At 33.3% G+C, this 144179-nt stretch overlaps 4 protein-coding genes and 1 long non-coding RNA gene across 10 annotated transcripts in view; 3 read left to right on the forward strand and 2 right to left on the reverse strand.

The window, feature by feature from the left end:
- Window positions 1–1576: 1576 nt before the first annotated feature.
- LOC124367535 (huntingtin-interacting protein 1) lies at window positions 1577–78137 on the reverse strand. 4 transcript variants are annotated; one of them, XM_046824460.1, is made up of 20 exons: window positions 77906–78137; window positions 58549–58612; window positions 51305–51504; window positions 50685–50904; window positions 48870–49144; window positions 48167–48351; window positions 43141–43279; window positions 42260–42344; window positions 39473–39561; window positions 37545–37628; window positions 34743–34886; window positions 27062–27218; window positions 25234–25323; window positions 19585–19746; window positions 11509–11747; window positions 7609–7761; window positions 6316–6416; window positions 5355–5584; window positions 2775–2951; window positions 1577–2134 (listed from the first exon to the last, which is right to left on the reverse strand). In XM_046824460.1, the coding sequence occupies exons 1-19, from the start codon at window positions 77987–77989 to the stop codon at window positions 2776–2778; spliced, it is 2877 nt and encodes a 958-aa protein (XP_046680416.1). In that variant the 5' UTR covers window positions 77990–78137; the 3' UTR covers window positions 1577–2134; window position 2775. The 4 variants fall into 4 exon arrangements, with proteins under 4 accessions (XP_046680416.1, XP_046680418.1, XP_046680417.1 ...); XM_046824462.1 differs by lacking the exon at window positions 77906–78137 and adding an exon at window positions 72764–72931; XM_046824461.1 differs by lacking the exon at window positions 77906–78137 and adding an exon at window positions 59828–59964.
- Window positions 35211–83558, forward strand: LOC124367538. Its single transcript, XR_006922909.1, has 3 exons — window positions 35211–35340; window positions 60468–60597; window positions 83069–83558. It is a non-coding gene; the product is annotated as an uncharacterized LOC124367538 (long non-coding RNA).
- Window positions 83559–90027: 6469 nt separating this feature from the next.
- LOC124367536 (E3 ubiquitin-protein ligase RNF25-like) lies at window positions 90028–113103 on the reverse strand. Of its 2 annotated transcripts, XM_046824464.1 has the most exons (7): window positions 112905–113103; window positions 107038–107106; window positions 106057–106297; window positions 100554–100696; window positions 100338–100407; window positions 96197–96403; window positions 90028–91648 (listed from the first exon to the last, which is right to left on the reverse strand). In XM_046824464.1, the coding sequence occupies exons 1-7, from the start codon at window positions 112919–112921 to the stop codon at window positions 91616–91618; spliced, it is 780 nt and encodes a 259-aa protein (XP_046680420.1). In that variant the 5' UTR covers window positions 112922–113103; the 3' UTR covers window positions 90028–91615. The 2 variants fall into 2 exon arrangements, with proteins under 2 accessions (XP_046680420.1, XP_046680421.1); XM_046824465.1 differs by lacking the exon at window positions 100338–100407 and having other exon boundaries at window positions 100484–100696.
- Window positions 113104–116601: 3498 nt separating this feature from the next.
- LOC124367540 (thioredoxin domain-containing protein 17-like) lies at window positions 116602–125665 on the forward strand. Of its 2 annotated transcripts, XR_006922911.1 has the most exons (4): window positions 116602–117339; window positions 122341–122422; window positions 124786–125007; window positions 125498–125665. XR_006922911.1 is itself a non-coding variant. In XM_046824467.1 (3 exons), the coding sequence occupies exons 1-3, from the start codon at window positions 117195–117197 to the stop codon at window positions 124937–124939; spliced, it is 381 nt and encodes a 126-aa protein (XP_046680423.1). In that variant the 5' UTR covers window positions 116603–117194; the 3' UTR covers window positions 124940–125665. The 2 variants fall into 2 exon arrangements, 1 of the variants encoding a protein (XP_046680423.1); XM_046824467.1 differs by having other exon boundaries at window positions 116603–117339; window positions 124786–125665.
- An 18416-nt stretch (window positions 125666–144081) lies between these two features.
- The window catches only part of LOC124367539 (glutathione S-transferase-like), an 8271-nt gene continuing 8173 nt past the window's right edge, over window positions 144082–144179 (forward strand). The window contains exon 1 of the mRNA XM_046824466.1: window positions 144082–144179. This exon is cut by the window's right edge and continues 42 nt beyond it. Within this exon, the coding sequence (XP_046680422.1) occupies window positions 144086–144179 (94 nt within the window). The 5' untranslated portion in view covers window positions 144082–144085.

A 144179-nucleotide genomic window follows, 5' to 3' on the forward strand; every position in this document is an offset into this window, starting at 1 on the left:
TTTACATACCTTTTTTTATTTTTTGAAAACAAACTTAGTAAAAAAGTGATAAATTTCTTATATGTTGGGGTTTTTATTTTCATAAATAAAAAGTAAATTTTCTTGTGAAAACAATGATATATAATACATATAGGTTTATAATCAAATTATATTTAAAAAAATAAAAAACCAATACTACTGCAAAACACCTCAAAATGGCCTGCCACTTGAGGACATTTCAACTGCCAGCTCGAATGTTAAATATAAGAAAAATAAAATGTAACTTTTTTCCTGAAACTTTTATGTTTGACACTCAAAGACGTACTAAACCAATCACGCTAAAAAAATGGCTCTTTAGTTTGATGTAGATCCTTTTTTCCTCTTAGGACAAGAAGCTTAGAAATTGCACCTAGTCGTAAAAGGACCTTTGCACTGCTTCCAGAGTGACAGGATATTCTGGATGGGTAAGGTCCACTTCCTGGCGAGATCCATGAGGAATAATATAGGGCATCAATCTCAGTCATGTCCCTTCAAAAGTAGGGGAAGCCAGCTCTGAACTAGCCTCTTCAGTCAAAGCAGGCAGAGGGTGGCAAACCCTTACATCTAGATTAGCAAGAACCTTTGACTCTTAGGGAACTTCAACAGTCATCTCCCACAGTAAAATAGACCTATCGAACTACCTTTGCACCCCAGAATTTCAACATTTGCGGTTAGTGATGTGCCGCTCCTGAAAATCTATAAGGTTGCTCAGGTTAAAGTGACACATCAGTTTTTACCGCCCCCAGTGTGGATTCAACTGAAAGTTATAAACCAGCCAGCAGTGAACCCTCCTGGGTTATGTAGGTTGTTTATTACTGTGTATTGATCAGGATAAATTTGCAGCCACTTTCAAATGACCCATTCTGATAAACTTCCAGTACTAGTATACAGTGTTGGCATATTGTGTAAAAAAAACATATGTAAAAAGTGTAAAAATACCAGGAAATTCCATAAAAGTTAAATTACTGTTGTAAATCAAATACATTACAGACACTATTACATCCTTTTTTCCATTTAATACTTACTACAAATTTTAACAATTAAAAATTAAGCACTTTTTTATAAATTTTAATATCTGAAGCAATGTTTCTGTAACATATGAATCGACTTTTTTTGTATCCAAGGGCTATTCTCAGTCCAACAAACCTTGGGACTACTGCAAATGATCTCCAAATAATTGGAACACACCATTATACTATACATGTACATTTTAGCTAAAAACTTTAACCGAAAGCTAAAAATTAGCTTAAAACATATCACACAGCAGTTAAAACAATAATAATAACATTAATTGGAAACAATGTTTTACTGAATTATGAAGAAACAAACATCCAGAAACAATAGGAATTTGTAATAATATTGTTTATATTTTTACACAATTCAATTTTCTACAACACAGTATTCATGTAATACATTCTTTGTTGGTAACTTATTTTAAATTTTTGGTTGTCCTTATGGTTATTTCCCACCTTCAATCCACACAACCAGTCGAAAAGTTGCTTTGTACTTCACAGTATAAATACAAAATAGTACACTGAAGAAATGAAAAATAAGAAACTAAGGAATTAAGTAGTCTTTATTAAGAAGGAATACTACAACCACCTACAAATCAACAAACAACGTAGACAAACCAACTGGTAATATAAATCATTAAAGTATCGCTTTGAATAGTTAATATTTATTAAAATAAAATATCAAGTTGTGACTTTTACTGCATCACTCAATAATGTTTCAACTTTTTAATACAGTACTTCTTCACATAAAAAAGAAAACAACTCGTAGTTTATGAACGATAATTAACACTACCAGTCTTAGTTTCCACAATTTTAATCTCCGAATCTCTTTTAAATAAATTTAAGACAAACGAATCTGTCATCTACGTGAACAGCACAACCTCACATGCTTATAAAATTAGAACTGTACTTACAAATATGCATTTAGAATCGATATTGATCATGAAATATGACAAGCATATAAATGCATAAGTTATAAATTACTAGTGACTCATGAAAGTTACAATTAACATACAATAGATTGAAGAGGCTTTGGCCAGCCAATTTGCAACGAAGAGTAAACAGCGACAAATAAATCGCTTGAAAATATAGACTCCTGTCACCTGAAACGTTACAGAAGCAAATCAGTAAAAAGTATATTGAAAGTTGAATGGATCGAGTACTTTATTGCTATTCAATACATGAAACATTTTTTGTTGATTATAAAACGATTATGCCACAACTAAAACCAACTTTCCAAATGTTACTTGTGAATTAATGATCAAGGCACTGTATCTTTTGATTTTACCAAATTGACTGTGTTTTCAAAAGGTTGCTCTTCATAACACAATATGTTTGTTTTTATAATGATCAAAGCAGCTGAGTAAACAAGTTCTTTATGACTAAAATATATTGTGGGTGTGAGATTTTTGTTATTCTATGTATGTACAAAACAATAAATACAACAGACCTTTCTCAGACCTTGTTTATTGAGTTGTGAACAAAGTATAGAAATAATTTACATTTTTTCTTTTTCATGAATATTTTTTATTTTTGCTTGTTTATTAAGAGTTTAGCTGTAATTATGATCAAAGTTTGAAAAAGAATGGAATGTGAGAGCCCACACTAGTTGTATTGAAGGATGCATGTATATACTGAATAGTAAGTATGTACCAAACAGATATGGCAATAATTTACTCTCAGTGGCACTCAGCGTTTTGCAAAAATATTGTTCCACAGGACGTTTGTTATGGCAACACTGACCTCAGAGGGTGGGTGACTCGTCAGTCTCCCCCGCCAACTGGTAGTGGTGTCTTCGCAGAGCCGACAGCCTCAACCGCTCCTTCTCCAGGTCAGACTCCAGCTCCAGCACCCTCACCTGTGCCTCCATCTCCAGTCGCTTGGCTTGGTGCAGGCTCAGTCCACTTACATCCAATTCCTCTGCACAATCATAAAACAATTATGTGTATAGCAACATTTGATGAATTCTTTGCTTTTATTATATTCGTCAAAATGTAATGACATTAAAACTGCTAGTTCCATTTTTTCAATCTGAAATTAACTCTGCGTTCAATGATTTTATGTAGGGTTGTTTAAATCATCAGCTTATGTTGGATTGAAATATGCTAATCAATCAACTATTTCAAAATTGAATAGTTCTCCAATACAGTGATTTAAAAAGTAAAATATTTAAATAGTTGACAAAAAATTTTATGTTTAAGGATGAAATAATAACTATTAATATTATTCACTTTATTTATTAAAATCGATCAAATTTTCTAATGAAGAAACTAACAATTATGTCTATATTATGGAGTAATATTTAAAGGTTTAATGATTAGGAATACTTCCTGCAATTACACAGTTAAAAACAAAATGGTTTATATTAGGGATGAGTCGATTCCAATACTTGATTCTAAGCAATATCAAAGTATTGATAATTCTTAAAACCGCGGATTTCCATTCAATTCCAATAATAATACTTTCAAAGTATTTTATTACAAAACCAATAAATAAAATTCACAGAAGTGCTTAAAACCCATTTGTAAAGTCACGATTTCACAATATCACGACTAGTGATGGGTTGAAGCTGAATCTAGAATCTACCTAATCTTCTTGTAAGTCTATTAATTTGTGGACAACAGCTGATTACAAAAATTACCTATCGTTAAAACGTGTTATCATTTTAATTTTTATAATAAAAAAACAAATTACAGTTGATTTTTCAATAGTATTTAGCTTAAATTTTGTATAATATAATATATTTATAATCGCACATTGCCATGAGAATGCTGCGTCTATTCGTTATTATTGATCGCTATTATTATCTTACTTTCTGTATAAAAAATGTAGATCGATAACCAAATTAAGAAATTACCTTAGTTCTATTACTAATATTACGCAGTTATATGTTTTGTATTTTCTGACAAGCTATGTTCTTGCATCACCGCCTGTCCACAAGTAAACTAACAGACATTAGCTGGTTTTTTATCTTGTAATTTGTGTACTTTTAGAAATAAGTCCTCTATAAGTAGATATGTATGTTTATATCTTAAAATGTTTATGAATGTTAAGGATGGTTTGACATTTTTGATTAGCCACTCATAATGACTAGATTTCTTTTTTTATTTTTATTTATAATTTTTATGGCCTACATTGGACCACTTTAGTCACTTTATATTTTCTAGTCCTTCTTCTTTTATCCACCCAATATTTCTTCATCCTTTCCGAGCGTAATTTCCTTTCCTCCTCCGGAACCACTCTTCCTATTCGTTGTTTGTTTCTTTTCAGCTGTAGTGTAGAGTGTTTGTCATTTAATATCTTTAATGTGTTTGTCTTGTGTTTTAAATCCTCTACTGTAATTTGTAACTCTCTCATATCTTCTTTTAATTCTGTGATCCATTTAATGTCACTTTTACTATACCACAGTTTTTATACCATTTTCCTGCTAATTCTATTTTCAGGTGTTCTTAACAAATGCCCCAGGAATGATATTCGTTTCTTTTTAATTTTTACTAGATTTCTTTTAATAGTAACAATACAAAACCATTTAGCAAATTTTATTTTTGGTTCATCATCTTCTAAGAGGGGGCGTATTGCCATGCACAATCTCAAGGGCCTTTGTGTTCCCAAGAAGTGTACTGTGAGGCTAACCAGTTTATAATATGAGAGATGTACAACCTTTGCTGCATTGGAAAGATACTACTCTTCTACTTTGTAGAATGCGTTCTTTTTAAAGTCTCTATAACGATAAAGAGGATTTTCCTTCTAGTCTGGTGAAGGCTATTCCTAAGTCTGGTGGTATTAGTCTGGTGATAGGAATCTGAAGAATTCTTAAGTCACTATTTAGTTATTAGTTATTAAATAATATATCATTATTTTTCTAGTTATTAATAAAGGAATCTGTATTGAATTCAAAACTGAGACCAAATTTTGGTACCAGTATCGGAATAGAAATTTTTTTATTAGAATTGGACTATATTCATATTTCTTGGTAGCAAAAATAAATTTATTTCTTACCATGAAAATTTACATTCGATTTTTGTAGAAGAATGAAAAGAACGTTAATTAAAGCACAAGAAAACACTTAAATTAAATTAATTCTGGGAGACAGATTATTTCTAGTTAAAAATTGATTTAATTATTAACTGTAATAAATAAAAAAATTAAATAAAAATCTATAAATATGAAAAGTGGATTTTATATAACAACAACAAACTTAACAAAGCTATTTCTATAGAATCTTACATTTAAAAGCCTACTAGTATGTACTGAATGCTATAAAGCACATTTGAGGAGTTTTGTAATATTCCCGGACCCTAAGCTACAGATGATGTAGCCTACCTGAGTCCTCAACAAGCTGCATGCAGGACTTGGCAGTGGCGACAACTCCAGCTGTGGCCTGAGTGACGTCCTTGCTGGCTGAGGACAGCTGACTCATGTTGGTAGAGTTGCGGCTTGCCTTGACCCGACTGGCTACGACAAGTTGAGCCGTGCTGGCAGCAATCCCCTGCGATGCGACCACAAGCCGCTCCAGCTTCCCGCCTCCGCTCACAACCTCATCAGCCGCAGTCCTGTCATGTAGAATATTTAAATAACACAAGCATAATCCGTGACAAGAGATTTGGATATCTTAAACCACACGACTTGATTCCTGTGTTCTTCCTTAATTCCTTTAATGCCAACGCCCGTATTGTATTGATAATACCAAACTAACGATTTTTACAAATATCTGTTGAATTTAGATTTCATGGCCACATGATTATACTAAATGCTTATTCATTCAAGTTTATGTTCTTTGATAAAATCTGCATTAAATTGTGTATTGTTTGTAGGTTATGGCTTTCATATTTTGGCAATATGTGAGGTATTATAAACACTTTAGCCAGTTTGATACGCCATTTCGTTCGACTATGGTGGCTGTTAGATTTCTTATTCACAACTAGGACTTGAAGAAAAAGTAGTGTTCTGGAATGCTGATAACACTTCCTAAACATTTTTTAATAAACCATGTCTTTTATTTCAAATGGTTTTCTACATATTGATTACATGTAAATCCCATGAGACAAAAATTATTAATATTTCTGCTGTTACAAAATCTACCTCCTTCTTCTAGAGCTACAAAAACTATTTCTAATTAAAAAGACCATAACCGACTTTTGTCTAACACCATTTCTAGTTCTTGCTAAATACAATAATAACATAGAACTACAAAGTTAGAACCGATATATTCATATGAATATGTAAACTTAAGACAATCTAAACAAAACAAAAGTCTGTGAGCAGGAGAGAACAGAATACTCACAACAAAAAGTTAGCTCCCATGCCGACTGCTTTGGCAGCGGATATGAGACCTTCTGTCCATTGATGGTTCCGCTTGTAGAACTCCTTCGCCGAAGCTGTTCCCTGTACAAACGTTATTTCGTGACAAACAAATTCTCCACCAGCTCATGTCATTACTCTGCCAGAACATGAGGTTAGGTTACACAATTTTCAGATATGTCAATTGGTAATCTCATTCGTTACAAAGTCAATAGCATTCTTTAATCCCAAAAATAATCTTCTGAAATGTATTACAAATTGTTGAAAAGGGAAAGATGAAATGAAGAATAAATGCTCAAACATATTGTGAAATCTTATAAAAGCTTGGTTGTGGCATTCAAATGCCAGTGAATGTTTGCCTCAAGCAGCATCATTCTGGTTAGATAGCTGGCCTGGCATTGCAGCAAGTACAATTACAACACCTCGATACATTTTTATGAAAATTACTAGACCAAGGCGTTTTGATGGAATCTGACTCTTTAAACTACTTTAACACAATGACTGCGGCGTAGTTTCACCCCGCTCTAGCAAGTGGCTACACCACACTGAAACAGTAAACAAGCGGTAGAGCGCACGGTCCCCGGTGACCATGCCGCTACCCAGTGGGGCCACGTGGAGGTCACCGGTGACCGCGCCGCTACCCAGTGGGGCCACGTGGAGGTCACCGGTGACCGCGCCGCACCCAATGTGTTAAACTGAATATAAGCAGTAATATTTAAGCTCTGTCCTGCTGTAGTCTAATACGATATGACAATACTAAAAGCCTTTCCACTAGAACAAAAAGCAGAAACTTAAAACATTTTATTTCCTTCATTCTGGTGATAAGTTTTATGAGATGTCCCATTTGTAAGGTTTTATATATCTACAACCAAGTGTTTAGTTTTCCTGATAATATAAATAAATAAATCAATACATTTTTTTTTTAATAAAACACACTACGAAAACAAATCAAATCCGTATTTAAACGCATACAAATGGAACTTCAAAATAAAACTACAATTGTACAAGGACTGATTGTTGTTGCTCCTATTAGCGTATCACGATCTCAAACTGTGCGCTTAACAGTAAAAAAATCTTGATCAACATGTACATACTCCAAAACACTTTAAAATAGTTCCAAATCTCCATCAGATTGCAAACATACAAAATAGTGTGGATTTCTAATACAGCCATAGTGGTTACACAATACAAGCGAACTTAACTTCAAAAGTTTACTAAAAATTGGATTTTTCATAATAAGAAAAAGCTTTGAAAGGCTATAATTAGAAAGCCTCACCTTCCCTTGTGACACTATTTCCGCTTGCAGCAGTCTGGACTTCTGCACCAACACCCGGATGGCCGCCATGAGTGTCGTGCAAGAGTCCAGAATCTTCTCATTCACTTCCAGCTTCAGGCCAGAGTCTGCTGCCCGAGACTTTGTCAGCATTTCCTATGAACACAACATCTTCCAGTTAACTGACTAATTGGTAAACAAGCTAAACAACAAGTTTGTATCAGTGGATTTATTACATTTTCTGTGAGAGGAAACTCCTATCAACTTAAGGCTAAAAGGTATTTTGAGCCTCTTTTGGCACAACAGATATAGCGGATAAGTAGACAAGGATTGGAGTCAAACATCTGCAGAACTCCACAGAACAGACGAAAAGGATCATTGGGTAATCCCCATTGCCACATTGGAAGATAAGATTAGTAATGCAAAATTTCATTCCCTTTCCCAAGTCTAGGTTTACTCAACAGCCTTGACACTGTGGAGCCTCAACCACTTCAACTCTATAGGCCCCTGCAGACAAGGACAGTTGTAGAGGCCAATAGGCAAGCCTAGCCAATTGTGGCCTCCAGTTATTGTCCTTCTACTGACCTCTTGTGATGAGATATTGGCAAGTTAAACATTCAATATTGACCAGATAGTGCAGTGGTGGCCACACATGGTTAGGCCTGTCTATTGGCCACCACAACTATCTGTGTCTGCAGGGACCTTATTTTGAACGTTTTGTTGCCGACACCAAGTGGGTTGCCCAGACGTAAATGACATTAGTATTTCCTGCACTCTGTATAAATTTTATTGGTATAAATCAACCTGAAGTGAATCATTCTAGGGCATCATCGGATGTATATCAAACTCTTTCAATCCTCCGAATGTGGTGAACAATATACCACTGGAGACCAGCAGATGTAACACTTATTGTTGGATTGTAACTGTGCACATTACACTAGTAGATTTATAAATGCTAATGAGGTGTACTATATAGGTGATGGTGTATCATTTTATAGCACTATGGAAACCAGTTGTTGTAGTATATAGTTTTTATCAGCCTGTAACTGAACATATCAAATTGTTGCTGCTTTTAAAGAGGTTAAAACTCACAAGCAAACAGCAATGAATATGTCTATTCAGATCAATAATTTACAATTTTGGGAAGGGGAGCATAGTGAAACGTAACATTAGGGGGTTGGCAAATTTATCTTCTGTCTCTCCATCCACAGGATGTCTCAAAAAAGAATGAGCAATAGATAAAATTGTATAACCAACTTCATTTCTACATTCAAAATTTCAGTTTCAGTTTGATGATTGTGCACCATGGGATTTAACTGTACATTAATTAACGAAGACATTAATTTCACTCAGGGGTATACCTGGAGAACAAATTGAGCCAAATGCTTCAAATGTTTATTCATTTTATTTCTACATATATAAGATCAAGTTAGATAATGGTGTATCTACCCCATGAAATTTGTCAAAATGTTACCAAAGCCTCAAAACTCATAGGACTGGCAAAATTTCCTTTCTGTCTGTCCACAAGATGTCTCAAAAAAGAATTAAGCGACAAACTTAAAATTTCCCATGCAACTTCTTTTCTACATGGACAAGATCATGTTCAAGGATAGTAAACCACCATCATTGGGAATTAGCAGAGTGTCGAAGAAACCCACTGATGGGTAAAAGTTTCTTTTCTGTCTACAAGATGTCTTTTAAGTATAAATTGAGCAATACACTTTTTTGCAAACAACTTCACTTCTGCATTCACAAGATTGATTTCGATGATAGAACATCCATTGGATTTGGCTGAGCGTTAGCCAAGACTATTACTCAAGAGATATTCTTAGAACAAATTGGGCTTGAAGTCTTGAAATTTTGCATGTAACTACATTTGTACATAAGCAAGATCCGAGTTCAATTAAGGTGAAAATCCCTCACTCTATTCTTAGCAAAGCCTTACACGATGTGATCTTGTGTACTCCAACCTTATATTTATTGGCTAATAAATATTCACAATATGCTCAGAATTTCTGGTATAGTGGAGTAATTAAGCTTGTTGGCTAACACTGTATTTAACCCTTACGCCGAGTGAAAAGCTGCAGGTTTATCGTCACCAGCTGTATTTGCAGGAACATCCACAAAGCTGCGGTGGTTAATAAATTTTGTCACTAGCAATAAGCAAGAAATTCGGGGACTATTAATCGCTACCACCAATTTTAAGCTCCCTAATTGTTATCTCTGTCTTTCAATGTGTCGACACAACATAATATATACATAATAACGTTCCTTTCTGTGATATTTTCAAAATACATGTATCTAGTCTGGTAAAGTAAACAGAACAAACAATTACCAACCGCATGTTACCATGAGGCAGCCTGCGGTCCAGTATTGCGAGTCAGAGGTCTGCGATGCATGAACTTTCGGTACGAGACAATAATTTACACAGGGTACACAAGGTGGGTTCGGTACAACCACCAAATCCTATAGAATATTATAAATGCTAAAGTGCCTTTGTTTGTTTGTTTTGCTTTTACACGTAAACTATTTCCCCGATTGTACTAAAATTTTACATGGGCATTCTTACGGTCCCTGGGATGAACAAAGGGCTATTCTTATCTGAAAATCCCTCTGGGCTACGCCCATTGATCTCTAAAGCAGCAAAAAATTCCATCTTGGTCTCTCAAGTTGTGTAATTTGAAAGAGGCTGTAAAATGTAATCATTCTGTACGTTGTATTATGACATTAGGACCATATGTTTATTTAATTCAACTAATATTTTAACCTTGTTTACATTTTTATAAAGAGGAAACATAACAAAAATAACAGCACTTCTTATTTCAATATCGTGCCAACAAGGCAATGCAATTAATTTTGTTTTTTTTACCTATTCTGAAAATAGGCCTACTAAATTGGAATTGTGTATGTGATAAGGTATTGAATTTGGTTTTCTTACACATTGTGGGAACAAGTAGAATAATAAAGCAATACATGAGAAACTAAATGCAATTTTAATGACAGAAAATCGCTGAGGGTACATCGCATCCATTTCTCATTGATGAGGTGTACAATACTTATTAGGTATGTAAATACTGATATAATTCCTTGACTGGATAATATAGTGAATATGGATTGGGAAGCAAGAGCATCTACTTTTACTGCATCATGTATCATATTTACATATGGATAACAACTGTCATAATGTAAGTATGTGTGCAAGAAATGTGTTAGTATTATTGATGTTGATTTTAGTTTTTAATGTTCAATAACAATATTAATGTCCATACAATTTAGAAAACTGTACTGTTTTTAATCCAACCTCAATACAAAATTATGTACAGGTCTATATATCTCAGGTCTTGGGGCAAAACAGCCAACTCAAAATTTGATGGTCGCGAACATACGTCGATCTTCATTACAGTTCCACGGACCACGTAGTGTAAAATACAATGTTTTGAGACAATTAGGTCCTGATTCAAGAAGGACTAAAATTATTCTTAATTTCATAAGTTGTTAGAAACAGAAATTTTTTAGATTTTTCCAGTTCTAAAGGAGATTCCTGACTTATTTACAGTTTCCCAGTTGGGTGGCCACCCTGGTAAATAAATTACAGTACATGACGATGCATTTCAGTGATGTAAAATAAACATAAAGGTGTAAAAAGTGGCATAGCGTTGAGATGGCTGTTTGTAAACATCAACTAACTCACTATACTCTATAACAGCTATAATGAATCACAGTACATCATTATGCATTTCAGTGATGTACTATACATATGTTTTTATTTTTACGTAAATAATATTAACTTCAAGACTTGAAAAAATAGAAAAGAATTTATTGATTCAAATGACTTTCCAAATGACTTTAAATACATAAAATAATGTTCTAATTTCCAGTTGAGTGATGCTGTGCGTGACCAACCTCAATTCTGCGAGCGGCCTCTTCTATCGCCTTGTCCATGGATTGGAGCTCGGCCTCAAGAGAGTCCGCTATGAGTTCAGTAGTTCCACCCTGCAACTCCGTGTCCAGGCTGACAGCTAGCTCTGAGAGCTCAGCAACACGACCTCGCAGCTCACCCACCTGGCAGCTCCCGACCTGTCTCACCGAGCTCAGAGCTTCCAGACATGCCTGCGCTAGCTCCCTGCACACTCCGGCCATACCTGGACACATAAAAAACAATCACATGTTTAAAAAATTTGAGTTCTTCCCATGAATCAACAGTAAATATGTATGTGTAATGAAATTTAAAGATAACATTCCAGAAAAATAAAATACAAAATTCCCATTAGAATATTTAATACACAATCTATTTTTAACCCTTTGAGTGCCACGGGTATTTTTCCGAAGGCATATGCATAAAGTGCCACGCTGTTTTTCGCATATTTGTAAGCTTTTGGGAAAAAGGCTGTTGTAAAATAACTACCAAACAGATTTCCATCATTTTGTTGTTGTTTTTTTTCTTATTAAATGTAGAATATGATACATATCGTTACAAATAAAATTTGATTTATAAAAATATAAAAATTTTAGTATTTATAAAAAAAGTTTTTTACTTTTGTATAAAAAGTTAAGTCTTGACCTAATTTGTGTGTATACGGTATTTTTAAGATTTTTTATCTTTATACCATTATAAAGGCCATATGATTCTAAATAAAACCCATGTGTAATATCTTATTCTAGAATTTTTAAAACATGGCATTATATGTATTAAAAAAATGTTGCCCGGTACCGACATTTTATAAACTTTACTTCATTTGTCAGAGTTTAGAAATTACTTAGTAATGATGTAGTTTTCCCAATAAATCTAATAAAACATTAATACAACACAAATAAATATGATTAGTAGATTTAGAAACAAATACTTGCTAACATATTTACATAAAAGTTTACATTTACTAAATAATAACCCTAATAATATTTACACTGAAAATTCACGTTTTTCGCTTGAACACAAATCAAATCATACATTACTTTTGTAAAGAAATACAGTAAAATACTGTATAAGTTACTATTTTATTTTGTATTTACTCAAATGCTTGGTTATCGGCACATAAACAACAAGAAAGGCCGTTACGCAACACGGTACTCGTCCGCTACGTCGCGTGACTGGAAGACAGAATCATCGTACAGGTACTTATCACAGCCCACTATTTTTGGACGAGTTTTCCCTATCAGAGATAAAAATAAACTTCATTATACGTTCCTTCTTCCATAATGAATCGACAAATACTCGATGAGTCATACTTCCTATCTCCAAATCGTCTCCAAATAGACACACGAATGACCTAACATTTTCGAATAATGAAACGTTGTTCTTATAGTTTTAATTTAATTGATTGTCGTAATAACTTGTAAATTCCAAAATAGGTTAAATAAAGTCAGTTGTTTTTAATACTGTAATTTATTTTGTCCCCGATAAGGAAAACTCGTCCAAAAATAGTGGTTTCTTGATAAGTACCCAAACAACGTAAGTTTCGCAGATAAAATAGTAGAGAAAGAACATAAAACTCGTATTTATTGATAGTTTGGAACCTATTGAATACAGCCGTCTGATTATTTGGTCAAAATAATCTTGTACAATATAAAATATTATCAAAATACGAAACGTCAAAATTGGCGACACTGGCACTTTATGCACTTATCGTACCGTCAAAATTAGCGACACTGTGGCACTCAAAGGGTTAAGCATGTTCTAAGTTGAATTCTGGTGCAGTCAACAATAGTTACATTTTACAAATTTCTTTTTTGCAGAAGATTACACTTATGTCTAATTTTGCTCATATTTCAGAATTTAATAATGGCTTACAAAATATTGCTGGATCATCTCCAGGAATAACCTGCATTTTGAGGAATAACTTGCAGTTTTCGAACTCGTTCATAAGCAGTGTTGGTGCTGGCTTTGTCTAAGATTGTAAACTGAGCGGGGAGATGAGTGAGTGTTACAATGTTGCCAACTTTGGAGGAACATACAATTGGAGGAACAACCTCTTCACAGGATGCGACCCACCAACTTGACACTTTTTTAGACAAAACCAAAATCAAGTCCACAAGGACATAGCTGAGCCGAAATTAGCAACAGCACAAGAACCAAAAATAAATCAAAATCCCCAAAATATAAATTCTTCCAAACCTAGAAATAAGCACCAGAAACTCATGATTGCACACCAAAATATTGACGGCCTTCAGAACAAAACCGACAGACTTGCTCATTTTCTCCACAACAACAAACCAGACTTACTAATACTTACTGAGCATGGCTTAAACAACGAAAAGCTGGAGAGCACTAGAATCCTTGGCTACAGACTTATAGGCAGCTTTAATAGACAACAACACAGAAAAGGTGGAGTGGCTGTCTTTGCAAACTTAAACCTTAAAAATAAAATTACAGTAATATCCTTATCAGGAACCACATCAAAACTTATATGTGAAACCATCCTTCTGAAAATTGAGATGAAACAAGGATTCTTGCACCTTTTAGGTTTATACAGGCCACCTAGTAGCAACTTGGAAGAAGCATTAGATATTTTATCATCTGAATTGGACAAAATAACATCTTTTAAAAACCCGGTACTCGTAATAGGGGATGTCAATGTAGACAACCTGGTGGCAAGCAACGACAGAAGAAACTTGGACGATATGATTCACGGCTATGGACTGAGCAGACTTCACCTACCCCCTACAAGAATAACCAGTCACAGCAAGACTTCTATAGATTTCATATGCACAAACATTAACGAAACTGAAATATCAACCAGAGTGCTAAAAACAGGCCTCTCAGATCACACTGCCCAGTTATGCTTTATCTCTACAAACATGACAAGCCCCACGCAGACACAATCATACAGAAAACAATTTAACACAAGAACCGTAGAAGAACTGAGGTATAATCTACAAGCACAGGACTGGTCACAAGTTATGCTCACAGACAATGTGGATGCTGCTTATAAAGCGTTTCATGGGATCCTCCAATCTGCAATGAACATAGCCTGCCCTCTTAAAATAGTAAAACATAAAAGAAATCCCACCAAGAATATATGGGATGATGAAAGCCAGGCGCTAAAAAACGCATACTTAGAGGCACTAAATCGAGAACACATTACGGGCCATTCTGACGACAAAAAAGAAACAGCCCAAAGGAAAAAATCCTACGACTTAAAACTAAAAACACTAAGAAAACAGCTTAACTCCTCCTACATTGAAAGATCTGACAACAAATCAAAAGCCATGTGGAAAGTGATTAATAATGAAAGAAAAGAGAGATTAGAAAAAACTCAACTTGAACGCTTAAACATACAGGACTACGCATCAGACTCTCCAATAGACATTGCCAATTACTTAAATAGCTTCTTTGCTACAATTGCTGACAGAACACTTGATACCAAAGGAAATGAACAACGAACAACACACACAATAGAACCAAATTACATATCCCAAATACCAAGACTAATTTTCCAGGAGACAAATGAAATAGAAGTCGGAAACATCATAGACACCTTAAAATCAAAAACATCAACAGGAGACGATGAAATATCTTCTAAATTGGTCAAACAATGCAAACATGAAATTATCACTCCACTAACAACTATTATAAACAAATCACTTTTACAAGGGACTTTTCCCAGCGGGTTGAAACTCGCAAAAATTTATCCAAAATATAAGACTGGAGCAACTGATGAAGCCACCAGTTATCGGCCAATCTCACTTATCTCCACTTTTTCCAAAATCCTGGAGCGAGTAGTGCTAACTAGACTACTGGACCATCTCAAACAGCACCACCTTCTTACTCCGAGACAACATGGTTTTGTAAAAGACAGATCTACAGCAACAGCACTGGTCTAACTAATTGAAACCATCATTGATAAATTGGAAGCAGGATATATAGCCACAAGTATACTTTTGGACTTTACCAAGGCCTTCGACTGTCTAGACCACAAGCTCATTACAAAAAAACTGCAAACTCTGGGAATCATTGACAAAGAAATAGACTGGTTCAAGAGCTACCTCAGCAATAGGACACAGATTGTGGAAATTACTTACACTACACACAACACGGTCAAAAAAGTAAAATCTGAACCACTACCAGTAAGCAGAGGAGTGCCGCAAGGCTCTGTTCTTGGACCCGTCTTGTATATCCTTCTGACTAGCGACTTTCCAGAATACCTTCAAAACTATTGTGAAATGGTAATGTACGCCGATGATACAGCCCTTATTGTAGCAAACAAAAACAAAGATCAACTAGACATTGACTCCTTTGTAGCTTTCAATATGGCTAAACAATATTGCAACCTAAATGATTTGGTTTTAAATGAATCAAAAACCCAACAACTAATTTTTACAGCTACTCAAAATAACTATCATGGCCTCCCAGAAGTAACTACAATAGAATTCGGAAAAATATTTAGGACTCACCTTGGACCGAAATTTATCTTGGGAACCACACATCAACCAGCTCTGTCAAAAACTAAATAGCAGTCTTTACGCAATAAGGAGAATTGCACAAATCAGCAACACTGATGTAGCTATGACAGCATACTACTCGTTGTTTGAATCTCACTTGAGATACGGCCTGATAGCCTGGGGAGGCACGACAATCTCAAATCTCCAAAGGGTGCTGGTTCTACAAAAAAGGACAATTAGAGCTCTAAAAGGACTAGGACCACTTGACACATGCCGAACAGCCTTCAAAGAACTGAGAATTCTGACTGTAGTAGGACTCTACATCCAAGAGACAATCCTCTATACAATCAAATCAGGGCAAGCAAGGACTGGAGACGGACACTCCTATAACACCAGACACAGGAGCAACTTTCTCCTAAATCAACATCATCTCAGCTTATTTGAGAGGAAACCTTCTTATCGAGGAGCAATGTTCTTCAACATTCTACCTGAATCCCTAAGAAGACTGCCAGAAAAGAACTTCAAAGCCTCCTTGAGAAACTGGCTACTGGAGCGACCAATTTACACCATCCAAGAATTTGTTCAATGTAGAACACACAATTTTTGACAAGCACTAACTCATACACCAATTGTAACATAAACATGACTTTTGCCCTGTTCTCCAAGAATATGTGCAATAAAGAATATTCTTTTCTATTCTATTCTATTCTATACAAGCGATTCCAATACTCGATACATCGATTAGTGGTGGTGTCAAAGTTATCAACGATTCTTTTATCTGTTTACTTGATTCTGATACTAATACTTTCAAAGTATTTTATTACAAAATAATGAATATATTCAGGTAAGAGAACTGCTTAAAATATGCTTGGCAAGACACAGTTTCAAAATACAACTAGTAATTTGTTAAAGCTGTATCTCAAATCTCCCAAATTTTCAAATAAATTCTTTAGTTATTAGATGTATATTTTTAGTCACTATTCTTAGGTTTTTAATTTAGTATTTTTTAATTTTTTTTAATTAAAGCTATTTAATTTAGCTTTAGAGGAAGCATTACAAGAAGTAAGACAAACAGAAGCTGGAATTACAATAGGGACCAAAATAAATGTTCTTGCATTTGCAGATGATGTTGCAATTATAGCGAAGAGTAAAGAAGAGCTGAAAGTGTTGGTCGCAAAACTCCTAAACCATACACAAAAAGTTGGTTTAAGCATAAATGAAGAGAAAACCAAAATAATGGAGTGTGGGAGAACAACCCAAATAAACAATGAAAATAATATAGAAATAGAAGGGCACAAATTTGAAAAAGTAAACAACTTCACTTATTTGGGAGTAATGCTGACGAATAATAATGAAGAAGACATGGAAATACAACAAAGGATAAATGCAGCACACAGAAGTTTATCAGCCAAGCTATTAAGCTCTCGACTACTATCACACAAAACCAAACTCCGTATATATAAAACCATTATAAGACCAGTTCTGTTATATGGCTCAGAAAACTGGGTGTTAAGTAAAAAAACAGAAAAACGTTTGATAGTATTTGAGAACAAATTATTGAGAAAAATCTATGGGCCAACCCTTGAAGATGGAGAGTGGAGGATAAAACATAATGTAGAGTTGAGGCAACTATATATGGACCCAGACATAGTGGCCGAGGTGAGAAGTAGGAGAATGAGATGGGCTGGCCATTTACTAAAGAAGGAGGACAACTCCTTAGTCAAGAACGTCCTTGTAAACAATCCGGAGGGCAGAAGACCACCAGGAAGGCCCAAGTTGAGATGGCGAGACCAGATCAGAAGAGATATAAGAAAACTGGGAAGAAGGGAAGAAGAGGCAATGGATAGAGAGATCTGGAGGCAGTGTGTTGGCGAGGCGAAGTACCACCTTGGGTACCAAGAGCCACGGCAGTAAGTAAGTAAGTAAGTATTCCTAGTTTTTATTTATATAGGAATCAGTATAATATTCAAAAATAAGAATGGAGACCAATTTTGGTAACAGTATTGGAATTGGATATAATTGTCTGGTATCTGTCCATCCCTAATAAAAATGGTGATACAATATTTTTTTAACTGGCTATATTCTTATTTCTTTCAACAGGTTTTTCTGCCCATGTAGGCTCATTTCCTAGGCCTCTTTAATTGTATGTTTATTGAGTTTTTTATGTAAATAAAACTGAACTAGTACCATGTAAATGGGAACTCGATCATTAATGAATATCTAATAAATGAAATAGTTTAATTCCATGAATTGTATTATATAGTAACTAATCTTTTATTTACTAATTTTTTTTGCTGCTACATTTTATTTTTATCAAGGAATTGTATTTTATTTAACCCTTCAACGCGTTATTTTTTTTTTTCATGGTCATATCCCCTCCTGCGTTGATTTTTCTGGCGGTTTTTTAGAGATTTTGTGTTTTATAAATAATATAAGCATATTACCCAAGTTTATAATTATTTTATTATACTTCTATGTTTTTAGTGTTTAAAATTAGCCAAATTAAACAAAATTAACCTACTTTAGGTTAGTGTTCCCAAACCATTTCAGAACCAGAAGAAAAACCAGGTAGGCCTAGGCCTACATTTAGGTCTGCATTACCTCCTCCTCTTTCAACAACATTGAACTCATTTTGTACTACAATGTTTTCACCTAGCCTATTTTCAAATATCATCATCACTATTTTGTCCAAAGTCTTATACTTCAAACTCAGCTTGACCAAAGTCATTGTCATATCCATCGTCGTCGAAATCTTCATCTGATTCAAGGTTCAAAAGTTTGTCAATTTCACTGTCTCTTTCCACTGTCCTTCAAGATTACTCATTTTCAATTGATTTTAAAACATTTTACAAAAACGATAACAGTTTTAAAATAAATTCCCTAAAATATGCTAAAATATTTCCCTAAAAGCTAGCTAACCTACAAACCATTCCCAACTCATGTTTATAAAACACAACAAATTGTTCCTGTCAAAACGGGATTTCCTTCTTCAAAACAATATAGTTAGCTTGTAAAACTAATAATAATAACTGAACAAAGGGATATAAAACACACAAAAATATGTCAGTAGAACATAACCATCACACTAACAATGACTGTAAACAACAACAAACGTAAGCTGACAACAAACGATCGGCTGCACGGCAATGACGTCGTCTTGAATGCAGCTGATTTCTCAGATATTTTTTCTAAAGATCGATTTTTCGAGATATCGACTCAATTAAACGAAAGTTTGAATCTTCTCCTTTCGATTGGTATACATTTTTCATTGAAAACATTCGATAGTTGTCTGTTACAGCTACAAAAATAACCGACTACTCCATGACGTACTCAGTACGGCAAAACGCGATCTCAAGTGAAAGTGTCATGACGTACCTAGTACGGCAAAACGCGTTGAAGGGTTAATATACTGCACCAATGTAAATGATTTTGAAATAAATTATGATTCAATTCAATTCATGGTTAAACTAACACAGGAATCAAAATCGAATACGGAATCAAAATCACAATTTCTGTATCGGTAACAATTTTTTTGGAATCGGCCCATCACTATCTGTACCAGTGGGTGAAACAAAATTGGCATGTTGAAGGATAACTTACGGTCTCCAAACTCAATGTCATGAGCAGTGTTCGAGGTGGCTTTGCCCAAGATTGCAAATTGTGACGTAAGATGAGTGACTGGTACAATGTTGCCAACTTTGGGGGCTGCAGCTAATGCATTGATGCTGCTCTCCAGTGCTGGCACCAGGCTCCTAAGGTATCCTACAGACATACATGAAACATAAAAGATAATTTCACAAAACTTAAATATTTTACACAGAGATTTTTCCCCTCAGTCGTGGCTTTTAACTATTGGCATGTATAAAAATGAACCATAATTAGATTTAAATGTGTTTTTGTATCCATTTACTTTTGAAATATTGTTTTAAACCTTTGAATTTGGCTTTACTCTACAAGTTAACAGAGAAGAGACAGATTGTTAAGTACAGTATATATACATGTATATTATATATATGTGTGTGTGTGTGTGTGTGTGTGTGTGTGTAATCTTAATTATTAGTTCTGGGTGATTATTACATGTCAGTTCGATGGTTGTAAGTTGAACTTGGTCGATCTCAAAAAGTTTGGGATTATAAAAACCACCTGGAACATATGTTATTTAAATTTTATTTATTATTCTAACGAAACACGACACCACGATAACAGTACAAATTAAAATAACACTGCAAAATAAATAACTGTACAGTGATGATTATATTACATGGATCCATTTTCATTAACAAAAACTGTTATTATTTAAGTCAGTGCGTTGCAACCCTGTTTTGAGTAATAATACAATGCGGCCTGGCCTTTTTAAACAATATTTTACTGGAAGTTTTCGAATCAAAACCGTCAAAGCTATTGAAGATACATCTACAACTGCAATTTATAAATGAATTTAGAGGTCTTGTAGGGTGGCATTTGGCATAAAGAAGCTATGATGGGAAGGGTTGATTATATATGAATGTTGAGTTAAGCACCAATTCACCTTCCTCTTAATGCAGTGTTTCGGATCTGATGCAATTACAGACTTCAGTTCTGAAATCTGGAGTCATGTGTTTAATAAGTTGACTCCCCATAATAATCACTGCATTTGAGGAATGAAATGCAAGATGAGGAAGAGGATGGTGCGATAGACTTAAAAAACGAACCTCCAAACAAAAATATAAAGAACACTTAGATTTAGATAACTTCTGTTTAGTTTGTAACAAATTTTCACTGCTATCATGCAAATAAGGTAAATCAAAATTTAAAATTTAAGAATGTTTGGCCTATTTGTAAGGAAGCCAAAATTGATCAGAAATATAATTGGCTATTACATTTAAATATCCAAGGAGGAGTACTTGATAAAAAAATTGATTAGAAATAATTCTACAAAATTCAAATATTCAAATTATTTGTTTAAATGAACATTGGTTGAGTAGGGATAGTGTTACCATTTTAAATAGTTTTTCTAATTATAATCTGGCACATTTTTATTGTAGAGATAGAGATTATCATGGAGGCTCATGTATTCTTTTGAAAAATAATTTTGAATTTAAAACCAGAGAAGATCTGTGCATTTATAATATGGATTCAGTTTTTGAAGCTTCATGCATAGAAATAATTAATTTAAAAAGGCCTATAATTATCATTTCTATTTATAGAGTGCCAGAAGATTCAAATTTCAAATTATTTTTTAAATAAGCTTGAGGCTTTGTTAAAACTTTTAGGTAAAGAAAACCATGTAAACAATGTTTATATTGCATCAGACTTTAATGTAGATATAATGGAAACAACAAATAAACCACAGCAGAAATTTGAATTCCTTTCTCTGATTGAATCATACGGTTTTTTAAAACACATTTTGCATCACCAACTAGGATTACTTTAATACAAATTCATGCATTGATAATATTTAACTTTTAAATTTAAGTCATCCTTTGAATCTCAGACAATGAATTTGGAATTGGGTTTGTCGGATCACAGGGCAGTCTTTTTAGATAATTTCTAAAGATCTTAATTTCTGATAATGACAATACTAAACTTAGAGTAAAAAGACGGATTTTTTCTAAAAAAGCTCTTTATAGATTTAGCAGTAGATTAAAAGACACTAAGTGGAATGTTTCAAACAATTTTTATTTTTGTTGACAACTGTTCTAAATTTCTTTAATTGCTTTCAAAATATATTTGAAGAATCATTTCCATTAAAATTCTCTGCTAACAAAACCAAACAATCCAAAAATAAAAAATGGATAACAAAAGGAATTCAAATTTCAAGCATTAAAAAGAGGGAGCTTAGTAAAACTAGCCAAACAGTCAAACAATCCAAATTTCATAAATTATGTAAAAAATTATAAAAAAATTTTCAAAAATGTCTGTAATAAATCAAAGCAAATGTATAATTCTAATTTCATAAAAGATTCTGAAAATAAAAATAAAGCTGCTTGGCATGTAGTTAAATCTGAGCTTGGATCAAAAAATCTGTTAACAATTTTCCTGATGTTGTGTTTGGATAGTGGTAGGGTTGTTAAAGATGGAAAGGAAATTGCACAATTCTTCAACAAAAAATTTGCAGAATTGGCCAAAGAAATTAAGGCTCGACCTTGTGAACAAGAGGCCCTAAATTTAGCACAAACTGATCTTGAATGTCAATTTTTTTAAGTTTAATTTTGGTAATGTGTCATCAGATGATGTTGTTAAAGTGATAAAAATCATTAAAAAATAAAAAATCATCTGGGTGGGATGAAATACCTCTGGACGTAATGAAACATGTAATGGTATAGTATAGCTGTTCCTTTATCAGTTTTAATTAATCAATCATTCAAAAATTGTAGTTATTTCCAAAAAATTTAAAACGGGCTGAATTAAAACCACTCTATAAAAAAGGCCAAAAACAAAATCCAGATAATTACCGTCCAATTTCAATACTGCCCATCATTTTCTAAAGTAATTTGAAAAATTAGCACTAAACCAAATTACAAATTTTTTAGAATCTAATTCAATTTTGACTTGTGAATCAATTCGGATTTAGGAGGGGTCACAGTACATTAGGGGCCATTAATAAACTTGTAAATGAGGTGTCTTGGGCTTTGGATGGGTCACAGAGAACCATGGGTGTGTTCTGTGATTTGTCCAAGGCTTTTGATTGTGTGAACCATAATATCCTTTTAAAAAAGCTTAAACTGTACAGTTTTTCAAATAGATCAATCCTGTGGATTGAATCTTATTTTAGTTCATCGATTTCAAAGAACTGTAATTTTTTAAAATAGTGTAAAATCTAGATCTCGTTGGGAGGAAATTAAAGTTTGGCGTTCCTCAAGGGTCTATTTTGGGGCCTCTACTTTTTCTTCTGTATGTTAATGATTTACCTAAAAATGTTTCACCAAAAATTATATTTATATGCAGATGACACAACCGCAGTTGTTAAAGCAAACTCTCACTTTCAATTGAAAAATAAATTAAATCAAGCTTTTTATGAATTGGCATACTGGTTTAAGGTTAACGGATTGAAATTAAATCAAGAGAAAACTCAACTATTAAATTTTCGAACAGCACAATTAAAGGAGGGCTATAAATAAGGATGTGATTTTCCACGGCCAACAAATAAAATTATGTGATAGTGCAAAATTTTTAGGTATAGATCGGGATATAAACTTTTCTTGGAAAAAATGTATTGAAAATATTATTAGAAGATTAAACTCGGCATGTTATCAAATGCTAGTGTTACGAAATTCAATTATTTGGAAACTAGAATAATAATTTACTACTCTTTCTTTTTTTTCAATAATTCAATATGGTATTGAAATTTTGGGGATCATCTTCTGACTTGATAAAGTTTTTAAGATCCAAAAAAAATTATGAGATTAATGACCTTTTCATCATTTAGAACTTCTTGCAAACCTCTGTTTAAAGAATTAAAAATCTTATCACTTCCAAATTTATACATTCTGAAAACCCTACTAACAGTACAATCAAATTTTTGAAAGCTTATCAAGTGATAACTTTGATCATAATTACAATACAAGATTTAAAGCTAATTTTCAATATCCCATACATCGACTGCGTCTGGTAGAAAAAACTCCAATATACACGGCAAAAAAACTATACAATAAGTTTACCTCAAAAATATAAACATTTAATCAATTCAAAAACATTTAAAAGCAAACTAACAGATTTTTTGTTGGAAAAAAACTATTATAGTGTTGATGAGTATTTGATGGATCCTGAATTTTAAAATTGTGTTTTAACATAGATTACATTAAATTTGTTACGCTGTCTTGACCTCTTATATGTATTTTTATTAAGTTTATATTATATGTGAATTGTGATGGTGCATATGTATGAATGTATATGTGTATGTATCATTATTACATTAATTTATGACAATGTTACCTGTTTCTATAGCAATGCTATGTATAAAACGTTGACGTAACAATAAAGACTGATTCTGATTCTGATTCTGAAGTTAACTCTCTCAATTGTAAAAAACAGTGAAAAGCAAACATTAAATTCTGTGCTTTGTTTCAAAAGTCACCTAGTGCCACCATTGAGTTGTTAATTCATGCTTACGAAGACAAGGCGATGAAGAAGAGCCAAGTTTAAGAATGGCACAAACGTTTTCGCGTAATCATTGAAGATGATCCTCATAGTGGACAACCCTCAATTACAACCAGTGATGAAAACATTGAATGAATACGGCAAGTAGTACAATCAAACAGTAGACTAATGTTTGAGCAAATTTAATTTGAGGTAAATTTATCTCATGGTAGTATCCACACATTCTTCATAACCATTTGAACATGCTTCGATTTGTTTGTGAAAGGTTTCAAAAATGCTGACTGACAACCAAAAAGAAGTTAAAAAGTTAATGGCTGGTGAGTTGATTGATATGGCCTATGCAGATTCGGAATTTTTTTGAAAAAAATTAAAACTGGTGACAAAACATGGTGCCACCACCAAACAAAAACATCAGTTCTCAGAATGGAAAACAAAAACATCTCCAACAAAAGAAAAATTTTGCTTGAACAAAAACAAGAGTTATGCTGAACATTTTTACTGCGAAGGTTTAATTCACTACAATTAATCTAATGCCTTTCAACTGATAAAATGTTCGTTGCCCCCGCCTGGTGCACCTACCACCTTTAAAGTGGTAATGCTTACTTATGCATTGACGGATGTCGTGTAAAAAAGTACTGTTGGAATTGTAATAAAAATTGCAAAATAGTTGGTATTTTGTAAATTTTTTTACAATACTGGTTTTTTTTTGTTATTTGACTTAAACAATTTTCAACAGGTGCCATTTTGTAAATACTGAAGCAAATCACACCATTATTTTTTTGTATACATTTCCTTATATGTATCACAACCTATGTGCAATATTTGGTATATGTAACTTTACTAGTTCTAGAGGTAAGAATTTTTTGAAAAAAAAATTGAAAATGACAGCTAGCGGCTAAACAACACATTTCTTGACCAATATTTACAGGACACTTTTTTGTTGAAATTCTTGAAATCAGCCACAGAAGTTCGTAATACCCTCTTCTGAACGTCCTGTACATATAAACCATACCAGGAACTGTTTGACTCTACCTGGTATAAGTGTTTGTATCGCAACATGATATACCGAATCCATCTTCCATTCACGTTTACAAAATTAAACTCATAAACTTATGGTTATGTAGATAATGGATAATTATATATTCTCACACAGTTCGGTTACTAGCGTACCTGGTGAACACGTAAGCACAGAGATTGCAGGATTTCCGAGCTCATTCACTGTCTGCCTCATGATGTTCTCAGCCTCCGTGATCACGTTCTCTGTAACGCCAACACAACTTAACATAGCTGAACTATATAAAGTCTTTACATGAGAATACATTAAAAATGTTCAAATTAAAATAAATTTGTTGGCTAAAAACCAAATCTATACTATTTTATTCAAGTATCAATGCACTTTGAAGTAGAAATTAAGAGTTTAAACCATATATACAGAACAGTGAGCAGATCAATCAATTAACATATTTTACAGGGTTGATACTAACCGTGGATATTTTCAGGCCAATAATAAATGGTACCACTTCCATTCCATACCTCTGTATGAATTACATTAATTTTTCAAACTGAAAACATTTTATTCTTCTTAACTTAATACAGCAGAGCCTACACACATATCTGAATATCTCTTATCAATTTCAATATCTTCAGTGGGAAATAGAACTTTAAAATACTGATGGTTTACATAAAATTTATTTTAAGTGTAAGTTATATATATGTTATATATATATATATATATATATATATATATATATATATATATATATAATTTATATATATAACATATATATTTATATATATTTATATATATATATAAATTATAATATATATAATTTCAATAAACATTGAATCACAAAAAGTACTTGCTCCGCCGGGAGCAATATATATATTGATTTATTTTGATATTTTTCTAGAGCATACCTTTACATTAGTAAATCAATTTATCTGAAAATGTATTAATTCTAACAGGGTTCAGTCTTTATTACTTCTTACTAATAGTACTACTACTCGAAACTATGCACCCTTACTTTAAAAAGTATTCAAGAAATCATAAATATTTAATGTTACATGTCATTTGTTATTTGATTATTTCCAAGAGTATACATAACTATGAAAAATCATATTAATGTGATACAACAAATTTATAACAATAAATCATTGACAACTCAATCTACGGATAAAGTATATAATGTTTAAATTTGAAAGAATATTACATTAACATTAATATTAATATAGACATGGTATTCACAAACATCATCTAGTATTTTACTACTGGGTTTAAGGATGAAAAGGCAATACAAATTACAACAGTTTACAGGAAACAAATATTTAAAACCGTGTTAAGCTATTGATTTTTCAAACTAATTATCTCAAAACTAAAATGAATTCCATGACAAACATTATTCTTACCAATATTTTTATCTAGGTATATGACGTCCATTTCAGCTGTTAAAAAAGTGAATATACACATATTAAACACAATGTTGTTTGTAGCATTTTATCAAGTTTTCAATAAATTAATCAAAACACAAGGTCAGGTCAAGAATTTGTATTGGCTCTAGTCATCAAGTCCCTGCATTTTGCTACGTTTTTAAGTGTTTTCTGAAATTGTTATCTTCCCAGAAAAGGAGATATCAATTTGTTAAGTATACAATGTGGAATTTTACATCCAACAGAAAAAATAGTCAGACCTACCACATTAATACTATATACAGCAATACACAGCATTCCTCAGGGGTCATCCTTTAATATTATTTTGTCATTGTTTGTTATTTGTACGTTTTTACAAATAACAAACTTCATCTAAAACATCATTTAGTAATATCAGTAGTGATGTTAATGAAATAGATTTTTTCTTAAAGCAGATAATATTATATTTTATCCAAGCAAGACAAAGCTTTGATTAAATATCCAATACAAGTTAGGTTAGTTTTTCAAACAATTTTCCAGATGGAAACATTCAAAGTAATAAGTAGAAAATTTTCTCTTGATGACCACTCACCGAACAGCAGCTTCTGATCGCTTTGAGAGTTGCTCAGCTTATCCTGGAAGTCCAACAGTCGTATATCCAGCTCTTCCTTCTGGCTGAGCAGATCCTGCAGCTCACTCTCCAGCTTCTCCTTCTCTGCGCTCACCCACTCCACACGACTCGTCAACGCCTGCAACACAGCCAATATTTCTCCTGCTTGTCTGTTAAATGTGTAAAATTAACTAACCTGATCCTTGATTAATCAATGTGTGTAACTTTTTTGTCTCATTAAACTCAACTAATTCACTCTGGAATTGTTTTTAAGAGGTACTGTGAAAGCTTTAAGGAAATAAAAATATAACTGACAGGAAGAAATTTTTAAATGCAATAAAAGATCACCTTACCAATAAGACATTGTACGCCATTAAGGAATTTTTTTAGCCCAAATGACTATCTTATATAAATTATCATTTAAGTTAGATCTTAAACCTATGTTTAAAAGGATGTGTAAATTATCCTCGATTTTGACTATATCGTTAAGTGAAGTGTGTGTAAAGAGAAAGTCAGGAAGGGGAGATACCACACCTGTGACTCCCACAAGTGAAAAATTGGTAAATCCCATGTTATTTAGTCAAACTAAAAGTATTAAAACAAGTGGATCTGAAAATGACTCAGAATCCGGAGTGTCTAAGAAACATACTTGCTATGTTTGTAATAAAGGATTTTCTTATAATTCTATCCGTGCTGTATGTTCTAAATGTCAAAGTATGTATCATTTAAAGTGTACCAAGCCTGCCATAACCAAGGATGAATATTTAAAAGTTAAAACTAGATGGGAGTGTGTACAATGTAAGCAGGACCGTAGTGGAGATATCAAAGACGATAAGTCTAGAGATAAGGATGCAGCTGGCGCGGTCGGTGCAAAGGACATTACTCTAGCTGATATCTTATCGGAGATGATAGCATTTAGACGAGAGGTAAAACAAACAAACAAGGAGTTTTCCGACTCCTTGCAAAAGTACTCGGAATGGATGGATGAAAATACTAAAAAGATCGAAGAAGCAACACAGCGTATTAATTCCGTTGTGGATAAAATTGACGTTCTTTATCAGGAGAACGTTAACTTGAAAAAAACTGTTAATGAATTGAATATGAAAATTAACTCATTGGCCTGAGCCAATGACTGATCAGCTAAACAGAATGAGTTGGAAATAAGTGGCGTCCCCTGTGGAGATAAGGAGGATCTGATAGATATTTTAAATAAGATATCAACAGCAATTGGTTTTGGTTTCTTCGAAAATTTGGTAAACAAGTGCTACCGATACAAACGAACAGGTGCAGGGGACAGGCCAGGAGGGATAGTGGTGCGCTTCGTGCGTCACATTGATCTTCAGAATTTCATTGATAAGAGAAGGGAGAAAAGAAATCTGAATACCAGGGATCTCGGCTTTATGGGAGGAGATGCAATGCCAGTCTACGTCAACACCTGCCTCACCCCTGAGAGGAGGAAGCTTCTAAATGCAGCCCGCCAAGTGAAGAAGGACAAACTCTATACCTATTTGTGGACAAAAGATGGATGCATTTTTATGCGAAAAAATCAAGGGGATTGATACATTATTGTGGATTCTCCTGAGGATCTAAATAAACTAGCGTGAGAATTGAGTCACCTTACGCTCATTGTGAGTAAACAAGTGTTATTACTGTGTGTATTTATGTGTAAAGAATCTAAATATATTTGTAATATGAAGTTTATTAGTTTAAAAGAATATCTGTTAAGAGTGTGTTTTGCGTATTTTAAGTGAACGGATAACCGTTATAAGTATATTTGTAGTATTGTGTGAATTTTATATTTTCAATCATAAATAATGGTAGATAATCAAACAATAATTAACGATAAGAGTCAGACGATTCAAATATTTGTTAATAGATCGTTAGGGTCAAAACATTATTTAAGGATCATTCTTGTTAATGCGGAAAATGTAATTGTACATAGAGAAACTTTTCTAAGCCTTTTTAATAACGAAAGTTTTTATATAATAGTTGTAACAGAAACATTTCTAAAGCCAGCTGTCTCATCTGTGTTGTTTATGATTGAAAATTACAATTTAATACGTCATGTTAGAGAGAGTATAGAAGGAGGAGACCTCGCGATTTATATTAGAAAGGATTTTAATTATAAAATTATTTGTATGTCTAATGCAGTATATTGTAAAAAACCAGAATATCTTGTTTTGGAAGTTTCTTTGAGATGGAAATTGTTATTGTGTGCTGTGTACCGTCCACCAAAAGTGGGTCATATAGCTGAATGCTTTGATGTATTAGCAAATCTGTTACCTGTTTATGATAATTTTGTTTTAATTGGAGATTTTAATACCGACATTAGTGATAATAGGATTTTCGCTGATAAGACCCAGTTTTTGAATCTTGTAAACCGTTTGAATTTATGTATACTGCCTTTAAATCCTACATATCATAGGCCAAATTCCGATTCTTTGTTGGATTTAATTATTGTTAATAGCAGGGATAGAGTAAGAGAATTTGGTCAAACTTCTGTTTCAGGGTTATCCTATCATGATTTGATATATGTAGAGTTAAATCTGAAAACCAAACTTGCTAGAGATAATGGAAAAACACTGATATGGGACTTTAAAAACGTGGATAAAGATAGACTAAAAACCGAATGTGCTAATATATGTTGGAACAATATTTTTATAAGTAATTGTGTTAATGACAAGGTTGAAATATTAAATAATAAACTAAGACAATTATTTGATAAGTATATACCTCAGAGAAAAATATCCAAGAAGAAAAACGTTTTTCCTTGGATTAATGATGAAATTAAAAACATGATGAAGGAAAGAGATAGAGTTTATAAGCAGTATGTAAGAACTAATAATAATGTTGTATGGGAAAACTACAGAGTTTTACGCAATAGGATAAAAAGAATAGTTAGAGATAGTAGGAATCAACATTTTGCACATGTTTTTCAAAATGAATAATCAAATAAAGATCTTTGGAAAATCTTAAAGAGTCAGAGAGCTGGCAAAGTGTCAAAAAAGTTTATTGATCCTGTAATGTCTTTAGATAATTTAAATGCATATTTTTGTGGTGTTAATAATAGAATAAACCCAGACCTTATTGAACATTATAAAAACTTATGTGATCCTAATAGTGTAAATAATAGTTTTCAATTTAATGGTATTGATTCTGATACTGTGTATAAGGCTTTGATGGATGTTTCGTCAAATTCTATTGGCAATGATGGAATTCCAATAAAATTCTTACAAATAATCTATGAGGAAATAAAACATGTGCTATGTCACATTTATAATTTTTCTTTGGCGAATAGTGTGTATCCAGATAAATGGAAGGAGGCTTTAATTCTTCCCCTACCAAAAGTGTCCGATCCTTCGGAGTGCAAGCATTATCGATCAATAAATGTTTTGTGTGTACTAGGTAAGATGTTAGATAAGATTGTGTTTCAGCAGATGTATCAATATATTAAAGATAATAACATTTTGTTCAAGTATCAGTCTGGATATAGATCATCATACAGTACACAGACTGCACTGATAAGAATTACAGATGATATTAGATTGGCTATAGATAATAAGAAAATTACTGTATTAATGTTACTAGATTTTACAAGAGCGTTTGATTGTGTACAGCACCAACTTTTGTTATCCATACTTGAGTCATATAATTTTAGTGTAAGTACAGTAAATTGATTCAAGTCGTATTTAGAACAAAGAATTCAAAGGGTAAAGACAACGGGGGGATCTTTCTCGGATTGGAAATTAAATAGTGTAGGAGTTCCACAAGGCTCAAACCTCTCAGCTTTATTGTTTTCATTATACATTAATAGAATTGATGAACCTATTATGTTTAGCAGGTTGATGTTGTATGCAGACGACACCCAAATGTATATACATTGCCATTTAAAAGACATTAATACAGCTATAAATAATATAAACGTTGATTTGGGAAAACTTTACAAATGGTGTACTGATCATGGCTTGAATCTTAATACAGTAAAAGCCCGCTAATCCGGCATCCAATGGTTCGGCACTTTCATTCATCCGGCACTGTTTTAAAAAAAATCGCGTAAATGAGATATTTTAACCGCACTGTGAAACGTACAGTTCGCAAGAGCGCTCGGAAAGGTTCGTGCTCAGTCGGAAGGGATCGTATGTGACGCAGCAGCTGTGTGTGAGGGGGTTCAGGGCCACTTGCTGAGTGTCCGCCGTTACGTGTTTGTCTAGCGTCTAGCGTCTGCCTCAGTCTCAGTCACTGTCAGTTCGTACTCGAGTGCAGTCGTGAGTGTTGTGCTCGTTTATATTGTGTTTTAACTTTCTCAAAGTTGTGCCCTATGTTTTCCAAGCCCGGCTCATCCACCAGCAAAGTTGGAAATAAACGTAAGCATGTCACACTTACCATTCAACAAAAGCTAGAAATTATAAGACGTGTAGAAAAAGGTGAGAGTAGAATGAAGCTAATGGAAGAATTCAACATTGGTTCATCAACAATGTATGACATCAAGAAGAATAAAGAAAAGTTACTTAAATTTAAGTCTCAAACTACAAATGTCAAAGACATGCAGTCTCGACAAACTTTAAAAAAACCTAAACTTGACGACCCTGACGAAATTTTATTCAAATGGTTTAGCGCTAAGCGGTCTGAAGGGAAGCCTGTGACTGGGCCCATGATCATGGAAAAAGCTAAACAGTTCCGTGAGGAATTAAAAATAGATGAGAAAGAATGTGCTTTTTCTGATGGTTGGCTGCACCGATTTAAAAATCGACACGGAATACGGAAGCTTGATGTAGCTGGGGAGCTCCGATCAGCCGACCAAAATGCGGCTGAAGAATATAAAGCTGAATTTGAAAATCTAGTTGAAGACTACGATTTGTCAGCATGCCGGATTTACAACGCTGATGAAACTGGCCTACTTTGGCGTTGTTTGCCTAATTCGACTTTGGCAGCAGGGGATGAGAAATGTGCCAAAGGCTTTAAAAAAAACAAAGACCGTTTGACAATTTTGCTCTGTGGCAATGCATCAGGGGACCACATGTTGACGCCTTTCGTCATCGGAAAAGCAAAAAAGCCAAGACCTCTGAAAGGCATTACCCACCTACCCGTAATATACGATGCTCAATCCAATGCGTGGATGAATTCCGATTTATTTAGAAATTGGTTTTTCCACCACTTTGTCCCATCTGTTAAAGGCAATCTGAAAAACCGTGGCTTACCTGAAGACAGCAAGGTTGTGCTCATCCTAGACAATTGCAGAGCTCACCCTGCAGCGTCTGAGTTGATATCGGGAAATATTTTTACTGCATACCTCCCGGCAAATGTCACGTCCTTGATTCAGCCAATGGATCAAGGAGTGATTCAGAACTTTAAATGTTTTTACAGAGCGTCCTTTCTTCAAGGCCTGATAAACTCAGAGTGTATGGTGGTTGATTTTCAGAAAAAATTCAACATAAAAGATGCAATTTTCGGAATCGCCTTGGCATGGAAAAAGGTCAAGCCCACCACTCTACAGAAATCTTGGCGAAAACTATGGCCAGCTGCCTACCAAGAAGAGGACATTGCTGTTTCAGTCGACAATGAAGCAATACTGGACTTGGTGGCCCACAGTTCCCAAGACGAAATAAGGAAAGTGCCACAAGAAGAAATCTTGGAGTGGATACACATTGATTGCGACGAGCCAGTTGAAGAAGAAATTACGGATGAACTGCTCATCAACAGTGTACTTGGACCTCAGTCAGAGCCTCATCCTGTGGAGTCCGAATCAGATGATGAAGAGGGAGCAGATGATGATCCAACACCCGTGCCTACGTGGAGTGAAGCAAGTGCCACTATCGACACGTTTATACGATTTGCCGAACGCAGCAGCTCCTACAATGCTTCAGAGCTTGTAAATTTATATGTTCTGAGAAATGACTTTTTAAAGAAGAAACATGATAAAAAAAACAAACAGACATTAGGTCTTTTTTCAAATAAAATACTGTACACAAAAATTATGTTTACCATAATATTTATTACATAATGTACGCACTAGTTAGCCTACATCTAAGTTAACCTAAGTTTAGAAATGTTTTTCTAGGCATTAAATGTTCATTTTGTGTTCAAACTAATGTTTGTTTAATTTTATTTATCTCCTTAATAATTCTTTAATTGTTTACACGTAAAGAGTGATTTTTTTTAAAGCCACACTCTGAAACTTAAACGACGATTTTTAGCCCGCTATCATCGCTAATGTAGAAAAAGTAAAATCAAGCTACTGTACATTATCTCTTTGGGACTGAAAACCCAGCCACTATTTTTAAAGAGTGATTGTATTTTGGCTGGGTTTTCAGCTTTTCTGAGTTAATATCACTTGATTTCACTCCTTTTACTTTAGTGTGATACGATTTTAGCGGTTAAAAACCGAATTTTCCAGCATTTTTATATGACGCTCAGTAATCCGGAACACTTCGATCCCCGAAAGTGCCGAATTAGCGGGCTTTTACTGTATATCAAAATGTAAACCAATAATTATCGGTAATCCTAGGTTAATTTCAAATATTGATATTGATAATGTGTTTCCAGTTGTGATAAATAATCAGATTTTAAAATATGAGCAATCCGTTGTGAATTTAGGATTAAGAATGAACCAAACTCTTTCGTGGGTCGAACAAGTAAATTATATTCATAACAAAGTTTTTCAGTCCATATATCAATTTAAAAGATTGTGTTTTAATCCTCCAGTGTTAATTAAGAAAATGTTAGTTTTGACTTTGGTTATACCATACTTTGATTACGCTAATTTAGCATTTAGTGATTTGAATGATACCTTAACTAGTAAATTACAAAGGGCCCAAAATGCGTGTATTAGGTACATTTTTAATTTGAGGTTGGATGATCATGTAACTAGATACTATTCTAGGCTGGGACAGCTTAAAATAAAGGAAAGAAGGGAATATAATATTTTATGTATGATGTATAAACTTTTTCAGACAAGGAAACCTGACTATTTGTACGAAAAATATTCAAGATTGTTTGATGTTCATTTGAGAGAAACACGTTTTGGTAATAGTACGCTTCAGTTTCCTATTCATCGAACTGTATCGTATGGGAGATCTTTCTATGTAATGTCCATTAGGCTTATGAATATGTTATGTAATGATATTAAGAATAGTGTTAGTTATGATATATTTCGTAAAAAACTCAGAGAGGAATTATTAAGAAGGTATTTATAGATATTAGTTGAATTAATAACATTTGTATGATTTAATTAATTAAATTAAAATATTTGTATGAGGTAAAGTTGAAGTGTATAAATTTAGAAGATACCGAGTGTAAGTGTGAAAATTTGTAGTTTAAATGTAGTAAAACGACATGTAATAGTTATTCTTATTAAGTTAACTATAATGCCACAACTGAATTGTAAAATTCTGTATTTGTGAAAGTTTGAAGCCTGTCTTGGTGGAGGAGTGGACCATCGATCCAAACCAAGGCAGGGTAAATAAACGAATTGTCAATTGTCTTCTCTCTCTCTCTCTCTCTCTCCCTCCCATCCTCAAAATGTTTTGTAAAAAAACAGGTGTGCTAATTGCATGATTAAAGTATAATGTAAATAAACTATTCAAAAAGATAATTTGTTATGGGCTAGCAATTAACTTATTTAGCACTAACAACTGTATTATTTAGCACTAACAACTGTAATTACCTGATTGTGTTCAGCAGCTGTATCTGCTGTCGCCTGCAGGGTTGCCAACTGTTCCAGAACCTGCTCTAGCCGCGATTTTTCCCTCTCTTCTGATTCTAATTCCACATTTCTTACATTCGCCAGCTGTTTGTCCACGTCCGCTTTCTGGCGAGATCCACAAAATAAACAAGTCAAATTTTAAATTAGATGGTGATGCAGTTAAAATATATTGTTAGGAAAATATTACAACTTCTGAATTTTCTAGGATAGGAGTTAGTGACATTACCTAAGAGTTTACATAATTTGTATAGTATTTTTAACATTCAAAACATTGAACCCAACAAAAAATGACTAAACATACATATTCAATACAAATAACGTGTCTGGTCGGCATCTTTGCTACATTAAACTCTAATCTCACAAAATACTTGCATAATCAAGCAATTAAATTAAACTATCTTGATAATGTGTCTTTAATATATGTATGATCTGTGATAACAGTTACAATAACTGAACTCAGTTGCTAAAGATGGAGGAATTTGTTAAAGTGGATTATAAATTATATATTGATTACCGAATTTAATTTTGGTGTCGTCCGAGTGGATTCATCTAAAAACAGGTAAGTGATTCCAATAATTATATCTATGTAATATAAGAGTAACTATTTTTAATCTAAACTTTACTATCATTAGCAAATATTTTTAATACATAGAATGTTTCCAAAACCTTGATATAATCTTCAAAACAAACATATATATTTAAAACATTTTTCTGGCCCTAAATCTCATCACTTTAGTTAGCATTTCCTTATCCGTTTGTGCTTTTTATTTCAAATACTTTAAATACAACACTGATACTCTCATCATAAGAATCATGAAGGGATATTGAAAGAGATAATGTAAATGCTGAGAAGAAGTAAAAACTAAAATGTTATGATCTTTGTTTGGGTATTTTTAGCCAAACCTTATAAAGTCTGATGTTTCTTTTTAATTTAAATTTGATTTAACTGTTCTGTTTCTATTAACATTTTTAAACACCCTGTAGATCCGTTGCATATCAACAGTTTCTATTTTGTAATTAATATAATATATTCGTACGGAATGAAATAAACAAAGGATCAAGATTTTTCTTAAACAGTTCAAAAGATTTTAGTTCATTATTGCATCTATAGATAGCAATAATGAACTAAAATCTTTTGAACTGTTTAAGAAAAATCTTGATCCTTTGTTTATTTCATTCCGTACGAATATATTATATTAATTACAAAATAGAAACTGTTGATATGCAACGGATCTACAGGGTGTTTAAAAATGTTAATAGAAACAGAACAGTTAAATCAAATTTAAATTAAAAAGAAACATCAGACTTTATAAGGTTTGGCTAAAAATACCCAAACAAAGATCATAACATTTTAGTTTTTACTTCTTCTCAGCATTTACAAAGAGAATGAAATAAACAAAGGATCAAGATTTTTCTTAAACAGTTCAAAAGATTTTAGTTCATTATTGCATTATAGATAGATAATGCAATAATGTACTATGTCATTATATGAAAATTTAAAATATGTATGAGGACGAATTTTAAAACTCTCTGGACCTCTCTTACAATTAATGGCCAAACAGCTTTTAAACCTCAAAAGATCAAGTAATCTGAAGTAGGTAAATCTCAAAAGTGGTGCTAACGCCCACTACCCAAATAGCATCCTGTTTAATGTTTTGATTTAGCACAGATTTTGATCTAAAACACCTCAAATTGAACAACCACTTAGTCTATTATAAAGAAGAAATTCTGGCAGTTTTTTATTCAAAACTAATATTATCAAACTATAAATACTTAAATATTTACAGGCAAATACAAGTTTATGCTGAAGATTAGTTTGTGCTGAATCTTGTAGACATGCGATATTCAAAAAATTATCTTCTTTATGATTTTTTATTAGTTTTCTATTATATAGATCAACGAAAAGATATCCTCATTATCCTTATTCATTTTCTTCTGAATGGTGTCTATAATATAGACACCTAAAATAGACGAGGGAGAAAATAGATTGCAAAGCCTTAATTATTTACAGTAACTGAAATCTTTAGAATGTTATTGTAAAATCTGTGATCACAACAATTACCCCTATTTTTTTGTATTCTATACTTATTTGTTTTGTTTTTCCCACACAATGGACTGGTAACAGAAGGAATATGTTGTTTCACGTACAGTGCATGAATACAAAACTAATATTCACAAATTGAAATGCATGATTTGCCATGATAATTATGTTCTCACTCAGGCGAATCTTGTTTCTGTGTACCTTTTGTTGATTTACAATTAGAGCAGGGTTTTATTATCCAGAAAGCATTGTTTGACATATACATCCAAAATGCCTTCTGACTGTAAAATCTTTTGAGAAAATATCTATGTCAACAGTCCTTGTATACTTGTATAAAACTATAAGATATTCAAACTTACAGTGCTGTAATGAATTAAAAACATTGTACAAATATGTTTAAAACTTTACCAAAATTACGATAGGGACTCATTGTTTGAGAATTAAAAAAATTAGAAAGCAAATTGACCAGAACAGTCTGGGCGTTATATTTTCGGAAGAGTCAAGACAAACCTTCACCGTCAGGAAAACTAAAAGCTCCTCTATTATTGAAGGAAAAATATTATTTTGAAAAACATTTTCATCCCTCTTAAGCTAGTACAAGAGGCCTGGATGACCAATCAAGTCCCAAAGCCACGAGCGTGAGTGAGGAAGCGCTATTTACAACAGCACAGGAAGAAAATGAGAGGAAACTCCAATCATGCCAAGATCGGAAATGGGCTTACGATGGACATAATAAGAGTGTTTGCTGCCCTCGCAAACTTTGTCATCTTGTCGGAACCTCGGAGTGCTTTGTCCACGCCTGCTTTCTGGAATGGGACCATCTTGATTAGATTTTACCATCAACTAGCATACTTTGTGAAAGCTTCATTGCTTTACCAGATTTAACAACCATGTATGTTTGTTTATTTCCACTATGAATTGAGAAATACCTGTAATATCTACGCCTTATGTTGAAAAAAAATTCTGTTAAGAATTAAAAGAAAAACGCTCATGACTTTGGGCCTTGGAATAAAATTATCATATTTACAAAATACTTGCATATGATTAAAAAATTGAAAAGAATAATTTAGTTTTGTTTTTTAGTTGTTTGTTTAGTTTTTTGTGTTTATGTTTAAATGTATTGCCCTTATAGTTACAAATTGGTACATGAAAGAATGGTTCCATTCGGCTAATTTCTAGACATTAAAATTCTTAAAATATGAGCTTTAATATAGAAAAAGAGTTTACAAACATATTAAAACTAATTAAACTGAATGAATTACAGAATAAACTGTGACGATTCAAACAATTTTAATTTGTAATTTTTTGATGATTTGAACTTTTCTCCCAATTTCTTGACATTCCTATGCAATAGTACTACAGTTTACTTATTTCGGGATCTTGGAATATTTGAATATTTTATATTTTTTCCTTGAGCTTTGAATTATCTAAGTTCTACTGTATTTTAAGTTGAACAATTTAAGTTCTAATTATCTGAAATCCATAGTTCCCACACCTAATGTTAACTAAGGATCACCTTTTAAGGGTGTCCATATTTTAGGTGTTAGGTGGACAAAGGTCCCTTATTAAAAATAAAAGATAAATGGTGTAGAAGCTAAAAATATTTGTTTGAATTTTCAAAATTTGAGTTGATTCAGTATATGTATAGAACATTGTTTTATAACACTTCAACAATCAAAATCATAAAGTCAACTTATATTTTAGCTAAATGAAAAATGTTTTGACTTTTGTTAAAGTGGAGTTACTACGGTAAATGTAAATGTCACACTCTTGTCTAATTTGTCCAAAATGCAAGAAAACTTATATAACTATTTACTATCACTGATAAATGAATAAATATTTTCCAATATTAATTTTATTATTGCGCAAGGCCATTCGGAATAGTAAAATTAATATTGGAATTTTTTTTATTCATTTACCAGTGATAGTAAATTAAACTCTTTTCCAATCCTCCAAGATTTTTCATTATATAACTATGTCCATCAATACATATAAATATATGTAGCAAAACTGCAGCAACATATTACAAGTTTCTTAGACTTGTAATGTTTCACTATATATATGAAGCTTAAGTTGAAAGCCTATCACAGCCGATATTCGTGAACACAAATACCAGAGAAGTTCAATACAGCCGTTGGTAATAACAGGGTTAAATAATGATAATCTGAAATTTGTAATAAAGCTTCTTAAATTCCCTTTGCTTCTTCAATCCAATTTGGAAATTTTACATTTATAACAGCGCATAATAATACACTCAACCGATACCGTAAAATGCACAACTAGTTGCTGTTGTAAAAACAGTTTAGGAAATCAACAGATCAGTAACGCTTACGTAGCAGAGAATAAATGCTGATTTTTTAAGTTCAACATACAACCGTAATATATAGAATATTTACAAACGTGTTTGAGAAAACTAAAGAAATACCATTTAAAAAACTTTCAGTAGACTAGTAATGACGCTCACGCAGTCTACAGGACATTATTAGATCTATTTATGATCCAAGCTCACATTTGCTTGTGTTGCAAAACTCGGCTACCACATGACAAGATATTTCGTCAGTGATTCGCAATGTGTTGTTGGTTAATCATGAAAACTTGAAAAACATACTCCAAAAGAAAGTTGTAAATTTATGTACAACAATTTAAGTACCTGTCGTATAAGCTGTATATGTTCATCCCGTAGTTTCGAATAAACTTCCTTCAACTTCTGGAACTTTTCTTCAACAGTCTTTGCTTTTTCTGGAAGAAGAATAAATACAGATATAATAATCCAGTTTAGAGAGATTCTCCGGGCCAGAAGGGTTAACCCTTTTAAGGCCAATGACCAATTGAGTTACACTAGTCTCAAAGGCCAGCTCCTGATATTGCTCAGGTACCTTGAAGGCCAGGCTATTTTTGTTCCTTTTTGCATAGTTTTAGTAAATAAGCTGTAACTTCCATATTGCTTAGTAAAAACTGATAATTCGTTTTTTAATTTGTTTGTAGAATTATAGGCTTAGACAGGAAACTATAAGGTTGGTCATATAAAATAAAAAATATTTTTTACATACATGTTTGTATGTAACATTTGTAAGCGTAATTTACTTTTGTTGGTTTTAACACCTAATAAAAATAACAAAACATTGTTTTGCACCCAAGTAACACATATTTTCTAAAACTACATATTATTTACAACAAACATGCCAATTTTCAAGTGCTTAGCGATAATAGAAGTGAAGTAGGCACGAATTATTCAAAATCTGCAACTGCGGCTTATTTGTGAATATTGTAGAAAAGCTAGTCTTGTCTTCAGTTTATACACAAAATATTTTTTTTCTTCACACAACTCACAAGAATCCATACAAAATAAACACAAAACACTGTTAGTAATTAAAAAGTTTTAAAATTATTATTATTAGGCATATTTACATTGTTTGGTCAATAAAAGGTTTCTTTAGCATTTGTGAAACAATGAAACAAACTGAACACCGGTACCACTAGCAAGTAAATTGTTTACTAAAGTGTTTTCAATTGTAGGTGATTTGCCTCTCGTTCTTTTGCTCATATTTACACTTAATAGTTCACTGCAAATACTCAGAAATACCTATAACATCGCACATAATTACTGAATTGCATCAACAAAATATAACCACAACAACTTGAACCTATACACCACAACGCCGTTGTAGTAAGACAGACAATTTCATCGAAATGCATAGATGTATAATAATAGAAATGATGCAAAAAACGGCAGTGTTTGCGTTTACTCATGAAGCCCATCTAACCCAAAACAAGAAAATATCATGGTTGGTGGCATTTGGAAAGTTTACTGGCCAGTAAATCGGAAATAGCCGTCGGCCGCGAACGCCATTATGATTACGGCTACCTATTGTAGAGGCTGGCCTTCAACGCTATTTTGACGACAGCTACCTATTGTAGCCGTCGGCCTTATAAGGGTTAATACCACTAATCGGGAACCAGCAAAGATAACCTGTTTCACTATGGATTTGATGCATATTCACAAATAATATGCATCATAATTGACTTTTAACTCTTTGCACTAGTAAGGCCACTAGGTGCGGCCATGACTGATTCTCACTCCGATCAAATGAAATTTCAGGTAGTTGTCCTCACAGCTCACCGGCTAATGGCCGACTGGATTTGGAGTCTCCACTCGGCGATTGCGTAACCACGTACGTCACTTCGACTTGTTCTTATATTTGAGCCGCAACCCTTTAAATAACTGGGATTTAAACGCAATTCTTGAATACTTGCAAGTTTACCAAATTTTAAGTTCAAAATTTTTTAAACTAGTCTGTTATTCTTTTTTTTGCAATCAAACTCACTTTCTGTGTACTTTATTTACACTGTTTTGTTCAGAATAAATTTTGTTACAAGTAGTTTGATCTATTTCTAAGTGAAATAACAAAGTTATTGTTGCCCAAAGATGGAAAAATGTGTTTTTTTCACTCTATTTATTTAATTTAACACTGGTTTTCTCAAAAACAACTTGATGTACAGTTCGGGGAACTCTTTTATTCAATTTATCGGATTAAAAACCATAAGCGATTGAATTTTCCCCTTAATCTACGTTATCAGAATTTCATGAAGACCTTGTTTTACATGGTGAGCTAAAATCTGAGCGAAATGTTGTGCTAGCTGTAACTTGTTAACGAAGCATTTCCAGGTCCATGTTTATATATAACCGTTTTTCATTATTTTTACATGTATTATGAGCTCCCACAGTTTCTGAATATCTTCGTGAATCACCCTATATAACTCTGCAATACAGTGGGCCACACATAATGGTCTGACAAGCTGAACAGGAAAGCAGCGAGGTCCATTTAGAGTGACCCTGGAAACTGAGCATCAGGACATGGTATAAGGCTTAGAACTGAATCCGAGAACAGCTATGGCGACGCATAATAGCCGCGTGAGCCGGTAAACAACCACACAATTCCAATTACGAGTGCAAAGGATTAATAATTATCACTAGCACTATTAAATTAGTATACACAGGTATTCTAAAAGTCATTAACATGTTGAGTCACGCACATTACTACTATTTCGGCTGTCCTATTTCATGTATCAACATACATGCTCATATCACAGTGAAGGTGTTAAAGTGTCCAAAATACTTTTACACTTTCATCTTGCAATATCATTTAACATAACAGCGATAGGCATGGGAACTACAACAAGCCAAAGGTGTTACATAGTGCTTAGATTTTTCCCGGTATTGTAATATTTTGTATTACTGACTTGTATGATTGTCGAGTCTTCACCAGTTTTGACAACTTTGAACAGAACTGAGTTTGTGAAACCGACCGGAACAGTCCACGCTTGTAATTAGTTCCACCTGGATGGTTATACTTCCAGGCATTCCGTTCTGGCAGTACTATTCTACTTATTATAATCCCTGGTTGATTTCGTTGTGCTATTGCTATTGCGCACTTACTGTCGGCTTCATGGAACTTGGCTGCAACATCAGTCAGCTGGAGCAGTTCCTCCTTCTGTATCCTCTCTTGTTCCAATTCACTGTCCTGTACAAGTACCCATGATTACAGTACAACTGTGTTCCAAATAAATACTACTTTCAAAACTCATTTATAACAATCCAACAATTGCGGTATAACGTTGTTGCATAATGTTATTCTGTACAGATTAAATGCTGAAGATATTTTCCACGGCATCAAAGTTTTTCCAAAGAATAAATTTCAAAATAGATTCATTGCTATACCAATATTTTTAGTGACAAAACGTAGAAAAGAAAAAAAAATGTATTTAATGCTTTATACAGTAATGCATTTGCATCAGTGCTAGTTTTAATTTTATAACATTTTTTTTAAATTTTCAATCAGACTTTATACTTCTCCTATAATAAGTAGCTGAATAGCAATCTGTTAAAATTATTTAAATTGCCTATAGCTTCTAGAAAACTTAAGAATCAAAGCTTATCCACAAAGTTAAAAAAATATTGCTAGCATTGAAACATGTTTGTCTCCAAAAGATAGTAAAATTTAGTATTTATGTATGACCACCACTATATTAGTTTGTTTCATAATTTTTTTCTATAACACAAAATATTGTCAATCTAATATAAATGTGAATATATAAAATGTAAATAAATTAACAACATGAAAGTAGTAACTAGAACAGTGTGAGATGCATTAGTCAAAAACTTCACTTGAGAATAGAAGAGGGCTGAGTTCTGAATCTTAAGGTACACCAAAAGTTTTTAAAGTAGAGGTTTCTCTCATATATAGAAACGAGAAACATATTGCCATAACTATCCAACCTAACCTAACTTTCATTGTACTATCTGAGATGGAAGGTTACCTTCGTGGCCAAGTCAGTCTCCAGTGCAGCCACTCTCTCCCGCAGCTGCAACACAGTCTGCTGATGTTGCATAATAAGCCGCTGAGTCTCATTCCGTAACCGACTCAGCTCACTCTGTAGGTGTTCTATGAGGTTATCCCTGACAAACAGAACACAATTCTATGGGTACTGTACAATCTAGATCTTGTAAGGGGGTAATTTTGACAAAAGAAGCTTAAATCAAGAGAGAAGAGTGGAAATGGCATGACATTTCACAATAAGAATAAAATACCAATCATCTATTTCAGTGCAGTGTCTGGAATCTAAAGGAGCCCAAAATGTACTCTTTGCATAGTTTCGACATCAGAGATACCAAGTTTACAAAATATAAGTGTAATCTAGATGAAGGACATACTCTCATTGTCTTATCAGGTTCACAATTGAGTGCATTACAATGTTTTAGACATGATCTCTACGTAAGAGGAGCAACAGAGTTTTCTACAAATAACGTAAAAAAATGTATGGAGCTAACTCAACCTTTACTTCGAATCAATCCTTCCCACCATATGTATGTTATTTTCACCAATTTCAGATAACAACAGAGCCCAGAATATTTAATCTCTATTCATAAAAGAGAAAACAGGGGAGGACTTTTAAGACACCCAGTATAGTGCATTCACCAAGTGCAGAGAACAATGAGTTGTCAACTACTGCCGTGATGAGGTGACAGATCACATGTGGTATAACTGCTTGAGCCTTTAGAATATTAATTAATGATTCAATGACAATCATGTTAGATCGTTTATAATAAGCCCCTGAATAAATATTAACCTCTTCTATCGTGCCAGGGGTCACTTTTTGCCAACGGAAAAGAGTAAGGCAAAAGTGACATCTGTGAAGTTGACATGTTGAAATTCTGGGAATCCGCACAGTCCATTTTTAAGGACTTTTCCAGGACTCTCTCCCAGTGATCACAACCCCAGAGGCTCGTTTTACTGTGAGCAGGACATCACTATGAACACTCGATGAAGATGTAACATGAAGTACAAAGAAATGGTTTCAACTTCGCCCAAAGTAGAAATCTACAGAGAGATTTGGTTACCACAACATAATGACCTCAGTTCACAAATTAAAACAATTAAGGAAAAAAATGTATAGCACCATCAAACAGTTGCTTTCTTCACTTTGTCTCAAGGATGAATAGGAAAACATAAAAAGAAAGTGATTAGAATCAATGTTTATACAGAGGCAAATGAAAAGTGGATCATGATAAACAATGCAAGGCTGCACATGAACACTAGCATCCAGCCATCCAAGATGGTGTGACTTCTCTTGGTCAGTGAGAAGGCTAAAAAGCAAGTTTAATTATATTCGGGTTTCAGTTTAGTATGGAATATGTACACTGTACACTGATTTTCACATTTAGAGCACTATATATTGCAACTATATGGTATTACTAGACAGGATAAAGTAAAGTAAATATGTCTTATTTTGCCAAGTGAAGTTAGGGCTAAGAAGCCCTTTCTAACACTTAACCTGAGGACCGACGACTTAAAGGCGACTTCTGAACCACCATCACAAATAGCCGGGCAGGGGGGCTGCTTCCAAGGACAGGATCGCTTAGCGGTCACACATACAAGCAGCAGCCACACTCGACGTTGCTTGATCCGGCTATCTTGCGATAACCGTTGTACCCGCTACACAGGATCTCTGTTTTTTCTGAATAGTCCGCTTATAGCTATATTATACAGAGTGTTTCTGATAAAATAAAAGTGTGCATTTTATTACGCTTAATTAGGGTTGTGAATTTGAAAGTTTTTCACCAGTAAACTTGGGGGGACCAACGTTTCATTTTCGAGAATAATTAAAATTTCTTATACATGCGGGACCTGTAACTTTGCACATCCACTTAGAAATTTGTGCAAAAACCCAAAACTACATAAATAAGAAAAAAATAAAAAAATTGTACAATCTGAATAAACTAAAATAGGACTTGCTAATAAAAATTATTTAGGGAATAAGTAGTTAATTTCGTACATTTAATCAGGAGAAGAATATTATGTCTATGATTCATTCATTATTCATCAAGGAAGTGTCCTTTTTATCAGTGGCAATATGTCGGGAGATAAGCTGGCTGAAAGTTCTGACTGAGTCACATGGTCAGTTGTTACAGGTTAAATAAAATTGGAATGATGTTAAAACATATACATCATTTATATGTAGTTTACCAGTCTCATGAATACAGTTAAAATTCTTTTAAATTTTAACCTTGAAGACGATTCTCAATGCCCAAGTTGGTTGTGTCAATTAAAGAAATTTATAATATACAGAAATATTTAAATACTACTAGTTACTTCAAAAATCCTGTTTCCTTCACTTCAAGTAGATTGTGTGAATTTACAACAACTCAAATTATCTTTGAAAATAATTATTAATATCAGAGTTGACAATATAAATCCATGCTTTGTTATGTTAATTAGTTGGGATTGTGTTGTTAATTAAAACACTGTGTATGAAAATAAATTTAAAGTTTTTATAGTTATTGTAAAAGTTTTGGATATTTGAAAATTTCCAGGTCGAAGTTTACATAATAACAATGAAAACGTCATATACCTTTCTCCTCTCGATTTTTAACGGATTTATTAACATTTTTTACTTGGTAATTCCTTAGTGTAGAAACATTTTCAATTAAATCTTTTTGTAAAATAAAATATTTAATTACTATCCATTACTAACTGTACTGTATAATTTAATATAAGATGAAAAAATATTTAGATTACTAACACATTATTTAATAATTTTCATATTAAGTGACACTTAATTCAAACTCATATTTGTATTTATTTACAGCTTTTATATAATTGATGAAACTGTATATACAACTTTTTTATTTAAACTTCAAATTATATCAATTTTTGTTATTTTTTATTTACAAATAAAACAAAGTTACGTGGTTCAGCAGGAAATAAATGGTGAAATTTAATGAAAACCGCAAGACTTGTTAAATACAAGTATGTACTTTACAGACTAAAACTGAGACTGGGTTTATGTCAAAAATTAATAAATGTTTAACCACCTAGTGAGCTATACATTATTGAGAACTTTGTCTAAATAATCAGAAATTTTTTTAGGAAATTTAAACATTAAAAACTGGCTTAATATTTTTTTACATTATTAAAAATATACTTGAAGAAACACTATTATCTCAAATATAATCAAACAATTTAGCTAAAGTAAATAAAAATACACATACATTTTGTTTGTGTTTCCCAACCCAATATACAGAGAATTGGTAAAATCATTCTGCTCATTTAATCGTATGGATTTAGATATAACAGTTGAAAAAACTTTTATTTGTGCAGCACTAAATGTGAAATTATAAAAATTATGCAATTCATGTTTAATCAAATTCTGGGGTAAAATTTAGATTTAACCCTTAAAGCGCTAATCTAAATTACTGTCAAACACTAAGACATAAAAAAATATTTTTTTTAAAATTTCCCAATGCTAATTTTTGTTTCATATACCTTGGTATTACCTTAATAAGAAAAAATAATAAACATGTAATATTACATATTTTTGAAAATTTTATACGCACGAAAATATTTGAAATTTTGAAAAAACTGCATTGCAGGATAGTGTACATAGCAACACTATTTGACAGATTACATTACATTTATACAGGTTATTTATAATGAGTAAATTGTAACTGAAGTTCCTGTATAATTAGTACATAAAATAAATAAGTTCAGTATAAGATTTTGAAATGTAATAATGTGAAATTCAACACAAACTTATTTATAGATAGCCTACAAGGGAAATGAAACAAATATTGTACTTATAAACCTTATTTATTTAGAATAAATAAACTGGACTTGTATGGTGAAACTAGTATAAAATACAAAACAAATAATTGAAAAAAATATTACACATAATATACCAAAAATGCGCTCATTTGTCAAAACTTGGATCATCTTGATTAGCCATTATAACAAAAAATTATACTAAATGTTAGTAAAAACAATTTTATAAGAATTGTATAAGATAATTGTATAAGAATTACAACGGACTGATTCAAAACACTTTGTTTATAACAATATAACCAACATACAACCAACACACACGTAGTTAAACAGCTGAATGAAACGAACGCGTCTGTAGGCGTATGCCGCGTCACAGGCCATACAAAAAATGGCGGCGATTGCTTTCAACCCGAGTAGATACCGTTACAAAGTCCACCAAAGGTGACAAAGCGTTTTGTCTAGTCCCGACAGTCGAAAGGAACATCGATCTGCTCTCTTACGGAAGTTTTAACAACTAATTCTTCGCCATTTCATAAGTAAAGCTTTTGCGTTTGTAGACGTAATCCGCGTTTAAAGCATCGGCAGTTCCGCGTCTTTAGGCGTTAGCCGCGTTGGAAGGGTTAAATATTATGGAATGAAGATAAATTAAATAACTAGATACTTTTATGAAATGTCAATCACAACATTGTATTGAATATTAAAAAAAAACATATAAACCTCTAGAAGCAGTACCCAGCACTACAATGCATAAATATTCTATCACCAAGACAATCTAAAAGTTGTGCTAAAGTTCAAAAAAGTAATTCAACATCTATTATTTGGAGGCTATATAAAATAAGACGAAATAAGAACATGTTAAGAAAGAAATAAAACTACATGTAGAGTTGGATAACAACTACATTAACAAGGTCTACCTAATGAAAATCAAAATGAAGATTAACAAAAAAGAGATTGTTGAAAGAGAAGAAAAAATCCCTGAAATTGCTGTGACTACATCAGTAACTAATGTCAAAATTCTAATCTACAGTATACAAATTAGGATATGCTAACACGTCCAGTTAAATGTTATTAATCACTGAATTTTTAGGAACCATAATTTTAGAATTGGAAACTCATGAATACAAATTGAATAAAATTCCAGATCCAGTTTTGCTGGAATTAAAATTGTACACATTCATATCTGTATTAATGTTTACAACATTGTGTAAAGACATCCACACAGACTATACCGTAACTGTCATTACCTCTCGGCGAGGACATCAGGTGAGACGGAGCCGTTGGTGTGAGTGCTGCCGATATCCACCAGATCAGCTGTAGCACCAGAGTCAGGGGTGAGGATGGGTTCCGAGTCCGGGGGTTCCTCTGGTAGTATCACCACTGGCGTCACATAGCTCCGCAGTTCGGCTTGGACCAGGAAGTTAGGCGGGTTCTATCCGGATGTAAAGACCAGAGAAGGATGATAAATGAGGGCAATTATTAAAAACCATACATTACAACGATTTTAAAGTAAGAGTGAGAGCATTATAGTATCATGAGTAATAAGGAGAGAAAAGACAAAATTGATTCCAGAACAAGAAGAGATGAGACAGCTCAAAATACCTTGACACTGTTGGATGGTGCTATGGATAAGAAACTGAATGAATGAATATCATTCAGTAAGAACTGGTAAGATTATTACTAGTAGTAATTCTAGTTATGAACAATGATTGCCACCCAGATTTAAAACTAAGTTTATAGTGGCAAGAAATGGCATAAATTTTGCATAACTACCATGCAAAACAGGCTTCTCCAAAAACCCTCCACCTTGTTTTATAAGTCATGAAAATATATAATACAAACCCAGTGAATTATTTAAAAACTGTACCTCACAATATTAAAAATTCCCAAACACCTATTACTTAAAAAGACATGCCTCTTCTGAGGAGAGGATTATGGCTTTAAACTCACCTCAGGAAGTGTGGGGATCTGTATTAGATTCCTGAAGTACTGCAGCGTGGAGGCGGCGATGTAGAACTTACGCAGTTCTCGGAACTGATTGAGGAACCTCTGTCGATGACCTGTAAGGACATCAGGGGGTAGTGAGGCATGGAGCCGGAACAGGATCTTGACTCCAAAGTCATAAAGCTGTGAGGAGTCCTGTATGACTGGGATGAGTGGAGCAAGCCGACACTGACCCGAACTGGTCATGGAGTTGGATCGGGACATATCTAGTGATCCAAAAACTGCGGAGCGATAACAAAACATTAGGAAAGATAATTAGGAATCAGAACTACTTCTGAATTTTAAATTCATCTAAAATACACTACAGATGAAACAATCATTGAAAACTCTTGTAATAGTTCCCAAAATGATTTGGCAGCTTTAACCAGAGACCTGCTCTATCTAAAGTAGTAGATCTTAGTGTTAGGCTTATAATTTTTACAGACTGAGCTTAGAATATAATTATCAGTTCCCTGAGATAGTATTATGAATACTATTTTATTATTTGGTGACTGTCATTACTATGATCAGAGACATTCCTTACTTGGACAGCCATCTATTATTCATACTTATAAAAATGCTGAATTTTTGCCCATTTGTGTCTAAATGTCAAAGACCCATTAAAGAGATATCACCCAGTTATCTGGAACACCTCAGTTCACTAATTCAGTCATACAAAATGGACAGTGCAAAATGTGTACTTCAAAGTTCTCTAATATGATAATGTTTGTGGTCACGCTACAACATTGGTGAATAGATTCATTGCTAAGCTTGTCATGATATTATCTTTAATTTGTTTAATTTGTAATTATTATAAATTAAAACAGTCTTGTCCCTTGAAAGAATTTATTGTAAAACATCATGCCAACAATGTTATTAGTTTCATTGCAAGGAGCCACAATTGATACCTTGTGTAAAGTGATAAAAAATAAACATGGTGGCTGCAACATTTTTTTCATGTCATATTTTTAATACCATTTTTTAAGATTTTGAGTTTGATGATAAAAAGTTCATGAACCAGAATATTTGATCATGAACCATGGCTGTTCTCTGCCTCAGATCAGTCAGGTCATTGATTTATGACCTCGTCCTGTCCCTCAGTTCGGCAGGCCGTACCTAGTGGCCCTTGCTGTTTTACTGTTCAGCTTGTCAGGCCACTAAGTGTGACCCACTACATTGCATAGGTATAAAATTCAATCCTTATCCAGTTGTGGCTGGAAAGTGCTGCAATCTCTCGGCTGCAAAAGTAAGTAACTAAATTAATACTTCTCTATTAGCAGCACACACCAAAGTAAACTATTCAGAATTATTTTTTATCCGACTGTGAGTGTCACTGCAGCTGCTGTAGGGTATAGCTGCTCCTATCTGTATTAATCTTATTAAAATACTAGTGCATTTGGTGGAGAAAAATCCCAAAATATGGAAACGAGTTTATATTCTGTTGATACTAGAGATTTAACTGAGACTGATTGTATTTTTATTTGTACTTTAAAAATAAATCAACCTATAACTTAAATAGCACATTACATGATTTGTTTAAAAGCAAATAATAAATAACCAATCAATAAAGTTTCAATCTTACAGCTAAAAAACTGTAGGCCTAAATTATTCGAGAATTTAATTTAAATCTCAGTCATGTAAAGAGCCGAAGATCAAAAAGTGCCCACCACACTTAACACCTAAACACACATTTACTTAAATAATAACTATTCTTGTTGAGACTTGTTGTACAACTGAACATAACCTTGCCCTGACATGATATGATATATCTAACTCACTTACTGGCTGACTGGAGAGCCAAAATCTCATCCATGTAGTCGAACATCTCTACGCTCATTTGAAAGTAATTGTTGATGTCATTGTCACCAATACTCTCCAGCTCGTCCTTGCTCAGGTTCAGGTTGCCCGGGAACCTCGGGTTGCGGTGGTGGAAGTCTAGTTTGGCACACAACAGTTGGCAGTAATGCTGTATCAGCTTCCCGTAGCCCTCTCGCAGATGACCCTACGTAATCACTTCGTATCAGATGACTATCGCCTTTCCACAATTTTTAAGTCAATTCTAAATCCATCATCAGGAGAAGGAGAGATAAAAACATCTAGTTTTTTGGTTACAGTCTTTACTAAAAATAGATGATTTGTAAGAATAAAATGATTATGACCATTTGCCACTTTCATCATACGTTACAACATCTGAAACACAACGTTTTGAGACTGCTGCTTTTTGTCTGCTCTTTTCTTCAAGTGTCAAACCCAAACACAAAGTTGAAAAAGTAAGCCTGAAGGCATGTGAACCACTGTTAAAATATTAAATTGAAAGATTCATTTAAAACTAGATCAAATATAATTAAAAACTATTATTAAACCCCAGCTATACTACTATAACTAATGTTTGAATTTCTCACCCATAATTTGCCCAAATCCTCGATCTTGCTGCGGTAGAGCAATGAGTTACTGATGACCTGAGGGTGGCCTTCACGCAGCACCTTGTGCAGCACATGGCAGAACTTCCAGGCCACGATGCGGTTGTCCAGTATCGGCAGCTGGAGCACGCACTTCCAGAAGGTCTCGGCACACTTCTCGTGGAACGTACCGAGTATGGCACCTGATCATTGTTAAGGCAAGACATTTCTGGGAGAGATTCCGGATATATTCTGAGTGTAGGGTAGTTATAGGACTGTTTATTTATGGAATCTTAAATGGTACATGAGACATGATACAACCAAAACAAGATAAATTAGGTTGGAGACGGTGAACAGACATGGGAATGTAATAAGAAGATGGTATTATTACATGAAGAAAATAAAATTAATGCAGTTATCCACACTCAGATTCTTTCTAACAGCAAGACAATGGACTGGTTAGGAGAATCATCCAAACTTTCAAATATTATACTGAAAACTGTTTTTGTTGTGGTCTTTGTAGTTATTAAAGTTTTACATAATCCAACAATCTACCAAATCCAAATAACCTCTAGAGATGAAAAGTGTTGGAGATGGATGGCAACTGAAGAAGCCCACAGACTTTCCTTCATACTTTCCAGTAGCGCTGTGTTATAACTCACACCATGATTAATTCCTAGAATAATTCTAGGAATTATAATTACAACTGAGTAATTATTACTCAGTTGACAGTGGAGTCTAAACAATCAAAATCTGTATTTGTTGCTTAATGGAAAAAATCATGGGATATAAATTGTTTTAAATGTTGGGAGTTTCTCCCAAAATATTGGATTTTTATTGGATTTTTCTTTGTTACTTGTAATGTTTAATACACTTTATAAATGAGAATGCAAAACACTTAACATTTACTGTTATGAACAAAGACTAAAACAATTCAAATTTATCATTGGTTGAGATAAGCTCCAATAAAGAATGAAGCAGATCAATACACAAAGGTATTACTTCTTATCAGCCAACATTAAATGTGACCTATACAACTGATAATCACAATTACAAACTGTGTTTACAAAAAAATTTAATGTCTGCCATTTACAAAGAACATTTTTCAAAACAACAGTATTTTTAATTTGTTAGTGATTTTCTGTCAATATTGTTAAACAGTTAATATAAAAAATGTCATGCTAAAATATAAATGGGTGCCATCATGAAATTTTAATATGAATGCTATCTAATTATTTAACCGATGCATATATGCAAGCACAAACACAGTTCAAAGTTTGAAGTAAATCATTAAAGGAAATACAACTTTTCTTTTCAACCAGTCTTTTCTTCTCTTAGTACAAGAAGCTTAGAAATTGCACATGGTCCTTAAAAGACCTTTGCGCTTCTTCCAGAGTGACAGGATATTCTGGATGGGTAAAGTTGAGGGTAGAGAGCCTCCAGTCAAGATCGACAAGGAAGGATTTTGGCCATTGTCTCAGTCATGTCTCTTTGGAGGAAGGAGAGCCAGCTCTGTACCAGCCTCTCCAGTCAAAGCAGGCAGGAGTGGCAAACCCTTATGTCTAGGCTAGGAACGGCCTTTAACACTTAGGGAGCCCACCAACTCCAACAGTCATCTCCCGTAGTACACTAGACCTATTGATCTACCCTTGCACCCCAGAATCTCAACATTTGCAATTAGTGATGTACCGCTCCTAGACATCCAAGGTGCCCATATTTAAGTGACACATCGGTTTTTTGCTGTACCCAGTGTAGGTTCAACTGGAAGGTATAAACCAGTGAATTCTATATTATTTAGTTTGTAGAAGAGTACATAGTTACATGTACTTTTGACTTAGCCATCTGGTGGCAAATAGACATTGTCGATATTTGTAGAACTGCAATAAACATGATTTGATTTGATTAGAAGTAATTGACCTATGATGAATGGTTATCCAAAATTAGTACTCTGTAAGTATTACATTTTTGGAATCCAGTTATTGGTGTCACTCCATTTTAACAGAAAGTTACTGAACTAAAACTTTTTATGAATTGTTTTAAAAATCTACGTATTATAGCAGGGAACGTATCAGGAGACTGTTGCTTAAAGTCAGGCTGTGTTATTGGCCGTAGTGATATTTCTGTGGACACGCAGAAATATCGTTATATATTCAGTATAGTTTGGCCCCGCCAAGTTACAAAAAACTTGTCGGCGAGGTCCAGCGATACTTTCTTACTTCTATTGTTCTCTTTTCACTGATAATAATGTCTCTAAGTTGTATCGCTTATTCACAAAATGCAAATATTAATGAGTAATTTGTAGTTTAGGGCAGGCATCATGTTTCTATTTATCTTTGGCAATTGTACGAATGAGGTTAGAACTTAATATAATATAACGATTACATAACAAAAACAATGTAAATAACATCAACATGGTTCGATATTCGAAAATAATTCTCATGAGTGGAGTGTTATGAAAGTATGCGTGCAAGCATGTATGTTTTTGTTCCTTTTTGTCTGTCCCCAGTTGTGTGCAAAGACGACTGGTCGAAACAGTTTCTGCTAGTCGTGTGCAATTAGGTTATGTTTTGTTTTTGGGTTATGTTGATGCTATGTTTGCTCACTGTTTGTGTGAAGTAGATTTAGTGGGTTTTTCATAGTCAGTGAGTGAAGTAAAGAATAGTCTAGTGCAGTGAGAATAAATCTGTGGAAAGACAATAGTTTTGAACGTTGTGCAGTTTAGTGCAATTTTAAGAGAATGGGTCAGGCTAGGCTTAGTCCTAAGACATCTACAAATGGCAAGTTTTGGCTTTTTAGTTGATGATGCCGTTTACTTTTTAAATATAAATGAAGGCACTGCAGCAGCTAAATTTTTTTCAATGGCAAATTTTCGTAGTCCTGTAATTGTAAATTATTTTGACATCTTGCGACTAATCTTTTAAGAAATATATTTTAAACACCTTTTCAAAAACTGTACCACCAACCACTACTATTGATTGATCTTCATTTTTAATCTGTTACAAGATGAGTTAGTAATTTTATACAGGATGAGGTAGACCGCACATCCTCAATGTACAGCGACTGAATCGAGAAACCTATCTTCTTCGTTTAGCAAAAACTCCCTTGTTTCAACCCCAAAGAATTCAGGAAAATAATTTTGAACAACCAGAAATACCCCAAAAGTGCCACTTCTTGGTAGGGGTCATTTCTGAAAGATTTTCAAATGTGAAGGTTGGTCGAGCTGTACCTCATTTTAAAGGTTATACTCTCTATCCACTGATCATTTGGAATAAAGGTTTGTAATCTATTTCATTTCTTATATACACAGAGTAGTAAAAAATGTCAAAATTGTACGGTTTTACAGTTTTTTGTTTACTGTAACTTCATTAAACCTTTTATCAAATCCAAACTTTTAACCAAGGTTATCATAGAAGTACTCTTTCTAATACAAGTTACAGCTGTCACATTTGTCACTTTTTTAATATTCAAATTTCATCTCACTTGTACAACATAAGATTTCAAATACCAAGGTATGACATTCATTACACGTATCAATAGCTCTCTCAATAACTAAAAAAAATTAGTTTAAAGTTTGGCTTTATTTTGGATGGTTGAGAAATGCCAAAAATACTGATTTTCAAAATGAGTTATTGCATTTACTACACTATTGTGTTCTCCTACCTTTGCTTTAGGCTATTCAAAAGTTTCCTTGTGCATTAAACCTAGCTGTGATTAACAAATAATGAAAAATTCAATTTATATTCAACTTTGTGTCAAAATGAGGACTGAACTTCCAGTTTGATTCAGACAAGATTGCTGTTCTTACATTTTCAAAACATTTCTGTGTGGACCTAGTTATTCCTCTACTTACTCAATAGAACTATTTTATTTCTAGAAGTTACGCATTAATAAACTACAAGAATCAGACTTCCAAATTTTAATTCCAGTATCAATTAAACTTAATTACATAAACATCAACCCTCCACCACCCCTCAGTCTTGTGTTACAAAACTGAGACGACTCTTTGATAGAGAATTTGGGTGGATCCAGCTGTGCATGTATACAAGCGTATCAACCAAAGAATTTATACAATGCTGTCTTCCATGGAGTCTTGGACCAGCAGAGCGGCACACAGGCAGGGGCGTATCAAACAACGAATTTCAGCTACGCTGTCTTCCATGGAGTCTTGGACCAGCAGAGCGGCACACAGGCAGAAGCGTATCAAACAACGAATTTCAGCTACGCTGTCTTCCATGGAGTCTTGGACCAGCAGAGCGGCACACAGGCAGGGACGTATCACAACGAATTTCAGCCATGCTGTCTCCCATGGAGTCTTGGACCAGCAGAGCGGCACACAGGCAGAAGCGTATCAAACAACGAATTTCAGCTACGCTGTCTTCCATGGAGTCTTGGACCACCAGAGCGGCACACAGGCAGGGACGTATCACAACGAATTTCAGCCATGCTGTCTCCCATGGAGTCTTGGACCAGCAGAGCGGCACACAGGCAGAAGCGTATCAAACAACGAATTTCAGCTACGCTGTCTTCCATGGAGTCTTGGACCAGCAGAGCGGCACACAGGCAGGGGCGTATCAAACAACGAATTTCAGCTACGCTGTCTCCCATGGAGTCTTGGACCAGCAGAGCGGCACACAGGCAGGGGCGTATCAAACAACGAATTTCAGCTACGCTGTCTCCCATGGAGTCTTGGACCAGCAGAGCGGCACACAGGCAGAAGCGTATCAAACAACGAATTTCAGCTACGCTGTCTCCCATGGAGTCTTGGACCAGCAGAGCGGCACACAGGCAGGGACGTATCACAACGAATTTCAGCTACGCTGTCTTCCATGGAGTCTTGGACCAGCAGAGCGGCACACAGGCAGGGACGTATCACAACGAATTTCAGCTACGCTGTCTCCCATGGAGTCTTGGACCAGCAGAGCGGCACACAGGCAGGGACGTATCAAACAACGAATTTCAGCTACGCTGTCTTCCATGGAGTCTTGGACCAGCAGAGCGGCACACAGGCAGGGACGTATCACAACGAATTTCAGCTACGCTGTTCTCCATGGAGTCTTGGACCAGCAGAGCGGCACACAGGCAGAAGCGTATCAAACAACGAATTTCAGCTACGCTGTCTTCCATGGAGTCTTGGACCAGCAGAGCGGCACACAGGCAGGAGCGTTTCAAACAACGAATTTCAGCTACGCTGTCTTCCATGGAGTCTTGGACCAGCAGAGCGGCACACAGGCAGGGACGTATCACAACGAATTTCAGCCATGCTGTCTCCCATGGAGTCTTGGACCAGCAGAGCGGCACACTGGAGTATGATTCATATCCTCCACTCTTCTCTATAGTTCACTCTCCATCGAGGTACCATACAATCACCTCTGGCCATCTTGAACCAGAGGTGGCACTTTCTTCTTGGCCCATTAAATGGGGTATTCACTTAACGACAGTCTAATATCAGCTCTGTGACAGTTCATCATTCTTGTGGAGGGCAATTTAAAATAATTGGGGCACAGCTGGGATTAAGAAAATCATGATGTAGGACCTAAACATTTTAGCATGTTGACACTTCAATTTTTGAATTTAGAATAAATTTTTATTTTAAATTACCATAGAAACAATAAACAGTGTTGCAATGATTGTTAGAATTTCTGTTTACAAATTTTAATTTATTTGTTTCGGGCAGTTAGAAGAATGCTGTGAAAGCGCTGGTAGTAGATTTAACATGGTAAAGGCTATCATCATTACAACTGCATTCACTCTCTATCATTTACCTAGGTCATAGAGTCCACCGGTTACTATATTACTATAACACTATGCTCCCTGTTCTGGCGAGTGGAACACATACCAGAATTTTTCAACTTTCAGTTCTGAATTTTTGTGAGCAGTCTTAGATATAATATCTGTAACGAATAAAATTATCACAGATAGGTAAAAATATTTTTTTTCGTACTGATATTTTGGCCTGAAGTGAAATTGTTATGTAAAAAAATGTTTTAGTTAGGCATTACCACATCATAAACAATGTAGTTCCATTCTAAATGCTATTTATAATAACACTATTCGATAGCGCATATAATTTCCTACAAATTATAAATAACCCTCCTAGGGATAACTAACCGGTCTTACGTAAAAGTAGACTTTTCATTGGGAACAGATTTTGTGTGGGTATTGTGGTCGATAAAGACACACAAAAGTTTCAAAATATTTTATCATGACAGTGATTGTAACGAGGCAGGAGAACGCCTGACCTTATCTTGCGTAGTAAAATTCCCTAAGGACAGAATGAGGACCATCCCATCGAGGGAGACATGATACTTCATCAAACTCAATTTGCCAATGTAGAAATGGCTTCATTAAAAAATGTTACAGCTTCATTTGTTTTCGAGGTATCCTACAAAGAGACAGACAGACAGATGACAAACAAACAGAAGAGAAATTTTTTCAGGCCACTGACTGATAGACTGCTTACACTCAGCCAAATCCCACAAGAGGACATGCAAAACCTATTTCGTATTTCTATAGCTCAGTTTGTTCTCGAGATGTTCTGATAGACATACAGAAGATAAAATGCTACCAACTTTCTAAGTGACAGGCACCACAAACGCTACGTCAATATTGGTTTCATGCAATTGGTAGCCGGGTATAATTATCGTTCATAAGAAACAATGTACATCTATTTGCTCTGGCTATTACAAAATGGTCAGAAGCAGGTCAAAAACTAAAACGATCGATTGCTAGAATAATAGCTCATGTTTTACCAGATGATGATTCTGTTATTGCATGTGTGACCAATTGCCTAGTGTAATAGAGAGCCTCTTCATAGCATACATTGATTTTGGAGTTGTATGTTTGGAATATCTCTTGATAGATGTAAATTTATACAAAAGATGTAACTAAGCTAAGGTGTCAATGTTCACTACAATGATAAAATGGTGAAGATTCCAATTCACGATTTTCATCATTGCATAGCATGTACAGGATGGGGAATTATAAAAAATAACAGGATCATTACATTCATTCACAATTACCATACAATCATGATAGTTACATCCTTCAATTTTTATGTGCCACAAAATGACAGACAAAACTTGTAATATGTATATTATACTCTCATACCATAAAACCTAGTGTACTACTCATGATAACTGCATAACATTATTCAGAGAAATAACAGCATTAAAAAGCCAAACAACAACATACATAAACTTTAAACAATAACTCACTAAGGACTCGTGTAAACCGAACTGAAAGGATACTACGGATGTGTTTTTCCTTAACAGGTGACTCATGTTGGTTGATCGCTTTTCCAATGCTGGCTGACTGCAACAAAAAATAACAAACATTTGGTCAGTCACTCGGTTTGATAATAAGTATTGTTTGAACAATTGTTGATCAAAACAAGTGTGGTGTTTGTTCACAGATGTTCTTTGTATGGTGTTGTTTGGGCAGAGTGAAGTATTTCTCTTTAACCAGAATCAGTTTAGTCAATGGCTGTGATATATCATTTAGGAAGCTTATGCTTAGGCACAATAAACCTACAGCAGTTCCATATGCTTCTTTATACTTAGTCTTAGAAGATTTTTCCGTAAGCATTCTACTTGAAAAAACACTGCTGAAACTATTGTGATATAGGAAACAACTCATGATAATAAAAAAAAACAAAAGTGTGGTCTAACTTAAAGCAAGACAAAACTGACATTGACTGACCAGCTGATCAGAGGCATTCCTTACTTGGATGGCCATCAATTATTATTCAAACTGATAAAAATGTTGAATTTTTGCCTATTTGTGTCTGAAGATCAAAGACAACCCATTAAAGGGATATCACTCAGTTATCTGGAAAACCACAGTTCAACTAATTCAGTCATACAAAATGGACAGTGCAAAATGTGTACTTCAAAGTTCTCTAATATGACAATATTTGTACTCACGCTACAATTTTGGTGAATAGATCAATTGCAAAGTGCCATGATATTCTTGTCCCATATTCCTTAATCACCTGATCTGATTCTGTGCACATTCTTCTAACTTCTACAAATTATGTGGAGCACACAATAGAACAGTGTTTTGTTTATGGCGTGAATGAATTGTTTAAAATAAAATACACAAGAGTAAAAAAGTATTTGCAACTTTTAAAAAAATGGAAAAAAAACTGTATTAATAAAAGATTTGCTATAACTGCCCCTTCTTGCCCAGCAAGGTCATTTATTATTGCACTGAACTTATAATGAGTTGTGAGCTATACGATACTCACATAAAAGAAGAACTATAATAAATATTGCTAAGTGATATTAATTACAACTTATCAACGGGCTCCATGTGATGCCCGGTCTTGGAACTGTCACAAATTGGGCTCAGACCATCTCAAATCATACAAAAGAGTGAAACAAAACATTACTTTATCGTTTCACTGTATACGTTCTACTGTATCCTAACAACCCTAAAATTCAAAAATATACATTCACATTTATACAATTTTTTTTCTTAGCACAGAAAAAAATTATTCTTAGAATAGGTAATAAATAAAAACCATACCAACACATATCTCCTGGGCAAAGACTCCCAACCACTCATGTAACTGTCCGTGTACAACATTGTCTGTAACACTTTTTGTTTCAACTCACGTTCAATGTGTACTTTAAATTTGAATTCAACTGGTTCTTGGAATTTAACCACCCTCAAAAGGCACTTGTAAACTTTTTACACACAGTTTAATGTATATAATGAGCGAAATAGTTTGTTTTATAAACCGACATAACTGTCAAACTTATACATTCACTACTTCATTATTGATACAACAATTTCAAGTGAATTAAATTATATTCACATCAAGTCATATATCCTGTAATGAGAAAACCATTTTATATCTGAGAGAAAGTGGTGAGTAAGTTACAAATAATAATAAACAATATAAAACACTGATATTTTACACTTTTTTTGCAAGGGGTGAAAAATATTGTTAAATGCCCAGCAGAGGTTTCTACTGTGGGTATGCCTCTCTGGAGACTCAATGAAACCACATCTGATAGGATCTTCTTATCATCTTATCTTATCTTATCCTGTAAGCTTTGTTTCCTCTTCTTTTAAACTTCTACCATCTGCTTGTTATAGTTTATGATGTCTGTATACATCAGTTTAATTAGTCATTTGCTGTTTAACTGCCTTGTGTTGTTAGGTAACTTTCTACTCTCTCATCTGCTCTGATGATGACATTAGTAAAGGTGAAACATCAATGTTATTTTGACTGATCTGCCTTAACCTTTCTGATTATCTAAAGGAAATGCACTCAGTGTTCAATCAATAAGGTAAGTTGTACTGAATAACTTAATAAAGCAACACCATGCAAGTTATAAATTATAATTTTCATTTTTTGTACGACTTTTTTAGTTCTATTGACTTGTTTTAGTTATATTGTGTTTAAGTAATATTTATATCAATACCAATCTCCTTGAACGGTCAACAAAAAAAGTTTTTATTGAAATTTAACAGTTAACTCTCCTTAACAATTCAAATGAAAAATTTTTTTTGCCGTTCCCAGCCCTCAAACTGGACAATATTTAATTGGAATATTGGCATTTCTTCCTCTACATTTCATCAAATTTAGGATTGAATTTTTACATATCTCATTTTCATTAAAGAGATTTATTTAAATATTATTTGAATTTAGTATGTTATATTTTTTGAGGATGTTCATAAAACCCTACGTAACTTAAATAGTATGCATGACTACAGAAATTTTGTAACAAACAAATAATACACTTCTACTTGAACACAAATCGCATTGAATTTAAATTTTGTCTCATTTAAAAACATAATTTTTTGAAGCACATCCTATCACGTGATTTTTTAAACTTTAATTTTTAAGTTAAACGTTTAACAAATTTTCAAAAGATGCAATTATTAGTAAAAACTTTTTAAATATCAAGTATATATATATATATATATATATATATTAGTGAATACTCAGTTAATTTTATTTTAGTATAATTTTATTCTTAACTGAAAGATAAAGTACTAAAAAACTCATTATACTAAGCAACTGAATTGCATTTGAAAGTAAGAAGTTATTAGATCAAATGAAAGGCTAAGTAGACGGTGAAAAGCGTCTGATAGCCCAATTTTAAAATCAATTCAAACATCACTCACTACATGGGTCGACTAGGAATTATTTAAAACACAAATCACAACAGAAAATACCAAACTTCTTCCACACAATCTTGATTGTGCCACAGTTTCATCTATTAATCGATTGCACATTCATCAACTTCTAGTCAATTAATGTTTCCTCTGACACTCTCTAACGAACCAATAAAAACTGGAGATGAAAACCACAGAGCCTTACTTATCAATTACCGTTTTGCTCATGAAATCTTTGAACTTTACGATCATTTCAATAGTTATTTAATGCTTATTAACACAAAAATATATAACTCTAAAAACTATATAGCCTATTATTCATTCTCATTTAGCTTTTGGAATTGGCCAATATGGAGCTATTAATAAAGGAAATATGGATCGGTTAATGTTGAAAAAAAAGAGCTACTAGAATCATGCAAACCAACCATGTAAAAATATCTAAATAATTACAAATAAAAACTGAAATCATTCTTAACAAATTATTTGACTTTATTCTACTGATTTTTTTTTTATTAATGAATTTAAATGATACAGCTATTATTTTTAATATTTTAAACAGAGTTAATTGTCTATGTCTATAATATATAATAGAATATACTGTATATATGTGTATGTGTGTGTGTGTGTGTGTGTGTGTGTGTGTGTGTGTGTGTGTGTGTGTGTGTGTGTGTGTGTGTGTGTGTGTGTGTGTGTGTGTGTGTGTGTGTGTGTGTGTGTGTGTGTGTGTGTGTGTGTGTGTGTGTGTGTGTGTGTGTGTGTGTGTGTGTGTGTGTGTGTGTGTGTGTGTGTGTGTGTGTGTGTGTGTGTGTGTGTGTGTGTGTGTGTGTGTGTGTGTGTGTGTGTGTGTGTGTGTGTGTGTGTGTGTGTTAGTTTCTAGAAATAACCTATTTATTTTAACAATTAGATTTTAAATATTGAAGTCATGTTTTCATTTAAATTTATCATTGTTATATATAATTCTGTTATTGTCATTTTTGAGGCTATACTTTACTTGTTGTTACTTATTTATTTGTTATATACTTGTGTACCTGTTTTAATTTGTTATATTTCTGTTATTTATTTAAATTTTAAAATAATATTTAAATTGTGGCATGACTGTTTTGCCAACTTTGTGTTTTGGGTACCAAGTTTTTCTCATCTGGACTTCTGCCAGTTTTTATATTTTATACATAACTTGTGTCGATGCTTGTGTAAGCTTTATGGCAAAAAACATATCCTTATAGGCTACTTATTAACGCTGATGCTATTCATTGTACATTTTGTAGAATTTGTGAATAAAAGAGTATCAATTGAATTAATCATATTGTATCTGCTAACTTTTAAATTACTCGTACTATATGGTATGAGGTGTTGAATCAAAATCTGGCATCACATTAGTCTATCATGACTTCTTCAAATAAAAAACAACAGCTTTTGAAGTACAGTTCGACATGTTTTGAATTTTCCATAACAATTCCCCAATGGCCAAATTTTATCCAACCAAACGGCTCAAATTAGCTAAAAATATCCATCACAAGTTTTTATTCATCTGGCAATTTTATGTTCACTGCTTCCGTTGCATTCATAAAAACGCTAAAATGTAAGGATTGCAATTTAAACTTTTGAAATAATTTTCGATTCACTTATTATAACACATTAACTTCTGAGCGAATATGGAATACTAAACGCAATGGGAACAGACGGATCGACCCGCAAGCCATGAATGGGAGAGAAAATCTGGTCAGGAGGAAGTTACTTTTCTCACATCCTGTTTATTAATGAAGTCTCTCGTAATTAATGCAGGATGTGGGAAAAGAAGCATTGTTTAGAGCCAACCGTGTGAGATAGATAATTGGAGTAACACTATCGTACTGGTACACAGCATGGCATGGGACAGGATGAATTACTACTGGCACTGTACCGTACTGTACCTTGAACTTTAATAGCAAACAAACAATACTCCTCTAAAATTTGATTTATGTAGTGTTAAAACAATGTTAGATAAGTACAGAAAATGTCTTTAAAAAATTTTATAATTTATTATTATAGGTTGTATACAAATTTTATATATATATATTAATTTTATATATATATGTATATTATATATAATTATAAAATATATATATATATAATTTGTCTGCTAGCTTGTGGGATAAAATTTGAAAACTAATTTGTGGGATATAGTTGTCTGCTAGTTGTTTGGAATGGGTGGATCTTGCTGGCCTGGTTATCTAACTAGTGATATTTTGGATTATGTAACTTAAATATATGCAAGTGTACTGTTTATAAATAAATGAAATAGTTTAATTCCATGAATTGTATTATATAGTAACTAATCTTTTATTTACTAATTTTTTTTGCTGCTACATTTTATTTTTATCAAGGAATTGTATTTTAATTTAACCTTCAACGCGTTATTTTTTTTTTCATGGTCATATCCCCTCCTGCGTTGATTTTTCTGGCGGTTTTTTTAGAGATTTTGTGTTTTATAAATAATATAAGCATATTACCCAAGTTTATAATTATTTTATTATTATACTTCTATGTTTTTAGTGTTTAAAATTAGCCAAAAATTAAACAAAATTTAACCTACTTTAGGTTAGTTGTTCCCAAACCATTTCAGAACCAGAAGAAAAACCAGGTAGGCCTAGGCCTACATTTAGGTCTGCATTACCTCCTCCTCTTTCAACAAACATTGAACTCATTTTGTACTACAATGTTTTCACCTAGCCTATTTTCAATATCATCATCACTATTTTGTCCAAAGTCTTATACTTCAAACTCAGCTTGACCAAAGTCATTGTCATATCCATCGTCGTCGAAATCTTCATCTGATTCAAGGTTCAAAAGTTTGTCAATTTCACTGTCTCTTTCCACTGTCCTTCAAGATTACTCATTTTCAATTGATTTTAAAACATTTTACAAAAAACGATAACAGTTTTAAAATAAATTCCCTAAAATATGCTAAAATATTTCCCTAAAAGCTAGCTAACCTACAAACCATTCCCAACTCATGTTTATAAAACACAACAAATTGTTTCCTGTCAAAACGGGATTTCCTTCTTCAAAACAATATAGTTAGCTTGTAAAACTAATAATAATAACTGAACAAAGGGATATAAAACACACAAAAAATATGTCAGTAGAACATAACCATCACACTAACAATGACTGTAAAACAACAACAAACGTAAGCTGACAAACGATCGGCTGCACGGGCAATGACGTCGTCTTGAATGCAGCTGATTTCTCAGATATTTTTTTCTAAAGATCGATTTTTTTCGAGATATCGACTCAATTAAACGGAAAGTTTGAATCTTCTCCTTTCGATTGGTATACATTTTTCCATTGAAAACATTCGATAGTTGTCTGTTACAGCTACAAAAATAACCGACTACTCCATGACGTACTCAGTACGGCAAAACGCGATCTCAAGTGAAAGTGTCATGACGTACCTAGTACGGCAAAAACGCGTTGAAGGGTTAATATACTGCACCAATGTAAATGATTTTGAAATAAATTATGATTCAATTCAATTCATGGTTAAACTAACACAGGAATCAAAATCGAATACGGAATCAAAATCACAATTTCTGTATCGTAACAATTTTTTTTTGGAATCGGCCATCACTATCTGTACCAGTGGGTGAAACAAAATTGGCATGTTGAAGGATAACTTACGGTCTCCAAACTCAATGTCATGAGCAGTGTTCGAGGTGGCTTTGCCCAAGATTGCAAATTGTGACGTAAGATGAGTGACTGGTACAATGTTGCCAACTTTGGGGGCTGCAGCTAATGCATTGATGCTGCTCTCCAGTGCTGGCACCAGGCTCCTAAGGTATCCTACAGACATACATGAAACATAAAAAGATAATTTCACAAAACTTAAATATTTTACACAGAGATTTTTCCCCTCAGTCGTGCTTTTAACTATTGGCATGTATAAAAATGAACCATAATTAGATTTTAAATGTGTTTTTGTATCCATTTACTTTTGAAATATTGTTTTAAACCTTTGAATTTGGCTTTACTCTACAAGTTAACAGAGAAGAAGACAGATTGTTAAGTACAGTATATATACATGTAATATTATATATGTGTGTGTGTGTGTAATCTTAATTATTAGTTCTGGGTGATTATTACATGTCAGTTCGATGGTTGTAAGTTGAACTTGGTCGATCTCAAAAAGTTTGGGATTATAAAAACCACCTGGAACATATGTTATTTAAATTTTATTTATTATTCTAACGAAACACGACACCACGATAACAGTACAAATTAAAATAACACTGCAAAATAAATAACTGTACAGTGATGATTATATTACATGGATCCATTTTCATTAACAAAAACTGTTTTATTATTTAAGTCAGTGCGTTGCAACCCTGTTTTGAGTAATAATACAATGCGGCCTGGCCTTTTTAAACAATATTTTACTGGAAGTTTTCTAATCAAAAAACCGTCAAAGCTATTGAAGATACATCTACAACTGCAATTTATAAATGAATTTAGAGGTCTTGTAGGGTGGCATTTGGCATAAAGAAGCTATGATGGGAAGGGTTGATTATATATGAATGTTGAGTTAAGCACCAATTCACCTTCCTCTTAATGCAGTGTTTCGGATCTGATGCAATTACAGACTTCAGTTCTGAAATCTGGAGTCATGTGTTTAATAAGTTGACTCCCATAATAATCACTGCATTTGAGGAATGAAATGCAAGATGAGGAAGAGGATGGTGCGATAGACTTAAAAAACGAACCTCCAAACAAAAATATAAAGAACACTTAGATTTAGATAACTTCTGTTTAGTTTGTAACAAATTTCACTGCTATCATGCAAATAAGGTAAAATCAAAATTTAAAATTTAAGAATGTTTGGCCTATTTGTAAGGAAGCCAAAATTGATCAGAAATATAATTGGCTATTACATTTAAATATCCAAGGAGGAGTACTTGATAAAAAAATTGATTTAGAAATAATTCTACAAAATTCAAATATTCAAATTATTTGTTTAAATGAACATTGGTTGAGTAGGGATAGTGTTACCATTTTAAATAGTTTTTCTAAATTATAATCTGGCACATTTTTATTGTAGAGATAGAGATTATCATGGAGGCTCATGTATTCTTTTGAAAAATAATTTTTGAATTTAAAACCAGAGAAGATCTGTGCATTTATAATATGGATTCAGTTTTTGAAGCTTCATGCATAGAAATAATTAATTTAAAAAAGGCCTATAATTATCATTTCTATTTATAGAGTGCCAGAAGATTCAAATTTTCAAAATTATTTTTTAAATAAGCTTGAGGCTTTGTTAAAACTTTTAGGTAAAGAAAAACCATGTAAACAATGTTTATATTGCATCAGACTTTAAATGTAGATATAATGGAAACAACAAATAAACCACAGCAGAAATTTGTGAATTCCTTTCTCTGATTGAATCATACGGTTTTAAAACACATTTTGCATCAACCAACTAGGATTACTTTTAATACAAATTCATGCATTGATAATATTTTAACTTTTAAATTTAAGTCATCCTTTGAAATCTCAGACAATGAATTTGGAATTGGGTTTGTCGGATCACAGGGCAGTCTTTTTAGATATTTCTAAAGATCTTATTTCTGATAATGACAATACTAAACTTAGAGTAAAAAGACGGATTTTTTCTAAAAAAGCTCTTTATAGATTTAGCAGTAGATTAAAAGACACTAAGTGGAATGTTTCAAAACAATTTTATTTTTGTTGACAACTGTTCTAATTTCTTTAATTGCTTTCAAAATATATTTGAAGAATCATTTCCATTAAAATTCTCTGCTAACAAAACCAAACAATCCAAAAATAAAAAATGGATAACAAAGGAATTCAAATTTCAAGCTTTAAAAAGAGGGAGCTTAGTAAACTAGCCAAACAGTCAAACAATCCAAATTTCATAAATTATGTAAAAAAATTATAAAAAAATTTTCAAAAAATGTCTGTAATAAATCAAAGCAAATGTATAATTCTAATTTCATAAAAGATTCTGAAAATAAAAATAAAGCTGCTTGGCATGTAGTTAAATCTGAGCTTGGATGCAAAAAATCTGTTAACAATTTTCCTGATGTTGTGTTGGATAGTGGTAGGGTTGTTAAAGATGGAAAGGAAATTGCACAATTCTTCAACAAAAAATTTGCAGAATTGGCCAAAGAAATTAAGGCTCGACCTTGTGAAACAAGAGTGCCCTAAATTTTAGCACAAAACTGATCTTGAATGTCAATTTTTTAAGTTTAATTTTGGTAATGTGTCATCAGATGATGTTGTTAAAGTGATAAAATCATTAAAAAATAAAAAACATCTGGGTGGGATGAAATACCTCTGGACGTAATGAAACATGTAATGTATAGTATAGCTGTTTCCTTTATCAGTTTTAATTAAATCAATCATTCAAATATTGTAGTTTTCCAAAAAAATTTTTAAAAACGGGCTGAATTAAAACCACTCTATAAAAAAGGCCAAAAACAAAAATCCAGATAATTTACCGTCCAATTTCAATACTGCCATCATTTTCTAAAGTATTTGAAAAATTAGCACTAAACCAAATTACAAATTTTTTAGAATCTAATTCAATTTTGGACTTGTGATCAATTCGGATTTAGGAGGGGTCACAGTACATTAGGGGCCATTAATAAACTTGTAAATGAGGTGTCTTGGGCTTTGGATGGGTCACAGAGATAACCATGGGTGTGTTCTGTGATTTGGTCCAAGGCTTTTGATTGTGTGTGAACCATAATATCCTTTTAAAAAAGCTTAAACTGTACAGTTTTTCAAATAGATCAATCCTGTGGATTGAATCTTATTTAGTTCATCGATTTCAAAGAACTGTAATTTTTAAAAATAGTGTAAAATCTAGATCTCGTTGGGAGGAAATTAAAGTTGGCGTTCCTCAAGGGTCTATTTTGGGGCTCTACTTTTTCTTCTGTATGTTAATGATTTACCTAAAAATGTTTCACCAAAAAATTATATTATATGCAGATGACACAACCGCAGTTTGTTAAAGCAAACTCTCACTTTCAATTGAAAAATAAATTAAATCAAGCTTTTTATGAATTGGCATACTGGTTTAAGGTTAACGGATTGAAATTAAATCAAGAGAAAACTCAACTATTAAATTTTCGAACAGCACAATTAAAGGAGGGCTATAATAAGGATGTGATTTTCCACGGCCAACAAAATAAAATTATGTGATAGTGCAAAATTTTTAGGTATAGATCTGGATATAAACTTTTCTTGGAAAAAATGTATTGAAAATATTATTAGAAGATTAAACTCGGCATGTTATCAAATGCTAGTGTTACGAAATTTCAATTAATTTGGAAACTAGAATAATAATTTACTACTCTTTCTTTTTTTCAATAATTCAATATGGTTATTTGAAATTTTGGGGATCATCTTCTGACTTTGATAAAGTTTTTAAAATCCAAAAAAAAAAAATTATGAGATTAATGACCTTTTCATCATTTAGAACTTCTTGCAAACCTCTGTTTAAAGAATTAAAAATCTTATCACTTCCAAAATTTATACATTCTGAAAACCCTACTAACAGTACAATCAAATTTTGAAAGCTTATCAAGTGATAACTTTGATCATAATTACAATATACAAGATTTAAAAGCTAATTTTCAATATCCCATACATCGACTGCGTCTGGTAGAAAAAACTCCAATATACACGGCAAAAAAACTATACAATAAGTTACCTCAAAAATATAAACATTTAATCAATTCAAAAACATTTAAAAGCAAACTAACAGATTTTTTGTTGGAAAAAAACTATTATAGTGTTGATGAGTATTTGATGGATCCTGAATTTTTAAAATTGTGTTTAACATAGATTACATTAAATTTGTTACGCTGTCTTGACCTCTTATATGTATTTTTATTAAGTTTATATGTATATGTGAATTGTGATGTGCATATGTATGAATGTATATGTGTATGTATCATTATTACATTAATTTATGACAATGTTACCTGTTTCTATAGCAATGCTATGTATAAACGTTGACGTAACAATAAAGACTGATTCTGATTCTGATTCTGATTCTGAATTTAAATATTCTCTGTATGTATCTAACATTATATATAGTGTTCAAAATTATGGAGAAATATTTTAGGTTATGGTTAAATAGGTGAAAATAAACAGGAAAGTTTCCATAACATTATGGACTATTTGCTTCGTTTAGCGTTTGTCTCTATTTTTAATTTTAAAAACTCAGAAACGGTTTAAGTTACCGTGTTTTAACTTTGAATGTTTGTATTTCTTATATGTATATTACTACTTTCTCTCTAAAAAAAAAATTTTTTTTGTTGCTAATTTTAAAATGGCGGCCTTTAAAAACTGTTAAAATAAAATTACTTAACAACCAACAAGTTTTTAATTTCGAACTTTTTGAAAGTAATTTTAAATATGATTTCTCATGTTAATAAGTTTAAACCTCATAGTAAAAAATAAAACTTGATCCTTAAAACTCTTTAAATGCGGATTACAGCACTATTTTAAAATATAAGTTACACATCAATTGATAGTTGTACAATCACAATTGTATCTAGACAAATTTGTTAACCCAAATTAGTTCAACATAAATGGTGTTAGTTTGATTATTTCCATAGCATTAGATATAAACATAGCATTAAACCAATATAGCATATGCTGACTTGAATATTCATTTCAGTAAACGGGGCCAAATATTTGTAATAAGTTACCGATGCACATTCCTGACATGCATTGCCCAACTAAATTATTCAAAGAGAAAGAGACAGTCGGTTGCTTGAGTAAAGGGTTCTATTCATCACAGAATATATAGAAAATGAATAGCAAAATTCTTCTCAGTGAATGGATGCATATTTAATTTAAATTGTTGTTTTATTTATTATTATATATTAGTAATGAATAACTTATTTGAGGTATTTCATTTCAATCTTGATGACAAATTACCAATTATCACAAAATTATGTCATAATTGAGAATAAAAAATAACAAACAAGTTCCCTGACTGAAATAAATTAAATAATGCAAAATCTACTATTGCAATTAGAATTAATTTTAAAATAAAATAAGGTACTTTTACACTTTCAAAAAGTTTATGCAACACATATAATTAAATAATTTAATTATGACTAAATAAGACTACATGGTACGTACAGATATTACGAATTATGTATGCTCTATAAGTTACTATATTCTGTAATGTATAATAGTGTATGTATTTGTTATTGTTATTGTTATATATTGATTTATAACATTTCAAAATTGTGTTTTAAACATAGTTACATAACTTGAATTCTGTGTAGTGGAATAAAGCTATATCATGTCATGTAGATCTATCTTTCAGTGCATACTTTAGCTGCGAATCTAATTTTATTTAATGAAGAATGTAAATGTTATACATAGATGTCACATTAGATTATTTAAAAAGATTAGAATATAAACCACATGTACTTCCTGTTAACCTGTACAACCAATATTAGTACAGTCTAAATATAACATTACATAACCAAAACGTTTGAATAAAATTCAATAATGTTACACGACCTAAACATGTAAAAAAATCAACTATTGTTAACAATAGAAAAGAAATAATTAAACCCCAGAATTATTTAGTAGACTAGTTGTCTCAAGGAACATTTATAGCAAACATAACTGCACAAGTTTAAAGAAATCACTGTCAGGTCTGAAACACATTCGCACACAAACCAGCTAGCAATACCTGATGAGATACCCAGCACTTGACATTTATCTCAGTGATATGAAAACTGTAAACATCAGCACCAGTGATGTGTTATCTCTAGATTGCTCTAGTACTGTATACGACTGTAACTGTAACTGTAACGGTTTTCTGTACGAGATACTCTTATCTGCGTTGCTGTTGGGAATCAAAGTTAAGTTTCTTATTACAGTTATAGTTTCTATTTGTGTATTTTTTTTTTTTTTTAATAAATATGTACTATTCTGGCATTGTAGTCTTGTAGGAGTGAATGGAGAAATAATAGTATTGCAAATCTATAGAATGACTCAAATAATTCGCATCAAAACTACTTGAGCTAATAGAATGTACGTATATCACATTTTACAAACTTACATTTTTAATAAGAAACATTACATTTATATGCATAAAACAAAGTCGGATTAGTTACACACCATCGCTGTACCGATTACAATGATCTCTGAAAAAAACAGGTAAATCAAAAAAGAATTTGTATATAATAGTATATAGTGAAGAGCTTGTTCTGTGCGAACATTTTTTTATGACAGCACAACCATGTATAATTAATTTAACCACTGTTTTCAATTTGTTTACATTTATAGCCTTGAAAATTATAGAGTAAGTTTGATAGTAACAACACTTCTTATTTCAATTTTTTCTGCAATTTTGAGCATAAAATATATATTTTCTTCTGAAAGTAAGAAAATTCCCAGATAATAAAATTAAAAGTTTTAGTAAAAATATACTTTTAACTGTAAATATAAGGTATGCAGTGTACCGTAATACAGATATCAAAGAAGTTACTTACTAACTAACAACATTTACTATAAATTTAAAGAATGTGCTTCTCAGTCCTATCCATGTATTATAATATAAAACCCATCTTAGTTGTCTTTGACAGAAATAGGCCTCTCAGACCTATGTATGTATATATATTTCCTTGATCAGGGAAAAAGGTAAAATCCACTAAGGCACATAAAAAATACTAAGAACAAAATAAATTAAAATGGTTAAATATACAATTTTTGACACATTATCTTGGTTGTAGCAACAATAAAAACTCAATATTGGCGTCGGAAATATAATTCATTCAAACCAGAAGTGCTCATACACGTAAAAAGCTTACAAAATTGCGTGGAAAGACATGGGTAACTAACATGAGAATTTAACTTTATGTACTGATGTATTTTTACATCATTATTATTTTAACATACATCAATATTTGAAGATTAACTTCTTAATACTACCCTTGATTATATAATCAAGAATACTACTAATGGTCTAGTTTTTTTTAAATAAAATAGGTAATTAATTCACAAAATAGGTAAAATTAATCAAATTAATATTCAAATCCAAAAAGCAATGTTTTCATTTTTGCATTCAATCTTACACCATCTCCTGTTTGTAAAGTGGAAAATTAGTTACCTTTTGCAATATTTTAACACCCAAAATTAGTTATTATTTTACTTATCTAATTATGTTTTTCTTCAATCTACATTCATGCACCTAACTACCAAGTGTAATAAGTCTTATTAAACTTGGCCTTTGAGATTTAGTTTTTGACAAGAACCTAATATACACGCCTATCTTGAAAAAGTAAGATTCGTACATACGCCACATTGTTCAGCGTGTGACATCCAAGCGTGCATCTTGAAGCTGTAACTGAAACACTTGTTACGTACAAGCGGCTGGTCTACAGTGAGCTCCTACTCAGACCAGCCTTGTAGGGCTTCCTCATTGATCTACCCGGGATAGACATTAGGTCTACACATTACCAGACGGGTGGTGTTGGTGTGACAACATAGGTTCCTTTCATCACTAGAATAATAACATTCATCCCATTTGTTGTGAGTAAAATTGTATTTTTAACTGTTTATATCATGTTTTGTTTTTTATAGTTGAACACCATATTTTATCAATAAAATTATCTTTACATGAACATTAGGTAAGTAACTGATACACTTATTTGTGACCAACATTAGAAAAAACACAATCCCCATATTAACATTTTCATATTTCTACTTTTGGGTAGTTGGAAAATTTATAAAGATTTTTTTACTTTCTAAACTACATAACTAAAAATCTAAAACTGAATACTTGCAAATTACATTTAGAAACTGTAACAAATCAATAATGTTCAGTTCAGAATATCTTTAATTATGTGAATTTTATGGAATTTGTTGATAAGTAAATCACATTCTGGTAACTCGATAATTATGAAATAGGCCAATAAATCTATGATGAAACTGGGATTATCAACACCACATTCAATATTTCGTTTTAAGTATTTTTATTTAATTTGGACTGCTATCAGTACATTTTAAGATCAAGACAGGTCAGGGTATTTTATTAATGTAATAGATCATTCTCACCCTGTTCTAACTTATCCTAAAACTGCGCCTGATCCGAGTTATTCTACTCCATTCCACTTTTTTCCCAATTTTGAATTACTTCTAGAAAACAGATGGAATAAAATAAAAAAATTCTAAAAAGATATTTTAAAATAATTACATGAAAAATAATATTAGTTATGTATTACATAATAAATCCATAATTAATGGCAAGTAAAATCATACTGTAAATATTAATTAAAATTTTTCCTTAAATCAAATTTTGTGCCAATTCCAGTGTGTGATATTACATTTCAGGGTATTTTCATATGAAATCAACGCTCTAAAATTTAAAAATTTACTTGACCATCTCACAATTTGATATTTGGTATGAAGGTAGTCCTTATATAAATTTGAAATATTACCAATTTTTCCCCAAATATTTCAAATGGCTTCAGAGTTACGGATATGTAAAGTTTCTCAAAATCCATCAAAAATTGCAACCAACATATTTTGAAATCACCATAGCTTTACTCCTAACCGGCCTAGAGAAATCTCTCTATGGTATCATTTTACTCAGTTTTATATGCTCTTTCTTTTGATGTACAACACAACATACTCTGTTACAGAAAGTTTTTTTTTTTTAAATTACATTATTTTAAAACATTGTTTATCTCAAAAAGTGCATTTTTAAAAATAAAAAAAGTCCTATACATACTTTATATTTTCGGTAAGTGAGTCTCAAAATTTCAAAGTGGAAGGCTAATGGGTTCATAGTTAAATAATAATTTTAAATAATTTTTTGGGTCCACTTGTCGTGCTTCATACTTTAAACAAAGAAGCACTAGTAATAAAATAACCATTCGTATAACATTATTTTTCTCATTTTTTGTGTTCAAAAGAAACTATTTATAAGAAAAAGAGCACATACAGATGGGACAAAATTTAAATGTATCAAAAACAAGGGACTTTCTAATCATTCGACGAACAATATCTTAAATAACTCAACCAGAGTTCTAAAACACCTACACATAGAATACTTCCTACCTAAATATCAAGTAATATCAATACAACTGGGGTGCCACATAAGATACTTTACTCGTAGATACTTCACTACCCAATCATTGACATACTATACGTGTAGTAAAGACACATAGAGAGAACCTATGTGTTATGATGATGATTATCAGTTATTAACTCATAATCACCATCATAATGTAAACCATTTATCCCTTGCATGCCAACAGGGTACCTATGAGGTTAAAAGACGACACAGCAAATCACGAATTTGACGTTATTAACGTATTCTGCTCACTCTCCTGAATAAAAATATATGTGGTTTTAGGGGGTACAAACAACAAATGACTTGGTTTTACAGGGTATATTCATAAATAGTTAAGTTTTTAATATTTTAATATTCCTTTTGTGTGCTGTGTGGGTACTTTGAGATTATACCGACCACACCAGTATGAAGAACACAGAAATATAAATTTATAGAAACAAACATGATAGAACGAAAAAACAACTGTTTAATTATAAAATTACAAACTTACAAGTGTTTCCAGGTATTGTGATCGGTATCGTTGTCGCTGTTATCTTATCTTTCTCGAGAATCCCGATTACGGCAGGCCGCGCGGCATCACATGATTTGCACGGTACATGTGATGCAGCCGAAGCCCGCGCTGATGTCGACGAAAGAAAAACATCCCTCGAGATAGTACCTATCAGTAAAATATAAAATTCTAGAGGAGCTGATCAGAAATATAAATTGAATTGTAATGGAAAGGCAATTATGTACCGTGCAAATCATGTGATGCCACGCGGCCTGCCGTAATCGGGATTCTCGAGAAAGATAAGATAACAGCGACAACGATACCGATCACAATACCTGGAAACACTTGTAAGTTTGTAATTTTATAATTAAACAGTTGTTTTTTCGTTCTATCATGTTTGTTTCTATAAATTTATATTTCTGTGTTCTTCATACTGGTGTGGTCGGTATAATCCCAAAGTACCCACACAGCACACAAAAGGAATATTAAAAAACTTAACTATTTATGAATATAACCTGTAAAACCAAGTCATTTGTTGTTTGTACCCCCTAAAACCACATATATTTTTATTCAGGGGAGTGAGCAGAATACGTTAATAACGTCAAATTCGTGATTTGCTGTGTCGTCTTTTAACCTCATAGGTACCCTGTTGGCATGCAAGGGATAAATGGTTTACATTATGATGGTGATTATGAGTTAATAACTGATAATCGTCATCATAACACATAGGTTCTCTCTATGTGTCTTTACTACACGTAGTATGTCAATGATTGGGTAGTGAAGTATCTACGAGTAAAGTATCTTATGTGGCACCCCAGTTGTATTGATATTACTTGATATATAGGTAGGAAGTAGTCTATGTGTAGGTGTGTTTTAGAACTCTGGTTGAGTTATTTAAGATATTGTCGCGCTGATGGCCGGAGGCACTCGCATTTTGGGTGGCGGAGTGTGATCAAGAATAAAAAAGTTTTGAGTGTTTTTTCAATAAAGAGTTTAGTAATGTTTGTTTTTGTTGAATTTTTGTGTTTGGAGAAATGTAGAGGTAAAACACGGAAGTACAACAAAGCGACGAACCAGCTGAACGGGCGGCGAGACTCTGCAATCACGTTATCTACTAGACCGCTCGACTTTGACCTCTGTCTGAGGATGGGGAGGGGTTTGCGATAAGACAATTCCTGTTTTATATTGACGAAATATTGTTCTACGCTAATCTAGTAATCAGTAGAAGCAAAATGTCAAATAACGATTCATGTCTGGGTGTGGTCGGTATAATCCCAAAGTACTGCTGTGTGTCTAGATATCTGTGCACCTCAATGTTATCTGCAGCCGGGACTGATAGCGTATCTGTTATCTGAGCGATCCGGCGCTGTGGTCCAGTGCTTCTCAAGATATCGTGTACTGTAGTTCGGATTTAGTGACTGCTTGTCAATCATTTGTTGATCAACCATCCACCAGTTCAACGAATCGTAGTGAATTGTGTGTGTGTTCTGACACATAATTGTGTTTTACTAAGTCGGGCATGTTGGGAGTTTACGTTTTGACCGAAACGAGATTATTTTCCTTTTAATGGTAAGTGTTCTCTCTATTACTGTCCATTTATATATTAATATTGGGTTTTTACATCATTTATTACGTTTTTTACACTTTACAAAAATTTCTTTGCATTACTTTTCAATTTATATTTCTGATCAGCCCCTCTTGGATTTGATATTTTACTCCCAGGTACTATCTCGAGTACCGCCAGGGCTGGTGGCCAGAGGCACTTGTCTCAACCCTAACAACTAATTAATTTGTAGCTCGAAATTAAGAAAAACATTGTCATTTGGGTCAAAATTCTGCTCATTTAAGTATAATTTTTCATTTACGTTTCCAAAGATGACAGCGCATCCGATGACATATCACGAGGTTGAATCAAGGTCAAAGAAGGTCACGTGACTCATGACGCGGATGTACAACTTGGAAATATTGCTCCGCACGTGAAAAGTAGTTCAATTTTTTAATGTTTTACAACTTTGTTATTTCTCATTTCCACCCCATGACACCTAATATTGTTTTGTTAAGTAGGACGATTCCAATAAGTTAATAACGCAAAACTCGGATTCTGCCACCTCAGCTGTTACTTTCACAATTACCACCAACAGTTAATACTAAGAGACAATATATAGAGTATAGGATACTGATGGTGGTATTGAAAGAATAATTAGTTAACCTCAATTGCTTAAGTTTTTGATAGGCTAATCTAGAAGCATTTCCAAAGTGTTTTATGGCTCTATATCCTTTTCATACCTTAAATTAATTTTTACGTCTACAACACATTTAACATTAGGGACCCCAAATGATTCATCCAAACGTACCATTCAACCCATATATAAACTATGATCTTCTAAATTTCCCTCAGGATACTACGGGATAAAAGAAAAGTGCAAGGTCATTAGATGACACAAGGCAGTATACCTTCAGCCTACAGTGTCAATGTCCAGTAATATGACTCAGTATAACTTTCTATTACTAGGCCTATTGAAAATAAAGGGTAGCCTAATGTATAAAAAATAATTAAAATATTGTAGAACTAATATGTTGTTTTTGCAAGATTAAGACATTTATTGTATCCTCAATTAATTTAGACAGTAATTAAATTAACAAAAACTATAAATCCTCCGTATCAAATTTTAAATTAAAGACAAAAATTCCTACTTCCATTTAAAACAAAGTGTTTTTAACCAAAGACTTCTGATTAATTTTAAAATAATCACAAATTGACTTACACGTGTTTTAAATGTTAAATAGTGGCACTAATTTATTTCAGCACAAAATTTACTTATAAGTTACTTGTAGACATAAAACCCAAGTTTGATAAAAATAAATAACCAACCTGAAACTTTTCAAAATGTTCACGTTCGATTTCTAAACTCGACTTCCTCTGTTGTAAAACTCTAGGTAAAGAGAGTGATGACATTATATCCTAGCAATTAACTAAAACACTTTGAAACAAACTATATAACCAACCACAATAACAGTGTACCACCCTTTTGACAACTATCTACATACAGTTACTGACTAGTGAGTAACTATCACTCAGTCATTCATTCAGCCTGTGTCCCTCATTTGTTTTTTAATTTTACTTCCTCTCTCTCATCCCTACTATCGATATATTATCGATGTATCCTGTGAGACCTCTAATTTTCCTGTAGACGTTGAAAAATTGGTGGAAAATAAGTTTTCACAAGCAATTAGTAGTAATATATTTTTGTGGTATGAAAGCACGTCTGTTTTCTCATAAACTTTCCATAATGTTTAACTGTAAAAATTAAATTAAATTATAGGTTTCGGTCTCTCAGAACTAGAGCGCATTCTTTCCGCCAAACTCGTTCCTCTGCATCATAGTACATGTTCACGCAAAGTAAGATCCAATTTACTGTCTACCTACTTAAAATTCTTTGCCAGAAATTTCAAGTCTAAAAAGTATTTTATTAAATCCTTATGATTACGTACATAGAAACAAGTGATTGATTTGCTGTCCCTCATTATACAAAGACAAAGGTACTTTGGTATTCATTCACAACTCAAATTTCCTTACGGGCTTAGACATTACAAAATGTAAAGCAATCATCAAAAACTATTGGTTTAAAATTTTAATGAACTCACAACATGAAATCACCAATCAATCATACAGTTCATGCTCCCATATCCCACTCATTCCTGCTAATATTTCTTCTTACAGTGCCGGGTTTCAGTCTACTATTGATTGTGCGATCACCCAGTCGTATGCGATAAACTCGTTGGGTCTATAAAATGCTTGAGACGCTAGAAAGCGTTTTATACAAGTTTATAACGCATTGGGTGTTAGGGAATTCTTTACTGAATTTGGTAACTTGATAAAACGAATAAGGGTAAGTGTTCCTAAACCACCCTCCTGTGTCTCTCAGTTCGGTAGGTGTCTCTGCTCCTTGTCTCATAACCATGTATATAACTCAACCTCTTTAAAGAGCCACTTCCTAAAAAGAGCTTTAAAACTATCAAAAGGCCATTATTTTTGGAAGAGGTTTCCTTACCAGGGGCTTAAAAACTACATGATTAGAAAGAACAGGCTTTATATGTCATTATGACGATAGGTTCTTGTTTTTTCTCCCTATTGTGAGGGACAGAGTAGCCTCCTTCTCACCTTCTTCGTCTCCTTTTGGGAAGCAAAAACCAAGAACCGATCGTCGTAATGACATGTACTTTTCACAGTAGGTCAAATCAAGTTTGTTCTTTCTAATAATGTAGTTTTTAGGTCCCCGTTAGGAAAAAGCCTTACAAAATTAGTGGCCTTCGGATAATTTTAAAACTCTTTACCACTTAGAGAACAAGAACCGAACCAACTCTTAAAAAAAAATAGTAGCCTCCGGAATAATAGGTAGGTACCAAAGTACCACTACTTTATACTGTGCCGACGATTACCTAGAAAAAATTATTTTGATACTCCTAGCTATGCATGGACAATAAAACCTGTCTTGACACCAGTATTTATCAACCTTTCGTATCAACATTGAGGAGTAAGTTCTTTCACAGATAGATTTACCAGGAAGCATCACCCTTATATATACGTATTGCCATAAGGCTGCTAATCACCAGTTGTTCCCACTATAACTTGCTGAGGTCACACATTATCTGCTTCATTTAAATTTAATCTGCTGATAAAGATAGAAGAATGAAATCAAACGCACCTATATTTATATAAGGTAACAACTGATAATATTTGTTGAGAGAGATCAGTAATTTCCTATACATGTAAAACTGGCGACAGTGTTTAGTGCGGTATGTAGAGGGAAGATTTAGACGCACCAGCCACTATCGGACTATTTTCGTGCAGGCTGCTCTAGTAACCATTTGAATGATCCGTCGGAAATTTAGCAATTCCGTATTTCCACCTCACTCCATTCTCACGTATCCCTAGCCAAAGCCACCCAAAGTCTTCCCACCACAGTCGCTTTTGTGAGACCTCTGTTTAGTGTATTCACGAATCAGAACATATCATCATCTCAGTACTTAAAGAAATTCGTTTTCTTTCAAAAACAAGCAAATCGGTAGCGATAGTTCGCTTTTTTCTCATTTAAAAGCCTCAGCGTCAGCTATGCCGGCTTCGAAGTGCACTGGTTTTTATTATTATTACATTGTTTTTGGACTTCCCCGGGATTTGAACCCGATGTCTCTCGGTTAGAGAGCCGAGACTATAACCATTAGTCTACGGAGGAGGACATAGCTCGCTTAACCATGAAGAATTGGCTCGGTTCCGTCCAGAGCATTATTATTTTGTGCTGCCGATGTATTGAGCTGTAGTACTGTTGCACTAACATATCCACTCGTACTTTGCACCTGTTAAAGAGGTCGGAGTTTATGACAGACAATAAACAGCTCCCGCTGGTTCGCATAAGATTCACGGGTGTTATTCATGGGATTTCTGAAAGAGGTGGATTACCATTGTCTTCTTCTCTTAGTAGGAAAATCAATCGTAGAACACAAGTTTAAGCATATTAGATTTATACTTTTCTTGTGGATTAAAGTAAAGCACTAGAGTGCAGATGTATTTTTAAGCGTTGATTCAGTATAGCTGTGGCTAGCAATCCCTGACTATTTACACTCAGAAGCAAAACGTAACCATACGCAGTCTCCTTGCAGCATGTGTCAACAAAAAAAGTAAAATGTAGATTTCTCAATGGAACTTTTTTTACCACAATCCAGCAAACTGACCTAGGGCATAATAAAGACGCTGGCAAATTATATCAATTCATTAACGAATTCCATATTTGTGTGATCAGTGACATGACTGTTGAGCTTTCGGACAGGCTTCAACGTGCTCAAAACTATTGTATCAGATTTATTTTCAATCTCAGACGTTATGAGCATGTGACTCCATTTTTCAAACAGCTATCGCTTCTGAAACTTCAACAACTTCGCCAACTTCACATTCTTTCAACTCTACATTCAGTTATCAAAAACAAGTCACCTGTTTACCTGTCCGAACATTTCAAATTTATTTCCGATATAAGTGAGCGACCTACGAGAAGGGGATCCACCTTACTGTCAATTCCTGTTCATCGATCGAACTTCTTCAGTAAGTCGTTCACTGTTCAGGCATGTCGCCTCTGGAACTCTCTCTTCCTGATGATATACGTATTATAGAGGGCCGAGCTCGTTTTGGGGCAAAGGTCAAGGACTTGTTGCTGGCCGGTCTGTGGGGGTGACGGGTGGCGGTGCTCGTAGCGTGCTTGTGGTCGGGCTGTGTGTTTGAGAGAATGAATGTAGTAATAACGAGAAATTCTTTAAAAAGTAATCTGTTAATTTAAGTTTTAATTTAACTTTGTTTGAATTTTTCTACATATTAAGCTGATAAATTTTATTTTTAATTATTAAATAGTATGTATATATTTTGGTTAATTTTTAAGCATTTATTTTAATTTAAAATTTGTTATTAGTTAAGATCATTCACTGTACATATATCTGTATATTATGTGAGGTTGAGTGGTAGAGAGGGCTAAATAGCCCTAACTCCGCCTCTTAAATAAAGGCATATTTCATTTCATTTCATTTCATATTTGTCAGTGACAGCATTATGTCTCCAGACCTAGTGGGCTGTGAACAGTACATCTGTTTGTGGTGTCTATCATTGAGCACTCGTATTTCGCACTGGCCACACGTCTTGCATGACTAGGCAAGTCCACAGGGTGGAGTATAGTGTTGTGTGTGTTAGTGAATTGTGAAGCAATACAATATAATGGCATTCTAACAAGTCATCTGGTTCACCCCCTGCTGCCGCAAGCACTCCAACAAAATTTTCATTTGAACAAATTCTTTATCGCTCTATCACGTTGGCTTCTTCTCATTTCATGTATTTTAAACTAATGTGGCCACCATGTACGTTTCACACCCTGACAACCAAATCAATCAATGTTTTTTCTAACCCTATCTAGACACACTCCTCTTTTTATGGTTTCAACCCTGATTAGTTCCTATGAAAGTGGACGAATTATCCCAATTCAAAACTACAAACCTGTTTATTTGATATACGACAGCCATAAGAATATATGAATAAGCATGCCTGGTTATTTTTGGAAAGGTTCATATCAAAATGTACGCATAGAGCAAAAATGCCGAGTCTACCAAGCACGTTTATTTGGAATACAATAATAATATATATTTATGCCTTGATATATTTAAACCTAAAATAGGAATAAATATTGAAGAGAATAACACAAAACATAATTAATTCACGCCAAAAATCCAATATTTTTATAAAACACAACAAATATTATTTTTATATATGGTATTTATTTAGATATTCTTTACACTATGTTAACTTATTTAATTTGTCATACACGAGTAAATTTTTAACTTAACTACCAAAAGATTCTAAACACATGTATTCCACTGAAAATCTGTGCTTAGAAAATTCATATTTTTGCCATAACATTTCCCTACATTTTGTACACACAAGAAAGTAAATATTATGAAAATATTGTTCATTTAATGAAAATTCTTCTTCAGCAAGATTATAGGTGGAAATTTTTATAAGAAAATGATCCATACAGCTCAAATTCATAAGGTTAGACATATACATAAAATGATTAAGTTAATCAGTGTAATTAATTTCTGCAAAAACATATGTACATAAATTTTACACTAAATTATTGTTAACTTTGCTAAACAATATTATTATACGTGTGGCCAAAAGCAAACACCACACTTTTTGAATTGGTATTGAGAGATTAAAGACAATACAATTTAATTTTCACAGAAAATTAACAAATCTATACCATTAGGGAAATTTAATTTTTTTCTTTACGGTGAAGAAATTTTGGTTTCGAGATTCATGTTGGCGTTTCACATTAGTTGTCTGTGGCACATGGGTTCCAGAACTGTTTGGAGGAAACAGTCGTTTTCCATAATTCGTATTAGTTACTCTGTAATGAATGTCAAGCCTTTTTTTATGAAATAAAAATTGAGAAAACAATTTTACAAAGGTTTTAAATTATTTTACTTGTCCCAATTGTTGCAGAGTCACTCTTGGTGCTCTCTATCGATGACTAGAGACATGCTCTGGTTTTGTAACTACCCCAAGATGTGGACTGAAATAGAAATCTACTCTTCCTACCTGTTAAAGAGGAGGGCTAAAAATATAAAGGAAATAACGGAGAGTAGAGAAGTAGTAATGCCTATTAGAGAGATCTAACAACGGATGTACGTTTCCAAACATACAGTATTAAAATAATGCAGTAATCATCAAGTTGGAAAAGAATGCTATTACACACAGCCTTGCAACTCTAAACAGGTTTTTTAAAACAAATAAATTGGCTTTACTTCGGAAGTTACTAGTTTAATCATTGTTACCTATAACCGCTCTGCCATATTACAGCTTAAGATACTGAAAGGAAAATGTATTTAGACCAGCTAATACAGACTGACCTAACAACTGAAGTTGGCAGACCACTTTTTTCCAAGGCTGTTTCATACTTCATCAAAACTCTCCTAGTATTTAAACAATGCTGTAATGCACAATCAGTACAAAAAGAGTACATCGATTTTTTTTATTCATATACACCTAAAACTGTTACATTATACATAATTTTTCCATAGCGTTATGGGGTTTTACAAAGCATTTACTTGTAGAGATAGAGAGAACTTTTATAAAATTGTAACATAAACTGGACGATATGTTGTATGGAGTTTATGTATTAAGCTGCGTTTACACCAAAGTCTTCCACTAGTTGCAACAATTTCTTGCTTTTTCTACAAAATACAGCAACTTTTCCCATCTTCCACTTGTGTTAAGTTAAAATTATTTAAAACAAAAATTCTTTGCTGGTTACTAAATAATCCGTTTTACAGTATGAATGAATTCTTTACAACTGATATTGATATTAGCTTTAAGATTTTGACTAAGAATATTCTTGTTACATTCCTTGTTTGTACTTGTTATTTATTTTTATACTATATTACTTGTGAAATTACATTTCTTATCATTATCTATTGTTAAATTTTATTGAATAACTATAGGCTAGGCTAGTCATTGTTTTTTGTTAAATTATATGGCTATTGAAATATGCTTATGAAAAATCGATGCCTTGGTCTTAAAAAAGTAATATTGACGTCAACTATACAAAATGTACATTTTGTAATTTGTTGAATAAATTCTTGGAGAGACAAATCTTCGACTAAATTTTGATTTCCCACAGGGTGTCGGAAAAGATCAAAGAAAGTTGACATCTAAAAGTGGAAGATTTGTTGCTGCACGTTTTGCACAAGCAACTTGTCACAAAGTAGTGGAAAACTGTTCCCCCTGACGTCGGGCGCTAGCATCCCCCCACCATACTCAATCCACGACTATCAGTGCACGCATTTATTTTAGCTGCAGGTATGTTTAGTGACATCGTGTGTCTTCGTTGTATTTGTGTCAAGATGATAGACTGTAGTGTGCATGAGAGGACCAGGGCCAAAACCAGTGAATTAATTGAACTTTATGACGCAAGGCAGCTGCGGCAGTAATTGAGTCTTCTTATTCCGACATCCTTGACACAACAGCCTAAAACCTTTTATGCCAATTCTTTGGAAATCAATTTTTCCAATTGTTGGTCTATATTTGAGAAGAGCAACACTTAGTTTTCAACAAAAAATCTGCCAATAGTTTCTCTAATTTGAGAAAAGAAACTTTTAATTGACAACTTCTAGTCCTCTACAATCTTTTGTCTACTTTAGGTGAACGCGCCTTTACTTTTATCACGTTCTTTAAAGTGATATGCCATATAATGGGGTACTGTAAAAAAGTTGATCGATCCTCCTAAGGAGAGGAAGTGTTTAAAAGTAACGCCACCATATGACTGCAAACACCACAAATGTAAAACTGTAAAAGTTATGGTTGGTGGAGAGATATAACTTTTGGGATTAAGGCTCTTAATTAGGGCTGGATTTACATATGGGCTGAATGGGCTATAGCCCAGTGGCTGCAGAATTCAGGGGACGGAAAGTTTTAGTAAAAATTAAATTATTCCAAAAGTTAAAAATATGTGAAAAAATTATTTGTAATAAATTTGTAAACATAACAATTTGTAAATTGGAATTGTCTAAACAATCATTCGCTTAATATATTCCATTTATTTCGTAGTCCTAACATCAATAAAATATGGTATGTTCCGGGACATATTATTAAAATCAGAGACAAGTTAAGTTATTGTATTGTAATTCCTAAATGTATGTTCTTTTAATTTGATTGTCCTTAATCCAACAGAAAATTTTTGACTTTTTCTCATGATTTTGTAGTAATTTGCCAGTTAATAAATGTTGTGACATCTCATATTTTATGGTAAAAACAATAACTGCAACTATAAGAAGCGTAACTTCAATGAGTTTACAATTCAACCTATTTTATTTGAGTTTTATTACAAACTTAGCATGGCCACCTCGCTGCTGCCGTCTTGTCGACCCACTGCGGTACCAAGGTAAGCCTACATGGTTGGTGGGGGGTGGGGGAGTGCGACAAATTGTGGATAACCTCAGGGGCGGCAAATCTTCAAATCCACCTTTGCTCTTGCTTTTATTACGTTCTAATTTAAAAAAAATCCTTTATCTGCTCTGTAAACTGACACTGACCAGATGATCACATCACATCATAAAATAATCCTACTGTTATCATAATATCGACTATTCTTATGCATCACTGCTTCCATGATCACCTACATGTGAAATTAGACACTCCCCTATAAAGTATTTGAATATACTGATTTACATCTTGTACTTAGGTAGAGGCAAGGAAAATAAATAAAAAAGACTACCCAAAACAACCACATTTATTAAAACATATTTGTACCAGAACATACGGTAAAAAGTGTTAAGATAAATGACTAGAAAGAACAAATAATTCAACTTATTGTGCAATAAAATATTGTTAGTAGAACTAATTATTGTGCTTACTATTATACTTTACTTTGAATGTAGTTATACCATGAGCATAAAAAAAGAAACAGTAACATATTTTTACCCCAATTCTTCCACATTGTATACTTAATCATTGTCTTTTATGATTTTTTGTCATTATAAACAACTTTTTAACTGAAAATATAATGTATACAGTAAATAGCCGATACCAATAATTATAACAATTTAATAAAAATTCAAAATATATTTTTTTACTTATAGCATTTAAGATATGTTAATGCAATAGTATAAAATAAAAAATAAGAATTTAAAAGTAATTAATTATATGCTTGAAAATATTCAATTTTAACATATTGTAAACATTTATGTTTGAATGAAGAAACATAAATAAATACGTCTGAATAAAAATAAGGTACAATTTAAACGTTATCATAATTTTATTCAAGATATTATCTTATCCTTTTCCAGTAAAAAAGGACTTTCAAATAGTTTCATTACATGCGATGATATCACATTAAAAAAATGGCTCCAGAAATTATCACCAAAATTGTCTTCTTTCTTAGATAATAATAATGTCACAGAACGACGATATTATGTTACAAAGATGGCTCCAGAGGTAATCACCAAACATGTCCTTTATTAGATAATAATATGACACTGAGTGATGCTATCATGTTGCAAAGATCGCTTCCGAGATAATTGTTAAATTGGTTCTTTGTTTGGACCAATGAGAATAATCCTCCCTTTATGCCTGATGGGGAAGTACAAAATCTTTTTTATTTTTAGAGAACAGAATCTATGGCTTGTATGGGGATATCAACTAGGGTTACTGAAGGAGCCAAATTGACATTAGAAATCTCTGTGACTACTGGAAGTGAAAGTGTAGCATGAGTGTTCTATAGAATAACGACAATGAAAAAAAATCTTATGCATCATACAGGAGGCTCTGTTCATTATCAGTGACACATGAATACATGAAGTGTGGTATATAATTTGAAGTTGTGAGAATCCTGGAACCGAAAATAGCCTTCCTATTGTTTTCCTGTTATTTGTTGTAGTTGCTGACAATAAGAAAAATTAATTACAATGAAAATTGTAGTAGTCTCCTCTTAAACTGTAGACCATTGTGATGTTGATGTGAAAAATTAAAGTACGTAAAATATGTTTTAATAATTAAAATGAGTTGTTAAATTCAGCATAACCATGGTTCAAATTGCTTTCAAGGAAAACACTACAAACTACAAAATATTTTATAAAAAAGTATACCAATCAATAAACAACTAAAAATAAATAAATAAATACTAATTGCATATGACACGGGAATACAAAATAACATACTACAGTATATAGTAAATAAAATTATCATCAACACCTTGACTACAGCTCTGTACTACAATATCTCATTTTGAGTATATTTTAGTGGTGTGGCTGCACTGTATCTACAGCATCAATGGTTGTCTCTATAAATAATATAAATTAAAAACTTTCAGAATCTTTCAGTTTTAACATAATAAATTAAACTATTAGACCAACTGAGTTGACTGTATAATTAGGTCTATAAAACCCTGTCTGCCAATGAGATTTTAACTCATTAAAATTTTTGTACATTAATTGATAATTTTTTTTTTTTGCACTAGTAACGTATGGATAACCTTAACCTTATCAAAGATTTGTTAAATCTTTTAATCAAAATCCCTGTAGCATAGTTGAAAACTCTTAGCAATGAACTTCAATATTCTCTTCATTGCCCCCAGACAAGAATTACACAGTCATCATTTAGTAAGAGATATTGGCTAGGTAATAAGATAAAGCTTATCTCCGTACCCTCTCCTTCTATTTCATCATAGTCTATTAATCTTTACGGAAAAGACTAGTATTTGTCCTTCTTAAATAGTGATGTTACCTGTCTGTCTGTGCAATGACTCTTAATAAAAAGGTTCAGAAGACTTTCCGTTTCCCATCATTAACCTGACTAACCATCACTTTTCCGTTTATGTTGTTTAGGTAAATAAGGCAATATTGACCAATTTACTCAAGTATAGTGAGTATGACTAGATACAGAAACATTAAAAATTGACCTTTAACATTTTTGCCAAAGACATTTTAGTTAACTCAATTTTCTGCAGGTTTTGACTGGATTTCAGATCGGGATATCTTGGACCAATGGTCTAAGGCCAGTCATTGGACAATATGAGAGCTATAAGTAATATTCCATCGCCTAACAGACAATAAAGCGGTATAAAACTATTACTTTTTTTTCATGACCTTGTCATAAATGTGGTATTACATCACAGACCGCCAAGGGGTCAAGTTCCCTGCTTAGGTCTAAGCACATACTTAAAATAATAAAAATGACAAACAAAAGAAAACGATTAATTTTTGTGTTCTTCCACATAATTACGGAATGCAAAACTTAATGAAATGGACAATACTATAACATACACATAGATTGTGGAATTCTAAATCTAGGGTGCAGTGGCTATTTGGGTACAGACACAACAACACTGATTGAAAACTAAATAAGTTAGTAAAAAAACAACATCAAATCCCTATGAGTCTTTATCATCACACCAAATTTGGCGTATCAGTCTGGAGGCTTATTAATTTCAATAGAAAAAAGGGAACAAAACATCAGAATTCAAACTTGGTAAAAGAAATGCGTACAATATTCACTGTTCATGACTCGAACGAACATGCAGACTTTTTTAAATTTTAGTAGATCTCATAAACCCTCTCCTGGCCAATCACATCAAAGCGCCTTGATCTGCTTTAACACTCTCTATGCTACCAACACACAGTAATTGTTGAAAAATTGTGTGAAATAAATGATTTGTAATGCTGTTTACACCAACACTTGTTTTGAAGTAACCAGAGGAAATAGGAGAAGACATTTCACAATTAGACTAAGTATAAGTTTTATTTTATTGATATTAACCCTAGAGCTGCTAAGAGTCACAATCAGGATTCATTTACCCCATGGTCAATCGCTAGCATCTTGATCGAGACTCATTCTTTATTGCATTATTACGATTGCATAAAATAAGTTTTACATATTGTATTAGCGAAAACTATAGTTTTATATTTCTATGTGGAAATATAATTTATTTCTATAGAAATTTATGTTGGCAGCACCAATATTTTGCTGAACTGCCATTTTATATTTCTAGAAGTAACTGCAAAATCTGCATTTATAGTTCTTTTATTACAGGTTTTTTAGGAATGTAAGTGTATAAACTCTGAATCTACATTATATTTGGAGTATTGTACGTGTTTAACTACCGAAATTGTCCTCAAGGAGAAAAAAATTATGTGTTTAAATGAGTTTTTTTTAATTTTGGGATTTTTGCCAACCTTGGACTACAGTAAATATATGAAATGTTTCTGTAAGTTTTATTTTTACATATTATTATTCCTAGCAGTTTACTGAAAGTAATTGTATATAATACATGGTATATTGTGTAGCCCATCAGTTGTAGTGTTAAACATTTAAGTTAATGTATAATCTTAAGTCTGAAACATACATTTTTTTAATAAATAGTGTGTGGGCCAAATAATCTTATTACTACCAAATTGTTGAGAATTTAATAAGCTTTAAAACAATTTATAACATGTAGCAGCTTTTTGAATGGAGTTTTTAAAATTAGAATAAGGGAAATAGTGTTTATTTTATGGCACAGTGAAGTCGAGTAGTGCCATAATCGTTTTGTGGCAATTTGGATTGAGTGAAAATCAATCATTCCAAGAAAGTGTAACGCTATTTATTCTTAAGACGGATTTGGAAAATTATATACGATATCTAAGACTACATTTGATTGGATGAAGTGAAGTATAATGTTTTAATTTGTTAGATTTTGAATCAGTGTTTATTCGCTCGTAATTTAGTTTCAACTGTGTGGAATGTTTCTTTTGTACTCATATCTTTGTATTTTGTTTATGATGGTTCATTTAACCAAATTGAGTTATAACTGTTAAGTACTCTTATTGCCTCACTATTTCTCTAAAGTTTTTACAAAATGTGTGTGCTTAAGGACAGAGTATTATAAATGTCTGTCTTATGCCTGAATTTTCTACCCAACACTTGGAGCATTTTTGACATACTTTGGAATCTACTGGAAACCTTCATATGTAATGAAAGCGTGTAAAATAAATTTGAATGCAATGTGTAGTCTTATCAAGATGACAGTCATCATAAACTATAAATAATTAATAAACTCAGTAATCAAACTATGGGATTTGCAGCATTGGCCTATATAGAAAATTATTTTGGGTGCTGACACAATGGGTGGTTTAAAAGGTATGAAATACCATCCAAAAATATACGCTCAGTAATATTACCCGTGAAATTGTTCAACTTTAAGACCTTATAAATGTGTTCCAGTTTGAAACTAAAAACCAGGTGCAATTTTAATGTTTATCTTTAAAAATTTGCGGGGCTTCCACCCCCTGAGATTCTTCCTTAATACAATGATCTGCAGTTAAATATGGAATATGAACTTCGTAGTCAAATGTCATGGATGTGTAATAAAATTTCAAATGTCCCAAAAAGTGTTGTCATGTGTTTTTCAATTCTTCCCGTAAACAAGCTTCAGATGGCTGATAACCTCTTTGTCCTAAAAAATTATATCTATAAATTTTTTAATGTTTTGACACCAATGATTCCTGTAATCATAACTCATCATCACATCCTGTCCGTAAACAGCACAAACTTGATGGAAAACATTATAATATCAATATGAGGTTACTTATGAAAACGTGATTACCATATGAGATTCAAATTTGGCATGTATTTTCAATTGTGCTATTCATATTGAGAAAACTAACAAACCATAAAGCAAAACATCCTTTCTGGCACAGTTGGATGCGCAGTTAGTAACAACATGCACAATTACAAAACATATGCTTCTTCTTTTCATGGTACTGGACATCAAAAATAAAAGATACTTTCTAAACTTCTTTTGCAACTACTTAAAAAATTAAAACATAACTGCTTATAAAAATTCACTTGTTAGACCTGACTCCTTTTGGCCGTTTGTACAGGAGAGGGTTAACATACCTTTTCATAAATATTTTTACTACGGTTGAGAAACATATTGTACTGTCCACATCTTTCCTATGATTGATTAAGCAATGCATTTAAAATGCACTGTCAATTATAAATAATATTATCCCACACAATCCAAATATGAGGTCATCAATTATTTATTTGATATGACACAAAATTTCAATTGACCAAAAATAACGTATAACCTTGATGATAAGACGTAATGTAACATCTTGAGATTTGATCAGATTCTGATTATGTGTTATAAACTTATAAAGCTTCAGGTGTGAGAATGCATAAAATAAATAAAACTTAATAAAAGTCATATACTTAAAGCTATTCATAACAAAGAATATCACTCTCGGCACTCCATTTAACGGGGCACAATATAATCAGTTAAAATTATTGTATATAATATTTACTTTAAAAAACAAACTATTAAAAATATCACAATAAAGCCAGTACAGAGTACTGTCAGAAATAAAATAACAATAATAAATAATTTCTTACATCTATTTACAAGTACTGACTTTGATTAATTTAACAAGAATTAAGTGAATTTGCCACTGCACCGGGGTGCGATCAGGTTTCGTCGATGAGGACGAAGTACTTTTTGGTTAATGGCGACAAGCGTCATCTGTTATCGGCTGCACTACCTCCATCCTCCTGGAACACGTAATTGTTTCATTGACATCAATAATTAATTGACAGGATATACAATTATTTTTAATTTTATAGTGGAGGTTGTGTACAGAAATTTGTTATACTAAATTGGTTTGCTTAACACCACAACTTTTAAGATTAAGTTTAGATGATTTTGGTATAGGTCATAAAATTTACTCCAGAATATGTATATATATTTTTGTTCCTAAGAAATGCTAAGTTGAATAATCACTAATAATTTGAGTAACACCGTTTATGACTTAATTTGATGTATATAATTTAATTGTATATTATGACGATGTTACTGTTTTTACAGCTATTGCTGTATTTGTAAATGTTCATTGTGATACATGGTTAATCATACTAAATTATGATTATGGTTAATTGAGTTTAGTTTGGCATTATAATAGATGACAAGCTATCTTGGAATCCACACATTGACGATCTCTGTAGTAAGCTTAACTCCAGTATTTATGCTCTTAAAAGAGTTAAAAAGTTCTTGTAACCAAGACACTACCAGGACAGCATATTTCTCTCTAGTTGAGTCCCACCTAAGGTATGGACTATTAGCATAGGGAAACTCTTCAGCAAGAAACAGGGACCGTGTTCTAGTTCTGCAAAAAAAGGCTATTCGAATATTAGTAGAACTGACTCCTCACCAGTCATGCCATCAGGCTTTTGAAGAACTTGGAATCCTGACAGTGGTCTCACTCTATATTTGCGAGGCCACCTGCTACACAATAGCTCAGAAACCTGACCACCTAGGTAACAATCATAACTATAACACAAGAAATGCATATGACTATGCCCTGCCAACGCACCACCTCACCCTGTTTGAAAAGAAACCTACCTACATGGAGAGAAAACTTTTCAACCAACTCCCTAAAGAGATGTAGAGAAGACAAGAACTTCAAGACATCGCTCAAGACCTGGCTGCTACAGAAATCTTTTTACACCCTATAAGAACTTTTCAATGTCTGACTATTTATGGTAACATTTCTGTACCATATATAAACTTAGCTTAATCATCTCTTTTTAACTCTAACTGTTACCTATTTATATCTTCTTGACTTATTTCAACTAACCTATTATTGTATATACAATTTTAAGACATGAAATCTACACATCTTTAATAACGACGCCATTACTGTACTCTATATTCATGTAAATAAAGAATTTTGATTGATTGATTGATTGGTATACCACTAGGCTAGTTTCTGGGTCCTAAATTCTTTTTAAATTTTTTCTTTCAAATGGATCCAGTGAACACTATACAGATAATTAAACGTTTTTGACATGCTACTAGTGTACCGCACACCCAAATAGTCACGCTATTCCCTTGTCATGGAAATGTCTAAAACTCATTTTTCTCTTGTACAGTGAAAAGTGAAAATTTGTAACCCTTGAGCTGACGGTGCCTGCTCCTGTACTGGCATCCTATTTTCAGCTGTTTGTAAGAATTACATTAAACTGTTATATACCTCTCAAAAGTTCTTCAGATATACAACTTATTATACGAGGTGTGTCCAAAAAGTATCCGACCTTGACATCTGGCATGAACTGACGTTACTCGGCGGCAACAGCAATCTGGTCCCCTTCAAAGTACTCCTCTCCACAAGCCACTACCTTATTCCAACGCTCCTCCCACTTCCGGAAACACTCCTTAAAATCATTTTGCGGAAAGGCTAACAGGTCCTTCGTCGCATTTTGTTTTATTTGTTCAACATCGTCAAATCTTTTTCCTTTCAAAGGCATTTTTAATTTCGGAAATAGCCAGAAGTCACAAGGAGCTATGTCAGGACTGTAGGGAGGCTGTCGTAGTTGGTTGATGTCGTGTTTGACCAAAAAACACTGAATAAGATTTGAGGAATGAGCTGGCGTGTTGTCGTGGTTCAGGATCCAGTCACGGATTGTCCACAGTTCAGGTTGTTTCCTTCGCACTGCATCTCGTAGCCGCCTTAGGACCTCAAGATAATACTCCTTATTCACTGTCTGGCCTCTTGAAGCATATTCGTGATGAACAACACCGTCCAGGTAAAAAAAATCTGTCAGCATTGTCTTGACATTGCTTAGAGTTTGTCTTACTTTCTTCAGCCGTTGCTCTTCACGAGTTTTCCACTGTGAAGATTGAGCCTTTGTTTCAGGGTCGTAGCCATAAACCATCACCAGTAATAACTTTTTTAAATAGCCCTGGGTCACTTTTTATCAAATCCAGATTGTCCTGTGCGATTTCAAGTCGACAGTTCTTTTGGTCTTCTGTCAGCAGCAGAGGAACAAATTTTGCCGAAACACAGTTCATTTTTAAATCTTCGTGTAAAATGTTACAAACTGACGATTTTGATATTCCTAAATCTTTTTCCAGCTCTCGGACAGTCAATCGACGGTTTTCATTAATTGCTGCACGAACACGTTCAAAATTTTCAGCGTTTCTGGCCGTTGAAGGCCTGCCAGATCGGTCATCACTCAGCCGAGGAACAAATTTTGCCGAAAAGACGGTTCATTTTTAAATCTTTGTGTAAAATGTTACAAATTGACGATTTTGATATTCCTAAATCTTTTTCCAGCTCTCGGACAGTCAATCGACGGTTTTCATTAATTGCTGCAAGAACACATTCAAAATTTTCAGCGTTTCTGGCCGTCGAAGGCCTGCCAGATCGGTCATGACTCCACTGATATGCGGCCATTTTTAAACTGCCTAAACCACTCTTTTATTTGTGTATCGCCCATTGACATGTCACCATAAACTTTCCGTATCACAGTAATCGTCTCTGATGCTGAATGGCCAAATTTTGGCAAAATTTAATGCAAATGCGACGCACACATACAGCAGTACTGTACGGAACAGAGCGCTGTGACTCACTGAGTGACCGGATTGTATTCAATGCCTAATATGGAAAGGAGTAGGTTCGCCCCTCCCCTCCAAAAACCGGTTTGAGCCGGTCGGTTACGCCGCGGCCCGCCTACTGGTCGGCAGTCGGATACTTTTTGGACAGACCTCGTATATGATTGTTTTTAGAATATTCCAAATAGCAATAATACATTATCTTCATTAACATTTTCCTACCTTCAAAAAAATTTAATTTCAGTGTTTAAATATAATTCTTGTTAAGACTTTTTTATAACTTTGCACTATATCATCATATATGTGTGGAAGGTTTATATAAATTCCAAACCACACAAAAGGAACACAATTTTATACTTACCAAAAAATATTTTTAGTTTTAGCTCTTTTACTGAAAAAATATTAACTTTTTTTAGCAATTTTTGAATTTTAGCGCAAAATCGACTAACATTGTAATTTTAAAATTTTGTACCATTGCTTCACAACACTGAAATTCAATCTATGTATGGACTCATTATGCATCACGGTTTTCAGGAAAGCTAAAGAAATAATAATACTTGCTTATTATTGTTGCTATAGTTTTTTATTCATAAAAAGTATTACCTAGAACTAGTCTGTTAAGAATGCCTGTTCCTATTCAGCTAATGGTTGTCTCAAATCACTAGATTTATTCCTGAAATTAAGCGTGACTTAATTCATTCAAGTAATCAGCTATTATTACTAATAACCAAAACAAAATATAAGCAGAACATACATCAATTACACAGACACTTCATTCAAGTAATCAGCTATATTACTAATAACCAAAACAAAATATAAGCAGAACATACATCAATTACACAGACACTTCATTCAAGTAATCAGCTATTATTACTAATAACCAAAACAAAATATAAGCAGAACATACATCAATTACACAGACACTTCATTCAAGTAATCAGCTATATTACTAATAACCAAAACAAAATATAAGCAGAACATACATCAATTACACAGACACTTCATTCAAGTAATCAGCTATATTACTAATAACCAAAACAAAATATAAGCAGAACATACATCAATTACACAGACACTTCATTCAAGTAATCAGCTATTATTACTAATAACCAAAAACAAAATATAAGCAGAACATACATCAATTACACAGACACTTCATTCAAGTAATCAGCTATTATTACTAATAACCAAAACAAAATATAAGCAGAACATACATCAATTACACAGACACTTCATTCAAGTAATCAGCTATATTACTAATAACCAAAACAAAATATAAGCAGAACATACATCAATTAGACAGACACTTCATTCAAGTAATCAGCTATATTACTAATAACCAAAACAAAATATAAGCAGAACATACATCAATTAGACAGACACTAAAACACAACAGCAGATGTAACTAATAAGACAGTCGGCCCGGTCAGCTGGTCACAGTCAAACAGTTGCTTGCACAAGACGCTTCTTCTAACAATACAAAGAGGAATGAAGTTTGATTTATTGAGTGATAATATTCCTCAAACGAAAGCTCTATTATTCTGCCATTGACTGATTCTCGGTTTTAAACCGAAACTTTGTACATACGGCAGTACGCGAGTGGCCTAACTGCTGTATATACTGCAGTTGCCAGTTTGAAGGTTAACAGGAATTATTGACTTTTCCAGCTTATCTAAAAGGTCATTGATAAAGGGATGGTTAACACTCACAGTTAGCAGGAGAACAGCACTGTCCTGCTGTATTATTCCGCCACGTTGCTTCTGCCGAAGATACAGTGCTGCCATCTGCTGCTGCAACCGCCTCAACTCTGCTGAGGGTGTAAAGTTGTCAGCCTGCAGCAGGTCTAGTGGGGGTGGAGCGGTACCCAACGACTCCACATCATACACCACCTCTGCCCTGCATACGGGGCAAGTAGCCTGTACACATTTACAACTCATAGAACCTGTCTCTCATTACATTTACAGGCATAATAATTTACACAAATGAAAAAGCAAATTATGTCTAAGGTATCAATCAAGAATCAAGAATTTAAACACATTGTGCAATTGACAAAATCAGATTTACAATTAACCCATTAGCCACTCAATATTCTTGCGCCCAACCTTCTTGTATAAATCCACCAATTAAATATACAAAAAAATGCAAGGGTTTAGTAAAACTCTCACAAAACATTCAATTTTGTTGCTATTTGGTTGACTGAGCCATTGTTTTTTAGCTAATGAAACGGGCTATAATATACTGTAATTTATAAGCACTAAAGTATATAAGATTATTTTAATTTGAAGAATAATTAAAAAAACTATTTTTTTGTAAATTTTGAAAGCAAGAAATTGTTTTTAGTACAAAACATATGATGTTTGGTGTAATTATATAGGAAATTTAATTTTTTAAGAGGAAAATTTTATTTTATTGATTTATCTTAATTTTTTCAAATTTTACGTAGATTTTAGTAAAATGTGACATTTGTGTTCTTACACAAATCCTAGCAAACACGAAAAAAGCGCAAGGGTATAGTATTATACCTAGATTTACATTCTTTCTCTGGGGTTAATACATATTCATATGTATATTACACGTTCTTTAATTTAAGTTTAATATATAAACTTTATTATTTGAGCCCATACTATTGCTGAAACAAATATTTAATAACGTATGTCGTCTTCACGGGTACCGGCTCGTGATCGGTGTTTTTGGTACCCCGCGCGTCGGCCGTCACGAGACGGTACCGTGATAAGTGGTCAATGGGTTAACCATTTTCTTAATATAAATCTCGGTCTAAGTGACAGATATCATATTCTCTGTAGTTATTTCTAAGATAATAACAGGTAACAACGAGTTATATTAATTAAATAAATAACCTATATAAAACTATGATAACAATAACACATACATACACTTAATACAAAAACAGAAATAAAATTAAAAAAATAATATATCAATGCAATTAACAAAATATAGTGTTACTATCACAGGCTAAAAAAGCTATCAACAGAATAAAATAAATTTTCTTTTAACCAGCTTTCCACTATTATTTTAAATCTGTTTATAGGTACAGACCATGCTGTTTCCGGTAATTTGTTAAATAGCATAATTTTCATATATATATATGTGGCTGCTTTTACTTTTTTCAAGTTTGACGATAGTAGGTAATTCTAGAATATGGTTTTTTCTGGTAAAATAACTATGAATTTCCTTTCTAGTTAAAGAATTACATAACGACTCTTAAACATTCACTAAACAACAATAAACGTACAAATTGGAAATAGTCATTATTATTAGTTCTTTAAAAAATTGGTACACATGTTTCTCTTTCAGGTACATTCTTAACAGCTCTTAATGCCTTTCTCTGCCATTTAAAAGCTTTTTATACACCACTACTATTGCCCCACAATGTCATTCCGTATCTTAAATGTGATTGAAAAAAGCATAATAATTCAATAATTCTTTATTGATGCTACAAAACAGATTAACATTGCAGCATTTAATACAAATAATTTTACAATATTATTAAAGCTCGTGCATATAAACTATTTTAAGCAATATTAATAAATAAATCATATATTATTGAAGACATTTTAAATAAATGGTAACACAATATAAGAATGAATTTATAAATAAATTAGGACATAGCCAAACCAAGCAAAATTTAAATTACTTTCTAAAAATTTCAATATTATTGTACACAAAAAATTCTTGTAAATTAATAGTATAACTTTAAGCTTATCCAATGATGATTCAAAATACAATTCAAAAGCTTATTCAACATACAAATCAGGCAAAATCACTCTAATTCCGCTGACAAAAGAAGCCAGGGTCGAAGAGCATAAATCAATGTTTTGAGGTAGAGTATTACCCAGCCGCATCATGACATTGACAGGAGCGTGAGCCCCGAGACTGGTGCGTGCAAACTGAGGACTGAATAACGCTTGGACTCTGGACGTGGGCCGAGGCACAAGGAAGTTAAGTTGAGATAGGAGTTCACCACAATCTATGCGACCATTCATTAACTTGCATGAACTTGTTTATAAGTTGAAACTAGCATGTCTAAGGGTAAAACCCTGTAGGAGGTGATACCACAATGTTGGTAAAATGTCTGTAGTGCACAACAGATGAGTAATACATATTAACATTGTGTATAATTCTGTACATGTACTTTGTTTAGTCGAATGGCTTAAATTGTATAAAATATTTTAAATTACTTTAATATTTTATTAATGGTAATATGCAGTTAATAATGCAAACCTTGGCAAACAAAATACGCTCGACAGAAAGTAAGTTATTGGTAGATTTTATCGGCTATTGTATTTTCAATACAAATACAAAGAAATAAGTAGTAATGGTCAGATTTGACAAATTCTCTAATAACAGTATTTTAAATTAATTAAAGTGCAGTTTAGCAAAAAATTAGCTTTTATCCCACATGATAAATATTGCTGGGACGGGGAGTCAGAAATGTTATTTGTTTTTTAGTTAATTTTCTATGGGTCAGATCTAGCTGATAAAATTTTCAAAATGTGTATGTCAACTTCACATAAAGCAAAAAGCTACTTCAAGAAATGTAAAACAATGAGACGACAAGTACTTAATTTGTGATTAAAACAGTGAGAATAGTAGTTTAATTTAGTTAGTTTTTTGGTTTAAATAGAAATTCTATATAAAGTAACTAAAGTAAAGTAAAAACTAAAGTACTATACTGATATCTCAAGAACAGTAAAAATGCATTTTCATCAAATTATAGTAAATACAGTTACATGTTATTTTACATTACATTATTTTTACATGTTTTTTTTTCTCCTAAAAGCAATGCTTGTGAAATTTGACATAACAAGTAAACACACAAAAAATGATTCAACGTATTTAAAATTTTGATGATATGGTTTTAAACCCTTTCACTGCCGACATAGGATGTAGCACAAAAATTGCCATGGTGTGCAGTTACAAATATTAAATTTTTTCTATTGGCCTTTAACATTTACCAAATTCCAAATGAAATTTGAGCCGTTCTTCAAAAATATCGAGAACATATTATAGTGCAGTAGTTGTTACAATGTTTGTCATGTAATTACGATTAATGTTGTTAGTGTTGTGATTCGTGATGTTTTTACTGTTGTCAATATTGAAAATTAGTAAAAGGTCACCAGAAAGTGAAGAGAGGGAAAAAAAAAAAAAAAAAAAAAAACTGCAGGAAAGGTGATAGCCCATATGTGTGTATTACAGCATTATATACATATATATATATATATATATATATATATATATATATATATATATATAGGATAACTTATTTCTTTATATCAATTATTATTTTATTTAAGTGTTTTATTCAGTACAAAGTCACGTAGTGCAAACTTATGTGTAGTATGTGAAAATCTCAAGCGCATACACTTTGGAAAAGTCATCAAAACTTCTGCATTTAACAAGAGAAGTGCTTGAAATTTTGTGTAGTAACTTGTATAGTAAAATGCTACACATAAAAATAAAATAAAATAAAGGTGATGGTCTAATATTTTGGGTGTATTATTACTATACTTAAACACGAAAAAAATAAATAAAAAACTTAAGTTGCACAAAATATTATTTTATAATCTACTCGTACTTAACAAAGTTAGATATAAATCATCATCGTTAAACAACTTCTTTAGCAAAAAGAAATTGATTTTTTTTTATAAAAAATGAAGTCATACATTTTTATATAAGACATTACATTTTACTCAAATTAATGCTGGAATTTTACACAACATCACAACTCCTCATTGAAGATGAAGTGGGAGATCCTAAGATGCTTGGCCAGACATTGGCCATGGGAAGAATTGAAATGTGAGAGGAAAGAGTGAGTGACAGTAGACCTACCTGGAAAGTGTCTGTGCGTTGCCAGGCAGGCAGCTTGTCCTGCTCCTCATTGAAGATGCGGTGGGAGATCCTAAGATGCTTGGCCAGACATTGGCCATGGAAAGAATTGAGATGTGAGAGGAAAGAGTGAGTGACAGTAGACCTACCTGGAAAGTGTCTGTGCGTTGCCAGGCAGGCAGCTTGTCCTGCTCCTCATTGAAGATGCGGTGGGAGATCCTAAGATGCTTGGCCAGACAGTGGCTGTGGAAGTAGTGATAGCAAGGGGTCTTGGTGAAGTGGTCGCCTTGACGGAAACCGTAGAGGCAGATGCAACACTGGCAGCATGGCACGTTACAGGCTGTCAACTGCTCTTTCACCAGCTGATAACGGAACAGTCCATCAAAAATGGCATAAACTAAATATGTGCTAAATCTACACACTATTCTTCTATACTCCATCTTTCTAATGCGAGATAGGGTGATTTAAATAATAACTGAAAACAACAGCACAGTTTAAAGCCAATATTTTAAATTACAAGTATACAGAGTGAGGCAAACCCTGTATACATTTTACCCATCCGTGATGTAAAATGACCTCTAACCCCTAAAAGTGCCATTTAGGGTGTAAAAATGATTTTCTTTAATTCTTTGGGGATCGAAATGTGGGGGTTTTGCGTTAAAACGAAGAAGGTAGGTTTCTCGGTTCAACCGCTATACATCGTGAACAGGTGGCCTGTCTCACATTGCATGGAAAAAGAGTGAGTGAGGGGAAGTGAGAGAGTGGTATGGAAGGAATGTAAGAATTTAGAAAGACAGACATGGTTAAGGCATTGGTTCACAATGTTGATTTTAAATGAGGTACTTCCTAACCACATTCAGGACCAGTCGATGTCGGGGTGAGTGACAGTAACACAGTGAAGATAATTAAAAGTTTATTCTAATTTTTCTTTATCTTCAAAGTTATATAATGGTTAACAAGTGGATTAAAAGCTTGCAATAAATATAAAATCTCTTGTTTTTTTATTTAATTTTCAAATAAACTATATAAATTATATAATAAGAAATATGCGACTTACACTTCTAGAAGATAAAACCACATAATTTTAAGCAGGATTTTAATAGTGATTTAGAAAGTTTTGAGACAGTCCACGGTGTAACCATTTATAGTAACTCTCACTACAACTGTAATTGTTATTGAAAATGGAATTTGTGAATAACAAGAAGTAATAATTATTAAAAATTAAAGTCACTGGCAGGAAGTGAACTACAAACATGACTCCAGTAGTAACATCTAGTTGGTGAGCAGAGTATTAGCTAGCATTGTCAGTCAGCTGTACTTGGTTACCTAGTCGGACTGCATGTAGATCTAGTTGGCAGACAATAGCAGCTCAAGGTCAACCACTATTGCTTACTGTCTTCAATTAACTACTTTGTCCACCATTAATAACAATATAAGGTCAATAGTTCATGATTTGAACTTTTTGAATGTTGGCATAATACTTACTGATTATTACCATACTTATTATACACTTAAATATAAATCTATATATATAAAAATGAATGTTTGTATGTTTGTCCTTTATGGAATCGTGAACTATTGGACCGATCATGATGAAAATTTGTACGTATATGTATTTTTTCCACGGAGAAGGTTTATAAGCTATGCCCATCCCTTTCCCGATTCAGGATTCCGCCCCACTGGTTACAGAAATACCCATAAGAAATGCATTGCAGCAAACATATGTTAACGTCTTTTCAAATTTGTAATCAGCTGTTCTTTGTAAACATATATTACACTTATAGTTTTAAAGCATAGAGTAAGCTTAAGAGAAACGACAAATTTTGTTTAAACTGTTTTTGCAATCACTGTTAAACATAGACTTTACTATCCAGATAATACAATTCAAATTTGACGTAAAAATTCACCTTTAACTGCAATATTTATTTAATATAAACCATGCTCATGCTTGATCAGAAGAGTAATGCAGATATCATAATTACTATCTTACGTTGGCTACAAATATAAAGAATGTTATAAAATCAACCTTAGTTGTTTTTTTTTGACAGAAGTATGGTTCTCAAAACTCCGTGTGTACATATTCTCTCGATCGAGACAACAAAGCAAGCTCAATCGTGGCATCGGAGATATAACTAATTTAATCTAAAATTTATTATAGTAAAAAAAAAATTTACTAAGTAATATAAGGACTTCGGTTCTTAAGATTTGCGTGCGAAGCCGTGGGTAACAGCTAGATAGAGGCAGGAATATGGTACATACCTTCATAATACGCCCAAGAGGCTCACGATGGAACGACTATCAATTATCTCAGCAATGTTTAGAATGTGATAGAAAAAGAATAAGTGAATATAGTGTACTGTTTTCAACGGGAAATTGCGTGCGAAGCCGCGGGCAACTTTTGCAAAAAATTATTGAAATGCGCAGCAAAGCGCGCCGGGCCCGCTAGTATCTCTATATTAAGAAATATAGTATTGGCTTCCTGATTAACACTTTAAAAATTAAAATGGAATATTCAAAATATCATCAAGGTGAGACAAATTTAAAGGGACATGCTCCATGGCCTGCTGTTATTGAAAATTTGGAAACAAAAGAAATGCATTTATTTTAAGGCATCTTTCTATGGTTTTAAAATTAAAGGAACATGTAGATTAAGTGAATTGTCAAGTTATCCAGAGCAAACACATAAAATGGAAAATTAAAAAAAAAAATTAAAAACAAACAACAAATTTAATAGGCCTTCACTAAATAATGGTATTGATTCTCCTGTTACGAAAAAACTTTATACTTGTCACCAGCACAACCAAAAACCATTGACATACTGAGGGATATACTCAAGGGATCGCCACTGTCTTCAAGAAGAAGTTTGGGGGAATTAAGGAACTCGAGCTCCAGAGACCAGTAACAGGGAAAGTACTACACTTTCGATGTTGGGATCAGCACCTGTTCTACCTCGTGACCAGGAAAAAACCGTGTCAGGAATCTACATATCAGGACTTGTAGAAAAGTCTGGACAATCTGCGTGCGCACACCTGCAGTATTTAGGTGTGACGAAGCTCAGCATCTCTAAATTAGGTTGTGGCCACAATGGTCTAAACTGGAAGATTGTCTGATCAATGTTGGAGAAGGTCTTCCGAAGACTCAGGAATCAACATCATTTGTATCTTCACTCCTTGGAAGAACGTAGAGACGAAGGAGACAGGGCGACGTGATCCAGAGGACGGTATTGTGCTGTCCCCCTTGAACCCTGAAGATACTGTTCTGCGGCAGAACAGTCTTAAGGAGGGGGTAGTGTTATGAGAATGTGGAAGAATGTTCCATATGAACAGGTCAACCTGTGATATAGGAAAACATGACCGAACCATCGAGACTCCTGACAATAACAAAAGGGATAAATAAGTGAATAGCGTCGTTAGCATTCAAGGGGAGCAGTCAGTGGGTTAGGTCAGTTTTCTTTGAGCCTCCTGTTCCCGCCCTTTCTTATCAGAGCAGTGGATGGGCGCTGTGATCCTTCTCCACTCGTCTAGTGGGTTCTGGACTTCTCTACTTGAATGTTCTTTGGAGCTGTAGTGACATGAGTTGAGTTGAGCTCCAGAAGTGAACTTGTGAAGTGACAGAACTAGTCATAATATTCGTGACAGCTAGATTTGTGTTAATAATTATTGACTGTGTCAGTGTTAAATAGATTAGTGTGTAATTAAATAGTCAATAGTGGATTGTAATATATAAATAAATTAGTGACAGTTAGTGAGTTTTGTAAATAGTAGTTTATTCAAAGCCAGCTTAGTCTACAGTAGATATTTATTATATTTAGATATATTTGTAGGATTAATAAATATTTAGTAGATCCAATATTCATCAGTGTTTCATTCAAGCAAACCCATAACATTATTTTGTTGCTGTAGTTTGAAAAGATGTAATTCTATCTTAATGAATATAGAAAATTTGACAATAAACAGTAATCTCTACTATTTGAACATTTGTGATGCAAATAACTTCTATCCAAGTTAGTATTAACAAATTTAAACATTTGAAGGTTAAACCATGCAGAGACTGAATAAATATATATTACGAAAAAATGTTTAAGACATACACGGTTTAATTTTGAATGTATATATCACTTCACACAATACTGCCTAACATTTTTAACAAAATCGAGTTTTTGTTACCAGCGCATTCTGAGAGAGCTTCTGCATCAACTTTGTACATTGTTTGGGCCAAAAAATTCCGGTTGCAGCACAATCGTACCCAAAACACACTGCCAATCTACACATTGCAGAATTGTAACAAACAAAACAACCTAACTTTAGATGCTCCATGCTTTCATATAGAGAGGTGTTTCATTGATAGCTTGAATAATATAATTTCACAATTTTAGCAACCTAATTTTTTTACCCAAATTATGTCCACTAGTTGATGTAGGATATTATATTAGAATGTGCTAGTTTCAAAAACTCAATTTACTAAAAATGTTAGTTAAGCAGTATTGTATCTTGCAGTAGTAAAACAATGACTTGCCAATAAAACGATTTTATTCTTCCTGTAGAGTTACCAAAATGTCACTTAGGCGATAGCTTATTGTTTTTTTAAGTGACAGTATTATCTATGCATAAACAGCATCTTTAGCTTTTCATCATTATATGTGTTACAAATTATAACACCAAATCATGACAATTACAAATTATAACATAAATAATGGAGACAAAAAGTCATCAATCTTCAATTCCCATACATATACAGGTTATTTTGGCCAATGTTGGAAGAAGCGAGAACAGAAATTTGAACAATACCTCTCAGCAAATGGTACGACTGATGATATTCTTATACATGTTCTTTTGAACTTGGTAGAGGACAACGTGGAAGAAGTTTTTGACAGAAATGTGAAACTGCCCATAGATTCCATCCATAGAAAGAACTAATCCTCTGACACAAATGCTAACCATGAACTACTCCTGATCTAGTTCCTGAACTGCCACTAACCTAGTTCATGAACCAGTTCAATTAACAAAACTAAATTTATGTTATTATTTGAGAACAAAAAGAACAAATACAAAAACATCTATAGAATCTCCTTAACTGGCATTCTAAAACTAAAAATACCGGTTTTCATGAACAAAGTGTACTCAATTTCACAGGCCAAAAGCAGAAAAAAATCTATCAAATATCAACAAAGGTTATAATAATAGACCAAAAACAAAATAAAGGGTCATAGTAGCAACAAGAATAATGCAAAATCACAATTAACAATTAGAGCAAATATATTCAAAATTAACTTAAACATACTTTAAAAATAGTAATAAAGGGAAAATTCACAGCCTTCTAGACTAAACCTTACTGTTGTTACATTAGTGTTAAAGGCTGTTATATTGTTCCAGAGTTATTTATAGAAATACAAATACTTATTAAGGCATTTATAATTGTACCAAATGTAATATTCTAATGCTTTCTTAGAAATATTATTTCAAAAAGCTGTATGTTAGACATACCACTATATTTTTAAAATTTGCAATGGATTTAAGGATAGAGATGTTAAGATTAACAGAGTTAAATTAATTGCTTTTTCATTTGAGATATAAGACTATAAATAAAATAATTAGGAAATGATAATTTAATTATTTCACAATTTTGTGAAATAATTAATTCCATTTTCATAGCTCTTGGTGGTAATGAAAATCAAGTCTAAAGGTGACTGCAGGTTTCAACATGCACTTAAGCAGTTACTCACATTGATGATCTCGTAGATGACTGGCTGGCCGAGGAAGTCGTCGCATTTGTCATGTATCTGTGCTTCGATGGCTGCTACAGTCGTGTCCTCCAGCCCGCGCGGGTTGCGCAGTGTCACTACAGGGCTGATGTCAGGGTAGCGCGCAGGGAGCGCAATGGATAGATCTACACGGACATACTGCTGCTGCGTATCCAGCGCAGTCCACGGGTATACAGTTGTTTCCACAGCCACCGCTTTACCTCTACCAAAAGAAAATGTGTTAGGAAAAATGTAATATGTAATTTCCAGTTGATTATGTAAAGGTAAACAATTTATACATCTTGATAAATTAAGAACTATTCAAGAAAGGGAACTATTCGATACCACCCTTAATTTGAGTAAAATTTAGTTTCTTGTTTACAAATTTATAAGTTTCTTACTTTTCATCAGAAATAATTGCTAATAAAGTGACCTTAACTACAAAAACATACATATACTTTTTTTATAAGTACAAATCAATGAAAAACTTGTTTTTAATTTTGAAGTATAATAATATACCCAATATATTAAACCGTTAATTTTAATTTGTTTTTATGGTGAAATATCAACATACAAGCTACTAGACAAAATTTCAAGCAATTTACCTTCTACATACAAGTTTTGGTGATTTTTCCAAAATCATTTGCGCATACAAAATTTCCACATGCTACACATACAAGTACACAATGTCACTTTGGACTGGGATTAAACACATTGAAATTAATAATAATGTAAACATATGGAGAGAACACCTTTTCTGTACTTCTTGCAAGAGGACCAACCTTTACTTACTGGTGACCTTCTTCTTTTACTAATTTTCAATATTGACAAAAAAAACACACAAGAATAAAACACTAAATGAAATGATTCACAACATCAATCTGTTTTGGATATTACTAAGAAAGGGACTCTAAATTTCAACACACTTGGTAACGCATTTTTTTTTACACATTGATGACTTACCTGTCGTCTGTTTTTATGTGGATTTCATCCATTAAGATAGCCTGAAGAGCCTCCAACTCCTCATCGACCCTGGAACAAACAACACAACATAAAAAATAAAGTAAAAACCTAAATTGATCAAAAATTATGAAAATGTTGAGGCAGCATCTGTGTCTCTATAATCATCATTAATTAAAATCCTGTTCATGGGTCCCATATTTTTAAAATTAATTTAAATCTCGGAAATTCAGACACTAACATCCAGTGTAAAATGTCAAATTCCAACCTCCAACTGATAATTTTTAACATGTCTTTGAAGTAGTTAATGTGGATGTCAGATAACACAGAAACTTGATTTCAATAGATATCAGCTCCAAACTATCCTCAAAATCAAATTCCACAAAACTGGATTTCAAGACCACAGCACCAGTCTCATTTATTTATCAGGTAAGAGTAGATTACAGGATTCTATTTTATGCTACTTATTGTTATAATCTACAGGTTCTTGTTAAGTATTTATAGCATGTAATTAAGTTGAACATGGACCTTATAGGATATTTGAATGTAAAAGATTTTTCAAAGTTAAGAGGTGGTGCAACTGAAGAAGTCCATGACATAAAATATCTAATTTCCATGTCTCATTAGGCATGTGAGTGTAGGGAAATGGATTACAACGTTTGTAGAATTGTTGTGTAAACAAGTGCTTTTTCATGGTAAAAATTCAACCTCACTGAGCACTTTGGGACTGGCACATTCAGTAACTAGTGCAGCAGCATTCCAGCCTAAAATGCAGAGTCCATAGCTGTGATTTTCATTTTGAAGATAAGGCCAAGTCGGTAGACATTTGGCCTAGTGGAAGAACACTGGGGCTATTTTTATTCGCTCGGAAAATAGAAAGCCCAAAGGACAAACAGCAGAGGTCGACTACGGAGGACTAGCACTTATCAATAATAATATGGATTTGACTTAACCGTGTAATTCAGTACGCTTAAGTGATCATCACGTTAATCTCTTCCAATAGGTCAAAAGTGCTAATTCACTGGGTTTGCTTCTAATATGCAAGGTTTGAACTTACAGTGTGGTTTCCTTACAAATAACCTAGAATTAAGCTGGTCTGACCTAACTAAATCCCCTATAACAAACCCCAATTCCTTTTAATTCCATGATCAATGTAACTGATTATGCTCCGTCAACATTGTGTTTGAGGAACAAAATTGTTACTACTTTGTACGGTATTATCCATAGGCCACTCTGTCCTTATCTACTATTTGTTATTATGCTGTATAAGTAGGCAAATACATAAGTACTTATTATAAATAACAAAAGTTACAATTAAAATTCATGGGCTTGAATTAAGATACTATCTTGATGATTTTTTGTTTTTCACCAGAAGCAATAACAAGAAGTACATAGGGACATAGTGTCTTCCGGATAGTATAAAATTATCAAGTTGTTTATCTTGAAATGTTATATTAACACAATAACCATCTTATGTGTGGTGAAACATTGGCTTATAGTGGATGAAATCCCTTTTTACAGTAGTGTGGCCAATCTCTATCTTCTTGTATCTTTCTGCTGTAAGTTGTATCCTAGAGGTAGTGTAGACATTTTTTGTCTACTTCAATTTTAACAGTATTGACTTAAGTTCTTTTTGTAAGGAATTAAACTGCAGTTTTGCAGGCATAGTAATTAAAGAACTCTTATTGATTCTAGTGGCTATGAATTGTTCACTGAATGGCAGTCGATGAATTCTTCTTCCTAAATCCATGTTTTCCTTAAAAAAAAAAAAAAAAACAGATAAGCTTAAATGTTAGATAATCTACAACCAGGTTTTCAATAACTTAGGAAAGAGCTGTCTCATTAACAATTGGGTTAAGTAGTAGATTGTTTAGGTTTATGAGCCTATAAAATTATTCTTTCCCACCCTATGGGTGGATTCTGTCCTCCACATTTTTATCAGTGCAATGTCCACTGCTCACAGATGGAATCATGTACGAATCTGAATATTAGACAACCCATCCACACTAAAAGTCTATAGTTGTGTTGATATCAATGAAAATACAAGGGCCATCGGGAAAGTAGTAACCGTTTGCACCACATGAAGCACTGACGATACGTGTAGCCCCTTGACAAGGTCATACCGTGTCAGCGGCTTGTCTGCCTGTTCTGCGCGAGGTTGTGTGACGCTAGCATTGCCTGTGTTGTGTCACTGATTAAATTTCTCGATGCACGAAATGTTCGACCTTGAGATATTCATCGCCAATTAAAGGAGGTGTATGGAGACAATATGATGGACGAGTCATCTGTTTGGCACTGATGTCACAAATTCAACCTGGGGAGGGAGAATAGTAAAGTAAAGTAAAGCTCTTATTTTACCAGGTGAAGTTAGGGCTAAGAAGCCCTCTCTGACACAACCTGGGGACCAACAGCTTAAAGGTGACTTCTGAACCACCACAAAATACACATGACTAGGGAGATCATCTGTCCTTACAGACCAGGAATGATCGGCATGTCACAATTGATGAACTCTGTGAACATTTTTCTAATGTGCCTCGAACAATTGTTCATGAAATTGTCAAATACCATCTGCATTATTCAAAAATCTGTGCAAGGTGAATTCCTTGCTTGCTTACAGATGAACACAATACCAAGCGTATGGCTGCAGCACTGACGTTTCTGGAACATTATACCGATGAAGGAGACTCTTTCCTGGCTCGTATGACTATTGGAGATGAAACATGGGTTTATTATGCATCACCTGAGAGAAAACGACAGTAAATGACATAATGCTCATTCACCAACCAAATCAGAAAACTTCAAGACAGTTCCGTCCACTAGGAAATTCATGGCAACCATGGGATATATGTAGATTTCTAATAAGTAACATTATAATTAATAAACTTAACACATGCAAAATTAAAAATAACTTTGAAACAAACAATACAATAACAAGTACTATAAAAATAAATAACGATAAAACCAAGACATATGATAAAAACAATAATTATTACAATGAATGCCAATTGAACCAAGTGGGTATTTGTGTATGTGTTTTATTGTATGTTGTAAGGGTATTTTTATGAGACAATAATACCTCTTCACCTAAAATGTACTATAACTTGTAGTTTAGGTGTCTCTGATGTTGAAACATATGCAGAATTCACTTTGAGCTTGTTTGTCACAGACTTTTATTGGATTACTTTAGACAAAAATGACGCCAGATTGCAGGAGTCAAGTCTGTGACGTCATATTTCAGATGCTACACTAAGACGCAGATGAACTTAAGTTAAAATAAACATTCACATTGAATCAACCTTGGGTAGGGTACGATAAGCGGACCCGGTTTATATATACGATTATGTGTATATATATATATATATATATAAAACAGTAATAATAATTATTATTATACATACACGTAATAACATATAATTACATGTGTATAAGTATAAACAATTCAATAATTATGACCTATAAACAATATGAATTGTGGCTCATAATTATTTATGAGTTTTCCTGTTTAATCATTCTCGTTCGTTCATTTATTATTTATGTCATTTCTTGGGGAGACTTTTAATAAGCGGCCTACACTCGTTATTCGGATGTTTTTGTCGAATTGTTCGATATATTACTAACTTCTAAATAAAAAATCATACACAATAAGAGTTATAATAAATTACCGTGACAAGAAGAATCTCGTTTATTACAATTTTCAAAACATACATTTAACACTAACATTACAAAACAACAAAACCAACTAAGGCAAAGACTTACAGATCAAAGAAACCTTACAATATTTATAACTTGCCCAGCTTAATAGCAATGAGTAACAAACAGCTTTTGTGAAATGGAGGAAAGAATTCTCCCCATGGGTTATTTTCAGACTCAAAATATTAGTTACTTCTTGCTGTTTATTGTTTAGGTACATTAAAACTGCTATAAGTAATAAGGTGAAATCATATGCCAAGTTAAATAAATTGTACTATCGAATTATGCCTTCAGATAAAAACATCAAACAATTCGTTAAAACAACCGATTAACGAATGTAGGCCGCTTATTAACCCTTTCTGGGCCAGGCGGCAATATATTGCCGTCGGTGACATACGCGAAAAGCGCCAGGCGGCAATATATAGTCACCTTGATATTCGTCGTTTTCTTAAATAAATACGACGTCAAATGATTAAAGTTTTATGTTTTTTTATTCCCTGGTATATTTGTAGATAATTAATATCAATTTTATTTTGGAGGTCTATGCATTTTTATTTCGTAATTGTCACGTGACATTATCAGCTGACTCGATCTATTGTTGTTAATTCTTTATGCTTTAGTGTAATCGTACTATTGTATGCTGGATTCTCCTTTATTATTTTATTTTGTGGTTGTAAATATTAGTAGTGTTAGTAGTTACGTGCTTAGCTATTGTGTGTAGTAGTTACAATGACTGACAATTTGCGATCTCACGGGAGTGAAATTGTAAGTAGCATATTTGTAAATAGAGAAAGTGTAAATAAATTTCAAATAAAATTGTGTAAATATTTCTTGGTTAATAGTGTTTTTAACTGTATTGAAACTATTTATGGATCCTACAATCATCTGTTTACCGGTACATCCATAATGTGAATATTTATTTTAAGTTTCTTGCAGTGTAAGAGTCAGTTGCTTTATCACTTGTTGTGAAGTACAATTATGCGTACTTATAAAAAATGTGTAATAAAAAATTTATTTATGAAAGAAATAACACAAAATTTTTTATGGTTGTTCCTTTCTAAATGTACAATATAATAAAATAGCTTTCCACAGTAAAATGATTTTTCCTTTTTTATTTATTTACAAAAAAATAAAAAAATTTTATGTAATCTATTAAAACATTATTTTTTTTAAATTACTTAAAACTACATCTATATATTTTTTTGTTGATAGTGTATATCTATACGAGTAATTTGGTGTAACTTTTAGGTCATTCTCTAATTTTTATGAAAAGTTATAAATTTTAATCTAAGAGACTGTAAAATCGCCATTTTTAGCCTGGCACTTTTGACTAGTCACAAGGGGATATATGTGAAAAAATTTTGCAACATCTCATATTTGGTCCTGGCCCTGAAAGTGTTAAAAGTCTACCCCATTTCTGAATTATTTATGAGTTTTCCTATATTTCTACATATTCATATTTTAATTTAAAACACATGATTTTTAGGACTATAGATACTTTTACATTATTTGATAGTCTAGAATTCGAGATGCGAATATTAGGTATCGATGATTATATTCTTCAATATAAAAAAACCGGGTCTGCTTATTGTACCCTACCCTCAAACTTTCCCATGATAGCTACGTTATGTGAACATCTAGTCAATATAATAGTATTATGGTTAAAATCCATCATCTCACATTTTTAATTCCTACCTGATCTTCAATTAGGACCAAACTGAATAACAGTACTAAGCTAATTTGACCATTTTAACATCAACAAAACATGAAAACCTTCAATATAGTCATAAAATGAGATATTTCTTGATATCTAGATCCACTTGCTTTTAAATAGGCCTAGATTGATCACATAAAGTGCTATTAATTGATAGTCATACAATGACTAAACCATGGAAATAATACAAAATATATAATCTTTCAGACTAAATATTATATGAGTAGTGGTTCCAAGTATGAGGGCTACTCATTGAAATCATTATATTGTTAAAAAGAGAAAACTCATGAAAAAGCTTAAAACCTACAAGGGCAGGCATAGTATTTAATTTTGTTCTTTATATTTTTACAGAAGTTATGAAAATAAATAGAAAACCTAGACCTAATATAAGGTCATTGGTATCCCTCAAGTATACATTATTTCTTTACTGTAGCTTATTATCTGCACGAAATGCAAAATATTATACCTTTCATCAGAATGCATGTTGTGAAGTTGAGAAAACTACAATTTTATTCTAAATTACACAGATTGTTGTAGACAATGATAAATATTTCAGAAAGCTTTAGTATTGATTGGCAACCACCCTACGTATTTTACTTCAACAGCAATAAGTATTGGCAAGTAAAATCTGCTACCCTGACAGTCCCTCGTAACCTAAAAAAAAAACACACACTCGAGTCAGCTGTTTTTACATTGTGTGACAACAGTTTGCAGCTGTTGATTTAATCAATATTTTACTTACATTCAAGACTGCAACGTAAAAAAATTAAATCTTGCATGATTACTTAGTGTAAAATGTATGAAACTGTAATATCTGTTCTTTTCTTCACATAATAAGTAATAAAACAACTGATTTTTTCCTTATTCAAAATTTTTTAAGTGATTATTCAGAATTGTAAACGATGTTGTTGAAATACATCGTTTCATGTTAAATGCCATTTGATCACACATCGCTATATCACTCGAATATAGACTTAGCCCACATGCCAAAGAAATAAAATATTCTGGAAATTCTTATATACGGCCAAATACAGAACTTGAAGCCAAACCACACCCTTTTATTGGTGAAACCAATAAACTAATATCCAAAACTTCGAGTTTTAATTTGCCATGTTTCATTACATTGTCGTAAAACACAGTTGAAGTTGTAATATGATCCTAAAATGTATACTCTTGTATTGAGGTACATTGGCAAGATGACAAACGATTTATAAAGTTTGGTATATTTTTATTTTCCTATTAGAATATATCATTAATATTATCAAACTTTTCTTAACTACAAAACATATAAAATACATATGTGAAAAAGATTTGTTTATTCGGTCAGGAAATGTTTGTCACAGAAAATAGTGGAATAAAATTTGTATTCATCATAAATTGTGCAGTTTAGCTAGAAATGAAGTCGGAAGTTGGCCGTCACCAAGCGTAAGTCGGCCATTCACATCCAGGCTTCGCATCGGTTTCACGTGAAATATACAGACCGTATAATTTGTATTTTATCAACCTAGTCAATTAAATCTTCTGTAGTGAATTTCCCTTCCTTATATTTGTTAATTAAACAGAAGATAACATCTTAAAACTCTATTTTGATAGCGATAATTATAATAGATCATTTAAATAAAATACATTGATGCAAAATAATTTTACGATGATAATTATTGCGTATGTGGGTAGTTAAGCTGCGTTTACACCGGAGTTGGCAACCAATGATTGACTTTTATCTCAATTTTTAGTCGAACGCCTTAAAACAACTGCAACTCGCATTGCCAACTAACTGTAGTTGCAGATCGATTTTACGAGTTGGCAACCAAAATTTGGTTTTCCGACTGAAGTCGGTAAAGATCAAAGGCGGTTGCCAACCTCGGTTGGCAATACGAGTAGCAATGCCAAATTGAGCGGCGACTTGAGTCTGCAACTAACCCCGCTATCCCTCCCACCTATCGGCTCTACGTGGTCGATAGGTAACTAACATTTACTCACCTGTATGTTATCCTTCAGGAAACATATCAAAGCCTCACAAACATCTTGTGAAGCTATTGAAAATGTATCATCTTATAAATATTTGGGTGTATTCTTTGGTAAGCGCTTAAAATGGTCTGCACATGTTGAATATGTAAAAAAGAGAGCAAGGAAATATATATTTGCGTTTAAACAATTAAGTGAAATTTTAAATGAAAAAGAAATTTAACTTGCTTATTTCGCCTATGCCCAATCGTTGTTCTCGTTTGGAATAATAGCCTGGGGTGGAGCGTATAAAACTCTTTTGCAACCTCTGCAAGTGGTTCAGAAGGCAATCTAAAAAGCCGGTTTCAAAAAATCTAGGAGATATCCTACTGACACTTTATATCAAGAAACTGCCATTCTATCAATTCGAAAAATATTCATTAAAACACTTCTCGTTCATATTTATAAACATTTTTATACAATTTTCTCTACAACTTCGCATTCTCATAACACACGATACTCACGGAATATTGGTGTCTCATCAATGCAAATCGGTATATCCTTCTCATCTACAAATTCTCTTTATATATCCCATATTCTGTCTAGAAATATCTGTAAATACTTTCCTGACAACCAAATATTCAACTCACCGTCAATATATACATGCAATAAACGCTCGAATGAATGGCTGTATCTTATCAGCGCGTAGGAGGCCGAGGCAATTATCACGGCTGACTACAGACGGACCTGACTTTTGACCCTGCCTCCCCCCTCTTAATGCCACTTCAACAGCACCGATGCCTCTATGGTTTTTTCCTATTTTATACATTTATTTTTTATTTCATAACATTTCGGCAAGAAATTTGCTAGTAATAGGTTAGGTTGTTCTGCGTGTTGACCGTTTGATCTTTAAAATACACCATTCCTTAATTGTTTTTCATCTCAGTAATCTTTCTTTTAAACTATTGGTAGTATGTACGCTAATAAATTTCAATACCGTAATATGTAAATACGGTATTTTGGCGCGCGCGCGCGTGTGTATGTGTATGTTGTGTTATATGATAATTCCCCGATTCGTCCACAACTTCCAGGGAAGCAACTCGAGCCTACGCACAGGCTTTCTGACCATGTAGGCTCATTTCCTAGGCCATTTTAATTTGATGAGTGTAATATTTTCATGTTTAATGTTTTTAAGTACACATTTAACTATTAAAGTAACAAGATAATATACATTTGATAGTAAATGTGCTCGCATGTAAATATTTTTGAGAAATAAATTATGATTTGATTTGATCTGGCACAAAGAGAGATATCGCACTTTCTGAAACTTTAAACAAATAAATGATGCTTGTATAAGAGTCGCCAGTTACCAGAAATCGCAAAGTTATAGCTAACCTTTCACGCACTGGAATTGCTTTCCTGTAGTTAGTATCCTTTTTGCTAATTATGTGTCCAATACCAACAATTAAACATTCAAAATCGTTGCTCGACATTCTTAAAAGGTTTTTTATACTGCCATCGCATCTCGATTCTCTCGTCAAAAGATCTGTATCATCTCTATTTAAGTCATTCAATAGATCGCTGCCACTATACCTTGCTCTTGCCTGCAATGAAAGTCGAACCCAGAATCTTCTCCGTCTTCTTAATTTACCTAGAACAACACACGCTGCCGCAGCAAGTACAGCCTCTTCCGCACTCGACATTCTATATACTGTCTAATTTTGTTGTTGCAAGTTTCAGTAAAAATTAAGCAAACTGTGTTCATGGTTGCAGATACAAATTGCAAACTTCCATCGGCAACTAGCGTCGGCAATCGGAGTTGGCAATTTTTTGTTGCCATTTCCGGTGTAAACGCGGCTTTAATGAAAACAGAGAAGAATATATATTTTTACAGATATTTATAATCACAGAATACTGTAGATGGAGCTTATATTGGTCACTGTTAAATTACAAGAAAAACATAAAACCAATATTTAAAACTTTTAAAACAAAAAAATAAAAGTTTTAAATATTGGTTTTATGTTTTTCATGTAATTTAATCACAGAATACATTAAAAGTACATCGGACGAAATTAAAAATTTGTTTGTTGTATAAAATTTAAAAAAAGTACAGCAAGTTTGTTAATGTATTTTAGTTGAGCATTTGTTTAACTTTGAACGGCACTGAAACGAATGGCATCCAATTATTACAACTACTACATCAAGGTGACTAACGAACTTAGCGGGAAGCCGTGGTAGTTATAAAGTCAAATTTTGTATAAATTTAAACTTTTTGAGACAGTGTTATAGTTTCTAAAAGCCACGTTATATAGCATATATAATATAGTATCCAACAGAAAAACGACATTAAAACAACAAAATTCCAACAATAATTTCACACCAATTAACTGGCAAAACTTGATATTAGTGTTATCCATCATAATACGTTATTTAACGACCATCTTTACTCTATAAAGAGTTGGTATTGTCCCTAGGTCAGTCAACATCTTTATCTTATCAGATCGAATAAGTAGAGTAATACTGTTACAGTCAGTACAGTATACACATACAGGCAAGACTAAGGAAGAGGTTAGAAGACTGTGGAAAAGGAAATATTTAAGGTTACACTAATAAGCAAGTCTGTGAATCTCTTCTTGTGGAGTAGAGTTTTTATCTTATCAGTTAAATTGAGTCACTTGAATGTTTATTTAACAGACATTTGACTAAAAAAATAGCAGTTAATTTAAAATAATCCATTTGACTGTAGTTTGTGGTAGCTTACTGATTGCTGGTTTCTATTGTATGAGATTAGGTCAAATAATATTGATCAGACATGGTTGTAAAACATACTGTAGAAGGATATGAAGAATATTTGAAATTATTGAAAGAATTGGAAGAGAAGAAGGCAAAAGTATATATTTTGTTCACTGGATCATTAAATAATCAAGGTGTGAGTTGGTGCCCTGACTGTGTCCAAGGTAATTTCCAACTTTTGAAATATATTTTTTGCTTTGTCTTATTTAAATTAGTCTAGTATTCTTTTTAGTTATCACATTAGGATGGTTATAACATCAAAAGTTTGCAGTATAATAAGCGCCCACCATGACATCAAATGATCAGCAAATCAAATTCCTGATCAGAAATACCTATCTAACTTAATTTATCGAATACAAAAACATACTTATTACAGTTAATTCATGTTTTAATTGTTTCATAACAATATTGTTTTAAATTAATAAAAATAATGTGTAAAATCATTAGTGTGGTTGTTGTAGTGATGGGCTTAGACTGTTACTTTTCCTTATAAGGTCTACCTGTTACTTCCTCTTAAGAGACCTGTTCTTTCTTAACAGGTCTTAACTGTTATTTTGGCTAATAGGTCTAATCTGTGATTTTTACTAACCGGCCTGAGCCTGACCCTTATCTGTTCCTTACCAGTTATTTCAGTTCTGTACATATTACATAAATTTAGTATCCCAAAAGAGAGAGATACAAATACAATACTGTTCAATCCTATAAATTACTAAACTAATCACTCTCAGACTTTGATCTAATTAGTTAATATTTATGCATTTTCAGCTATGTTAATAAAAAAACACATGATTCAATGATTCAATAAATATTTTTATTTAACCATGTCACACACAAATAAAATGATTAAGTGAGATTGTTATTTTTTAATTTAATTACAAAAGTATTTATTACTTTTTACAACAAATGGTACCTAATTGTTTGTTACTCAATACTTACACTAATAAATGACAAAGATATATATTAAATTTACAAAATAGTTAAACAACATACATAAATAAATAATAATTAATAATAATAACTAATACATGACAAAAATACATTTAAATTTACTAAATAGTTAAACAACATACATAAATAAATAATAATAACTAATTGCTACTCATATACTGAGAAACTAGAAAGAAAGAAAGAATAGCCTAACCAACTAGTGCTGCAGTCTGGTGGCCAGATAGAAAACTGGGACCTAGTATTGAGACCTGTTTTGCTGGCTGGCTAAAGCGTGGGTAACAGTTAAACGGCCTGGACTCGGCGGACTCCCGGTCGGTAGGTCTGTTCTGTTCTGTTCCGTTCCGAGTCCCACCAGTCACAGTTCTCGGGACCTATTAAGACCTGTTAAGAGAAACTGATCGATAACAGGTCTACCTGTTACTTTAATTATCTGTGAAAAAATAACAGTTCCGTTATTTCGGACCCATCAGTAGGTTGTTGTCTTAATGGCCGCAACTATAATGTTAATAAACTTACATTTTTTGTGTGTTATACGCTCTCAGAGTATGATGAGTGGACCTGGTGTTTTAAATCAATTAGTATAATCATTGATACATGATATTGGTAGGTGTTTTGGTATTATCTGTAGACCACTAACTACTAGTTATGCGATATAAGTGGATTAGGTTAGGTTATCATAAATATGTTACTTGCAGTACCAAAGTAAAATGTTATCTTTATGAGCATTCACTTGATGTGAGCTTAAATTTAGGTTCTATCTCGAGGAATGTTTTTCTTCTTTTGTCAGAAGTGTGGAGCGGCGTCACCGAAATCCACACTGATGGCCAGGGGCACTTTCAATTGTACTTTCACGACCTCAGAGCACGTGCCAGACCGTCAAACACACTTCTGGCAAAAAAAGAAAACCATTCCTCGAAATATTACCTAAATTCAACCACAGATCATGTGAGCACTCATTAAAACTAAACATTTTTAAACATATGTATTTACCTATTTATATACCCTATAAAAAATAGTATGTAGGGACAGAGTGGCCTCCTTTTTATCGATATGGTTTTCTTTTGGGAGGCAGAAAACAAAAAAATTTGTCATAATGACATGATTTTCCAGCCAAATCCTTGAATATGGCTCTCCAGTGTGGAACCCCCACCAGAAGTTTCTCATAGATGAACTAGAGACTATTCAAAGAAGATTTATTCGAATAGTGGGTGTCAGGAGTGGTCTTCTCTATCGTCAGGTTCCCATCGGGGAAGTGTCTCGTGATCTGGGACTCCTGACTCTTGCGGATCGCAGATTCTTCGCTGACGTTGTACTGCTGTCAAAGATCCTTAACGGCAAGATCGACTGCCCCGATATGCTGAGCCAGATCCTCTTCAGGACCCCTTCAGCCACTCGCTCCAGAGACCTGTTCGCTAGGCAGCAACATCGCACCAACTACGCAGCAAACGATACGATGTACCGACTTCAGAGTTCTAGTAATAGCGTCGCCGACATCGTTGACTTTTTTGTGGACAGTATACCAGTGCTCAAGAGGAAGATCGCCGGTCTGCATGAGTTATCTGCCTAGGAGTTGCACAATGAGGGAAGACACTCGTTCTTACACTTTATCTGTACGACTCTCATTGCTGTTATTTATATAATGTGTCTTGTTAATTCTTGTCTATTCTTGTTTATTCTCATTGTTTCGTGCTAATTTATTGCTGTTATTGTTCGTTGTTTTCCATAGTTCAAATCACGGTACACTAATGATTAATTACGTTATTGTCATTCATAGTTTATATCCGTTTCGTCACTTAAACAGTTTATTAATCGTTATTGCTCTATTTGTCACTGTGGTTGTTTACTTTCATTGTTTGATTATTGTTCAAAACTGTAAAAATGGAGGTGTCCGTTGAAATGTAAAATAAAATAAAATAAAATAAAGTAAGTCAAATAACGACTTTTCTTTCTAATAATGTAGATTTTTAGATCCCTGTTGAGAAAAACTTTTCCTAAAGTAGTGGCTTCCTGATTATACCAAAGTATGTACCTATTTGTATATACTAGACTATCAATTAATATCAAAGTATCTATAGTCCTCAATGTCAATAATCTGTTTGAAATTAAAATAAAGAATTTAATAAATGCATTGATAATCTTGTAAATAATAAATGAACCATAAGATAAAAAAAACAATTAGAAGAAAATAATAACATAAAAAAACATTTGGAATAGAAATATGTGATAAAACAATATTTAGAGTAGAAAATTTGAAATTTGCGGAACTATATATTATGTATTTTTCTGTGTAGCAATGTTTAATCACTTTCGAGAAATGGTTGAACGCATCTTCTGCAGATAACCACATAGATGATCTGCAAGCAGGTCCGCTGGCATGCCACTTTTCAAACTTTGTTTCATGGTCCTCCACGAGCTTTCAACTGTACGAGTGTTAGCACCAGTTGCTGGGTCTAAAAGTTTTTGCTATGATTGATGGTAAAATGGACAAAACCATCTAAACTCAATTCCAAATTTAACTCAGTCCAAAATATGCCAAGTCTGAAACTATGTTTGTTAATGAGGCTTTAATGAGGAATGAGGGTTTTTACATGTTGTTTGCTTTCAGAACAAACCTCAATTTTCTATCTACCACCACATTTTTGTCCTGGTTTGGTTTCAATTTAATCTAATATCCATGTTCCTTCTTCCAACTTTCCTTCTTTATATATGTTTCCCTATTTTAAATTAATTTATTTTCACCACCACTCCAGAACCTCCTTAAGCATTCTTCTGTATCAAATTGTTCCACCAATCCATACAAAACAAATCCTCCCCACAAAACAACAGTAGGTCTGATATTGTACTTCTTGGCTGTGTAATTTCGAGCTGCACTCAACTATGACAAATCATAGTTTGTCTGGTTTCTGGAAAAAACTTATATTAAAGTCACAATGTGAGGTAGTCCAAACTTAGAACTTCGAAGAAACTGTTCTCAGTGCATTTTTACTGAAATTATAACCACCATTACCTTTTCTATATCTGAACATGACCATATTCGCTCCTCTTGCAATTGAATATTTTTCTTTCCCACAAATTTCACGTCATGGGTTTTTTGGTACCAGTCCAACGTCTTTTAAACCAATTTTGTTTAGTGTTGTGCCATTTTTAATCAGCCAAAGTCTGTTATTTAAAATTCGAATATTACATTATTTTATTATCTGAAAGTGTTTACAGTTGATACAGACGATTTAAGTTAATTGTTCAAATAAATTACAGTATCGATTGATTATATTGATGGTTATAATTAAATATCTTTGTCAATTTCTATGTAACAAATTGGGGCCGCTTATCATACTGTATTCAACATGCTTATTCTTCAAAATAGTAAGAAGTAAATTTTAAACAGTTTTGTTTGTTACATTTAATAAATAGACCTACACATAGATGATTTTTAACTCATCATTAAATTATTACTTTATAAATATAAAAACATAGCCGAACTATACCATAATATAAAATACCTACGAAGATGGTATGAAAAGTTTCCGACCTAATAAAGATATGACAAATTTTCTGAGAAATGTTTTTTTTTTATATAATCTACTTGTAACTCTACACACGTCTCTTAGAGATGCTCCCATCTCTGTAACCTGTACTCTGAATTGTTTTTGGGAAATAATTGCTCACGAAGGTAATTGCCTCTTCATTTGACAAAATGAAAATATCTAATTCTGGACTCAAATAAGCCACTGTGACCCAGTTTGAGAGTTTCCTAGGAGTCAAATGAAGATAGGCACCTCAGGGCAAAAATTGCTGAATGAAGCTGCTTTGCAAGGTAATTTATATGGGAATCCCATTTAAGACTGTAATTAAAGTGGACACCCAAGAACTTAGTGAAAAGATACTGTTTAAAGAGTGAATATAAAGAAGGTAACACTAGTTAACTTGTGGAAGGTTTTGTGTGGTTTGGGAGTGAAGTTTCATGAGTTGAGTTTTAGACATATTAATATGGAGTTTATTTGCAGCTAATCAATTAAGACTATGCTCTTGTAAGCTAACATTTTATGGTCCATGAGAACGTGCATCAGTGAATTACTGATAAAACTGGCTAAGGGATGACATTTTAATTTTAAAAGCTTTTGTGTTAAGAGCAGGAGTTCTAAGATAAGTTACTTATTGCATTATAATTATGGTATAGGCAATATTAAACTAATCTAGAAACATTTCTCTCATTTTAGCTGAACCTGCAATAGAGGAAGTTGTGAACAAACTTCCAGACACTGTTGTTTTTGTCAAGGTCTTGGTGGGGAACCGTGAATTGTAAGTATTGCTTCTTCTGGTAACAAGTCATAAAAATATAAAAGAGCATCTGTCCTTCATGTACATAAACTGCTGGAATAGACTCTCAGCTAACTAGAATAGTCAAATAGACCTAATTTTATCTACTCCTTTTCTGAGACATGGCGGTGTTACTAACATCTTTCTCTTAGATCAATTTTGACTAACTCAAACTGTAGTATCCCTAACCATTCAATTGGAAATGAGTGCAGGTGTGATAATTAATATCAAAAGTTGTTTCAGTTTCTTTATTACAAATACGAGAATGATTTATTTTTGGGGAAAACCATGAAATATTGATTTTTTCAAGCTTTTTAATACTCTAAATGCAATAAAGCATTTGTTACGCTTTTATGCATTTTCATTTGCTTTCAGTGTTATGTTAATAGTAGAAACAAATTAACAAAAATATTCCAATATATTCTTTTATGGATTTTAAATTAGTTTTTGGAGTTTTAACTGTTGTGTATTTTAATATAATTTATGTATAATTAATTACATTAAGCTAGTTCAAAGTTGGTTTCAGTTTTGTAAGATTTTTACAAATTTCTATTGAAGGAACTGAGAGCTTACAACCTGTGCTTACGTAAGCACACAGAACCGGCTTTTCTTCAAATAATTAAAACTAATTTTCCTAAGAAAAATTCGATCATTTGCCATGATAGTTTTGTTGGGATTGGAATGGGTGGTAAATAAAGGAATAAAAAATAATTTATTTCTCATATTATATTTTTCCTAGTTTTTATACACTTAAAACCGGGAATGACATGACGTATTTATATTATCATCAGAATAATAGTTACAATTATTTTTTTATAGTTAGCTGACACTGGTTTAACCACTTATTCACGTGTGTAACTGTTGTCCATTGTTCTTATACAATGCAAATTGTCCCTCAGCTTCTGGTTATTAGAGAAAATGTGTAGCTTTGCTAACAGGGTTTACAATCTACATTATCTTGTTAAAGAGAAAAATGTGAAATGATAGCATACTAATAAATAAATAAACAACATGGCAAATTTAAGCAATTAATTGTGGAGTGTGATTTTCAGACTAGTGTCAGCCTTAGGAGCGTGATTCCCAGTTACAGAAATATTTCCATCAAAATTGATGGCACATTAGTGTTATCTATATGTCAATGGTTTCATGATAACTAATCAGTTATCTTCAATACCATGTAGTCAAAAGCAGAACATTAACTCTTGTCTTTCATGTTGAATATTTATTCCTGCACCACATTTTAATGATTTCCATTGGTTAGAACACAATAAAATGGAATATTGCTTACCTGTTTGAGTAAAGTAGCTGATATTGTTTTTGTAATCACTATAGTTACGTAATTTTTCTCACAGAAAATGTCACATGAACTATTGGTCTCTATAACACCATAAATGTTTCTGGAATTTGGGGGTTGGATTTTTAATTGACCCAATTCCTCACTTAGTATAACATTGCTTGGGTTAATAGGTTTGTGTAGTTGATAAGGTTTCCACTCAGCACTGCACTATTGTGAGCTAACGGTGAAGCACTAGCACTTTCTCCATAAAATTGGTTGACTTAAAAATTGTAGCAATAAACTTGTCAAATAATTTTTGCCGCTTCATTGTACTTAATTAACAACAATTAATTGAGAACCAAAGAGGGTCAACATTTTATTTAAATATAGTATAGGCTTGTTGTGGATTGGTTATGTTTTAAGCAACTGAAATTGTCACCAAAACTCATCTGTAGAAGCGGATGTGTAGGTAGTGAGTTTTGTTAATAATGGCTCTACAGAGCAAGATCAAAATACTCATATTTCCAACATTTAATTGTGTTAACAATGTTTCAACGCTGTATGAACTGGAAAACTTAATGGGAATCTGCAAAATTATTATTCCACTTCGACAAATGGCACCAGCAACAATGTAAAACAGCCAATGGTATATATAGAAAATTATGTTGGGAAGGCTGAAACACTGGTTAGTTTGGGAATTATAAAATACACTCCAAAAAATTGGATTTTTTCTCTGGTAGATTGTTGAGCTTTAAGATTTTATAAATATTGTGTGTGGAAAACTCACTGTATTGACAATGTCTATTACACTATACTGTGTCTAATGAAAATAAAGAATTTGATTGATTGACCTAGCTTAAAGCAAACTAGGTACTGGAGTGGGTGCAATTTTAATGTTTGTTTTTCAACATTTTCCTGAGCTTCCCTGTTATATACACCCATGATAGTAGTTGATGTTTTGTTGTACAGTGTTGAATTCAACAGTCACTTGTTGTGTTGGTACACAGATTAATATTACTGTAGTTGTGTTAAAATAATTACAAATTGTTTAAAATTTCTTTTGTTGCAGCTGGAAAGACAAAGAATGCCCATTCCGCAAAGACAAGAAAGTTCATCTCAGCTCTCTTCCCACAATTGTCAAATGGAATAACCCGGAGCGGTTGGAAGGCAATGATTTTGCCAATAAAGAAATAATCGAGATGGCTTTTGAAGAAGATTTATAGCATTCCTAAGATATCTTCTGAAGCAAAATAATGATGTGATACTGTCAGCTTTCTATTATTCAAATAGTGTAAGATAAAAATGTATTAAAAAGATAACTTTTCGATGGAGAAGTATTTATTTCAAATCATAAATTGTTTTTCTGTCAATTACTTTTTAAAACCAGTCTTTAAGATAAGATGCCTTTTCATATGTGGATATTATTTATCATAGATGTTTGATTGCACTAAATTATTGGTACATATACATTATAATGGTAAAAGTAGATCAATAATTTAGAAATAATCCAAGAACCTCTTCTAATTATTTTTATAAATTATTACATGCTATTTTAAACCTTAATGTACTCAATCCCATAAAGTCGTTACCAGCATGAAGGTGTTATTATTTATGTGGGTTTTAAACTCTCTCCAAAAAATTATTTTAAATACAAATTTGGATTAGATAAAAATTTTGGATTTTAACATCTGTAGCCAAAATAAAACAATTTTTAAAGATATTAGATTATATATTTTTAGACATTTTTCAAAACAAACTCAAATTATTTTCATTTATACCAGGTTGTTTCCAAACCCAATGGCATAATTCCAGGAATGGATTCCTCATATGCAGAGAAGAAAGGTTATTACAACATGATCCTGGAAATGCATATATTAATAACAATCTAAGTATGTGTTATTCCACTTTTTAATTACGTATTATAGAATTAAATACATATTTTAAGAGTAGATTCTGTATCATTCATTCCTGTATCAAACAAAATATTTCAAGTAATCCCATTTTGCCCAATGCAGGTATTCGTTTATCGTCTTATTCAATTATTATGTAACCTACATCAAAAATGCTCATAAGGGGGACAAAAGATTCCTACTCTGTCTTACAGAATGTTCATTTTCCTTCTTCAAATTTTTCACTGTATAAGCAACATTTTAGAAATATGTCACAAAAAGGTACATTCCACATTGGTTTTGTAGCTTAAAAACATTTTGCACACATTAAAATGTTGCATCTTTTAAATTTTGATTTGTAATAATGTAAAAAATTGTAATATACTAATAATTTTTTTGAGGTGTGTGTTTTTAATGGCGTTTCAACTCAGTAACAGCTGTGAGGATGTGAAGTGTCCATATTCATGTCCTCTGTGACATATGTGGACTTACTATTGTCAGGGACGGCGAAATCGGAGTCAGCTGCCCTTTGAGCATACATGTAATAGAGGTCTCACTTAATGCTGAAATCTATTCCCAGTTTGAAGTGTTGTTGTGGTGTGCCTGCTAGTGGCAAAGAAGAGAAACCTCGTTGAAAGTAGAAACTGATCAGTACTGAAGCAGAACTTTCTTGTACTATGAATGCTGAGTATGCATTACGATTATGGTCAATGTTACATGCATTGACAAAGTCTAATTCAGCTACAGACTAAATAGCATTGTCTCTAAATAAGATTGAATAAGTATAATACAAAAATATGATGTATATAATATAAAACATTAATTAATCAGTTGAGTATAACACTGATTATATTTTGAGTTTTTCTTTAAACAATCATTAAATGTCTATTTTGTTAATAGAAAAAAACTCATCAATATTATAGAAAGGGTTTTGTAACAGCTATACATAAAGTTTATTTTTATAAATTTTAAGAGAGTATTTTTTAATTAGATGTTTCAATTTGTTATGCACTTTTAAGCCAACTAGAACGTGACTATTCAAAGCCAACTAGAACGTGGCTATTCAAAGATTTACTCAGTTGACAATAGTCAATTAAAATGTTATTTCTGTTTCTTGTGTTGTAATTATGTGTTTGTGTATGTTTTATTAAATCCTCGTTATTTAAAATATAAACAGATAAATCTAATAAATATAAATTAACTATTTTAAGAATTCCTTGGTTAATGAAAACAGGTTTACAATGATTGAGATATTCAGCTTTGCCAACAGTTTTACAACAGCTTTCTTTTGAAGCACCAGTATTTCCTGAACTCTAGCACTATTTCCCCACAGTATTAATCCATATCTCATAATTGACTGAAAGTAGCCAAATATGCAGTCCGAACATAATTTTCACTTATGTATTACTTATTGATTCAAGATTAAAACTATTTTCAGGCATTGCTTTTAAAGTAAGCAAAATGTTTTGAGTTATAGTTTCATTCATTAAAACAACGTTTTCTTTAAACCATATTGATGCTTTGTTTATTGTGGTGTCGGTTAATTATTTTAGTTCATTCAGGATATTACTACTATTATAAAAAGTTGTGTCGTCAGCGTAGAGAAGTGTATTAGCGTCAACAACCAATGGTATATCATTGATATATATGACAAAAAATAGGGGTCCAAGTACTGATCCCTGAGGGACACTGTATTCTATTTTGACTTCCTGTGACCAATTTCCTTTTGATATATACCTTTTGTGTTCTATTAAAGAGGTATGATTTTATAAAATCAAGGACACATCCTTGAATTCCATAATCCTTCAACTTGGCTAAAAGAGTTTATTTATTCGTTCATTTAATTAATAATGAAGAATATCTGATTAACATGGAGATACAATGAAATAACAATAAATACTAATACTATACAATATAGCAAATAGTTTTAAATATAACAAAATAAAACTATGTACTGTAAAATCATTAACACAAGGCAACTTTAATAACAAGCACTTTAACAATAACAAATCAATTAAATTAGAAAATTAGATAATATAAATAACAAACAATAGACTAAAATGGTAGAAAACTTAACATCAAAACAGTAACAAATGATAGAATTTTGAAAACAACAACTAGGTCTATAATATTTACCAGAATCATAACAATATACATAATAATAGCAACATAATATTTTTATATGAACCAAAATTCAGAGGACAACTACTTAATTATAATTATAGTAGCTAATATGTTTTTGAAGGCAGCAAGAGAGGAACAAAAAAAAAATCAACTTCAGGAAATACGGCATTACCAGTTCTCATTAGTCTAGGTATACTACTGTGATAGTGGTAATTTGTAGGATGGTGATGGTTCCAGAAAAGCTGACAGTGTCTGTGGATTCACGAGGGACCTGAAGATTAACCTGGTGAAGAATCTCCGTACAGTCGATGAGACCATTCAATAATTTTCGCAAGAAAACCATGTCCTAATTAATATTCTTCTGGATGCAAGGGTGGGTAGTTGAAGACTGCGTTGAATTTCTTGCACACCGTTATCCCTATACTGGAAGCCAAGTTTGATGCCAACTATCCTGAGGAACTTCCTCTGCACTGAATTCAGAATAGAGGCTTGTCCCACTTGGTAGGGGGACCAGACCACCGTAGAGAACTCCAAGATAGGCCGAACAAGTGCAACATATAGAGCTTTAAATGACGTGATGAAGAAGTTTTGCCAACAGGTGCGACTGATAAGCCCAAATGTCTTGCAGATTTGTCTGCAATGTTAATAATGTGCTCACTGTAGTCCAGGGTAGAAGTTAAAAGAATACCAAGGCCACGAGTACTAACGACCCTTCGAAGAATAATACCATATAGCATATAATCAAACTGGCGAAGATGTCTTGCTCTTGTGTAGGAAATGACCATACATTTGTCTACATTTAAATCCATGGCGTTAGCTTGACACCAGTCCTGGATCCTCTCCAGGTCCCTTTGCAACTCGATTTGCTGATCAGCAGAAGAGATTTCTCTAAATATCTTGACATCATCCGAGAAGACTAAATATGAGCTCTCCAACGAACTACCGATGTCTTTAATAAATAAACAGAACAGGAAGGGTCCCAAGCGACTACCTTGAGGTACACCAGAAGACGCATGAACAGGCCTTGAAAGTACACTAGCAAACTTCACATACAACATATGTCCAACCAGGTAACTCCGAAACCAAGCCAGTAAAGAACCCGTGTCACCCAGTGCCTCTAGTTTTTTTATCTGGTGAAAGTAGCAAACTCTGTCATAAGCTTTGCAGAAATCCAGATAGAGACAATAAAGTTGGTTACCATTTAATTCCTCCCTAGTATTGTTGTGCTAACGGAGCACGGACTAAAACATGATGCTCTTGAAAATACCAAAATTCCTAACTATGAACTGGTAGGAAGTTTCTCTAGGATGCATCATCAAAAAGGAGGTGTAGCCATATATAAACACTTAAATCTGGGAAATAAAGTGGACAGGATTGATACAATTCCAGCACTAGAGATGATATGTGAGACCCAACTTATCAAAATCAAAGAAGGTCAAAAGAGCATCTATGTGTTGGGTGTTTATAGACCACCATCTGGGAACTTGGATGAGGCAATCGATCACTTAACAGAGATCTTGAACACAATCCCCTTTCAACAAAGCATTATAATTGGCGACATAAACGTGGACAACCTAGTTCAAGACAGTCCCTGTTTGAAACTTAATGACGCTCTTGCACAATATGGTGTTAGGAGATTATCACTGCCACCTACCAGAGTAACCAGCACTACATCAACATCAATTGACTGTGTCTGCTCCAACATCCCTTTACCAGAAGTCACAGTAGATGTCTTGACCACAGGGCTTTCGGATCACAACGCACAGCTGTGTTCAACGAATCTGAAGAAATCACCTGTTCCCACAACTTATTCAATTAGAAGACATCTTAATAAAAATAACCTTGACAGCCTGAGTGACTACTTAAAGGGACTTAACTGGGGATTAGTGCTTAATGCACCAGCTGTGGACACTGCTTTTAAAAATTTTAGCCAAATACTTAACTCTGCAATGAACCTAACATGTCCTTATAAAAAAACCAAAGCAAAGCGTAATGCAAGAGCTTGTCACTTTAATGATCCAGAAGCTCAAAGACTGAAGACCGAGTTTTTAGAAGCCTTAAATAGAGAAGAAACCACAGGTTGCGTAGCTGCTAAAACCCAAACAGCAGAAAAGAAAAAAGCCTATGATATGAGACTGAAATATCTAAAAAGGCAAGCAATAGTAGACCGCATAAGCAACTCAGAAAACAGGTCAAAAGCAGTCTGGGACACAATTAATAATGAACGCCATAAGAAGAAACAGGACACTCCACTTGAATTGACAGTCAATGGCAACAAATTAAACAATCCATTCGAAATAGCTGAGCACCTAAATACTTATTTTACAACTATAGCTGAGATAACACTAAAAGAAGCAGGTCAAACTTCAGATATCTCAAGGAAGCCTCAATGCACCACCAATGCACCTGAATTTGTTATTCATAGCACTACACAGGCAGAAGTTAAGAAAACCATCATGGCAATGAAATCAAAGCCATCAGCAGGCATAGATGATGTCTCATCTATCTTACTTAAGCACTGTGTTGATGAAATTACACTGCCTCTGACTGATATTATGAACAAGTCCTTAGCTCAGGGTATTTTTCCAGCTGACCTCAAGATTGCCAAAATAATCCCTATTAAGAAACAACCACAAAGCACAGAAGCTGGCCACTTTAGACCAATATCTCTTGTATCAACCATCTCCAAGATATTTGAAAAAATCGTTTTAACAAGATTAATAACCCACCTCATGGACAATAATTTGCTCAGTAAACACCAGCACGGATTTTTATCCTCTAAATCTACAACCACAGCTATCACTGACTTCTTTGAGAATGTAATTGACCAAATTGAAACTGGAAAAATAGTATCTGCTATTTTCTTGGATCTAAGTAAAGCTTTCGACACACTGGGACATAATTTACTTCTTACTAAGCTAATGACTTTAGGAATCCAAGGCAATGCAATAAACTGGTTCAATAGTTATTTGAAGAACAGGACTCAACTAGTAGAGCTGAAATATACAGCTAATAACACAGTTTACCATGCTAGGTCAAAACCCCTCAATATAACAAGAGGGGTCCCTCAAGGCTCAGTACTGGGTCCAGTATTGTATGTATTGGTAACAAATGACCTCCCAGATTACCTAAAGGAGCAAGCCCACACCACAATGTACGCTGATGACACAGCTCTTATACTTGCTGAAAAAGGCCCTAATGATTTAGATTGTCAGGCCTTCATTGCTTTCAATATGGCAAAACAATATTGTCAAGAGAACGATCTTGCACTAAATGACAGCAAAACTAAACAAATCCTGTTTACAAGAGCTGCAAACTTAACCGAGGGGTTGCCAATGGTGGAAGTAGAGGACGAGACCAAATACCTGGGAGTGATCATTGACCAACATCTGTCCTGGACCCTTCATGTGGACATGGTGTGCAGGAAACTGAGTACTGCCCTGTATGTTGTAAAAAGAATAAGGTCTGTTGCAGATCTGTCAACGGCCACGGTCGCTTATTTTGCCCTATTTGAGTCTGTTGTGAGGTATGGTTTGATAATATGGGGAGGGTCAAGTATAGGAAATATGACTAAAGTTCTAAAACTTCAAAAGAAAGCGGTAAGAATATTGGCAGGTCTAAATCATCTTGACTCGTGCAGAAGTGCTTTCAAAGACCTTGGAATTCAGACAGTGGTGGCTCTTTACATACAACAAACCATTCTACATGTATTTAACACTGATTACAATAGACTGGGCGAAATTCATTCATATGGAACCCGCAATGTGACAGACTTCGTCTTACAACCTCATCGACTCACCATGACTACCAAGAAGCCATCTTATGCAGGTGCAAAATTTTACAATCTCCTACCAAGACACCTCAAGAGTATAACAAGAGAGTCAGCGTTGAAGAGGAATCTCAGTGCATGGCTTGCTGACAGGACTTTTTACTCCATCGAGGAATTTTTAAACTGGACATGACATTTTTATCTTGATCTATGTTTTAAACTAGATAAAATTTTTACATACATATTGACACATATTCTGTACTCGATGTATATGAATAAAGTTCTCTTTGATTTGATTTGATTAAGAAGGCAGATAGGATCCTGTTCGTGAACACCACCAAATTTGTTGTCGATCTACCCGCTGAAACCCATGTTGCTGTAAGATTATTGTGATTTTGAAAGCAAAGGATAGGCGGTTCAGAACGAGTTTTTAAAAAACTAGCCAATGTCCACTGGATTACTATCAGTCTATAATTCTTTACATTAAATCGATCCCCAGACTTATGGATGGGCACTAAAAATCCAATCATAATGGGTAAACACCATGGTTAAGCAGTTTGTTGAAGTAGTTCTGTGTTCTACACAATCAAAGGCCTTACTCAGATCACATAATGTGGCCTGAGCAACTTATTTTGAAAAGTTGACAGTATATTTCATATTAACTTGTTAATGGCACCAATAGTGATTTACCTCTTCTGAAACCAAATTGTGATGGACTTAAAATGGTATTTTCTTCTAAATAGTAAATTATTTGGTCATAGACCAGTAGTTCTAGTAATTTAGACAAAACTGGGATGACAGAGATCTACTTGGTAGCTACTTGGATCATTATTGGGAATTTTTTTAAAGACTGGAAAAATTCTGGACACTCAGTTGCTCTGGAAAAATACCCTGACTCATACACATATTGAAGCAAAGTGTCAGTGGCTCAACAAAAGTATAAATTAATCCCTTTAACAGATTATTAGATATATTGTAGATGTCATGATTATCCAAATTGTTAGGTCTTTTAGCTGCATCAATTGTGTCAGATGGCTTGATTGATTTAAACAATAAAAATCATGAATTTATACAATTAGCTTTTAATAAATTTAAACTGCTATTAATAACTTTAACAGTGTTCACCTTAATATTTTTAATTGATTCAATAATAAATTACTAAAATCTTCTGAAGTCTAATATCAGTTTGAAGCCTTTTAATGTTGCTATTAATTATTTCCCATGCTGCTTTATTTGTTTTGCTGCTGTTTTAATATAGTTTGTGTTGTGATTAAGTTTTGCGTTTTTTTTATGGATAATTTATCTGTATACTCTTTTTGGTGGTTAAAAAGTTGGAGAAGCTCACTCGAAAACTCCCTAGAACTTCTGATTAAAGAGTCAAAACATAACAACTTTCTTTCATATTCCTTAATTCACTAGTGTGCCTTTTATATTTAAGATTGCTTTTAGCTATAAGTGATTATTTCTCAACAACTGAGTAATAATTTATATTATTTAAAAGAATTAGAAAAAAGGACTGAAAAGATTGTTCAGTGTCAGTGAACTTAATTTCATTAATTAAGTGTCCCCAGTCATAAGCGTTCAAACTTAATATTAAATTGCATATTTCTTCTTTAGGCAAAACAATTTGTAAGTACATGTCTTTCCCAATAAAACCATTTTTACCATTTGTTGGAATAAGAGCTTGAGTATCTTGCACATTAAGGTAAGACATTGCACCATCGTGATCAGAAAAAGGAAAAGCAAAAATGTTACAAGAGTTAACCCTATTCTGTTCACAATTGCCAAAAATGTTGTCAAGGCAATTTGCACCTTGTGTAGGAGATTGGTTCAGACAATAAAAATTGTATTACCTTAATACATTTAAAAAATATTTAACGGATGGTTTGTTCTTTGTAATATCAAATTTAATGTTCAAATCACCTCCAATAACTATTGTATAGCTGGTCCGTTGAGTTAAATATATTAAAAGTTTTTCAAGTTTATTCAGAACATTATTATGGACTCCATCAGTTGAATGGTACAATGATACAATGTTTAATTTTAATTTATCTAATAAAATGAAGTTCTATACAAAATTCTGTTACATCAAGAGGCCTTGTATGGAAATTATTGTGGACAAATATTAATGTTCCTCCTATAATCCGTTTTACTCTCCAGAAATCAAATGTTTTTTTTTTGTTCTCTTAGGACAAGAAGGTTAAAAATTGCACTTAGTCCTGTAAGAACCTTTGCGCTGCTTCCGGAGTGATAGGATATTCAGGATGGGTAAGGTTATGGAGTAGGGGCCGCCTCCTATCGAGATCCATGAGGAAGAATTAGGGCACTACATCTCAAAGTCATCCTGGAAGAAGAAGGGGAGGCCAGCTCTGAACGAGCCTCTACAGTCAAAGTAGGCAGGGGGTGGCACACCCTTGTTGAGGTTAACAAGAACCTCTGAGGTAAGGGAACAAACCCCACCAACTCCAACAGTCATCTTCCACAGTAGATTAGACCTATCGAATTGCCCATGGACCCCAGAATCTCAACATTTGCGGTTAGTGATGTGCCGCTACTGGACATCCATAAGGTGGCCCAGATTGAAGTGGCACATCGGTTTTTGCTGTGCCCAGTGGTGGGTTCAACTGGTAGGTATAAACCAGCCAGAAGTGATCCCTACTGGGTAGAAAAAAAAATCAAATGCTTAGTAGAAACCATTTGGTAAAGATGTTACCACTGATTGTTTAAGAAAATGCTCTGATAAGCAAATGACATATAGGTTCGTTTCTTTTTTTATGAAAGTATCTAGTACTGCGCGTTTTAGGCATAAAGACCTTTGATGTTTAAAAATAGCTATTTTATATTTATAATATTTTGTAACTGTGATGAGTTAGAACAATTTTCAAAATGACCAAAGTGCAAATTACCTAGTCTTAAGTTAGTTAAATTGCTATAGTTAGATTCTTTTCCCCCTCCAAAAAATGACTTGAAACCGATACACCCACAGGGTGCTCCAGAGGACACTGATCACTATCACTTGTGACATTCACTAAAGAAACATGATCACTTGAAATGCTCCCATTTTGCTCACAGCACTTTACATGTGAAGATGATGGAGCGTTGACCTCAGGCACTGGGCTCTCGTCTGTGACGTCAGAAGTTGTTGTGAGGAGTGTTTGTTCTGCCTTCATGATACCGATAGCATTCTCCAACCCCTTCATTAAGCTAAGATATGGGTGGACATATCTTCCTTGTAGGATGTTCATCATAGGTAACGATGCTCACAGAGGCTCCTGTAACTTGACTAAATTGTAATACCCTCGCAGCAAAATGTTCAATTGGAATTTTATCTCTGACACATCCCATAGGGGAGGAAATAAGATACTTTAGATCATTTATATAAAATCTTCAGTAAAGTGCTTAAAAGACAGGTTATAATCATCTAAGTCTGGTTTATTAAAAAAAATCGGTAGAGCCAGGCTCCAGATTTTAGTTTCTGGTACGTCATGTGTTTGGAAAGACAGTCTTCAACCCTTGGTTTTCCAAATTGATCTTTAAACACTACTGCCACCCCTGCACTTATACTCCTATTGCTTGTCATATCTGCTGAGATGCAATGAACAAAAGCCAATTTCTCATTATACCTGTGCTCTTGAATTATATTCTTGAAATTAGTCTGTACAACTGAGATTGGTAAACTAACTCTAGAGACAGAGTTGGTCCAAATATCTCCTTTACTTTCTGAACTTGAATCTGGTGGATGATTGAAGACATTTCTTGGTCTAGTTGTGGATTCTTGGTCTATTTATGTTTTTGCTATTAACACTATTCACAAAATCAACTATTATAAAACCAAGTTTTCTCTTTCCTTTATAGCTGTTTAAATCTACACCCTGTCTTGTGAATTGAAAAGAATCCAAATCAATGAAAGGAACATTATCCATTCTCAAAACAATTTTTCTTATGTAACTATTAGTCAGGGCTCGATCATAGTGTACTAAGTTGTCATGCTGTACATCATGTCTAGGGGGGATTATTGTTACACACAATGGCTGAGATTTACTCAGAGTTTGTAATTCATTTTCCATTTTTTTATAAATAACTGGAGGAGATCCTTTTAAAATATAATTTGTTCCTGCAAGTATTATTATAGGACGTGTAAAGATTTAGTCGCTTGGTTGTAGACCTGTTGGACATCAGCTCCAGATTTGACTACTCCATCCACATATATCTTTCCCTTACTGCATGAACCAATAATCTCTTGTAGTCCTAAACCTTGGCTGTCAGCGTACAATTCTACTTTTATTTTGTCGATTAAAAGTTCATAGTTGCTGTCATGGCGATATTCTATGGACCATAATATGGTGCCGTTGTGGACTGTGGTGCAGGGTTAAAGGGAAAACGTCATAAGACATCTAGTAATGCACTCTCTGTAACTAAGCCTACTGTAAACATTAGTAATGGATTTGATGTATTGGCTGAGCTTAAGGACTCTGATCTGAACTCTGCACATGCTTTCAAAAAACCCTTCTGGTAAATGGATTAAAACACTCGAACCAAAGTCAGAAAAGCATGTCTAAAGGCTGGGTACTAGTAACCACAAAAGTGTTAACAGCCACAGGTACTCTCGACCCAGTCCAAGGGTGAAGTCTTTTTCCTTACAGACTGATGCTGGGGCTAAGCCTCTTCTTACTAAAACTAAACCTAAGTCATCCACTGAAAGGCCTATCTCTAATAAATCTTTTCTCTCTGTACCAGCTGGCCTCAAGTTGACATCTAATCTTAATGTGAGACAAAAAATCAGGGTCCTCTCAGACAGCCATGGTCGCTCTTTGAGTGGCTTGTTACACAACAGATTGTATGATGTTGTTGATTTGTTATGCTATGTTAAGCCCAGTGGTAGGATGTGTGATGTTATTGAGGAGATAGACAGGGTGTCTGATGATATGGATTTTAAATGACTTCCTGATATTATTTGCAGGAACAAATGATGTAGAGGACAAATATCGTTGGGCTCCTTGACTGTGTCAAATCTATGTTAAAGGTGGCTGAAAAGACTAACATTGTCTTAGTGGGTTTACCATATAGACATGATAAGCCTTCTTTGAATGATCTAATTTCATCTCTGAAACACCCAGATTCAGAACCTTGTCTCCTCCCTGAAAACTATAACTTTCTTATCCTCACTCCTATCAGGAGGACCATCTTATTACTCTAGAATGGGCCTACACTTCAATTTGACTGGTTTAAAAGAGTGTTCGTCCAGCTTCTTTTCAAATCTATCCAAGAGGTCCTTGAGCTGGGGCTTCTCCACTTCCTCTGTTGCCACACATGTGGGTACTCAAGATGCTTTACATTCAACTCAATGTCAGGTTGTATCCCAGCCTCTCCCTACTCCGGTATCAATTAGTGGCCAGAACTCTTGTTCTCCCCTCGGCCAACTCCCCCCAGCTGGCTTCCCATGACTCGGATACCTTGCCTCTCCCTCGCATCCCATCCAGAACCGACAAGCCTTTTTTAGAGAAGAGTGCTGCAAACGAAATGGTGACCTAAGTAATCCTTCTATATGCTTCAGAAATCATTCACCAGAACGTTCAGGGATTGAAGAGCAAGCTGTGCCAGATTGAAGTATTGCTGGAACTCTACTCTCCGGAGATTCTATGCTTATCTGAGCACTTCCTAAAAAAATCGGAACTTGATTCATTTTGTCTCCCTGGATATAGTGTCTCTGGTGGATTTTGTAGAGCCAATATGGAGAGAGGGAGGTGTTTGTATCTTAACACGTGATTTGTGCAAGGTATCACCGCTTGATGTGTCGGGTTTTGCTGTTGAGGGGTGTGTGTGCGAATTGTCTGCAGTGAGGATTGGGATCGGTCGTCATGCCTCGGTAGTGATCTGTCTGTACAGACCTCCCGGTGGAGGCTCTGCTGATTATGATTCTTTTCTGCTGTCATTGCAGCGTTGTTTGGAGCATGTAAATCGGCGCGGTGAGTGGATGGTTTGTCTGACGGAGATTTCAATGTGGATTTTTCAGTTGTTGGAGAGGGAGTGCTGGAAAGGTTGTGGAACTTGTCTCATCTTTTGGCCTTTATAGTGAAATTACTTCATTCACTAGAGAATACGGCGGTTCATGCTCTCTTATCGACAACATATTTACAAATATCCCTAGACAGCAGGCTTCATCCACTGTCCTTGTCACTGGGATTTCTGATCATCACGCACAGTTGGAGAGCATCTCTTTATCGGTTTCACCTCAGCACACTAATTTTAAAGTTTAAAACCTGTAGATTCTTTTCCAGTAATAACATCAGCATCTTCACAAATCTTCTTCGAAGAGAATCCTGGAAAGAAATGGTGGCTGGAAGGGATGTGAGCGAGAAGTTTGATGGTTTCCTATCTGCTGTAGAGTTCAGCTTCAGCATTGCCTTCCCAGAAGAAACATTCCAAAGTTAGGACAAGGAAATATTGTGGCAGGATAAAACTTGATGAGGATCTTAAGAACCTCCGTGATAGAATGTTATTCCTCTACTCATTGTCTAGGGATTTAGACTCAACTCATCCCCTCAAGAGATCTTTCATTGATCTTAGAAAGGAATTTAGAAGACGTGTCCACTCTGCCAAGGCTGCTGCAATTACTAGCCATTTACAAAAAGCCACCTACAAACAAAAAGCATCTTGGAATATTGTTAATGACATGATTCCTGGAAAAAGAGTAAAGGCTTTCAAAGAACTTTTTGTTAAAGACGAGCAGGGTAAACTGTTGAGGGACCCAGTGGCTGTGTCAGACAGATTCAACACGTTCTTCGTTGAGGTGGGCAAAAGAGTTAAAAGTCATGCTGACTCATCTGGGTCTATGTCTTATCGTTATTCCCCAGCTGAAAGAGTGTGTTCGTCGATGGTTCTTTTTCCTGCAATCAAGGAGAAGTCCTTAAAGTAATCAAATCGCTGAAGCCTGGTAGCTCTGCGGGATTTGATGGAATATCATCTAATCTCTTGAAGAATTGTGCTGATCTTCTTGTTGGGCCACTGACATATTTGATTAATTGCTCTTTTGAGGAGGGAATATTCCCTACAGCTCTTAAATTATCTATTGTAAAACCCCTCTATAAAAAAGAATGGCAGTGATCATGACATAAATAATTTTCGTCCTATAGCTATTTTATCCACGTTTTCAAAGGTATTCGAGAAGAAGCTCTTTCTTGCAAGGTTATCTTCTTTTCTGATTTCAAACAATATTCTTTATGCACATCAGTATGGCTTTAGAGAGGGTCTGTCTACAACAAACGCAATGTTTAGTCTTATATCAGACGTAACAAAAGGCTCTAGATAACAAGGAACATGTGCATGGGCTCTTTTTAGACCTATCTAAAGCCTTCGATGTGGTAGATCATACTTTGCTTTTGAGGGAAACTGGAGTATCTTGGGCTGAGAGGCAATGTGTTTGAATGGATACATTCTTATGTGACTGGTCGAAAACAGATGGTTGAGATTCCCTATATGGATGCTGACGGACTGCTAAAAAAAAAAACTTTCTCAAGAAACTAATTGTCAGAAACCGGGGTGCCCCAGGGATCGGTCCTTGGTCCTTTATTTTTTCTCCTCTTTGTAAATGACATAGCCGGGTGTATTTCGGACTTTCACTTGTACTTATTTGCTGATGACACATCCCTCGTAGTCTCCAGTAAGAGTAAAACCACAGCTGGAGAATCAAATTTTCGTAGACGGGGAGCTCATTATTTCAGTGGCTGGAGGAAAACTCTTTATGTATTAATACAGCAAAGACCAAGCTAGTTGATTTTGCAATCAGAAACCAGTTGGATAATGAATGTTTGAATATTATCATAGGGGATACCGAGTTTAGTCCGTCAGCCACTGTTAATTATCTTGGTGTTGTTTTTGACCGTAATCTGAACTTCTCAAACCATATTTGAGAAAGTTACAGGTAAGCTAAGTAGCAGTATTTTTTTATTGTCTCGACTTGCCTGTTTCAAAAGTGCTGACATCTCTTGTTGGCTTATCATGGTTGTTTTTACCCTTATTTATCTTATGCAGTACCAATTTGGGGCCATGAAAGCACCAAGACGCAGTATGTTTTCAGGTTGCAGAAGAGAGCTGTTCGGATAGTTTTTCACTTGGCCGGAAATCAGTCATGGGCAGATCGCTATGTCGAGAGAAAGGCATACTCACTTTTCCATCAATATACATCCTCAACAGCCTGACATTTCTAATCAAGAATTTTGGTTTATTTACTTCTCATATTACACATACTCATAGATACCAACTCCGTTCACAACAATAACATAACCCTACCTCGCCATAGCACCACTTTTTTTCAGAAATAAAACATATTCCTCCTGCATATCATTGTTTAATTTCTCTACCACAGTATCTAAAGAATGTTAAGGAGCCCAACAAATTCAAAAGCCAATTGAAAGAATTTTTTAATTCAAAAGGAATATTTACAGTGTCCAGGATTACTTACTTGAGAAGAAAGACTAGTTTTAGTATGTTATGTTTTGGTTCTGTATGTAATGTTAAATTTAGTAATTTAGATAATTTTACTTTAATTTGACCTCTGCCTGTGCAATCCTTGTATTGTTTGTGGCAATTAAATGATTTGACTTTGACTTTGACATTCATGAACATGATTTGTCCTTTTTTGCTTCCTGTGTTGGTTTTGTTTGCATAATATTTATTCGACTCCTTTGTCTGTGGTAAGTAGTTTTTTCAATAAGTACGTGGAAGCTATTTGATGTACATGTCAGTCAGCCACAGATAAAGCTTTATCTATCTTCAAACTCATGGACAACAAAGCAGACATGAAACAGCAGCGCTGAGTCTAACTCTGATAACATTGTGAGTTTATCAGAGAGAGCAGTGATTTTGTGTGCTTGTTCCTGATTGTGACCCGTATTACCTGTTACTGGGCAAGTTATAATGAACTATGGTTCCTTTATCTGTTTACTGTAAACTAATTAAATTTATTCTGTGTTTTTTTTCTCTTTCGCAACAGATAACGTCTTACTAATATATTTATAGTTTATTACTGCACAAACCTGTCCAGGCCGAACTCGACATGTCGCTATGGAAATACAAAAAGCTGTAGAATTAATTTTACCAGATCACGGCTATACAAATATTGAATGTAATAATAACCTAGAAGCCACTAATAATGAAAATGAGTGCAAACTTTATGCAGGGCACAATAATCCAACTGAAAATCAGGATAGCGTACAAAACGCATCACAATGTGAAAAGAAATGTATTTAAAGATATTACAAAATTGATAATTAGGGTCCTTTTGAGATCATAATCCAAGATTAATTATACGATCATAATCTGAGGTGTAGATTAAATCCTTTCACTGTAGGAAAAATAATAATGTCTCATTATGCAGACATTGAATGTATAGATCAAGCCGGAGAAAACCTTTTAATAAAATGTAAAAATTATGAAGCAGTAAACAATTTAGTCTATTCCCAATACTTATCTGAATACTGTGTATTTATATAATGTATTTGAATATACTCTGTAGGGGTAATTAGTTAATATATATTAGAGAACGAGATTTCAGAGGTTGAGATCCTCGCAAATACAGAAAGTAAGGTTAGAATTATCCAAAGCGCGCAGGATGGAAGACGAGTCAATAATCAATAGTGAACACCTACCTTCATTCATAAAGGTTACATTTGACTCAGATTAACAATCCGAGTATGTTAAATTAAACTATATAGCAGTAAGGTAGATATATTTAACATATCAGTAAAACAATGTTTTTGATGTTTTGCCTATGCGTATGTAGCAAACTCACCCTGTGAGAATGTTGGACTTTGTTCTGTGGAATTACTACGGTTCATATAGTAGTAACTGTAAGCTGTGTCCCAAGTACACTTGACAAAAGATATTAAATATAGAATAATTTCTGTGACGGAAAATTACCATAATGCTGGTAAATTCTTCCGTAGGCTATATAAGGAAATAAAAGGCCTAACTCTTATGCTGGTGCTACTAGGAACCTCTCTTATGAGTAACATTTTCCTGTGTTTCCAACAAAAGTAGTTACAGCACACTACCAAACATTTGAAGCAAAAAATATGTTCTCGCCATTAACTGAAGTAAAGTAAAGTTTTATTTTTCCAGGCGAAGTTAGGGCTAAGAAGCCTCCTCTAACACCTAACCTCCCCAGGTCAAAGGTGACTTCCGAAAAACCACCAATGGCTGGGCTGCTTTTAAAGACAGGATCGTTTAGCGGTCACCGATCCAAAGGCAGTCCTTTAAATGAAAGCAGCCACGATAATGAGAGTAAAGCTATAAAGAAAGCTAAATCTGTATTAAGCCTGAATAAGAACTTAGATAATAGGGCAAGTTATAGGAATAAAAACTTTAAATCGACAAACAAGTTAAAATTTGCTATAGTGATAATATAACCCTAATATAATAATCAAGCAAAACCTCCCTATGAGTATTCATAAAGGCCAAAGAGCAAATCTGGGGAATAGTGTTCAATGGACTGATGAAGGAAAGGAACATTTCCGGTCCCTAATAAATTTAAAAAATAGAGGAAATTAGATATAAACTCAAATCTACCCTGGTTACGTTCACTAAAAGAAATCAAGTAGATTTATTAACACCTTTCAGGGTTGGAGATAAAATCCTAAAAAAATAGTCTATTTACAGGACTAAAGCAGAACACAAATAAAAGGTTTATCTCAATTCATCACCAACACATGTTAAATATGATAAATAAGTTTAACTTCTTTCAGTGGAATACTAGATAACTTAAACCGAAGTGGTCTGAATTTATACACACAATTTCTAAGAATAACATACGTGTTTGCATAATGCAAGAAATTGGCTCACATATAATTATAATACCTACTAAAAACAATTATAGCAGGAACTGTTAGGATAGATGGGTATGAAGGGGTTGTTATTTTACAGAAATCAGAAAACCTATAATAAAATAACAAGTTTTAATAATAACTTAACACAACTAATCAGCATTGAAATAATTAGTATTAAGAAACCCATTTATTTAATCAATATATATTACAAACACATTAAATAGAAAGAACCTTTTGGCAACAATATTCATAATAAGGATCAAGGGGTGTTGCTCAAAGAAGATTGGCTTTTAGTTACTTTAAAAGGCAAATGAATGCAGTCAATAATCAAATATATCAAACAGTTCAGTTAATGCTAGAGAGGAAATAATTGTGTAAAAATAACACAGTATTACAGGTCCATAAAGAAACCCTCTCGAAAAATATTTTACTATCAAATAATTAATCTTAGCTATTAGTAATAAACATGAAAATCTGCTCCTGGTCTTGATGGGGTGTCATATAAAATGATAAGTACTTACCAATGAACAAGTGCGTACCCAGCGAGGGGGTCCAACGGATCCGGAAACCCCAAATTGTAATAATTATTTTTATTTAAACAATTTAGTACTACTGACATATACTGCTAAAAGACCGTTCTCAACAAGGGAACAAAATGGAACCTTACCCTGTGTCCGTTAAACATCAGTTGTCTGGATCCCCCCAAAATTTTACCTTGCTTTGTTCTTGCCAATGAATACACTTAAAATGTTCCTAGAAGTTTTTAATAACATTTGGAATGGAATTATGAACATCCATATGACATGAAAACATTCAGATTAATTACTTTACTTATAAACCTTTCAAAGAAAATAATACTCTGAAAAGTCTTACAAAACAATCTCTCTAATTTCATGTTTTACTTAAATAATGAACTTAGATTAGAATAGCTAGTTGAAAGATTTAACTGAATTCTAGGTACTGAATATGGTTTTATGAAAAGTAAAGTTTGTAGTGATTATCTAATTAATTTTGTCAGACACATTAATTGCAATGCTTTTTAAGAAAATGGCAGTTAATATCCAGTACATATGGCAATGTTTTTGTACATGTGTACAATGTATTGCATACTGTACTCATAATTCAGTCATTAATATATTTCAGTAGACACCACGGGTTATGACACAATCACTTGTTTATGCTTGTTGTATATAGTTTACATTTCACACCACTGATTTGTTAACAGTATTATAGTAGTAGTATAGTCAGTAGAAATCCAAGCTAAAATAACTGTAACTGCCTACCCGATGTTTCGCTCAACATAGACTACCCTGATTAACATTTCATTCACCACCATTCATGTGATGTTCTGAAACGTAAAAGGATGAAGAAGAAGTTTAATATGTTTGCTACCAAAGGTTACCATGGTATTGAGCCATGTGAATGCCAACATTAAACACTGCGCCACTAAAGTGTACAAAATAAAACATAATGCTTTTCATTGCCCTTTAATGTAATAATTCTCAATCTCTTAACAGCTTTTACGAGGATTATACCTGAGTCATATTGAGTAATAATTAAGAATAAAATTAATGTAATGTATTCTTTTTTTAAATACATTTTAAAATAAAAGTAATAAAAAAGTTTGTAATTTGTAATGAGTATTAACATATAGTGTTGTTTTTGGACATACAGAGTGTTTAATTTCTGTATATAATGATATAGGTACACCATATAATGTGGTTTTTGTATTTTGGATTAATAAAAGATATGATTTTCAGTATCATGGCACCTAAAACGAAGCTCACCTACTTCAATGGTACTGGACTCGCAGAGTCCATCCGGTTCCTATTAGTCTACCTGGACAGAGAGTATGAGG

This window comes from Homalodisca vitripennis, chromosome 8 (genome assembly GCF_021130785.1).
Source record: "Homalodisca vitripennis isolate AUS2020 chromosome 8, UT_GWSS_2.1, whole genome shotgun sequence".
NCBI classification, from domain to species: Eukaryota; Metazoa; Arthropoda; class Insecta; order Hemiptera; family Cicadellidae; genus Homalodisca; species Homalodisca vitripennis.

Bases quoted from the DNA above. Each gene is read 5' to 3' on its own strand.
- LOC124367535 (XM_046824460.1), bottom strand. From the start codon at position 77,989: ATGTCATCACTCTCTTTACCTAGAGTTTTACAACAGAGGAAGTCGAGT. The intron at 51,505-58,548 runs GTATCCTTTCAG...AACAATGATCAG, and splicing joins TAAGGAAAAACACATCCGTA to GTGCCATACTCGGTACGTTC. The intron at 39,562-42,259 runs GTAAGTGCGCAA...TTCTTCTTCCAG, and splicing joins CAAGTTCCATGAAGCCGACA to AAAAAGCAAAGACTGTTGAA.
- LOC124367536 (XM_046824464.1), bottom strand. The intron at 100,697-106,056 runs GTGAGTAACTGC...TTCCGTTATCAG, and splicing joins TCATCTACGAGATCATCAAT to CTGGTGAAAGAGCAGTTGAC. The intron at 91,649-96,196 runs GTGAGTGTTAAC...TACGTGTTCCAG, and splicing joins GTGCTGTTCTCCTGCTAACT to GAGGATGGAGGTAGTGCAGC.
- LOC124367540 (XM_046824467.1), top strand. From the start codon at position 117,195: ATGGTTGTAAAACATACTGTAGAAGGATATGAAGAATATTTGAAATTA. The intron at 117,340-122,340 runs GTAATTTCCAAC...CTCTCATTTTAG, and splicing joins GTGCCCTGACTGTGTCCAAG to CTGAACCTGCAATAGAGGAA. The intron at 122,423-124,785 runs GTAAGTATTGCT...CTTTTGTTGCAG, and splicing joins TTGGTGGGGAACCGTGAATT to CTGGAAAGACAAAGAATGCC.